Consider the following 144,179-nt stretch of genomic DNA (forward strand, 5'->3'; position numbering starts at 1 on the left):
CCAGTTTATTCGGGAAGTCAAAACATGCAAAGTGAAACACAATAATAATTGAATCCAATATGGTATCAACTCTTTGAACATAAACAAAAACAATTATGGACATAGACACTATATCCAACAGTCTCCCACTTGGATAAGTCTAATAACTATATTTGCATATATGACTTCAGAATCCGACTAGCAATCATAGCTCTTTCAAAGTCTCTCGGAACTGAGATGATAATGATACGCCATTTAAGATAAGTGATCATATAATCCTCTGCTCTCAAGATATCAGCCGGACAAATACATGGAACATGGTCTTACTTATTGTCCAACATTTGTTTCTTGATCTCTGATTTGTTTCGACATAGAACTAAATGATGGGTTTTGGTCCTAAGAACATCCTATGTGCTCATACAAACCCTAATGCTTGGATCTAGGTTTCTCTATTGTACATGCAAGTTATCCAAGACTACAAACCCTAATTCTAGCATACAAGTAATCATATTAACATGAGAATAGGTTTATAATTATTACCTTGATTGTTATGTAGCAATAACAATCCCAAATCTCCTTGTTATTGACTTTAGAAGGCTTAGAGTCACAAGTGTCACACCTCTAATGGTTCACAAACACCATAAGCAAGAGGATGAAGAGGAGAGAGGATGGAGGCTGCCCAAAACATGTTCTAACCCTAGAAGAGTGATTGTCCACGTTTTTGGGTCATAAGGGATCCATATATATAAGAGGCAATTAGGGTTATCTAACAAGGAAACCCTAATTGGATGCTTAAGCCCTAAGCAACCCATGGAGCCCTTTCCTTAAGGCCTTGGACGATTTCATATGGGCTTTCCCCATAGAATTCGTCCACCTTATAATAAAAGGCAACCCATGGCCCAAATTGCAATTATCTTATAATTACAATTCCAGTCGCTTAAGTTTAATTAATCTCTTTTAGTCACAAAACTAATTACCAATTAATTATTGACTAATATTAATTAAAAAATATGATTTCTCCTTTAATATATTATTCCCATAATATATTAATAAATCATATTTAATCCTTTCTCTCCATAATTCATCCTATCAAGTTGCTTTGGTGAAGGCAACCCAAAAGGACCATGCACCATCGGGTCAAGTACATACCAAAATAGTTATGGACTTAGACACTAATCCAACAGTCTCCCACTTGGATAAGTCTAATAACTATTATGCATATGACTTCAGATCCTGATCTGCAATTGTAGCTTTCCAAAGCCGCTGTCAACTCTGATCCTATGAGATACGCGTGTCCTTTAGATAAGGGATCATATATTCCTCCATTCTAGATATCATATGAGATATGATTTCAAATCATTCTCTTTGTACTATATCTCGATTTCTGATTTATGACGACTGACTAATTGAACAAATCAAATTAGCCCTAGCCCGGCCGAGCATTTACGTTTGTCATCACTAAATCATCGAGGGGCCCAAAGATATAGCTTTTATCCTACCTTGGATAAAAGGAACGGATAAACTTTGATACAATGCTTACTTGCACTTACTCACTGAATCACACACAACAATATGTTTAATAACACCAAGTTACTAGTGCGTTTACATATTATCAATGTGCAACCGATTTGCAAGATACAACTCACACATCTCGGTTTCAAGAATATAAGATGTTATCGTCTCACCAATCACTCGTGATACAATTCATGGAGCGATCCAAGTGAGCGTGGGTTTAATCCAATGCTCAAATTCATATTCATAAGCACTCATGAACGTTGTAGCAAACATTTGCTTATGTATAATGCTCTTTAGACAATCCACACACCAATTCACGACAGTCTTTGTTCATACCTACTTCCAACGTATGAACGACTGTGGCCCGTTCGAATAATTCGATTATTCTTAATAAATTCAATTATTATGGAAGCCAAAACATGCAAATGTGAAACACAAGAATAATACTAATCCCATATGGCCTCAATCCTTTGAGTATAAATAAAACTACTTTTATTTATCACCATATCGATTACTCATTATTTGTCGTTTCGGGTAATCAACTTCTTACTTGAATTATTACACTTGTCCCATGCTCTTAGCATGCACACAATGTTTACCTATGGTTCTTACTTTTGTGAAATAGATCAAATTGAACACATTTCCAATCATTCTCATTTCACAACTCCAAATCCTTTTTCATAAGTGTGAGAATATCAAATTCTTGTTACATATAAAATATGCTAGATTCTAACATTCTATGCAATAATCCTTTCGTAATGTCACTGCACCAAAGTCACAAAGACTATTGCCAATGATATTACAAAGTCCTCTATCGGAGATTGTTACAATACAATTCCTTAGATATGATGTCTCTCACTCAAAGTACATTCCTTTGAACATCCTTTTGCATAAAAGTTTCTAATCTAGTCATAGATTTTCAATATTCAATTCCCAATATGGACACGTTTCCATATTTTCCATATGGCAACTCATTCTTAATAGAATCTTATCTATTCATAATGATGTCGATATAATCCATCCAATATGGAAACATTTCCATAATTTCCATATGACAACTCATTCTTAATAGAATCTTTTCTATTCATAATAATGTCGATATGGTCCATCCAATACCATGCTTCCAACTACTCACAAGCGAACAATTCTCATCAAACTTTGGATTGTCCTTTGTAAGTTGTTTAATTATTTTAGTCAAAACCAATTCTAGTCCCTTTTCTCTCTAAATGCGCTCGACATTTGGAAAATTTTAGGATGGTCAAACATTAAAGCATTTGCAATCGATCCTATACCCGAAGCTTATGGGACACGACGCATAATGTTTTATTTGTTATGTTCTCAAAATTCGAATTGTGAAGAGGAATGTCGTAATCATAATCGAAATTTTAAGAACACACTATTTACCTTTGACTAAATTTATTAACATTTCTCAACCTAATCCTTTAGATTTGAAATGAAGCATAATATTCTCTCCCTTAATTATAGCAAAACAACTTTACAACCCTTACGACTTTTCAAGGTATAACTCTTGTTTTCTATAATTAATATTGCCAACTTGCAATACGTGCCTTAATAATCATACAATCATAACATTTATGCTCCCACTATCATGATGATTATTATAAACATAACACTTATGCTCCCACTAGCTTCGACATGTATTCAGAAATAGCTTAACTTTCAGAAAAACAATACTTATTGAATTTCTTAAGTTCATGTTTCTAATACTTAGTGCTTTGATAATCTTTTATCAATGCTTCTTGAACTTATAAACCTTTGCCTTAGATAGTTCATATGTGTGTATAAACAATTGCCAAACCTCACAATTCAAATTATGGAAAGGGATACCGTAACCATAATCGAATTCGAGAATGCAATTTTACAATCAATATCTTCTTAAAATCTTTCTTAGTGAAAGCATTTCCTCACAATCATTTTCATGAAGGAGGAAATCTTATGACACTTAGATTTAAACGGTGTATTTGTTCCTATCCATGTGAATTTTTCAAAACCAAAGTTTACGACAAATTCAAACTCATATGGATCGAACTTTCTTAATCTTGATTTCTTTCCTTATGGTAGCACGGCTGCCCACCATGTCTTCCATGTAGTTAAGCAGCTCACATTTTCTTATCAATGTACTTTCCATTGATCAAGGTCCTTGCCTTTTATGCATTCAAATGAGAACGCATAGGACTCACATGCATAATTAACTCAATTGGAACTGCACAGAAACAAAATAATGTCAACACGATAGGTTGTAAACCTCAACTCGTGTGCTAGTGATGATCGATAAGGTCTATTTGATTTGTTCTTGAAACCTTTCAAGACCAATAAGACTCCCACTGACTCCTTGACATATAAGATTCTCTTGTCAACAACCATTTCATGACAAACAAATATTCAAGAGTTAGTGTAGCTTTTATCAAAACACTTCATAAATTGGTCCTAGTTGGTCTTTGTCTTATCCAAGACATCACAACTTTCCACATTTGATGAACGTTATAAACCTTTTAATACTTATCACTCAATATCACAATCTTAACTCTAAGACTTGTTTTGGAACGAAGTATGATTAACTTTCTGATTCAACCATTTCTTCAATTCTTGATTTCTCTACTTAGACATACATTTGCACTAAGACTCACTTAGAGGATCAATTGAGATATGGTTCTTAATCATTAAGACCTATCATAAAGCATAAAATGTACTCTCCCTTCTTCTTAGAATAGAGAAACTTTTATCTTTCTGCCTACTTGATTCCTTTATTCGTTCTGCTATTGATCTAAACCCTTTAATCAATTCAAAATTACACTTAATCTTGTAAGTATAATCACATTTACTAAACCTTTAGTGAATCATGACGAACATCATTGTTACTCTTATGGTGGACTTGATCAACACGCAACTTTGTGTGCTCGATCTCCTAGTCCTTCACTTGACACTTTGTCAATGAATTTGTCTAATTTCCAAATATGAAATTTCTCATTCATCGTGCAACCAAGTTGCATGATTCCAAGTTTCTGTCCAATTGAAACTTGGGCGATGAGAAACTCTCCCTATTTGGTAAATTCTCGACTTTCCATAAATAACATAATAAGAACCAAATCAATTATAGAAACATTTTAACATCAATTTTTTTTCATACACGCCATTGCAAGGATAAATAAATAAAATTTAAAATCAAAATTTATTTTATTGCAGAAAAATTTGTCCTTACAATGCAATTCATTGAAAAACTATGCTAATACATCTTTCTTAGTAATCTAATTCTAACTCTAAGTAGTAGCTCAAGAATCTAATCTTATAGAAATGCGATCGAAATCCATTCTTTCACGGTTAGATTCTGCTCACTTCTTCCCTTAAGCTTCCTTTCTTTTCTTCGATCCTACAAAACATCAATTGTAATCTTATCACATTATGTATTAAGAATCTAGAATAGAAGCTTAAAAGAGTTAGTTAATGGATTTTACCTATATTAGAGCCATACGTTTCGACTCTCCGATCTCTTAGATCTCTTAGGTAAATGGGGCAGCTTCGTCTCCAATGCCCTTTCTCTTGGCAATAAAAGCAAATTGACTCTTTTGGAACATGACATGGAACTACTTCAGACATTGCCTTTCTCTTATGATCAAACTTTTCGATCATAGTATGTCTTTCATTGCCATTGTCTATATCCATAGAGGTCTTGAAGGCAGATTCACCAATCAACTTTGCTTTTCCATTGCGCCAAAACATTTCTGATTCAGCAACAATAAGCATATAGGTGAGATCTATAAGGGTCACGTCACGGTTCATCATATAGTACTCTCTTACGAACTCACTATATGAGTTAGGAAGTGATTGAAGAACCCAATCAATAGCTATTTCCTAACAGACAACGGGTCCCAACATTCTTAACCTATCAATGTGTGACTTCATCCCTAGGACGTGTGCACACACTGACTTTCCTTCTTTATGTTTACTTGCCAAAAGGGCTTGAGTGATCTTGAACTTTTCAAGCCTTTGAACTTGTGGGTTAGGGAGAATAATTGGAGGAGAAGGAGGAAGTGAAGCATGATTTCTTGTTCCTCGATCGAATCGTGGAATATCATCTTCATGTGGAATGCTTGTTCCACGGGATTTGGGAAGACCATAGTTGTCAAACTTTGACATCTACAAAATGGGAGAAAACAAATTCAAGTTAGTTGATTGAATGAGTCCTTAGCAAATCACCCAAATGAGATACTAAGGCTAGGACCCAACACAATATTCTACAACTCGGGAGAGGGATGCCGTAACCCTAATTGCAGAATATTTGAAGGTAAGTGAATGACGATTCACTAATTTCCACCATGAAAAACGAAAAAGAATTTAAGTTTTAAATCTATGAAAACTCCTAGATACTTTGAGATTCATTGAACTTTCAATGGCATGTTTAAATCTCGATATGCCCCTCTTGTTTGTGACTGGGATGTCGAGGATCACAAAGCGGGTGTGAATAACCATGCAAACTTACATGGTGCCCTCACATGTTACAGTCACCTATTCGATGTTCCGGTAATCCACACACGCTCCCCCGAACTATGAAAAACATTGAGTCACCCTTTGCTACCTTTGCTTAGAACCATTTAGTGTGCCGGTAAACCACACACACTCCACTAACATCTTCGCAAGGGCACAAAGTGTAATTTCATGGAATTGCATCAATTCACTTTTGCCTAAGTAACTAAGATTGGGAATTTTATGAAAACATTTAGTTACTTTAATAATTCATTATACTTATAATGGAAGGTTTCGTCCAATCCTACCCGTTCGGCTAACGACCCTCCACTAGTCAAGAGTGCGGTGGGTAAAAGTGGATACCCATTCAATCACCATTTCATAGGCAATTTCCTTAAACACCCCTTATAGACCAGCTTCGTGAATGAGGCCTACTAACGGTAAGACTGACTTTTACTCATACATGTTAGACTTTTAATGTTATATATATAGTATAGGGTGTATTTTACACTTTTAAAATACTAGGTGGTTTAATTTAACAATTATACTTTTAATTCAATTAAATTGTTAACCTAAACTTTTATGGATTTATTAAACCTCTTTTAATTATACACCTTAATTAATTAATAAAACCACAAGGGAGTGATTTGAACTTTTCAAAACATTACTAGGGTTTTAGAATTTAACATTCCTAATTAAACTTTTAATCAACTTTTAAATTCCAAAACTTGAGGGCAAGTTTTGAAATTTTCAAAACATTAGGGTTTAGAATTTAAATATACATCAAAATTAAACTATTAGTTCAAAATTTAACTTCCAAAACTTGAGGGCAAGTTTTGAAACCTTTTTCAAAACATTAGGGTTTCAACTATTTAAATTTCAAAACAACAAAACTTTTGGGTTTAAATTTAAACTATAAAACCTAAAGGGATTAATTTGAAACTATTCCAAACTTTGTCAAGAATATTCTAGATCACATAATTCAAATAAGGCAATTAACTATAATTGGTGGTTATCTAATTAGATCTAGTTCAAATTCTTGCAAGATAATGATCAAATAATTTCCATAACTTAACATATATCAAATAAGGTAACAATTATCTAATTAGATCACCAAAATCTTTTATTTTGACAAGGATAATCATAAGGGATTTACAAAATTCGAATTTTATTAAGTTTAAACAATTATGGCAATTATCCTAAGTCAAAATAGGTAAAAATCCCGAAAATCCGCCTGTCTGACAGCTAAACTCGTCGAGTCCCCTTATGGACTCGCCGAGTAGGGGCCTACTCGCCGAGTCCACAATGGGACTCGCCGAGTACATCAGGCAGGAGGCAAAAAACGATTTTTTCAAGCATGAACAAATTAACAAGGCATCAATACAATAGAAACCAATCAAGGCTCTGATACCACTGATGGGTTTTGGTCCTAAGAATATCCTATGTGCTCATACAAACCCTAATGCTTGGATCTAGGTTTCTCTATTGTACATGCAAGTTATCCAAGACTATAAGCCCTAATTCTAGCATACAAGTAATCATATTAACATGAGAATAGGTTTATAATATTACCTTGATTGTTATGTAGCAATAACAATCCCAAATCTCCTTGTTATTGACTTTGGAAGGCTTAGAGTCACAAGTGTCACTCCTCTAATGGTTCACAAACACCATAAGCAAGAGGATGAAGAGGAGAGAGGATGGAGGCTGCCCAAAACATGTTCTAACCCTAGAAGAGTGCTTGTCCACGTTTTTGGGTCATAAGGGATCCATATATATAAGAGGCAATTAGGGTTATCTAACAAGGAAACCCTAATTGGATGCTTAAGCCCTAAGCAACCCATGGAGCCCTTTCCTTAAGGCCTTGGACGATTTCATATGGGCTTTCCCCATAGAATTCGTCCACCTTATAATAAAAGGCAACCCATGGCCCAAATTGCAATTATCTTATAATTACAATTCCAGTCCCTTAAGTTTAATTAATCTCTTTTAGTCACAAAACTAATTACCAATTAATTATTGACTAATATTAATTAAACAATATGATTTCTCCTTTAATATATTATTCCCATAATATATTAATAAATCATATTTAATCCTTTCTCTCCATAATTCATCCTATCAAGTTGTTTTGGTGAAGGCAACCCAAAAGGACCATGCACCATCGGGTCAAGTACATACCAAAATAGTTATGGACTTAGACACTAATCCAACACTAAATTGAACACATCAATTAGGTTCCGGTCGGGCCCGGTACATAATTCAAAACCAAATCATCGAGGGGCCAGATATCGCTTCTATTTCTATAAGGAGCAGATAAACTTCGACTCATATGCTTGTACTGACCACTTGTTGAATTTTGCACAAAAGCACGTTTTATAACATCGAGTTACCAATGCGTTTCCGTACAATCAATGGATAACCAACTCATAGTCAACAACTCATATCTCTTGGTTTGAAGATTTATATGATATTACCATCTCACGATCACTCGAGATAAATTCCATGAAGTGATGCAAGTGAGCATGGGATGAATCCAATACTCAGGCCTTATGAGTACTCATGAATGTTGCAACAACCATTGCTATGTCTAATTCACATTAGACAAATCATACAAGCCAAATTCATGACAGTATTAAATCGATAGCTACTTCTAAAGTATGACTGACTTTGGAGAGTTCTAATAATAACATAATTATTTAGGAAGTAAAAACATGAAAAATTGAAACCATAGTAAACGATTAACATAAGATAGTAACACTTTACTCATAAATAAATAACAACTTTTATTTAATCATCAAATGTAAATTACATTTTACAAGTTTCAGAAAACTACCTAATTATTAAAACTAATATCATCCTTTAGCCCTATGCGCCTCGCATGCTGTAGATGCTTAACCCTACTCAGTCCCTTCGTGAGGGGATCTGATGGGTTCTCATCTGATGATACCCTCTTTGCCACGAGGAGTCCTTCTTATATTTGATGTCTGATGAAATGGTATTTTCTGTCAATGTGCCTAGATCTTCCGTGATCTCTTGGTTCCTTAGCTAAAGCAACCGCACTTTCGATGTCATAGAAAATTTCCATTGGCTCCTTTATAGCTGGTACAACTCCAAGGTCTCGAATGAAGTTCTTCAGCCATATCGCCTCCTTTGTTGCCTCGCTTGCTGCTATATACTCTGATTCGCAAGTTGAATCGGCTACTGTCTCCTACTTGGAACTTTTCCAAGTAATTGCCCCTCCATTTAGGATAAAGACCCAGCCTGAATGAGAGCGGAAATTATCCCTATCAGTCTGAAAACTAGCATCTCTATATCCTTCTACTCTCAAGTCATCACTGCCACCGACGGTAAGGGCCGATTCCTTAGTTCTCCGTAGATACTTGAGAATGTTCTTTACCGCAGTCCAGTGAGCCTTGCCAGGGTTCCCTTGATATCTACTGACCATGCTCAAATCAAAGGCCACATCAGGGAGAGTACAATTCATAGCATACATGATGGAGCCCACAGTGGAAGCATACGGTATATGACTCATCTCAGCTATCTCAGCCTCTGTACTCGGACTCTGAGTCTTACTCAGCTTGGCATGACTCTGGATAGGTAATTCCCCTTTCTTGGATTCTTGCATGCTGAACCTCTTCAGCACCTTATCCAAGTAGGTACTTTGAGTAAGTCCAATTATTCTCTTACTCTTGTCTCTCGATATCCTTATCCCTGGATATAGGCAGCTTCTCCAAGGTCCTTCATAGCGAAACACTTCCCAAGCCAGAACTTAACCTCCTACAAGGTTGGGATGTCATTTCATATGAGTAGTATGTCATCCACATACAGCACCAAAAAGCTAACTATGCTCCCACTAGCCCTAACATATACACAGGACTCATCCTCGCTCCTCGAAGAGCCAAACTCTTTAACTTTCTTATCAAAGAAAAGATTCCATCTGCGAGATGCTTTCTTTAAACCATAAATGGATTTCTCAAGCTTACACACTCTATTAGGATATTTTGCATCGACAAAACCCTCTAGCTGAGCCATGTAAACATCCTCAGCCGACTTTCCATTAAGGAAAGTGGTTTTGACATCCATCTGTCATATTTCATAATCATGAAATGCAGTTATGGCCAACAACACCCTAATAGACTTAATCTTCGCTACTGGTGAGAAGGTCTCATCATATTCAACTCCCGGAGTTTGAGTAAAGCCCTTCGCTACTAGTCGCACTTTGTAAGTGTGTACCTTCCCATCCATGTCGGTCTTCTTCTTGAAGATCCATTTGCACCCAACTGTCTTACGACCTGGTACATTGTCAACCAAGTTCCAAACTTGATTGCCATACATGGACTGAATCTCGTTGTCCATAGCCTCCTTCCATTTTGCAGACTCAAGGCCTGCCATGGCTTACTTATAATTATTAGGTTCATCCAAATCTATTAGTGTACTATCACTAATAAATGTATCACCTTCAGTAGTGATGTGATAACCATAATAAAAAACATGTGTGCTCCTAACTCTGTGGAACGCCTTGGAGATACAGACTCATCTATCGGCTCAACAGAAGTTTCCGCCTCAGGTTGTCCGATAGTATTTGAGGTTCTCTCTCATGAAAGACTCCTCTTCTTGCTACAAAGACCACATTATCACTGGGTCTGTAGAAGAGGTAACCAAAGGATCTCTGTGGGTAGCCAACGAAAATACACCTCTCACTTCGAGGTTCAAGCTTGTCGTGAGTCTCACGCCTCACGAAAGCTTCACAACCCCAAATCTTGATGTGGCCCAGATTGGGAACTTTCCCAGTCCACATCTCGTGAGGTGTTTTGGCAACCTTTTTAGTAGGGACTAGATTAAGAATATGGGCGGCAGTCTCTAAGGCATACCCCCAGAATGAGATTGGTAACGAAGCTCGACTCATCACAGAACGAACTATGTCTAACAAGGTTCGATTGTGCCTCTCAGCTACAACATTCAGCTGTGGTGTCCTAGGAGGTGTCAATTGTGAGACAATCCCACATTCCTTAAGATAGTCTGTAACATCCCAAAATTCAAGGCCAAAAATTTCATTTTTAAATAAGTTATTATAAAACCAACGGTATAAGATAACATCCATAATATCATGTCATGTCAAAACCCAAGTAAAAATAGTCAAATCATAATATCATAAATCAATATCAGAGTGTAATCCCAAAGATCTCATGTGCGGAAAACCATAGTGTGATGCGTTGCGATCAAGCCGGCTCCTTTCCTTTATCACGAAGTACCTAAAACCAAAACTAAAAACCGTAAGCACGAAGCTTAGTGAGTTCCCCCATCGTACCACATACCATACAATCACATAACATACATACTGCCAGGCAATTCTGGGGTGCCGACCTACCCATGCATTCATTCTAGCGTGTCATCCTACCCATGTCAAGCCATTCTGGGGTGCTGACTACCCATGTTAAGCCATTCTGGGGTGCTGACTACCCTTCGGTCCTAACGACCGAAACTCAAGGACTATTTCACCCCTACTACTACTACTACTATCACATATCATAACATAACAGATTATCAGACATATCTGGGGTGTCTGAACTACCCTTCGGTCCTAACAACCGAACTCGGGGACTGGTCCCCTCCTACTACCTCTATCGCATAAAACATAACAAGCCAGCATGCAAACATATCATCACATACTGTCAGACGTATCTCGGGTGTCTGACTACCCTTCGGTCCTAACAACCGAACTCGGGGATTGGTCCCCTCCTACTACCTCTATCGCATAAAACATAACAAGCCAGCATGTAAACATATCATCACATACTGTCAAACGTATCTGGGGTGTCTGACTACCCTTCAGTCCTAACAACCGAACTCTACTACTATCACATACAACATATCATGCTAGCATATAACATATCAGGTAGTAGTAATCCTAAATGATATCACAAAGACAATCATCTATCATACGAACCCTACTGGTGGGCTGGCATTGTGGCCATAGACCCACCGCTACTGGAAGGTAACTCACCTCATACTGCTGAAGTCCCGTAGACATAATCCCACACTGTTGAAGTCCTGCAGACTCAACCCCGGCTACTGGCTGACAGATTCCCGAACTGTCAACACCAAAATAACACCCAATTAATAATTGGGTCCCAATATATAACCATGAGTACATTCTTTGGGTAATTACTACATTACCCCTAGCTTGGCTTATTCAAGCCCAAGGCCCCATAGGCCCAAAGTCAATTAGGAATCAAATCCCAACATATGGCCTAATTTTCCAAATTGGGCCTAGGCCTATACATGGTCTCATTCTAAGGCCCAACATCATATACTCATTAAGGCCCAAACTATGGCCCATCTATGGCCCAATTTTCCAAATTGGGCCCAAGCCCTTTACATGGGCCTTACCCTAGGACCATTAAATTACTCTAGTCCATTTGCTTGATCTTGGAAAGCCCATTTGATATCTCAATCATTAAGGCCCAATAGAAAGGCCCAACAATAAACCCAAATGAAATTAGGGTTTCACATAAAATGATGATTAGGGTTAAGTTTCCTGCTTAACCCATTAAGCACTTAATCCATTAAGGACTTAATCCATTAAATCCCATATTGCTTAGATTAGTCTTTGCCAATGATTATTATTTAATATTTCAAACTATTAAATAATTCTCGTGTGTGTGTCCCAATTAGTTCTCAGAATTAGGGTTTTATGCCCTTAAGGTTTTCCAAACCTAACACTAGCCTATTAGCCCATTGGTTGGGCATTTAGGTAACTATGGGCCTTATTGGGCCCATTAGGGTCTCTTTGGGTTAACTAGGGTCCATTAGACCCATTAGGATTTCCTTAAGGCCATTAATCAAATGTTTGGGCTTTTATGCCCATCAAGCTTCTTTGAGCCCATTAAGGTCTATTAGGCCCATTAGGGTTTATGTCCCTTTTCCAAACACCACAAACAAGTCCAAACACCACCATCAAAGCACACCGCCACCCGACACGGCAGCCACCACCCTACGGTGGTGGTTTTGAGATTTCATTTCATTATTCCGACACTATTACAATTACAAAGTAAAATATCCAATACCACAAACTCACACTAATGCTAACACACACCCAAAAACACGGTGGTTCATGGTGGCAGCCACCACCTCACGGTGGTGGCGGTGGTTGTTCTTGGTATTCCAACTAGACAAAGCACACGCACATAAACTTCAGATTGCATCCAACACTCCAGCCACCCACCTGGTGGCTCAAGGCGGTGGCAACAACACCAAAACGGCAGTAACAGCAGCAGTTATGACGGTAGCCACCACCTCACGGTGGTGGCGGTGGTTTCTTCTTTGTCCCCAACCAAGCAATCATACACATGCACTCGTAATCAAGAACTGGACACCGAATTACTCCCAACCCAACCACTACGGTGGTAGGTACCGATCGGAAACACCAACAACGGTGATCTAAAACCACCGGCAGCCCTGCCGACATAAACTATTCCAAATCACAGAGAGAACGAAGAGAAAGGAGTAGATGAGTGGGTACAATCATTACCGACAACTTCGTATCCACACACATGCCTTGCACAGTGGCGAACATTGCTCGTTTCACCGGAGGAGGGCAGCGAAAGCCCGCTGCTTGCATCCTCGTGCTGCTCTTCGTCGCTGGCAGCAACTTCGTCGGCGATCTTGGGTGCGGTTGACTCCAGCTTCAACGTCAAGGAGGCGGCGGTCGGACTCAACAGGTCAGGTGGCGGCTGAGCTTGTCTTCATCAATGGTGGCGGCTAGTGAAGCATTAGGGTTAGGCGTGTTTAGAGAAAAATGGGAAGGAAGGGAATGACAGGTTTAAGTCCCGTGTTCCTTTCAAACTTTCATCCTTTTGACAAGTTTAGTCCCTCCCCCACATAGCCTTTCGAACTTGAGTCCAACATTTACCCTTTCTACCCTAGCTTTGGAATGCTTCTTCAAATTAAATGCGATAATTACCATCTAGACCCTCAACATTAAAATCCTTTACACCTTAGGTACAAAATTTACCAAACAGCCCCCAATATCATAATTATGACATAATCAACCCTTCCACCTCATTTCCTTTTAAGTTAAATCCAAATAATTACCACAAAACCCTTGTCTTCATAAATATTTACAATCTGAGTCCGGAACTCACACTTTTAACCCTTGACTTCTAAAACTGTGCCAATTAACTCCTCGAAACCAACACCCTGCATATATGATTATTTTTTAGGGCTACGAGCCATTCATTCATTAATTAATTTATTTAATAAATAAACGGGGTTTTACAACTCTCCCCCACTTAAATTAGATTTCATCCTCGAAATCATTCCTTACCAATCCTTACATACCAAGCCACTCTAGTAACATAGTCATCATCCTGGGCACGCCCTAGCCTTCCCAGGGTAGCCATGACCAATCCTCGTAAAGCCCTAAGTTCGCAGGTGTTGAATTCCTTGCAACAACACCACATGTACTCTGTCTGAAATCTGTTGTCTCCAGATGGTCTGAATCCCTGAAAGACCACTCATACTAAATCATTACTAATGAATCTAGTCTGTTCATCCCTCAACTAACTACTTAACTTCTGATAGCATGTGGTTCCCACCATAAACCTGGGTCACAACCCAATTACCTCTGCAGATCACTTATTCTCGGCTAAGGCTCAGCTAATCCCGCTGTGGGCGACTTGTCACTCCCCAATAAACCAGCTATTCCGTGCGCGTATGCAACTAAAACACACATACTATCACTGCCCAGATGTTGAAGCTGCCCAAACACTGAACTGCTTGAAGCAGTATATGTTGCTACATAGCTGCTTACCAAAAGCTACCGAGACCTCCTGGGTCTCAATTCGCTTGCCAATCCTTTGAAATATTGGGTTTCCTCCCGGCTGCGGAGCCAAAGGACTCCCTACTTAGTCGCCTCACATGACTTCTCAACGAAATCCTTCTCTGGAACTAGTTGCCACTAGTTATCATGCCACTGTGGTTCTAACAACCTCCTGATCTAACCGATCAGGTCCATGCATCGCATCCTGTCATCATCTAATCCATGAATAAAAGTGATCGCTACCTAACCAATGGTAGCCTTACATCACCAACGCCCTTACGCAGTCCATTACTTCCCAGATCTCATAACTATAGTGGCGTTCCTACAGTCTTATCACTTGCTCAACCCGATCTAATCCTTCTGAGTAATTCCGAAATCCAATCCATGGATTCCCATATCCTCACTGCTATACCTGAACTGGTGAGTACTACTGTTCCTTCTGCATCTAAACAACGCACTTATGTTGTCTACCAACCTAGTGAATGCTACGGCTACACCCACAGACTTACAACACTCTATCACTATCTAGCTGCTATTGAAAGCTACGGCTACACCCGCAGACTTACAACACTCTAATATTATCTGGCTGCTAGTGAATACTACGGCTACACCCGCAGACTTACAACACTCTAACACTATCTGCCAACCTGGTGAATGCTACGGCTACACCCGTAGACTTACAACACCCTAACACTATCTGCCAACCTGGTAAATGCTACGGCTACACCCGCAGACTTACAACACCTTAACACTATCTGCTGCTAGTGAATGCTACGGCTACACCCGCAGACTTACAACACTTTCCACACCAGGCCGAATACGCACTCGACCTATCACACAACTGAACTGGAATCCTAACTGGAACTCTAACCTGGTTCATGTGACCCCACTGTATCAGTATCGTACCCATTCCTATGATCAAAGCGTCACAGTAAACCACAAAATCATCTACACCCTCTGGCAGGGTGAGAATCGGTGCCTCGTACAACTGCTTTATGAGAGTATCGAAGGATGCCTGTTGCTCAGGCCCCCAACGAAAGGTCACCGACTTCTTGGTCATTCGGGTCAAAGGAACCTCAATCTCGGAGAACCCATATAAATCTCTGGTAATAAACCGCTATACCCAGGTAATTCCGAATCTCAGATGGAGACCTCGGAATCTCCCACTGCATCATGGCCTCTATCTTGGCCGAATCAACTAGAATATCCTTCTGGTTGACAAGGTGATCAAGAGATTGCACCTTGCGCAACCAGAACTCATAGTTGGAGAACTTTATAAAAAAGTCTCTCCCCCACTTAGATTCGACTAAGTCTTCACATCACATGAGAATTGAAGGATTCCCAATCCTTCTCGCTTTCTAATATCCCACTGATGACAACATGTGCCTGCCAATGCTGGCATTTAATCGCTGATTAAACCTTGAGATCTCTCATCCTCGGAAATCTCGATGAGTACTCTGGAAATCTGATCCAGTTTGACACCTCAATCCATCTAACATGTTGTCATTTGAAGACCTTAATCTTCACTCTAGCTGACGAATCCTTGTTCCCTCTCCCAATCTTGCAGTACCACTGAACTCTAACCGAACACGGCCCATGCGAAAACACAATTCTCTTGAACATCCAATGACCCACCACTTATGCATCTAACACCCGCGACTGACACTACCCTCTTCTTGTCACCAGTTCTGTCCTAACAACGGTAGTGCCTTGAACTCCAAAGTTCATCCATAAACAATTACTGACCATAACTGAACAATGATAGAACCTCTGAACGCTGACTTCATTGGAGAACAACCACTCCAACCCTGATCGAGTATCCTCTAAATAATACTCCTGCATAGATCCCGACAAAGATCCGAAATGATAACGATATGCGTGGAACCCACTCCGCAAGATGCGTCCCTCTTTGGGTTCATCAAGGACCTTTCGGCATGCAGGATGGCATATATGATCCTTGGTAACCCCAACACTAGTAGAAAAACCGACCCGAGGTCTGACTTATCCAAACTCGCTCACAATTCCAAAGCGGTACGTATTTCAAACATCCACCTATTATCATAGACGATGACATACACGCAACATCTGGAGGAATATTGACCCCCTTCTGCTGATATGACCAATCCTGCTACCCTGTAGCATCCAAAACCCTTGGAGTGACAAACTCCCTCGTGTACTTTCTCGTACGCGCTGCACTGACTCAGGCCCTGCTGGCCTTTCACCTGATGATCAAAAGTCATGGGTCTCTTCCTGGGACCCGCTACTATACTCACCTGGTACGCACCTCTCTTTCCAGGGTGCTCCCAAATCGATCCCGCATCTGCAACTCTTGGAAATCATATCCTTCAGGGTCTGACACCCTGTCACGCTCACTAGCTCGCTTGCCAATGGCTAAGCTGCAACAACTGAAACATCCTCTGTGCCCAAACTGGGTCACAAACTCTTCCCTGAAGCTCCTTAGATTCTCTAAGACTCTCAATGATTCGAGTATGGATCCTGTGCTTTCAGTAGTATGGGCCCAAGACTACCTTCCACACCTATCCATACTTTCCTCAGCAATCCTCCCGAATCCTCCAAGTTACTTCCTCAAACTGGTACACCCAAGTCTCACTGAACCTCACTACTAACTCACTTAAATATATCCTAGGCTTCCCTACGTTCCCGTACCCACCCAGTCCTCAGCTGCTGAAAGATTCCCAGTAATGTCAACTAGCTACCTCATGAATATAGCCACATGCAACAGAGATCAGATAATCCTTCGAGTAATAGACCCATCCCTAGAACGGTTGGACTCAAACAAGAGCTGTGCAATAGGGTCAAATATATCACTCTCAGATTATCCAGCCTGTGCCACATGTGACCTAGCATATTCACTTAATAGTTAGCTCACATTACTAAAAGTCCCACAAAGCACAAAGCAAGCAGCATTCAGACAATGGAAACTCTAACCATCATATTCTAATCAAATCATTTTATCCTCTAGTCAGGAATCTGTACATGCAATTCAAAGGTTCATACAATCAGGCATAACCTAAACAGGTTATCCTATCACTGACTGATCTGTACTAGCATGCAAGTCTACAAGCACATACAATAGGCATATAAGGCATCCTCCTACATCCTTAGCCCTAATCTAGCATGCAGTTCTCATAATCATATCATATCATATCATAACATGTATGGGTATCTTGGGGAAAACTTACTTGAGCTCGGCTGATTGCATGCATCACACACTTTGTTCTTCTCAAAGTTCTTTTCTCTTTTCAGATTCTTTTCAAACTCCTTTTATAAAATGGTTTTACTTTTGAAAACATTCATACCAAGCCCTTAGTTTGAGTTCAGACACACCTAAGAGTATGTCCGAATCCCTCAAATCAAGGCTCTGATACCAACTTGTAACATCCCAAAATTCAAGGCCAAAAATTTCATTTTTAAATAAGTTATTATAAAACCAACGGTATAAGATAACATCCATAATATCATGCCATGTCAAAACCCAAGTAGAAATAGTCAAAGCATAATATCATAAAACAATATCATAGTGTAATCCCAAAGATCTCATGTGTGGAAAACCATAGTGTGATGCGATGCGATCAAGCCGGCTCCTTTCCTTTATCACGAATTACCTGAAACCAAAACTGAAAACCGTAAGCACGAAGCTTAGTGAGTTCCCCCATCGTACCACATACCGTACAATCACATAACATACATACTGCCAGGAAATTCTGGGGTGCCGACCTACCCATGCGGCCATTCTGGGGTGCCGTCCTACCCGTGTCAAGCCATTCTGGGGTGCTGACTACCCATGTCAAGCCATTCTGGCGTGCTGACTACCCTTCGGTCCTAACGACCGAACCTCGAGGACTATTTCACCCCCTACTACTACTACTACTACTACTACTACTACTACTATCACATATCATAACATAACAGATTATCAGACATATCTGGGGTGCCTGAACTACCCTTCGGTCCTAACAACCGAACTTAGGGACTGGTCCTTTCCTACTACCTCTATCGCATAAAACATAACAAGCCAGCATGCAAACATATCATCACATACTGTCTGACATATCTGGGGTGTCTGACTACCCTTCGGTCCTAACAACCGAACTCGGGGACTGGTCCCCTCCTACTACCTCTATCGCATAAAACATAACAAGCTAGCATGCAAACATATCATCACATACTGTCAGACGTATCTGGGGTGTCTGATTACCATTCGGTCCTAACAACCGAACTCTACTACAATCACATACAACGTATCATGCTAGCATATAACATATCAGGTAGTAGCAATCCTAGATGATATCATAAAGACAATCATCTATCATACGAACCCTACTGGTGGGTCGGCATTGTGGTCGTAGACCCACTGCTACTGGAAGGTAACTCACCTCACACTGCTGAAGTCCCGTAGACATAATCCCACACTGTTGAAGTCCTGCAGACTCAACGTCGGCTACTGGCTGACATATTACCGAACTGTCAACACCAAAATAACACCCAATTAATAATTGGGTCCCAATATATAACCATAAGTACATTCTTTGGGTAACTACTACATTACCCCTAGCTTGGCTTATTCAAGCCCAAGGCCCCATAGGCCCAAAGTCAATTAGGAATCAAAGCCCAACATATGGCCCAATTTTCCAAATTGGGCCTAGGCCTATACATGGTCTCATTCTAAGGCCCAATATGATATACTCATTAAGGCCCAAACTATGGCCCATCTATGGCCCAATTTTCCAAATTGGGCCCAAGCCCTTTACATGGTCCTTACCCTAGGCCCATTAAATTACTCTAGTCCGTTTGCTTGATCTTGGATAGCCCATTTGATATCCCAATCATTAAGGCCCAATAGAAAGGCCCAACAATAAACCAAAATGAAATTAGGGTTTCACATAAAATGATGATTAGGGTTAAGTTTCCTACTTAACCCATTAAGCACTTAATCCATTAAGGACTTAATCCATTAAGTCCCATATTGCTTAGATTAGTCTTTGCCAATGATTATTATTTAATATTTCAAACTACTAAATAATTCTCGTGTGTGTGTCCCGATTAGTTCTTAGAATTAGGGTTTTATGCCCTTAAGGTTTTCCAAACCCAACACTAGCCCATTAGCCCATTGGTTGGGCATTTAGGTCACTATGAGCCTTATTGGGCCCATTAGGGTCTCTTCGGGTTAACTAGGGTCCATTTGCCCCATTAGGATTTCCTTAAGCCCGTTAATCAAATGTTTGGGCTTTTATGCCCATTAAGCTTCTTTGAGCCCATTAAGGTCTATTAGGCCCATTAGGGTTTATGTCCCTTGTCCAAACACCACAAACGAGTCCAAACACCGTCAAAGCACACCGCTACCCGACACGGCAGCCGGTGGCGGCAGGAGACGGCAGCCACCACCCTACGGTGGTGGTTTTGAGATTTCATTTCATTATTCCGACGCTATTGTAGTTACAAAGTAAAAAATCCAATACCACACACTCACACTAATGCTAACACACACCCAAAAACACGGTGGTTCATGGTGGCAGCCACCACCTCACGGTGGTGGTGGTGGTTGTTCTTGGTATTCCAACTAGACAAAGCACACGCACATAAATTTCAGATTGCATCCAACACTCCAGCCACCCACTTGGTGGCTCAAGGCGGTGGCAACAACACCAAAACGGTAGTAACAGCAGCGGTTATGATGGTAGCCACCACCTCACGGTGGTGGCGGTGGTTTCTTCTTTGTCCCCAGCCAAGCATTCAGACATACGCACTCGTAATCAAGAACTGGACACCGAATTACTCCCAACCCAGCCACTACGGTGGCAGGTACCGATCGGAAACACCAACAACGGTGATCTAAAACCACCGGCAGCCCCTGTCGACATAAACTATTCCAAATCACAGAGAGAACGAAGAGAAAGGAGTAGATGAGTGGGTACAATCATTACCGAGAACTTCATATCCACACACATGCCTTGCACAGTGGCGAACATTGCTCGTTTCACTGGAGGAGGGCAGCGACAGCCTGCTGCTGGCATCCTCGTGCTGCTCTTCGTCGCTGGCAGCAGCTTCCCCGGCGATCTTGGGTGCGGTGGACTCCAGCTTCAACGTCAAGGAGGCGGCGGTCGGACTCAATAGGGCAGGTGGCGGCCGAGCTTGTCTTCATCAACGGTGGCAGCTAGTGAAGCATTAGGGTTAGGCGTGTTTAGAGAAAAACCGGAAGGAAGGGAATGATGGTTTGAAGTCTCGTGTTCCTTTCAAACTTTCATCCTTTTGACAAGTTTAGTCCCTTCCCCACATAGCCTTTCCAACTTGACTCCAATATTTACCCTTTCTACCCTAGCTTTGGAATGCTTCTTCAAATTAAATCCAATAATTACCATCTAAACCCTCAACATTAAAATCCTTTACACCTTAGGTACAAAATTTACCAAACAGCCCCCAATATCATAATTATGACATAATCAACCCTTCCACCTCATTTCCTTTTAAATTAAATCCAAATAGTTACCACGGAACCCTTGTCTTCATAAATATTTACAAACTAAGTCCGAAACTCACACTTTTAACCCCTGACTTCTAAAATTCTGCCAATTAACTCCTCGAAACCAACACCCTGCATATATGATTATTTGTTTAGGGCTACGAGCCATTCATTAATTTATTTATTTATTTAATAAATAAACGGGGTTTTACATAGTCAAGGAACTCAATGCTAAGATACTCTCCTCCCCAATCGGACCGGAGCATCATGATGTTCCTGCCCAATTGATTCTCAACTTCCTGCTTAAACTCTTTGAACTTTTCAAAGGTTTTTGACTTATGCTTGATTAAGTAGATATATCCATATCTGCTGTAATCATCAGTGAAAGTCACATAATAGCGATTAGCATCCCTTGTAGCAACTTTAAAGGGCCCACACACATTTGTGTGTACTAGGTCCAACAAACTTTCACTCCTATCATAAGTACCTGTGAAGGGTGATTTTTTCATTATTCCAAGTACACAAGACTCGCAACTATCATCTGACTTTAGGTCAAATGATTCCAAGACTCTATCCTTTTGGAGTTGGCCTATGTGCTTCTTGTTGACATTTCCAAGACGATAATGCCACAAGGATGCTTTATCTAAGTTATTTGAAGAATCAATATACAACACATTATTTCCTAGATTGTCTACAACATTCACAGCTTCATATAAACCATCACAAGGTAATACTTTAAAGTAAAATACATCATTGTAATAAACATTAATAGCACCATTATTATTATCAAACGAAAATGTAAACCCTTGTTTGTACAAGCCATGAAAGGAAATAATATTTCTCGCCATTTCAGAAGAATAGCAACATTTATTCAAATCTAAAATTAACCCATTATTTAGCAATAAAGAATAAACTCCTATCTTGGTAACAGGTGATGCTTTCCTGTTGCCCATGACTAAGTTTATCTTTCCATGCTCCACTTGGTGACTTCTTCTTAGTCCCTGCAAATCAGAACAAATGTGAATACCATAACCTGTATCAAGCACCCAAGAATTAGCATTAGATGAGTTATTAGACAATATTGTATAAATACCGACATGGGTGGGTTTAACTTTCCCATCCTTTACATCTTGCAAGTATTTGGGGCAGCTTCCTTCCAGTGCCCCTTTTCCTGGCAATAGAAGCATTATGCTTCCTTTGGGTTTGAAGAAGGAGTGATGGGACCTTTCTTTGTCCCACTTGAAGTGGAGCCATCAAGGGCCTTTCCCTTGGTACTCTTCGAAGGGGTTTTCCTCTTCTTCCCTTTCCCTGTCCAATTGCAAAAACAGGAGTTGTTGAAGGAGTAGAAGTAACAACCGCTTTACCCTTAAGGCCATTTTCAGTTGTCCTTAAGAGTCCTTGAAGTTTGCTAAGTGTGACTTCCTCCTTGTTCATATGATAAGTCATACGAAACTGATCATAACTTGGAGGTAAGGAATAGAGAATGATATTAATCGCCATGTCCTCAGGGAAGTCAACATTGAGCTTTAGCATCCGGTCAACGAACCTTTGCATCTTCTGCAAGTGACCGGTGATGGGTTCACCATCCTTCATTTTGGCTGTTATCATGGAGGAGATAATTTCATACCTCTCTTGATGCGCACTCTAATGGTACTTATCCATCAGATCCTGGTGCATCTCATAGGGGGAGAAATCTTAATAGGATTTTTGAACTTAGGGAGTCATGGTGGCCAACATGATGCAGGACACTTTAGTAGCATCCTTCTCATGTGCAACAAACTCCGCAAACTCTTCAGGAGTAGCAGTGGCTTCATTCACAACCTTAAGCTCCCCATCGAGGACATACTCCTTGTCCTCATAAAGGGTAATCATCCTGATGTTTCTGATCCATTCATTGAAGTTGGATCCATCAAAAGTGACTTTCCCACACAAGTTCATAAGGGAAAAGGAGCTTGTAGGGTTTGAGCCAGCAGCATTTTTGGAAGACATCTGAAAGAAAGAAAGACAAGTTTTATTAGATAAAGTGTCCTTAATAAGTCACCCAAATGAAATATTAAGGCTAGGATCCATCAAACTATTTATAGTTGGAAGGGGGATGCCGTAATCCAAGCTATAAAATATTGGAAGGTAGGTAAATGATGATTTACCAATTTCCACTATAAAAACGAAATATTTTATTAATAGGTTTTATTGGATTTGAAACTCCTAAGTCTTTTGAGATAATTGAACTCTTCAATGGCATGTTTGAATCTCGATTGTGCCCTCTCAAGTTTGTGACTGGGATTTCGAGGATCACAAACAAGGTGTGAATAACCATGCAAATTGACTTGGTACCCTTAACTATATTACCTAATCGATGTGCCGATTAACCACACATGCTCCACCGATCTATAATAAAGTCAATTTACCCTTTGTCACTCTTACTAGTGCTTATTAGTGTGTCGGTTAACCACACACACTCCACTAACAACTTGGTAAGGTACAAAGTGTAATTTCATGGGTTAGCACCTATTTCACATTTTCCTAAAGTAACTAAGATTAGGAATTTATAATGTATAGTTACTTTATAATTTCATTATACTTTTAATGAGGATTAAGGTCCTATCCTACCTTTTTCAGCTAACGACCCTCCACCAATTAAGGAAGTGGTGGGTGACAGTGGACACCCATTAAACCACCATTTTATAGGCAGTAACATTATACCCCCATTATAGACCGGCTTCGTGAATGAGGCCTACAAATGATAAGACTGACATATTCTTATACATATCTATATAATTAAAATTATAATAATAGTATAAGGGTTGAATTTTAAACTTTTAAAATTCTAAGGTTTAATTTCGGAATTAAAGTATTAAAGTGTAAGACTTTACAAATTCCAAAACTTAAGGGCCAGTTTTGAAACTATTCCAAGACTCTTCAATTTGTAACTTATGAGTTTAATGGTTCATAAAAATGAAGACTCTTCATTTTATGAAACCTCTTATTCTTTAATGACAATTTTAAAGAAGTGACTTTTCATTTTATGTAACCTATGTGTTTAATAATGGACTTTAAAAGAAAAAACTTTTGTTAATCCATAACTTGAAGACAAATTATGCATTCCATTAAAACACATAATGATCAAGAATTAAACTAACAAGCAAGTTACAAATAATTCCTATGATCTTCTAAACTCATAAGTTCATGAACATGCATATCAACAATTTCAAGAATCATAAATAAACCATATAAAACTTGAACTTTTGATAATAATCATTTATTGAGAATAAACATTACCATAACATCAAAATCAAGTTTTAAGAACAAAAACACTTTGTGGTAATGATTCTAATCCAAAACAGGCCAAAAACTAAATTTTTTTCACTGAACAGTCACCACCTCGTGGTAAACTAGCAGATTCCAAAAAAACAATTTTTCTTGCAAATTGCATCAAGTATCAAGAAAACAAACCTAGGATCTAATACCACTGATGGGTTTTGAGCATTCTAACACTCCTATGGTGTACATGCAACCCTATAAACCTTGGATCTATGTTTTCTCTAATATACATGCAAATTTGATTTTTCCAAGGTTTACTTCCTAACTAGCATGGCATGGGGAACATGTAATATAAAAACTAGTAGAAGTACATACCTTTGTTGTTGCTTGAATTCCTTGATGACTTTTTGAGCCTAGCACCCCAAATGTTGTGCCTCAAATGCTTCACACAACACCACAAGACTTGGAATAACTTGAGAGAATGTCACTAACACTCAAAATCGGTTATGCTCTCTTAGAATCAACTAGTAGCCGATTTTGCTAGCCATAGGGTCCCTTTTATAGTGTTGTCACAATTAGGGTTTACACATGAATTCCCTTAATTGTCATGACTCTTCATTTCTAATGATCCATGGGTTTGTAACTCCCATGGACTATCCATGGAGCTCCTAATGGGTTATAGCCCAACTTCATAAACCATGGATCCACTACTAGAATATATGCCTGTAATGACACGTAATTTACGACACGCACCAATTTATGTTACGCGAATGAGAGTATCCTTAAAATAGTGTTATCACTCCAAAAAAATTAATGATTTACGTCACGCGTTATTGCGTGCCCTTAAATTAGTGTCTCTAGAAAAAAAAACACGGAGGGTACTTTATTTAAACGTGCGTCATCTGTACCCATCGCTTTATAATTTTAATGAAACGCGCGTTTAGTAGAAGGGGGAATCGAAATCCCCAAAATTATGAAAACCCGACTCGTTCTTTCTACCTTCTTTCTATCTTTCATCTTCGCAATGACTCTCCTTCTCCGACACTCTCTCCTCTAGATCTCCCTTCATTCTGTACCTCCTGTCTCTCTGTAAACCCTAAGCCATCACCACCTCCATTCTCTCTAGCACGTTCTAGGGTTTTATTTTCTTCCAAGATTCCGTTTCTCTCGTTTTCTCTCAGCACAGTACGTACGAGGTTTCTCTCGTTTTCTCTCAATTCTCTCCTCTAGATCTCCCTTCATTTTCTACCTTCTTTAAAGCCGATTGTTTTTATGGTTTTCTGGATCGTAATTGGGTTATGTCTAAGTCGAGGGTTTCACCAACCACCTACAATTGCCGCCCTAGTGACTAGTGAGGCGTTGAAGACGAGGAAAATCAAAAGTAAGCAAGGAATGAACAACTGGAAAGATCATGAGTTTTCTGATTATACAAGGAGGTTACTTGAGACTGTTTCTAGGCTAGTTTAGATTATAGAGGAAGTTAGGTCAGGCAATGGGGACTTGGAGAATGTGGAAGCGACATTAAAGGATGTGAAATTGAAGAAAAAAGAATTGCAAGATGAGATTATGAATCGACTTTATGCAGAGTTAAGTGTTTTGAGGGGAAACAAAATGGAATTGAATAGAAAGTCAGGGGACATTCTTGATTCCATGATGAAGTATAAGAGAGAGAAAGATAGGGTTCTAGAAAGAGGTGGGAAAAAGACGACTAAGGAGCAGGTGCTGGCGGAGTTGGATGAGACTATTAGCTACAAAGAGAAGGAGTTTATGGAGACTTTAGAGGAAACATATGAGATTGATGATCAAATGTTCAGGAGAGAGACCATGACCTTGAGCATTGGTGTTAGGGAACTTTGTTTTATAGAGAGGTAAAGCATCAACCTAGTTGAGAATTTTATTCGACATATGAAGCAAAAAGACACTGACAGGTAAATATTTTATAATGTTCTTATGCATGTATGTATATCAGTATATGTACTATGTATATATGTATGTTTTTGGTGCTCAAGATTACTGATTATGTGCTTAAGATTACTGATTATGTACTACGTACTATGATGATGATACTTTATTTTCTCTTATTTATTCACATGACATGACACTTTCTTTCATGTTATGTAGAGAGTGAAAAATCCTCCTATACGTTTAAAAGACTTTGCAAGTGTCGAGTTCATGAAGGAAGAAATAAATGAAGTTGTGGCATTTTTACAAAACCCTTGTGCCTTTCAAGAAATGGGTGCTCGTGCCCCTACGGTATGTAGTATGTAATATGTATGTTATTTTTCTATTTCTATAAATTATTATATATATACTGGTTTATTATAGAAAATGTTGTTATGTGGTTGAATTGCAGGGAGTTTTGATTGTAGGTGAGAGGGGAACAGGTAAGACTGCACTGGCTTTGGCTATAACTGCAGAGGCTAAGGTTCCAGTTGTTGAGGTGAAGGCCCAACAATTGGGGGCTAGTTTATGGGTCAGGCAGAGTGCATCCAATGTTAGAGAACTCTTCCAAATTGCACGAGATCTGGTAATACTTTTTGTGTTCATTGTTTCTTTTATGCCTTTTATGAATATTTGGACCAATATGAATCTATTTGTAGGCACATGTGATCATATTTGTGGAGGATTTTGACCGGTTTGCTGGGGTGCGTGGCAAGTTTATACATACTATGAAATAGGATCATGAGGCTTTTATTAATCAGCTACTTGTGGAACTTGATAGGTAACTCTCTAAATTCTTGTGGAACTTAATTAATTTCTGATTCCAATCAAGAATTCCCCTTCTGATCAATTCATGCAGGTTTGAAAACAAGATGGGGTTGTTTTAATGGCTACAACATGAAACAAATTGATGAAGCTTTACATCGTCCTGGTCGAATGGCAGAATATTCAATCTTCAAAAACCAACACAAACTGAAAGGGAAAAAATACTTCAAATAGCTGCAAAAGAAACCATGGACCCTGAAATCATTGGCTTTGTTGACTTCCAGAAGGTATAATAAACTCACGTTCAATGACATCATTCTTTTTTCTTCTAATACCTCACTACCTTTTGTGTTCAGCTGGCTGAAAAAATGGCTTTCTTAAGTCCTGTTGAAGTCAAACTTGTTCCCATGTCCTTGGAAGATAGGGATGCAAACGAGGACATATATTCACGGGGACTACAACATCCATACCCGTACCCTCCATACCCTCCATACCCATCCCCATCCCCGACCAGCCTAATCCCCGACGGGTTTGGGTAAAAAAAATCTACCGGGTACGGGTAACCGTTCTTATGGCTCTAAACTAAGCCATTGATCAACTCAATATTAGCTCAAAATATTAAGAGTCTATTTAATTTATAAAGCTCATTCGCATCTATTTTTGTCAACAAGCAATGTGGGATTAAAATACAAATACAACTATCAATCACTGTAAGTACTCTGTCTGATATACTTGTATCTCCCTTACTTCACTTATCTACTCAAACAATGTGGGACAAATATCCATTACCTTTTTAACTCAAAATCTACTCTAATAAATGAAAATGACTTTGCCACATGTCCTTCTCTCATAAGATTAACCACATGTCATTTTGTCATAATTTGAAATATATTTATTTTCCACTTGTCATTACTTTAATTTTCATTTTCAATATATCATTGATTTACTTTCTATAAATTAAACCTACCATAATTGAAGAGATTAAAAACCTTTAATCTATGAAGATCGATTAGATCATGAACAAGTATGTAAATATAAAACTGTAAGAACGCAATAATAAGAACAAGACAAGATAGAATCAAACGAGTCGAATGATTAAACAAAATCCTCAGAAGAGCTCGATTAAGAACATCAACTGTAGAGGATTAGAAGGTTACAAGAACGATTAAAGAAACCTGTAATGCTATCGTTAAGCTCTAGAATAATCGCTAAAAACCTTTTCAATCGTTAACGTAATATGCATGCAAGCATATACTTATATATTAAACATAAAAGGCTCTCGGTTGGACAGGCCCAAACCGGAATACAAAATAACTAAACTATCGAGCCCAAAAGACGCAATCATCAAAATAATCTTTAGCCCAACAATCTCCCCCTTTGCGTCAATTTGGAGCGAGACCTTCACTTGTTACTTGGGCCAGCAGCTGAAGCAGGTACCTTCTTCTTCACGATGTTAAACAGACATTTGGTGATAGAGAGAATGGTCTGTCTAAACCGGATGTACCACTGGATCATATCGTTGAAGTACTTGATGTCATCAGCCGAATTCTCTTTACACCGTTTGATAATTGATAACACATGCTCCAGACAAGCAGTGGTGTAAAGGTGTTTGTCAGCTAAAGCAAAGAGACATTTCTGTCATTCTGCTCTAGTGAACATAACCGAGTTGCGTCTCGGATCAATCTTGCCCATTTGCATTTGGTTGAGATCACTGGCCGATCCCACAGGAGCTATCTTCGGTTTCTTCTTGAAGACTGTGGCGACCTCCTGATCCATTAGGGCAACCTCCATGATGTAGCAGGCTAACATCCTTTTGATATGGTCTATAATGGGACCATATTCGGCTTCATCAGTCAAAAGAATGTTATACAGGACAATCCAATCATGAGGATTTAAATTCGGTAGATCTGCCAGGGAGATAAGATGAGCAGTTCTTGCAGATCCCCGAATGAGCTTGAACCGAACGTTTGTGAACCTCCCTTCGGCGTAAGGCTTCAGTACCCGAACGTTCACAATCTTCTGGGCGCTCCATGTAAGGTATTGAGGACGAGCAGCCGCCAGATAGAAGTCAATGAGCTCCATGTCAAGCTCAACGTTCAGATGAGGGACTTCAAAGATGTTAGAGAAGGCGTGGAAGATAAACGCCTTTCGATTCAGCAGCATGTCGAACTGCGAGTCGACAGTATTATTGCAGTCGAACGAGATAACCGGCTCGAGCCATAAGATGCTGGGAGTTTCTATGGCCTCTTTGATCATTCTCTCCCGAGTCCATGCAGGAAAGAGAGTCTTCCTACTCTCAAGGAGATCGTGGGCTTCCTTTTTCTTGCGTTCGGCTTCTTCAGCCTCTCGCGCCACACGACTGGCATCATCATCAGCATTGCGACTGTTCTTTCGCTTTAATATGTCAGCAATGGTCTCCTTGTCTTCATCTTCATCTTCTTCCTCAGCTATGTTTTTGCCTTTGTTCTTAACACCCGAACTCGAAGCTTGACCAGTCGGAGGTGGTTCGGTTGTGTGAGTAGCTTTGGAGGAAGGAGGTGGTTTCGATCCGTTCTTCTCATCTCCCCCTTGTTTCGGAATGGACACGAAACTCGGTAGGCCTTCGATTTTGCTGAGAAGGTCCATGGCTGGAGAGAGCTTTTCAGCGAGGGTTCGCCTCACCGAATGGTTTAGAATCGGATCATGTGCTTCCAGGATGTTGGATAGGGCAGCGTGTACATCCGAAACACATGTCTTGATGACCTCCCTTTCGGATCGAAGAGCTTCCAGTTGTTGTTGTGAGTTGGAAAGTTGCGTGCTCTTGACCTTTAGGGCGGTTGTTTTGGTCGCCAGAACGTCCATCAAAGAATTCTCGGCTGCGAGATCCTCCTGTAACTTAGCGAAGCGCGCATCGATGGAGGCACGAAGGGCCGAGTTGTCGTCGCTTAGGTTTTGGCAAAGTGTAGCGAACGAAGTCAACTCCGTGGAGACGAACTTGGCCAATTGCTGAACAATCGGTTCCAAAGTTGTCTTGGTGGCGTCGGCGCTTTCCTGCAAGGACTTCAACAGGACAGAAGCGTCGGAGAATAGTTTATCGACTTTTTCGGTCGCAGCCTCACAGGCTCTGGTTGAGGCGTCAATCGCAGCAGTTGCTGAGGCTACCGAATCATGTTGAGCCCTGGAGAAGGCATCAACAATTTTCTGAAGGGCAGCTTCAAAGAGAGAGGACTGCTGGTTGGAAGAGGAGGCGAGAAGTAGATCAACCTTCTCGTGGAGCTCTTTAAGATGCTTCTTTGTCACTGGAGCATCATCCTCCTCATCACTCTGAACTTGAAACGGACTATAGTAGACCGAATCAAAGTTCATGTGTTCACCACCAAGGTAAGAGTTGTCTCCATCAGAGGCATTTTCTGGAGATGGAGGAGGTGGTGAAGCTGGGGGTGTGGTTGTTTTGGTAGGTTCAGGTTGAGTGGGTGTGGGGTTAGTTTCGGGTGGTGGTTGAGTGTGGATAGGTTCGGTTGTATGGGTTTCGGTTTGTGGTGGTTCGGTTACGGGTGGGGTTTCGGTTACTGGTGGTGTTTCGGTTGCAGTTGTGAAAATGGGTGGTGGTATAGGGAAAGAGGTTGGTGGAATAGTGGTAGTGGGGATTATGGTCGGAATGGAAGTAGGAATGGTTGGAGGAGGTGAAGGAACAGGTGAATTGTGAAGTTCCATTTCTGGGGTGGGGGACCGAGGTGGTGTGTTGCCTCGTTGTGGGGTTTCGCCTCCTTGAGAGGCGTCCGAACCAGAACTTGCACCCTCAGAATCACTTGAAGAAGAAGGAATAACGAGCCTGCGTTTCGGTTGTGTCTTCCTCCTCTTCGGCTGTGGGGACTGTGCAGCCTTTGTCTGTTTCCTCTTCTTGGGAGAAGGACCCTTAGGAGCTTTGGTCGCTTGCTTCCCTTTTTCAGCCTTTTTGCCCCTGTTCGCCGGTTTGTTAGCATCGTGGATAGACCTGAGCATATCCGGTGTCAGTTCCCGAGGACCAGTTGGCCTGAATTCCTTGATCGTCCGTATCAGTCTGCTGTCAGAGGGCATGTCGCCATACATTGTCTCCGGAATGGAGCCAATGAAAGAAAATTTCGATGCATCTGAGACGATGATCTTCTTGGTATGAAACGTACCAACGGAAGACATCAATGCACCGGCATCAATGGGAATTTCGAACTTGTCCATCGCCCACTTTGTAACCAAAATCCAGAACCGGGCCAACGACACCTCAGAGTGTCGTGATGATGAAGAAAGGCTCTGGATGAGCTATTGCCATAGGAACAACCCATAGTGCAGGTTAATCCCGTTGTAGACCGCGTACATAATAGACAGAAAGAGGCGACTGGCACCGTCGGATCCTGAGCTCCTTTCCGACAAGCTCTTGAAAAGGACTGTAAACAAGCCGTTCCATTGAGGCGGCAGGCAGGACTTCTTGAATTTAGCGATGGAGGTGAGGACCTCCGTGTACCCCATGTTGTAAAACATGTTATACAGAAACCCAACCGGAATCGTCTCCGGGTTAATTCTCGATGGGTCAACAGCCAACCCAAGCATGGTGCAGAAATGTTGTCGAGAAACTGATGTCTTGTGTTCAGCAATCTCGAAGAATACCCTGTCGACCGCTTTATCGTAATAAGCAGTCGCATAAACCTGCGATAGGGCCACCATGGGAACAGACTCGATCCTGGAGAGAGCAGTGGCTATTTGAGAGTACTTCAAACATTCAATAATCGGCGACATGTAGGAGTCGTACGCCAAAGGGTTGAGGTCAATCACCAGACATTGTTGTGGACGGATGGGTAGGATTTGTGAAGTAGCATGAACGGAAGAGGATTCTGCCATTGTTGAAGGTATGGAGAAGAAGATGATGAACAGTGAAGCTTTTTGGGAGTATTTGCTCTTTAGAAAATTCGGAAGCAGTAAAAAGGTAAATGGGATTGGAGACGGGCTTTTATAGTGAGGGATTAGAGAGAGAAAAATCGTTTCATATCTTCTATGGAAATACGAAAAGGTTTCCTCAGTGACAGATGGATGACAGTTGAGGCGTGCGATGATCACGTAGGAGAGAGAGTGTCAGATTCCTAGGATCACGCCGCCCAACAAGCGCCGTTTCAGGGAAAAAACCGTTTCAATTTCTCACGCGCCATTAATTGCCAGAGAGATGACGCTTGGATTTCGCACACGCGTCCACGTTGTCAGTAAAAGTATGGCCGTTTGAAATTCACACGCGCCCACTATTTACCGTCGTTTTAATTTCAATCCATTTAACTCCCGCTGAGTCAGCAACCTTCCATCTAATCCTTTTAAACGGCATCTTTTTAATTGAATCCCCACGTGGATTGTTTTTGACCACAGCTTCATAATTAACCACCAAGTAATAATACAGCCTGTAATAATTAGTAACGGAATTTTGGAAAATCAAAGATTTTCGTGCAAAGAGTGTAAAAGAAAAGGAAATAAAGCAACTCTTTTAAGTATTTTCTGTGATGTCAATAATGACACGAAACTGATGATCCTGGGCACGAATCTCTTCCTTCAAGGTCAAGAGAGACCTTAAAGTGTTAATGTGGATTCCCGTTGAATAACGATCAAACACTTATTAATAAATGTTGAAAGGCTTCTTTTAATTAGGCTAAATAAGGGTGGTTTTCGCTTTGATTCAGCAATTCTAATCTTGAAATAAGAAAGAAAGTGAACAAAGTACTTGTGAGACCGGTGTAGTCTGTTGAACAAGTAGGTAGGAATTTTTATTTTAAAGTGGCTTGGATAAATATAAAATCTCAGAAAAAAATAAAAACTGGATCCCAAGGGAAGAAATGTTATGGTTTTTAACAATTTCATAGGAATCACGCAAAAGAGAATTTGAGATTTCATGAGGGTACATTCGTCAATTCTTTGGTGAAAGCTTGAGCAAATTAATTGTTCACCGTCAATTCTTTGGTGTCGAATTTTGGGTTTCACTCAGCTCGTAGTGACACGAAACTAAGATCATAAACACAGATGTTGTGTAACCATAAACCTCAGTGCTAATTTCTGAGAGTCTCAAGGGTTACGATGATGAAACGAATGTAATGGAGAAATGTAATGGAGATGGTGTAAGAAAACATAGTACCTCTGCTGCGAAAATAAGGACCAAGCAGGAAAACTCTTAACTCATGTGAGAAGAGAGTGAGGTAGCTCACGATTAGAATAAATGTGTTAGCCTTATTGGGAAGACAAGGTTTGTGTATACCAGGTCATGAAGGCTATTATTCAAAATCTTATGAGGCTTGGGACACATACAGCAGCATGCTTCTAGGGACACTTAAGTAATTCATCAATTATATCCCCATAAACGAACGAACACACAAGAAAAAATAAAAGAAAAATATTTTTGGTGTTTTTGAGATTTATGAAAAAAAAATAAATTAATAAAAATAAATAAAAGAAAAAAAATAAGGAAGAAAGAAAAAAAATACGACTTAAAAAAAACTTGGAAAAAATTTGATAAACCGAACCCGAACGTTCGGTTGGTTTTGGTTGAGAGAAAGTTGAAAAACCGAACCCGAGCGTTCGGTTGGTTTCGGTTCCATAAAATTTTGAAAAACCGAACCCGAGCGTTTGGTTGGTTTCGGTTCCATAAAATTTTGAAAAACCGAACCCGAACCTTCGGTTGGTTTCGGTTCAACAAAATTTTGAAAAACCGAACCCGAACCATCGGTAGGTTTCGGTTTTGGAAAATTTTAAGAAACCAAGGAATTTAGACATGCAATTGGAAAATATACAACAGAGAAAGACTACCTTTGAAGTGATGAGCGAGTCTGATGGTTTAACCGAACCCGAACGTTCGGTTGGTTTCGCTTCTTAAGTTTGTTGTTGAGAGGTAGTGTGAGGTACTGACTCTGATTCCATCATACCTAGCCCTTGCAATATTCTGTTGAATGATGCTTCAGAAAGAGCTTTGGTAAAGATTTCAGCCAGTTGATCAGTGGTTCTTACGAAGTGAACTTCGACATTTCCATCTTCCACGTGATCTTTGATGAAGTGATACCTCAGTGCTATGTGTTTGGTTTTAGAGTGTTGCACTGGGTTATGACAGATCCTAATTGCACTTTCAGAGTCACAATATAGTGGGATCTTCTTCATATTGAGTCCATAGTCTCGAAGTTGACTCTGGATCCAAATCACTTGTGATGTGCAGGATGCAGCAGCAATGTATTCCGCTTCAGCAGTAGACAACGACACACACGTTTGTTTATTGGATTGCCAGTTGACTAACTTCCCGTCAAGGAATTGACAGCCACCAGTTGTGCTTTTTCTGTCGAGTCCACATCCTCCAAGGTCAGCATCAGAATAGGCTTGAACGAAGAAGCCTGAATTAGAAGGATACCATAGACCTAAGGAGGTGGTTCGCTTTAGATAGCGTAGGATGTTCTTTACTGCAAGCATGTGAGGTTCGCGTGGGTTTGCCTGAAATCGAGCACAATAACACACAGAAAACATGATGTCAGGCCTGCTAGCAGTTAAATACATTAGTGAACCTATCATTTGACGATAGAGCGTGATATCAACAGCCGGTTTGTCAAGAGATGGAGTTAGCTTGGTGCCGAATGCCATTGGGACTTTGACTTTGGAGTCTCCCATCATGCCAAACTTTGCTAGGAGAGTCTTCGTGTAAGCTTCCTGATTGATAAAGATGCCTTCGGGTCCCTGTCTTATATTTAAACCAAGGAAAAAGTTAATAGGACCCATTGAGCTCATTTCAAACTTAGTCTCCATCAGCTTTCTGAATTCAGCTGTTAGGCTGGGATTCGTTGAGCCAAAGATGATGTCATCGACATAAATCTGAACTATCATAAGGTGGTTACCTTCCTTTTTGCGAAAGAAGGTTGGGTCAACCGAACCTTGTTTGAATTTAGAAATCTTTAAAAATTTAGTTAGCGTTTCATATCAGGCTCTCGGAGCTTGTTTGAGGCCGTACACAGCTTTATCCAGAATATAGCAATGGTTTGGATACTTTTCGTTCACGAACCCAGGAGGTTGCTCCACATACACAGTTTCTTCGAGTTCTCCATTGAGAAATGCACACTTGACGTCCATTTGGAAAACTTCAAAGTTTTTGTGAGCAGCATAAGCCAGAAATATTCTAACAGATTCTAGCCTAGCTACTGGAGCGAAAGTCTCTTCATAATCTATCCCTTCCTCCTGACAGTATCCCTTTACAACCAGACGAGCCTTGTTCCTTATTACATTCCCTTCCTTGTCCATTTTGTTCCTGAAGACCCATTTGAGACCCACAACCGAAGCATCTGGTGGAGTTGGAATGAGGCGCCAAACTTTGTTCCTTTCAAATTCGTTCAGTTCGTCTTGCATTGCTTGAACCCAATCAAAGTGATCGAGGGCAGTGTTAACTGTCTTCGGTTCAACTTTTGATACGAATGAGTTAAACATACAAAACTCAACCTTTGAAAATAAGGATGTCTGTTTTGCCTTCAGTTGTGATCGGGTCAGAACTTTTTCGGATACATCACCAACTACTTGAGAGATAGGATGATCACGGGTCCATTTGGTAAGAGGAGGGTAATTCGGATCAAAGGTTGGGCCTAGTTCAGAATTGATCATTTCTTCTGGCTCAGATTGGCTATCGTAATCAAGCACCATATCATCATGCTCCCCCTCAATTGATGAGCTTTGAGTAACTTGAGGTTCAGGAGTTTCTTGTGGTGCTGGATTATCAGGCGTTGAAGCGTCTTCGGTTGGAGAGGCACCTTCGGTTGGAGAAGCACCATCAGTTGGAGATGTAGAACTTGGCTCCCCCTCGACATGTGAGCTTGGCTCCCCCTCGACTTGTGAGCTTGGCTCCCCCTCGACTGAAGCATTGTTAGATGGAGGGTCATCAGCAGTCGATTCTCCTTCATGCATTTTCCTTGCAGCATCTTCGACAATCCTCTTCATGTGATCAACCTTGTTGTCTGTTGCACCTGCTTCTAAGAGAGAAGCTTTTTCTGGTTCGTCAAAGAGTTCCAGAAATTTATCGTATAAGTTAGCGATCGAGACTGTGACTTGCCCAGTTTGAGGAAAGATTTCCCCAGCGATGTCTTCTTTGGCTTGTAGCTTTTTGACATAGCCATCGTCAAAGGTCACGTAGTATGTCTCTTCAATTTTTATCGAACGCTTGTTTAGGACTCTGTAAGCCTTGGATGTGAGCGAGTATCCCAGAAAAATTCCCTCGTCGGCTTTGACGTCGAATTTGTTGCGGTGTTCTTTAGAATTAAAGATGAAACACCTTGAGCCGAACACGTGGAAAAATTTCACATTAGGCTTTCTGTTATTGAGAATCTCGTATGGTGTGAGCGTGAATCGCTTGTTGATATAAGACCTGTTCTGTGTAAAACAAGCAGCAGAAATAGCATCAGCCCAAAAATAAAGAGGTAAGGAAGCGAAACTTAGCATAGTTCGGGCAGCTTCACACAGAGATCGGTTTCGTCTTTCGACAATTCCGTTCTGCTGTGGTGTGTAGGGAGCTGAGAAGTTGTGACTAATTCCCTTTTCTGCAAGAAACTCTTCAAACTCTCTGTTCTTGAATTCAAGACCATTGTCGCTCCTGATGTTGCGAACAATCTTCTTGAGCTGTACTTCAATCTGCTTGATGAACAATTTCAGCTTTTGAGTCGCTTCAGATTTGAACTTTAGAAAGAATACCCATGTAAATCGTGAAAATTCATCAACAATAACAAGAATGTACTTGCTACCGCCGATGCTTTCGATAGATGAAGGACCACACAAATCGATATGAAGTAATTCGAGTGGTTCAACAACTTTTGTGTTAATTATAGATGGGTGACTTTGACGACTCTGCTTTCCCATTTCGCATGCAGCACACAAATGATCTCTGTCGAAATTGACCAATGGAAGACCCCTAACATGACCTCCAGTGACGAGTCGGTTGATGTTTTTAAAGTTGAGATGAGAGAGTCTTCGGTGCCACAACCAGCTTTCGTCAGATTGAGCTTTTGACAACAGGCATATAGCTGGGTTTCCTTTAATGGGTTTCAGATTTAGAGGAAACATTTCACCCTTTCGCTCCGACTTGAGAATTACCTTCTTTGTCCTTTTCTCAATAATTTATGAACCTTCATCATCGAATGAGACTTTAAGACCTGTACCTCCAACAAGTTGAGATACACTGATGAGGTTGTGCTGGAGTCCTTCCACATAAGCCACCTTCCTTATAGTAAAGTCACCATTTGTTATCATCCCGTATCCCTTTATGGTGCCGAAGGAATTATTTCCAAACTTGACATTGCCACCATTTGCAAGAGATCTATATTCCCTGAGCTCCTCTTTCCTTCCTGTCATGTGACGCGAGCAGCCACTATCGATGTACCATTCTTCGTCGAACTGCTCGTCACTTATAACCTGCAAAAATTAAGCAGATTTTGGAACCCAAAGTTTCTTGGGTCCACGTGAGCTTTTCATGGGAACAGGAACAGTAAGAGAGATGTCAACTAGATATGTTCGTTTTATGAGTGTTGTTTCATCTTTCTTTTTAATGGTAAATACTTTTATCTTATTAGGATTGGGTGCGTTCGGTTTGGACTCTGGTTTAGATTCATTGACCTTCTGTTTGCCCTTTTGTTCAGCAGATGGATGAGATTTTTTAGAACGAACAGAATTAGCTTTAGAGCAAGATGGAGATGAATTGGTGGAAGTAGAAGAATTAGAAGAAGTAGAAGAAGTGGGTTTAGATGGAGAGGACTTCTTGGCTGCAGACTCTAGGTGATCCTTTTGCTTTTGATCATTGGAAGGACTGACCTTAGAGTTTTGATCTCGTTTGACTTCAGAACCGAACCTTTGCTTTCGGTTGGAATCGTCTTGTGAACCGAACCTTGGCTTTCGGTTGAAGTCTTTCTCGGAACCGAACGTTTGCTTTCGGTTGGTGTTTTCTTGTGAACCGAACCTTGGCTTTCGGTTATTGTGACTCTCAGGCTTTCCAACAGGATTGTTTTCATACTTCAGATTCTTATCTTGATGTGAGAAGTATGCATTCTTGGTTTTCCAGAATTGTCTTCTTTCAGAGAGATTCTTCCTGTATCTTTGGTTCCTCTCTCTTTTCTTATTCCGCATCTGCTTTGGTTGATGATGAACATTAGCCTTCGTTTTCGGTTTCTCCTTGGCTAGTTCCTTTTGAACTGAAGGAGTTTTACTTTGAGCCGAGGGAGTAGAGGGAATGTCTGAAGGAGTTTCACTTTGAACTGAGGGAGTAGAGGGAACGTCTTCTTTTGCCGAACTTTCATCCTCCAGAGGAATGTCTTTCGTACCTCTGGTGCTAGGATCATCGAAATTATCAGGTTTATTCAAGAGTTCAGGTATGTGTCTACCTTTACTCATCCAGGAGGTTCTTTCAGATAAGCCAACCGTTTCGCTTGCATTATCTATTGGAGCAGACCAGAAGTACTCATCACAGCCATCAGCATTGTCTTCGTTAACAATAGCTGTGAGTTCAGCTGTCTGATGTTCGGTTACTCCAGTCACCTTGTATACTTGATTTGGAGTGGTCCGGACCTTCTGATACACAACTGCTTTTTCTGCTAAGATCGGGGACTTTGCTGGGACAATCGAGCGAACTCCATTGAATTTTCAGAAATAAGATTCTTGTGGTTTTCAGGTTCGCTTTTAACAAATTCTGAGCAGTCAACCGTGTCCTCTACAGAAATTTCACTCATGTTATCTTCCTCGTTAAGCTCAGATGCATTTTCAACATCAATTTTGTTTTCTGAGCTTATGTTGGCGTTCAAAGAGTCAAATTTTTGTATGGTTTCGGTTCTCAGTTTAAGTCTATCATTTTCATCCAAAAGATTTTTGAGCATGTCCTTGTGGTCCTTGGATTTAATGAAGGACTCAATTTTGTCCAGTCCATACATGTAGGTCGGATTGACATCATCAGACGATATCACACTCTCACAATTGTAGGCTTCAGCATCGATTTCATCCTCCTTAAACTCAAGGAAGGGCAAAATCATGCGATGGATCTTTTGGCCTATTTCACAGTCCAAGTGAAGCTGAGTAATATTAGAATATAGACGTTTTGCAATTAAACAAAAAACATTCCGTTGTTTTAACAATTTTAAATTATCTCTTTGCAAATAAATGTTTTCGTCTTTAACTTTAACTAATTCAGACTCCTTCAACTCGATCCACATTCGCCGCTCCTCACTCTTCGACGCCGCCCTGCTTAATTGATCAGTTAGGTTAGAATTGGTGACTCGAGTTTGAGTTAAGCTACTATCTAGATGAGAAATTCTTGTATTAACGTTTTTTAGTTCTTTCTCATATGAGGATGGTGGTACTTTAGATGAAATAAAAACCGATTGTACCTTCTTTATCAGTTCATCGAGCTCATTGAACTGCTGGCTGAGTGGTTTGGCCGTAAAGCACATGTCCTCCTGCACCTTCGGTCCATCGCTTCCACCATCGGTGTTGTATCCCCTCATTTGAGATACTTCAGACACCATGAAGCATCTTCCTCCACTACTCTCCTCCTTTGCTACATAAGCCTTTCCATGGGTAGGCTTCCTCACTTCATCGTCTTCTGATTCGGTAGACCAAACTTCCGTGCTACCGAACTCATCATCAGCAACCGAACCCTGCACAATAAGAGCCTTAATAGAAGGGTTAGCGGTAGACTTCTTCTTTCTCAACTCATCCAGCCGTTTCTGCAACACAGCTTCCTCATCCTTTCCATCATCCTTTTCAGCCATCTTCTTAAGCACACAGTCTTTAGCATAGTGGTTTTTCCCACCACAGTAGTAACAGCTTACTCCGGAATCGCCATCCACCTTCGGTTCCTTCTTGGGCTCCTCAACCTTCGGTTCATTGTTCATCTTTTCTGAGCTGTAACTCCCCTGCCAGTTTCGGTTTTTATTGCTGGGGAATCTCTTCTTTATGAACCTCTTGGGATTGGATACCATCATGGCATAATCCTCAGACGTGAGGTCATACTCCTCCAAGTTGAGGTCTTCATCTTCCATCACAGCTTTACTTTTTGATAGGAGGGCCAACGAACCAAGGCTTGAAACGACATTCTTCTCTTGCAGCACAATTTTCTCTTGGGACTTGAGAATACCCACCAGTTTCGCCAAAGAGTATGATTTAAACTGCTCATGGGCTTTGACTGTAGAAACCACTGCTCTCCATTCAGACCTCAGACCATTTAAGAAAGTAACCTTTTGCTCGATAAGCTTCCTTTCAATATCGTGTTTGATCATCTTGCTGAGAAGATGATTGAAGCGATCGAACGTCTGGGTCACTGATTCTTCGGCTCCTTGCCTGAATTCTCCAAACTCAGATAAGAGCAAGGTTTGGATAGAATGTTCAAGATCTTCGTCTGTAGAATACAGTTCGCGAAGTCTATCCCAAACTTCCTTTGCTGTCGTGCATGAGCTGACCAACCTAAATGTGTCGGACTGAAGGGCGAATCTGATCAACCTTAACGCCTTGATATTACACTGGAATTTGTCCTTTTCATCTTGTGTAATATCCTTCACATCCTTTAGCAGATCATTGTACTCCTTTTGTGTCTTAATAGTCCTGGACATTGCAGAATGAGAAAACGGTCCATTAATGATGGCTTCCCATATGAGGTACCCATTATCCTCAGATCCAATCATGTAGTCTTCGAAGTGATGCGCCCATACTTCATAGTCATGGGTGTATAAGATTGGAATCTTTGTCGTCGAACCGATGCTGTTGGAGATATTAATAGGATTTGATTGCGTCTCGTCCATTATGATCGAAAAAACCTGTTCAAAGATCAGACTTGTAATAAAGCAGATTAGGGCAAAACAATAAATATCAAGATACGTCAATAATGAGATGACGGCTCAATAAATATCAATAATTGCAGAAAAACCCTAATGGAAATCTTTTTCACAGAAAAGATGTGTATCGATTACACAGCCTCCTGCTCTGATACCAATTGAAGAGATTAAAAACCTTTAATCTATGAAGATCGATTAGATCATGAAAAAGTATGTAAATATAAAACTGTAAGAACGCAATAATAAGAACAAGACAAGATAGAATCAAACGAGTCGAATGATTAAACAAAATCCTCAGAAGAGCTCGATTAAGAACATCAACTGTAGAGGATTAGAAGGTTACAAGAACGATTAAAGAAACCTGTAATGTTATCGTTAAGCTCTAGAATAATCGCTAAAAACCTTTTCAATCGTTAACCTAATATGCATGCAAGCATATACTTATATATTAAACATAAAAGGCTCTCGGTTGGACAGGCCCAAACCGGAATACAAAATAACTAAACTATCGAGCCCAAAAGACGCAATCATCAAAATAATCTTCAGCCCAACAATAATGATTATCAAATTTTAAATTTAAAATTCAATTCCAAATAAATTTATAGTTTAAACCTTTATGTTTAATATTTTGTTATAATTAACCCGTTTAGTACACACTAAACTCATAATTTTAATTAATTTATTCTTTGCAATTTTTTTCTCATAATTTTCACTTATTTCAATTTCAAATTCAAATAAAATTTCTATTTAATCGTTCGTACTTAACATTTTGTTTTAATCAACCCGTATAACAAACGACTTCTATGCATTAAGACTACTAATCAAATTACTAAATTAGTTCATTTAAGTTTGTTCCATATAATTAATAGACGAACTAGACACACATTAAAGAATACAACTAATTTTTGGAACAACATTATAAATTCAAACATGGGATGGTGGAAATTTGCGGATTAATTTTAGTCTTTATTTGTTTATAATATTAAATACTATGAAAACACACATTTTAGTTTTTATTTGTTTCATTGAAACTACAATATACTACAAATATAAAATAAATATTAACTCAAGTTGTTGCTAACTATTAAATAAGAAATAAGTATGTTTGGTGGAAAAAAATACTAAATAAATGGAAAGTCAAATCGTTGCTATTGAACAAGATATACAGTGCCAAAATCATATTAAAAGTCAAAAACGAGATAAAGATTGGGAAAATGACTCTTGAGGGTAATTAACTTTTGTGTTTGTACTCATTTGGTCTCTTTTTTTTGTATTCAATATACCATCGAACTTGTTGTTGGTGTTTACTATAGCCCTTTTGACCGGCTTTTGACCTGTGATAGCCGGTCAAAAGGTTATGGTGAACACAAACAACAAGTTCGATGGTATAAAAAAAGGAAAGGGACCAAATGAGAACAAACGCAACAGTTGGTTACCCTCCTGATTCATTTTCCCTGTACTCATTTACAACAAATCCCACATCATCTCCTACTGATATTAATGGCTTTATGAGATTCATTCTTGCTTCTCTTCAAAACATAACTCACGAAAGGACATTATTTATGCATGTACAACTTTGTAATGCACTTGAATATTTATTAGGGGAATCTTGACTAAGTAGGCGCATTTCATGACTACATTTACATTTGCAATCAAATGATTTATCGTATCATGGATTCTAGACAAGTCTACAAACGAGTGGAATCACAAGTGCTGTGATTTTTGAGTTTACTTAGCTTTAAGATCGAACTCATGGGATAAGATACAACATCCATATGTACAATATCATGCTGCTTTTGTAGACACATCACCATAATATTGTACATATTGGTGTTCTATCTTATCTCATGAGTTCGATTTTAAAGCTAAGTAAACTCAAAAATCATAGCACTTGTGATTCCACTCGTTTGTAGACTTGTCTAGAATCCATGATACGATAAATCATTTGATTGGAAATGTAAATGTAGTAATGAAATGTGCCTGCTTAGTCAAGATTCCCCTAATAAATATTTAAGTGCATTACAAAGTTGTACATGCATGAATAATGTCCTTTCGTAGGTTATGTTTTGAAGAGAAGCAAGAATGAATCTCATAAAGTCATGAATATCAGTAGGAGATGATGTGGGATTTGTTGTAAATGAGTAAAGGGAAAATGAATCAGGAGGGTAACCAACCGTTGCGTTTGTTCTTATTTGGTCAATTTCCTTTTTTTGTACTCAATATACCATTGAACTTGTTGTTTGTGTTCGCCATAACCCTTTGACCGGCTATCACAGGTGAAAAGCCGGTCAAAAGGGCTATGGTAGACACCAACAACAAGTTCGATGGTATATTGAATACAAAAAAAAAGGGACCAAATGAGTATAAACGCAAAAGTTAATTACCCTCAAGAGTCATTTTCCCATAAAGATTTAACGAAGGGAGTGAGACTCAATAACTTCATCCCACATCAGCCGTATAATAAAAAAACAAACAGGGTCACCCTCAATGCTTTATATATATATATATATATATATATATATATATATATATATATATATATATATATATATATATATATGGGAAAAGTAAATATGTGGTTGTCATGTATGTAATATTAGGTATAGAACCATCAAAATTGACTTCATTTTGATTAAATATACAAAATTTTTGACATTTTTAGTTTCTACCTATTGCTTTTGAGATCATATTATTTCTGATTTCATAATTTATCCCTAACATCTATGTATTTCGAATGTGTTTTTTATATTAGATATCTAGTAGGTTTCATAAATTTTCTTTGACACCAACCATATGTATACTTGCATGGTTCTTTTTGATGTGTTATTGGAAGAAGTTTATTGTGTTTTTAATGAATAATTTCAATCATTCACTATAATTTTTATTTTAAATTTAAATATGAAGATTTATAGGTAGTTGATAATGTATTCTTATACATGGTTTGTGTTGAGAAATTAAAAATTTAAAACATCATAAAAATATGTACAAAGCCTATCATCTAGGCTAATAGAGAATACAAGAAAGATGGTAGAGAGATTTGATCGTATGTTGTTAAAACTATGTAGTTTTTAATGGTTCTATACCTAATACTAGGTACATAACAGCCACAAATTCCCTATATATATATATATATATATATATATATATATATATATATATATATATATATATTCGGGTATTATACGGGTGGATATTGCCATACCCGTACCCACCCCGTACCCGCTTCGGGTATGTAATATAATATCTATCCTCGCTCCGCTACCCGTCAAGACGGGGAATCCCTGACCCGTTAGGTTCGGGTCCAATTTGCATCCCTAGACACAGATAAACTAATGAGCTATACTAGCTTGATTGCAGTATGAAAATATTCCAGCTTTAATCATTTATTTGCATACTTTTTCTCTTTGTGCTGACTTTTTCACAGACTTTCAGTGGTAGTATTCCCACATGGTTAAGGAAGACAAAACTCGCAAAGACAATGGGCAAAATGGTGGTTAATCATCTCAGGTTAACATTGACCAAGGAGGATTTGCAAAATGTGGTTGACTTAATGCAGCCATATGGTCAGATAAGCAATTGGATTGAGTATCTAACCCCTTCCAATGATGTAAGTATATTGCTATTTTCTAGTTCTATTAGTCAGTTTGAATTTTAGTTATATGGATTTTTCTATTTTAGTGGGCAAGAGAGACAAAGTTTCCTCATGCTGTTTCGTTTGCGAGCCGTGGACTTGTAGTTGCTCTTTTACCAAACTATGATGTGGTTGATAACTTATGGTTAGAGCCTTTTTCTTGGGAGGTATGCATTTTATTTATTTTTAATTCTTTTACGCATTTACTTTTTTGTATTTGTTTGTTAGTAAAGAGTAAAGAGTTGTGGTTTTGATTCAGGGAATTACAAAGGCTAAAACGGAAGGTTCTAGGTTTGGAAATGTTGAGTCCAGATCATATCTTGAAAAGAAGCTTGTGTTTTGATTTGGGTCCTATGTTGCATCCCAGATGTTGCTTCCATTTGGAGAAGAAAATATTCTTTCTTTATCTGAATTGAAACAGACACAGGAGGTAAAGTTTTATGCCCTTTTTTTGGTCTTTTACTACATTATATCTATTAACTAAATAGTTTGATAATATATGGCATTCTACTCTACTTAAAAACAGATAGCTATAAGAATGGTGATTCAGTATGGATGGGGGTGATTCAGTATGGATGGGGCCAGGCCCTCATGAAAGTCCAACAGTTTATCACCATGGGAATGTAGTGACTGGTTTAATCATGAGGAACAATCATTTAACAGGTTTAAGTATGGGAATGCATAACAATGGAAGACAGCTGGAGGGTAGAGGAGGAAACAGCCCTGCTGGCGATTCTAGGGGTGTCCAAAATGGGGATGCAGAAGTTGTCTCTTCACATGTAGATGTTGGTATCTGTTATTTATCTATATGTATATAGAAATTCATTTGCTTAAAATAATCAATTGCATTTCAGAATAAAAATCTACATGTTGTTCAAGTTTCTCCTCAGTGAATGCATGGAATGCCAGCTTTCTTTTCACCTTGATAACTGGCACCTCTGCATCCATATACTCTACACCATCAAGGGTTACCTCAAAATGTGAATTCACATCTTGTTTAGTCTCATGTTGGCCTATTTCATTCTTTTCCCACTTGGCAGAATCAATAGGTGTAGGTACATCTAGTGTGTTATAAGTCTATTTTTTAATTTCTTTTATTTATGTTTGAAACGTGGAATTAGGGTTGGGTTTGCGATCCATAATCGGTCCATAAACATCTTAGAAGCAATTTGGTTTGATTCAAGTTAACTTATACAAATATGTTGATGAGGTAAGTTTTAACTTTTAAACCCCTCTATTGTCACACCCCCGAACCAGACGGCAGAAACGTCTGAGGGCTCGCGTGACTTTAATTGAATATCATCACAATGAATATACATGAATCATAACATAAACATCACCATGCATCAATATATTACAACTGGAATTGTTCACATCAAGTACATTGTTTTAACATTTCAAATCCATACATACATTGTTTGATAGATTTCAAAAGCAAAAACACCCTAACACACATGGTACTTATTCCTCGGCTTACCTGCTACCTGAGAATACAAGTTATTTTGGAAAAACGTCAACATATGAAATGTTGGTGAGTTCATAAGCAAAGTTGTGAATAAAATGATTTGTATAGTTTGTAAAACCCAGAAAATCCGATATTTTCTGAAAAGACATTAGTTAATCAAAGTGTGAAGATCCATAAGTTGATGCATGAATGATTTCAAAACATATATGTAAAAGGGTGTTTTGTATTATAGTTATAGAATTTCTGAACGAATAGTATTGATTTTTCCCCTGAAAACCCGATGTTTTCCGATGTCGAAAGATGTATGTGATTACAAATTTTGTACCGTCACATCGAATGAATATTGATTACACCACCTTGATTACTGTTGAATAACGCCCTAATTCTGTCTACTTTGATTACTCATAAGCCTTAGCGAACGAAGAGAAGAGGAGCACTATGTCCTACTACTATCGTAAGTACCTTAGGTTGTCGGGGATGCGAAAGACACGATAGTCCAACTCGCATTTGATTACTTTGACATTACTAGCAATACCAATGGACCATTAGGGCCCAATGACACATAAAAGCTATTGAAAGTCCTTTTATATGGAATTGGGTCATAGGAGGCCCAATAACATATAAGCGTTATCCCTTTGGGCCCAAAGATCATGTTAATGGACTTGCAAGGTCCAACAAGCATAATTTGAAACTTCTAAGCCCAAAGTTTGAATAATTACTCATCTTAGGTTTCACATATCTATTGGAGGGTTTGATTTTTATGGTTGTTATAATGGCATCGATTCGAGATTGATCGATTCGTTTGTAACGATATTTGGAGTTAAACGTGTATTCGTCTTTTGATTTTTCGGCAGTCGTGGTTTTTGTATTTTCACTCAATGAAATAATTTGTTAAAAAGTAGAAGTTTGACCCTTTTCAACACCTTCCCTTTTTATAAAAATACAAGTTTAATCCTTTATATAAAAGAAAGGACATTTTTAGCCCTTAAAACATTTTCTTGACACCTTTGTATCTTAAATTTGTTGAAATGATGGTTTTAACTCAAAATTTATTTTGTTAACTATTTTAGTGCTTTTAGAATAGTAAAATTTCGGTTAAAACCCAACTTTTCACAATTTTTATAGTTTTGGCCCGAAATCCAAAAACTTTACATTTTTTATCCTTTTTGGAAATAAAAAGCATTTTTGACCCTTGAAATAGTTTTATTATCCTTTTATCCCCTGTTTTGAAGAAAGTTTCATTTCAGCCCCTTTAATTGTCATTTTTCGCACTTTTGGGCTTATTGGGCCAAAAGGCCCAAAATTAGCCCATTAAGCTAAAAATTTACATTTCAAGTCCTTTGAAAATTTTCTTATTCAGAAAAACAATTATGGAAACTGTTTTGACTCTTTTGGCCCTTAAGAAACCGTGACTTGGCAATTTTTAACCCAAGTTTTGTGTTTTTGACAATTTAAGCCCAAAAATGGGTTTTATGTTGTAATTATGTTCATCATAATCTTATAAGTTATTATTCTTGACTTGTTTAGTGTAAAATCACTTAGATCATGTTTGCTTCCTTTCTCATGTCATAGATCTCGAGTATCACCCCTTTTTGGTTACATGTTCATCATAAAAACACACATACATGCATAAAATCACACATAGCATACACATACACATAGATCTACACATTTTCTTGTATTCTCCCCCATAAAACACATTAAAAGCGAAAAGAGAGGGGTATGAAGCTCACCTTGAGTTGTTGTTTTGGCTTTTGAAGGAAGAGATGAAGAAATTTCGATCCTAGCAAGTCCTCTTGGTAAATCTTGAACTTAGTTGATTTCTAAGAGAGTGATCATGATTTTGTATAGATTAGGAAGGGGTTTTTGATAAAAACAAAGAATCTAGATCATAGATCCAAGCATGAACTTACCTTAGATGATGAATTTGTGGAAATATCTTCTTGAAAAACCTCCTAAGTTTCGAGAACTTGATGAAGAGTGGAGGGAGTTTCCTTGAGAGAGTTTTGAGTGAAATATTTGTGTGTTTGTATTGTGTTCGGTCGAGAGAACAAGAGAGAGGGGAAGAGAGAGTAGATGAATTGATGGTTGTATGGAAGCATGAGACTTTTGCATGGAAACCCAACAAGTAATAGTGAGGTGGCAAATGAAAAGTCAACTCTTTCTTCTTGGGTTGTTGGGCCGAGAATGGAGAGGAGAAAGGAAGAGAATTGGGCCTTGCATGCTTAAGCCCATATCATGATTTAATTAGGTGACTTTTGGCTCAACATAAATCAAAGAATGATTTTTATGACCTATTAGGGCTAAATTTAAATTGGTTGTGACCCAATAAGGCCCATTAAAGCTAACCTAGTTTATTTTAGGCTTATAAGGCCCAAAATATTAAGTTTCATGTATATGGGTCCAATTAGGGCCCATTTGAGAGTTCTATGTTCAAGATAGTTAAATTGGAAGCTTATTGGTCCATTAGGTCCAATAAGGAAATCCTAGTCCAAAATGGACTTAAACCGGGATTTCAAGGGTTTCCAATTCTTTGTGGACTATTTGTAGTGCTTGAATGAAGTATTTGATGAAGTTTTTTGTTATTGGATAAGAATCATACATGCTTTCACATTGTTGATTCATAATTTAAATAAGCTTTGTAGATACATGGCATCAAATTTCCTAGTTGTGACATCATCCCCCAATTAGAGGGAATTTCGTCCCGAAATTCTTTTGAAAGTTGGATTTGAGAATGTGAGAATAGATGAGGGTACTTCTATTTCATTTGATCTTCGCATTCCCATGTGAATCTGGTCCGCGTCTCGCGTTCCATCGAACTTTCACAATCGGAATGCGACTCTGCTTGGTACGCTTCACCTCTCTGTCCATGATTTCAACTGGTTCCTCGATGAACAGAAGATTCTCATTGATTTCGATTTCCTCTAATGGAATGACGAGAGTCTCGTCGGATAAGCACTTTTTCAAATTGGAAACGTGGAACACAGGGTGTACACTGCTTAGGTCAGCGGGTAGCTGCAGTCTATAAGCCACTGGACCGATTCAGGCAAGAATCTCGAAGGGTCCAATGTATCGAGGGTTCAGTTTGTCCCGCTTCCCAAAACGAATCTGTAACAACAGCAAAATTCAGGTCAAAATTTGAACTTTTATAAAATCGTAATTGATTATACTAAGTGGTAAATATCGTAACAAGGTTTTCATACATATAAAGAACACAAAAATCCGAGTTATAACGAGGAAGTTATAATCATTCTAAAATTTCCGACCAAAACCGACAGCACCGATTAAACGAAAAACGCGAAGTTTCAATATGATAGTATTTAGCCTTAGGTATCTAAATGGAAGTTATAGATAACATCAAAACGTGAGTGTACACAAAAAGAACGTACAAATCTGACTTCGTATGAGGAAGTTATGATTTTTCCAAGATCCGAATATAGCAGTAGACAGCTAAAAACTCGAATCGAAGATCGAGCGACTTTTGGCCGAAATGACCTAAACGAGAATCGAAGGTCTCGACAATGGTATTTCAGCGGTAAAAAGTCTGGCAAAAACCGACATCAGATAAAGAAGTTATGAATTTTCAAAGAAATTCCTTAAACACGATGAGTTATAAAATAAATAATAAAAATAATTTTGGAATTTGCCAACGGAGTCTAAACGAAAGTTGTAGAGCGTAGTCTCACCTACGCGTGGATATAAAGACCATCGAAAACGGAGTTCGTATGAAGACGATATGAATTTTTGAAGTTTATTAAATAAATTAATTATTTATTTAAATCAAAATTCGGACATTATCCGAAGGGGAGTCAGCGTCCTCATCCGAGGTACGCGCTGCGTACCCCTGTACGCCCTGCGTAACCAAGAGGATTGGCCTCTGATCGTCCACGTTGCACTATCCGAAGAATCCGACCCGTCCGAAGCTCCGACCCGTCCGACCCGCGTACCCAGCAACCCGTCCCATCCGAAGCCGAGGCAGTCGAGGCTTCGGTCACGCATGACGTACGCGTACGCGCTGCGTACGAGCGTACGCCCCACGTACGGAGGCGGTTCAGCCTTCCTATAAATAGGATGCGAGGCTTTCCGAAAAAGTTGCTCAATTCTCTCATTTCTCTCACGATCTTGCTTCGTTTTCTGTGCCCGTTCAAACCCGAAGCTCTGGCCTTTTTGCTCAAGTCCCGAGGGTCGATTTTACTCCCGAGATTCCCGAGAATCCCGAGAAAAATCCGTTTCCCGAGACGAAACTTTGTCCGGTTTTCCATCTCGCTATCTTCAAACTATCAAGTGAGTTCATACCCCTACAACCACACTTTAAATGCTTTTTAAATGCTTTTGAGACACTTTTAAGGGGGGGAATACAAGTAAACACACAACTAAAGTCGTGTGAAACATCGATCTTTTTATATACTTTTCATACTGTTGTTTTAAACTATCTTATGAAGTTATTATCATGCAAAACACCTCATAACACAACTTTACCCTCTTGGGATACAATATGTTTTACAAATAGAAATAGGTTTCATTTATACGTTTGCATACTACATCATATCAAGAGTAACCAGTTCAAATATAACAAGATGCTTTTACAAGAAAACTCAACTCATCATCACGTTTTTGTAACACGGTAGAAAACGAAATCTTTTCATACGAATGATTTTCATCATATTACTCGTGAACTTGTTGTTAGCAATCATGTGATGGCATATGGCTTTGTTTGTACCAAACGAAAGTCCTCACCTATAACCAGAGTCTCCTGGAGGGAGAGCGTGACAAGTGTGTATAGATCTATACGGGGCTGACCACTCTGCATCCTGACTGTTAGCTACAGTCCGTCTTTTGGGGTGACAACGTCAACATTAGGTACTGCGTCTAGTATGGTTATGAGGAACTCACAACTCGCAGAAACAATGACTCATGCACGTAGTAATACTTAACTCAATCATGCTCGAGGGATAATAACTACATTCTAGGGTATTATCGGCATGATCAAAACTCAGGTTACGGTCTTGGTCATTTGAGACTGCATATTACTTTTAGGAAAATAAGGGTTTTTCCTGGTTCAAAAACATATAGTACATACAACAATCTTTCAAACTCATTTCATACATCTAATAGAAAATAAGGGATTTTCTGGAAAACATACAAGCACTTTTGAATGGCATACATTTTCTCAAAACACCGCTTATGAACTCACCAACTTAAATGTTGACACTTTTTCTTTGAAATAACTTGTATTCTCAGGAAACCGCTAGACCAGGTAGCAACTACTTTTGAAGACTAACGCGCTGGCATTAGTAACATATTTTGGATCACCATATTGTATTTGATTTCTTTTGCAAACATGTAACATATACAATCATGTAAACCTTTCAAATATATTTATATTATGGTGGTGTGTACTTTCTTTACTATTCAATTGTTATGATATTTGACATGACGTCCTCCGCCCCCGAACGTTTCCGCCGTTCTGGTTTGGGGGTGTGACAGAATCACTCCTTTCCAAGGAGAGACTTTTAGTAACACCCTATCTCCGACTCTGAATTCCAAGGGCTTTCATCGTTTATTGGCGTAGCTCTTTTGTCTGTCTTGTGATGATCGCAGTCGGGCCCTGATCTAAATTATCTTCTCGGTCATCTCGCATACGATTTCCGGTCCCGTTAAGGCATTGTTTGGCATTTGCCCTCTTGCTAGCCGAGTGTCTCCTACCTCTGCCCAGCACAACGGTGATCTACATTTACGCCCGTATAATGCTTCGAAAGGAGCAACTTTGATACTCGAGTGATAACTGTTGTTATATGAGAACTCGATCAAAGGCAAGTGGGTATCCCACGACTTTCCAAAGTCTATTACACACGCGCGAAGCATATCTTCTAGCTTTTGGATGGTTCGCTCGCTTTGACCATCCGTTTGTGGGTGGTAGGCAGTGCTCATGTCAAGTTACGTTCCCATAGCTTTCTGAAGCGATTGCCAAAAGCGTGAAGTAAATATACTATCTCTATTTGAGATGATAGATACGGGTACTCCATGGAGTCTCACGATTTCTTTGATGTGGATTCTTGTCAGGCGCTCCATCTTGTATGATTCTTTTATTGGTAGGAAATGGGCGTATTTCGTTAATCTATCAACTATTACCCAGATCGTGTCCAAACCATCTGATGACTTGGGTAGCTTGGTCACAAAGTCCATAGTGATCCTCTCCCATTTCCACTCAGGAATTACTCGTTGTTGTAATAGTGTGACATCCCCAAAATCTCGGCCAGAAAAGACCGATTTTCATTTATGCTTTTAAATATTTTCAGAGTAAATCCTTTTGATTTGAAAGAGTTGCGGAATTTGTTCCCAAAAACAAAACATGATAAAACATTGTTTACCGAAGCATTTCATAAAAGAAATGTATTTTCATTATAATCAAAACTCGGGGTGTCATGTTCCGATTCAGACCAATAAGCATAAACGAATACATTACAAGTCATATAACAAATATAAACATATGCAGACTTGTAAACAAAACAACTTGATGGTTCATCCATCTCATGCCCTTCCGCCACTACCTGTAATACAATTTAAAACTGAGTGGGTCAGGCTTGGGAGCCTGGTGAGCATATAGGGTTTTCAACCCACAATAAATAATCATATTTAATTTTCACCAACCAACAATAACCCAATTACCCATTCCCGTTATTCTCACTTTAATGTCCCTAAAACAACTAACATAAGGGACCTAGTCTAAGAATATTTCATCGGGGCAACAACACATGCTTCGGGGGTACCTCAGCAATATAAGTCAAATAAGGCAACCATGAGGGGGATGGAGTACAGCGAATGAACACCCAAGTTCATTAACACCTACAGGTGGCGAACCTGCTAATGTTTCCACAAGACTGTCTAGAATAGCCAGTGGTCGTCATCTAAACTCCGCTAGATGACTCAATCAAACAACAACGAGGCCTCTCATCTGTTTATTACACACCAACTGTCTACCCATGTTCTACCCAACATATTAGTAGATAAAAATATACATTTGTATACATAGTTTAAAGAAAACCTGTATAGCATGCTTTAATCAACACATATATCACATAACAGATGAGGCACACACACACATAAAACATATCTCATAAAGAAATAAGCAGATCTATAAGATAGAAGAGAGTGAATACTCATTCACACGTAACACAACCAAATATATACACATAGCACGTATTTTTATATAAAATACTTCGTATTATTGTATTAGAAGAAATAACTACACACTCACACTTATAAACAACAATATAATTAATACACTCGAACCAAACTCGTATTATTATTGTGTTTAAGAAAGTTAGTATACACTCACTTGATCAGAAGATGATCGGACAGCACTACGGCTTATAGGAGTAGTATTCCTCAGCAGATCTGGAAGATCTTCACAAAAATCGACTTTTCGCGGGCAGAGCTTCGACTCGGGAACCGCACTTTTCGGGATCTTCGGGATCTCGGGACTTGCCTCGGGGCTAGAGTATAATACCGGGGCTTCGGGATAGCTTCGGCACGAAAAACGATGCAAAAGACTAGAGAGAAGAGAAGAAAATGAACAACAAAGAAGGCTGTCTTCGGATCCTTTATATAGAGGCTGGAGCCTCGGAGTACGCGGGGCGTACAGGCGTACACAGCGCGTACGCGTCCGAAATCGTCATTGCATGCGTCATCCGAAGTGTCGACACTATGCTGAGTACGCGGTAGCGTAACCTCGTACGCGAGGCGTACTCCGGATCACACCGGTGACTCGGCTTCGGATAATGCTTCCGATTTTGAATTAAAAATAAATATAAAATGATTAATAAACTTCGGAAATTCATAACTTCTTCATACGAACTCCGTTTTCGACGTTCTTTATATCCACGGAAAGGTGAGACCATGCTCTACGACTTTCGTTTAGACTCCGTCGGCTAATTTTGACTTTATTTTTATTAATTATTTTTAATAGGCCGGGACAGAAACTTTCGTTATAAATTCATAACTTCTTCGTTTGACGTCCGTTCTCGCCTAACTTTTTATCGTTTCAATACCAACAATGATATCTTCGATTCTCATTTAGATTGCTTCGGCTAACAACCGCTCGATCTCAAATCGAGTAAAACAGGTTGTATATCGCTAAGCCGGAACTTCGATAAATCATAACTTCCTCATACGAAGTCAGATTTGGGCGTTCTTTATATATTCGGAAACCTCGTTTCAACTACTACAACATTAACCAAATATATTAAGTTTATTTTAAACTTAAATTTCGACGCTTATTTTTATTCTTAATTAATCAAACCACATAATTAAGCAATTAAGCACAAAACACATAATACTCAAATAATACATTATTATTATTTCAAAACGGGTTACAAAGGTTAACCTAGACTATTACATTGCTACAAATGGCAAGCCCGAAACACAGGCGTTACAAATAGTCCCGAGGGCTTCTGATATTCCACCTTTACTTTAGCGCAAGTAAGGCATTTGCAAACATAGGTGGCAATCTCTGGCTTCATGTTAGGCCACCAATAGTGTTGCTTAATATCCACATACATTTGTCTGAACATGGATGGATGGAGTATCGCGTCTTGTGGGGTTCATTCATGACTACCTCTCTGAATCCCCCAAGTTTGGGAACCTAAATACGGTTCATGAAATAATATGCCCCGTCCTTTTTCACTTCGAGATTCTTTTCCATTCCACGTAACGCTTCGCTTGTTCTATTTTCCACCTTCATGGCATCTGACTGGGTTGTTCTGATTTGCGAGGTCAGGTGGGATTGGATGGTTATCGAGAGAGTTTTCACATGATGATTTGAGTAATCCTTCCAACTCACGGCATCAGCTACCACGTTAGCCTTCCCTGGGTGGTACTTGATTTCGCACTCGTAGTTGTTTAGCAGTTCGACCCATCTTCGTTGCCTCATGTTTAGCTCTTTTTGATTCAAGATGTCCTGGAGACTCTTGTGGTCGGTGAAGATGGTGCACTTAGTGCCATAAAGGTAGTGCCTCCAAATCTTCAGGGCGAAGACCACTGCTCCCAGTTCCAGATCATGAGTGGTGTAATTCACCTCGTGTGTCTTTAGTTGCCGGGACGCATAAGCTATCACCTTTCCACGTTGCATGAGTACACAACCTAAGCCCTGATTCGACGCATCGCAGTATACTACAAAATCTTCTGTTCCTTCTGGTAATGATAGCACCAGCGCACTGCAGAGTGCTTGTTTCAGAGTTCTAAATGCAGCTTCTTGCTTGTTCGTCCATTCAAAGGGTACACCCTTTTGTGTAAGCATGGTAAGCGGTTTGGCCGTCTTAGAGAAGTTCTGGATGAATCTCCTATAATAGCCTGCGAGACCTAGAAATTGGCGAATTTTTGTGGGTGTTTTCGGAATTGCCCATCCTTCGATGGCTTGGATTTTAGAAGGATCCACATGAATTCCTTCCTGACTAACAACATGTCCCAAAAAGTTCACGCTTCGGAGCCAGAACTCACACTTAGATAGCTTCGCGTATAGCTTTTCGGTTTGCAGGGTTTCCAGGATTTGTCGAAGATGTTGGCCATGCTCTTCTTTGCTTCGAGAGTAAACTAGAATGTCGTCAATGAAAATAATGACAACGTTTTCGAGGAATGGTCGGCAGATTCGAGTCATTAGGTCCATGAATGCGGCATGGCATTCGTTAAACCGAAGGGCATTACAACAAATTCATAATGTCTATATCGAGTTCGGAAAGCGGTTTTGGGGATATCTATCACACCCCAAAACCATGAACGGTGGAAACATTATGCGGCGGAGGACGTCATGTACAGTATGACAACAATGAATAGTAGTAAACAAGCAACAACATCATCCATTGCATTAATAATATAATTTCATACAATTGTTTTCTGTCAAGTTATATAGACACTAAAATATACATATCAAAATAAAAGACGAGTCTTGAACGAACTCCATCTTCTCAAAACCTGGCACCTATACCTGGCTACTAACGACCTGAGAATACAAGTTATTTTGGAAGCGAGTATCAGCTTTAAGCTGGTGAGATCATAAGTATATTAGTGTCTGTGTTTGTATGAAAGCATTTGTAAAATGTTTGTAAGATGTTTTGTACTCTCCTAGAAACCCTATGTTTCCTACTAATTGTAGCCTTCTACCAAGGCATCTAGTATCTGTGTGTGTGTCTCTTGTAAGAGTGTGTATTTTCCCAATTCTGACTACCATTAACCAAAAATATAGTTTTTACATTACCGTGCATCGTGTGAATATTCACAAAGTGAATGTAATGGGAAAATTTCATAGTACTGTAGTATTTGTAATAAGTGACTACTACTGTACTAACTACCTTAAACAAATGATATTTAAAGTAACATGTGATCGACCTGTATCCTGCTACCGACTATAGTAAAACGACAATGTAAGACACCGTAAGAAATGACATTTGGCACCCGTAGACTTGCAAGTCCCACTGTAGCGAGCAGCAAGGTGTAGGATAGTCAATCCAGTATAGATCTATACGCAAACTCATACGCTCCCCAATTAAGGAGATTCTGGATACAAAAACAGTCATGGTAGGAAGTGCCATGACCCGTTTAATGGTTGACATAACTGCATGAATGTATATGTAATGAATGCTAGTTGTATTGTATGTTCTCCTTCTATCTAGCCTGTATGTTCTCTCTTATAGTATTGTAACGTACTGTGTGTACTATCTATAATGTGTGTTCTCTCTCTATCTAGCATGTATAGTAATTTACTATGTGTACTAGTTGTACTGACTCATGAATGAACTGACTCATTGTATGTTTCATTGTTCTAGTAACAGTTTTAGTATCTTCCTAAACTACCTATATGGTAGCTTACTAGTAATGTATGGTCACGCTTGTAAACCCATGCTACTCAAAGGTATGGAACTGGTTGAAAGAACTTTTATGTCTATATACATACACATAATATATAACTAATAGATAGACGAGCTTCGGACGGATAACCGATGCCTTAAAGCCACATCCCAACGATGAAAAGGAGATAAAGCGAGCTAGCCTTCCTAAGCCCTTTAAGCATTACGTATATAACTATACATACATAGGCATGCATTTGACAATAAGTATAAAAGAGCTTAAGTAAAAGTATTTGACAAGTATAAGAGTTTGTAAAACAGTTTGAAGTAAAACAGTTTGAACAGTAAGAAAACTATTGGTTTGGTAGTTATTAATCACATGTGATTGATATAACAACTATAAGAATTCAACTTGTATTCCCCCCCCCCCATAAAAGCATTTAAAAACATTTAAACCATTGATTAATGGGTATGAACTCACCTGTAGTGAGTGGTATAGATGAACTGATGAAACATGATTGCTAGGTGTCAAGTGAAGTCTTGAACACACACAAGGATCCTAGTTGTCATATAATATCACATATATCTATGCATTTAGTCTCTAAACAACTAATAAACAAAGTTAAGACACCCTAGGACATGCTAAACACCTAATATAAGTGTTATAAGTCCCAAGGATTGCATCTAAGTGTTGTAGGACATGGCTAGTGTGCTTGGGGTTCAAGGAAAACTCCATCATAGAGTTTATAGTTTTATGGTCATCAACAAATGAGTTTACGGTCTTAAACCCTTGAGTTTACGGCCGTAAGCTCCTCCTCTTTTGACCATTTGATGATTTGAAGCTTTAAAAGTCCCTAGAAGCTTTTCTACTTGAAGTATGCGTCTATGGAAGGGGTTAGGACACCATTTCACTCCTAAATCGATTTTACGGTTCCTAAACCATTTTCCTTTGTGTTTACTACCGTAAACGCATATGGTTTATGGTATTTTGGGGTTTTCAATTCCTTTGCTCAACAATGAAAGGATTTAGACATGTTTCTAAGGCTTGTGAAGGACTAGGGCACACTTTGGCACCTTATTTGGGGTTTACGGTCCAAGAACTTCTTGGACCGTAAACACCTTGTTCTTGGTGTTCTTGGGACGATTTCTTGATGTAAGGAAATGTAATAAGCTTTATAAGAATCTAGGATAAAAGTACTTACTATATAGAAGCTTGAAATGAGCTAAAAGTCCAAGAACACTAGTGTGTGTTCTTGGTGAAAATTGAAGAATCAACCTTTTGGAATGATTTTACAGTTAGAAGTGTATTAAAACACTAGATTAAGTCATATAATCACTTAAGAAGGCTAGAACACTTACTAGATTGAAGATCTTGAAAAATTTTTGGATGATACTTGAGAGAGAAATGGATTTGGATCTTGAGATTTGGGAAAAAGTGTAAATAATGACAAATTGTCATATATATACTCCCAAATTTAGGGTTTTTGGCTGAAAATATTTTATTCAGGCAGTAAACTCTGATTTCTTGGAGTTATGGATTAACAGTGTTGCACAATAAACCCTAGTGCATCCTCTCTCCTGATATCTCTTAAAGTGTAAATCCTAAAATACTCAAACTTATTCTAAAAAGTCTGAAAATTAACAACAACTGTTCTGACTTCTATTAACTTGATATGTTGTACAGAATAGAAATTTCGGGTTTTCATAATATCCTCTTCCCGGACCTTGAGTTGATGGTAACCGAATCGCAGATCTATTTTAGAGATATAGTTTGCTCCTTGGAGCTAGTCGAATAGATCATCGATTCGCGGGAGTGGGTAGCGATTTTTTACGGTGAGCTTATTTAGTTCTCTGTAATCAATGCACATCTTAAAAGATCCGTCCTTTTTCTTGACAAAGAGAACTGGAGCTCCCCATGGTGAGAAATTGGGTCGGATGAATCCTTTATCCAAAAGCTCGCTGAGTTGATTGGACAACTCTTGCATCTCTACAGGTGCTAATCGGTAAGGCGATTTAGCGATGGGAGTGGCTCCTGGCACTAGATCTATTCGGAACTCGACTTTTCTTTCTGGTGGTATCCCCGTAAGATCCTCTGCAAAGACATCCGGGAACTCACAAGCCACAGGGATGTCTCGAATATTGGTCTCTTCTTTGGATTTATCCACTATATGAGCTAGGAACGTCAAGTCCTTCTTTCGTAGGTACTTTTGCGCCTTAATGCACGGGATAAGATGAAGGTTTGCGCTAGGTTTGTCTCCGTAAATAACTAGGGTTTTGGGATTTGGGAGATGAAGGCGAACCGCCTTCTCGTGACACATAATTTCAGCATGGTGGGGGCTTAACCAATCCATGCCGATAATCACATCAAAACTCCTAATGGGAAACAGGCATTAAGTTTATTTGAAAGACGTGATGATTTAAGGTCAGGGTACATCCAATATAGATTTCCTCAGTGGATTCTGTCTTCCTATTAGCCATTTCCACCATGAAGGTTTCATTAAGCTTTTGGGGTTGGTTTCTTAACAAGTGTTTGAATTTATTGCTCACAAAACTTCGTTCTACTTCGGTATCAAATAGGATGCATGCATAAGTGTGGTTTAGGAGAAACGTACCGGTAACAACAGCGGGATCCTGAACCGCTTCTCCCTGACCCATAGCTAGCACCCTTCCTGTTCCTCCATTCCCAGGGTTGTTGGTGTTGGGGCAGTTTCGACGGATATGCCCAGTCTTTCCACATCCATAGCAGGTGGGGCATGATCCTGTGTTATTGCCGCTATTGATGGTGTTGTTGTTGTTGTTGTTGTTGTTTCCTTGTGGTTGGTTCTGGGGAGGATAGGTCCTACAATACCTTGTCGTGTGACCCTTCCGATTGCAACTAGTATATTGCATTTCCTTGCATTCGCCATTATGATGGTAACTGCACTTGTTGCACTTTGGGAGATTCCCATAATACTGCTTGGGAGTGCTTGGATTAGCTGAGGCTGGAGCATGTGGTGTGAAGGGTACTTGGGTGGTTGCAGCGTTGACTGTCACTGTTTGTTGCTTCTTTGTCAACTCCGAGCCTTGTCGCCCTTTTCTCTTGTTATTCTTTCCTTTCTTGTTGTCATTCTCCTTCTTGCCTTCAATTTCCGCTGGCTTCTCACCCTTTTTGTTGTTGTGGTCGTACTGTTTCTTGGCCAATCTCTTGGCACTGTCGAAGGTTTCAGGTTTTGCAGCGATTACATTTCCTTGAATTGGGGAGGTCAATCCCCAGATGAATCGTTCGATTTTCTTCCCTTCAGACATAATCATGCCAGGGCACAGTAATGACAGCTCGCTAAACCTTGATATGTATACATCTATATCAGAGTTTCGGATGGTGAGATCCCACAGCTCTTGCTCCATTTTCTGGATTTCGCCACGGGGGCAGTACTCAGCTATCAACATTTTTTTCAACTCCGTCCATGGCATAGCGTTGGCTACAGGGAGTGTCAGGGCTTCTATGTGTCCATTCCACTAGGTGAGAGCCTGGTCGACGAACGTGCACGCGGAAAACTTCACTTTCACCTCCTCGGGGCATTCACATATTTCGAACACCGATTCCACCTTCTCAATCCATCTTTCAGGGTTATCACTCCACTCGTGCCATTAAAGGTTCACGGCTTGGCATTGGTGAAATCTTTGTAGGAGTATGTTTTGGTAGGTCCTTGATTGATCCCGTTGTTCGAACTTCCAGCCCCTTGTCCGTTGACTCCTCCATTGTTCCCTTGGTGAATTTGTGTCATTTCTGCGGTGACCGCAGCAGATACAACCACTTGGAATGCAGCTGAGTCAACTTCGGGTGGGGTTGGCCCAGGGTTACCGCGAGTTGGTCGTTAAGGCATCTTTCTGTCATGGAACGGAAAGATGTTGAGTGCCTATGGTTTTTGTGAGATTGTGATCCTATAAACTAGGTGTGTGGCACTAACTTAAGCAATTTCACAAATTCGCATACAATCATGGATATATAGCAGATTACAACTTCATAGTAGAACACATAAAATTTTCCGTTAATATTGTCCGCACTTTGATACATGAAAAATTTGCTCGAAAGAGCATACATAAGTGGTGTAAGTTTGGCAACATAATGGCTCTATGAGTAGTGTAATCACTTAAACATAGAGTCGGTGTTACATAGTATAGATCATAGTACTAGTAGGTTAAGTCTACTCCTAACACTCTATGGAGCGTCCTACGACTGCAGCGAGGTCATACACCGAAGTGTTGTGCCAACAACTGGCCCATATCAGTCATTTCTCCAATGACTTCATCCCTCTCATGCTTAGCTCTCACTGCTCGTGCTTCCATGGCGAATAACTGTTGTTGTAGGGCGGCAATCTCAGCTTCTGGGGATCGATTCTCCCTTGAGGGATTTACTGGTGGGGCGGGATGGCCTGCTGTGCCTCGCTGACAGTTGTTGTGGCAGAGTCCTCGCCGGAGTCTTGTTCTTCCTCCATGTCGTACTCAGCCTCATCGAACTCATAGTAAGTGTCCGTGTACTCGTCAGGACCCACATCGTCTGCTCCCCCTTGATCTCCTTCAAGCTCATCTTCGATCATCCCGTGGGCTACTAGGACCTGATGAAACTGGATGCCCTGGTGTTCTCCTTCCATGTCGACTGAGAGGAAGTATGCGAATAACTATCATTACTCCTATGACGCTTCAATTATTGTATAGATTGAGTTGATGTTCTCTTCTTGGCGATAAAGGGGTATGTTTTTAGGTTTTCCTACCATCGCGATTTCCTCAGGACACGTGATAGTTGTACCTTGGAGGAAATTTAGTTGATCAGGCTACATCCACTCCTTGACACAACTATGAACAGTCTTGGCTTAACCAAGATGCTAGAATTATCTTGTTTGGTTTGGTATTATGTTCTATTTCCTAACTCACACAGGCAAAGATGTTTTATCGTTGTGTTTTATTTGTTTTGTTCAGAGTTGTGTTAGTCCCTCTTTGGTTTATAGTTGCATATCAATGTGTGGTTAGATATGCTAGTTCACTATAAACAGAGCTCTGATACCAACCTGTCACACCCCCGAACCAGACGGTGGAAACGTCCGAGGGCTCGCGTGATTTTAATTGAATATCATCACAATGAATATACATGAATCATAACATAAACATCACCATGCATCAATATATTACAACTGGAATTGTTCACATCAAGTACATTGTTTTAATATTTTAAATCCATACATACATTGTTTGATAGATTTCAAAAGCAAAAACACCCTAACACACATGGTACTTATTCCTCGGCTTACCTGCTACCTGACAATACAAGTTACTTTGGAAAAACGTCAACATATGAAATGTTGGTGAGTTCATAAGCAAAGTTGTGAATAAAATGATTTGTATAGTTTGTAAAACCTAGAAAATCCGATATTTTCTGAAAAGACATTAGTTTATCAAAGTGTGAAGATCCATAAGTTGATGCATGAATGATTTCAAAACATATATGTAAAAAGGGTGTTTTGTATTATAGTTATAGAATTTCCGAATGAATAGTATTGATCTTTCCCCGGAAAACCCGATGTTTTCCGATTCGAAAGATATACGTGATTACAGATTTTGTACCGTCACATCGAATGAATATTGATTACACCACCTTGATTATTGTTGAATAACGCCCTAATTCCGTCTACTTTGATTACTCATAAGCCTTAGCGAACGAAGAGAAGAGGAGCCCTATGTCCTACTACTATCGTAAGTACCTTAGGCTGTCAGGGATGCGAAAGACACGATGGTCCAACTCGCATTTGCTTACTTTGACTTTACTAGCAATACCAATGGACCACTAGGGCCCAATGACACATAAAAGCTATTGAAAGTCCTTTTATATGGAATTGGGTCATAGGAGGCCCAATAACATATAAGCGTTATCCCTTTGGGCCCAAAGATCATGTTAATGGACTTGCAAGGTCCAACAAGCATAATTTGAAACTTCTAAACCCAAAGTTTGAATAATTACTCATCTTAGGTTTCGCATATCTATTGGAGGGTTCGATTTTTACGGTTGTTATAATGGTATCGATTCGAGACCGATCGATTCGTTTGTAACGATATTTGGAGTTAAACGTGTATTCGTCTTTTGATTTTTCGGCAGTCGTGGTTTTTGTATTTTCACTCAATGAAATAATTTGTTAAAAAGTAGAAGTTTGACCCTTTTCAACACCTTCCCTTTTTATAAAAATACAAGTTTAATCCTTTATATAAAAGAAAGGACATTTTTAGCCCTTAAAACATTTTCTTGACACCTTTGTATCTTAAATTTGTTGAAATGATGGTTTTAACTCAAAATTTATTTTGTTAACTGTTTTAGTGCTTTTAGAATAGTAAAATTTCGGTTAAAACCCAACTTTTCACAATTTTTATAGTTTTGGCCTGAAATCCAAAAACTTTACATTTTTTATCCTTTTTGGAAATAAAAAGCATTTTTGACCCTTGAAATAGTTTTATTATCCTTTTATCCCCTGTTTTGAAGAAATTTTCATTTCAGCCCCTTTAATTGTCATTTTTCGCACTTTTGGGCTTATTGGGCCAAAAGGCCCAAAATTAGCCCATTAAGCTAAAAATTTACATTTCAAGTCCTTTGAAAATTTTATTATTCAGAAAAACAATTATGGAAACTATTTTGACTCTTTTGGCCCTTAAGAAACCGTGACTTGGCAATTTTTAACCCAAGTTTTGTATTTTTGACAATTTAAGCCCAAAAATGGGTTTTATGTTGTAATTATGTTCATCGTAATCTTATAAGTTATTATTCTTGACTTGTTTAGTGTAAAGTCACTTAGATCATGTTTGTTTCCTTTCTTATGTCATAGATCTCGAGTATCACCCCTTTTTGGTTACATGTTCATCATAAAAACACATAAAAACACACATACATGCATAAAATCACACATAGCATACACATACACATAGATCTACACATTTTAATGTATTCTCCCCCATAAAACTCATAAAAACCGAAAAGAGAGGGGTATGAAGCTCACCTTGAGTTGTGGTTTTGGTTTTTGAAGGAAGAGATGAAGAAATTTCGATCCTAGCAAGTCCTCTTGGTAAATCTCGAACTTATATGATTTCTAAGAGAGTGATCATGATTTTGTATAGATTAGGAAGGGGTTTTTGATAAAACAAAGAATCTAGATCATAGATCCAAGCATGAACTTACCTTAGATGATGAATTTGTGGAAATATCTTCTTGAAAAACCTCCTAAATTTCGAGAACTTGATGAAGAGTGGAGGGAGTTTCCTTGAGAGAGTTTTGAGTGAAATATGTGTGTGTTTGTGTTGTGTTCGGTCGAGAGAAGAAGAGAGAGGGGAAGAGAGAGTAGATGAATTGATGGTTGTATGGAAGCATGAGACCTTTGCATGGAAACCCAACAAGTAATAGTGAGGTGGCAAATGAAAAGTCAACTCTTTCTTCTTGGGTTGTTGGGCCTGAGAATGGAGAGGAGAAAGGAAGAGAATTGGGCCTTGCATGCTTAAGCCCATATCATGATTTAATTAGATGACTTTTGGCCCAACATAAATCAAAGAATGATTTTTATGACCTATTAGGGCTAAATTTAAATTGGTTGTGACCCAATAAGGCCCATTAAAGTTAACCTAGTTTATTTTAGGCTTATAAGGCCCAAAATATTAAGTTTCATGTATATGGCTCCAATTAGAGCCCATTTGAGAGTTATATGTTCAAGATAGTTAAATTGGAAGCTTATTGGTCCATTAGGTCCAATAAGAAAATCCTAGTCCAAAATGGACTTAAACCGGGATTTCAAGGGTTTCCAATTCTTTGTGGACTATTTGTAGTGCTTGAATGAAGTAGTTTATGAAGTTTTGTTGTTATTGGATAAGCATCATACATGCTTTCACATTATTGATTCATAATTGAAATAAGTGTTGTAGTTACATGGCATCAAAATTCCTAGTTGTGACATCTATTAACCATCACCATAATTGTTGTAATGTGCTTATCATGTGATTTTGGATTTTGGTTTATCTTGTAGGCGGCATCAGAGCGTATAAAGGCTAGTGTGGAGCCAAATCTTGAACAATGTAAACTAATGGTGTTGTCTTATTTTTCATTTTCCATGTTTACCCTTGGCACAATGGCCCCGCAATTTACAAGTTAGGCTAATTGATTGTTTTACCATTTGCATTTATCCTTTCATTTGTTTTCATGTTTCTTAATTCTTTGGTTATGTTCTCTGCTTGCTTAAGATGATTCCACATTTTCTTGAATATTGATTATTATTTGTTTATTTGTTTAGGAGTTTCTATCATTGAATATGGACGTGAAGGAATAACAATGAAGATAGAAATGAATTGGGATGGAATCGCTAGTATATTACTTGATATGAAGACTAGACTAGGAGGTGAAGGAATAACATGTAATTCAATTTGCTTTGATGTCGAGTGCTATTATTGGAACAATTGGCTTTAACTTTATTTACTATTAACAAAACATATCATTAAATCTTAATCTCTTTTGTTGTTCAGGTGAAAAATATTACTTTTACTGGGATTATCATTGTCAAAGAAAATCAAGTGTGCGATTTTTAAACAAACATCATCTATTACAACATTAGGGTCGGTCCTATTTTGAACTTCATGAGTGTCGATTTGATAAAATAGTTTAAATTTACCTTTTTAGTCTAATGTTTCTTTATTCAGTCTAGGACAATGATGGAGACAAATTATATGCTATCATTTGGGGCTGCTGAATTTTCATTCTCCTTGCTTCATAAATACCATCTTCTTGAGAATTTACTACCATTTCAGGTGAGTGTTGAATCAGTGCTTCTGCATTATTATTTATTATTATTTATAATAAAAACTAAAAGGAAACTACTGGTTTTTGCTATTGAAATTTACAGGCAGCAACAAACTTATATATGACTAAATTTGATTATTTGTACTCTCTCTCTCTCAGATGTGAAGGAAAGAGGGAAAGAACATGAAAAGGAAAATGCTAGAGAAAGAGAAAGGGAACGAGGGCATGCTAGAGAAAAACATAAGGGTAATTTTGCATTCTTTGTGTTAGAGAAATATGATTTACCATGGTTATAACTTATAAAGATATGAGGAAAAAAAGGTAAAACAAACTCGTATGTATGAATATGATTTGTATGGTAATAATTTATAGTGTATGTATGTTTTGGTTTGCATGCAGTCTTTGTTTGGCAGCTTGGACAAACTTTGTAGCACCTGATCGTCCATGCCACTCTTGGTAAAACAAATTTATAGTGTACTTCTTCCATTCATGTTAGTAATTTCTCATTATGATGTGTTGTTTCTTGTGCAATTTTATTTTTAGGAGGTATTTTACTTTATTAAATGTTTAAAGTTACAGGACATGAGTATGGGCACATCATGGAACATTTTAGGGCAGTTGTTGGTTTTCCTCTTAGTGATCCATCAATGAAGTGGCCAACATCATGTAATAACATTTTAGGTGAAGATGTAGGTATATGTTTTTTAATGAATAATGTAATCATATGTATGAATATGAAATAAAGTTTGTTATTTGTATGACAATAAATTTTATGCAATGGATTGTATTTTTTGTATATGGTATTTTATTTTTAGTTATGAGACATTAAATGCAAATTTAATTTGAAAATTAGTAAATCTGTAAATAATATTTTTTTTAACTTTTAAAATTATGATACACAAAAATGTGTGACATCTTCATTTATGAGATGGCCTTTCTTGACAGAGGCTTCCTTGATATGCATTGTGTGTCATAAACACGCGTGTCGTAAGGTTACGACACGCAAATGCATGTCGTCGTCCTTTATGACAGGGCCTTCCTTGATATGCATTGCGTGTCATAACCGCGCGTCGTATATGCGCGTCGTAAATGCGTGTCGTCTCTCTTTATGACAGGGCATTTCTTGACGCACATTTGCGCGTCGTCTGAGCGTTTTACGACGTGCAATGAGCATCGTAAAAGGCTGTTTTTCTAGTAGTGATCATTAGCCCACTATAAAAGAATAGATGATTGACATAATCAACCCTATATATTTAATTAGTCTCATATTGATCACCAAATTAACTCTAAATTAATTCTTGATCAACACTAATTAAATAATACTATTATTAATATATTAAAACTTATAATATATTAATAACCATAAGTGTCCTTTCTCTCCTTTTGTCTATCCAAGTATTGCAATGTCATGCAACCCAAATGGACCATGCCGGGTCGGGGCAAGTACATACCAAATACAGTTATGGACTTAGACACTATATCCAACAGTATTCTCTCATTTGGATATCTCTTCTATAGACCGAGTGACAACTGTTTATTCGTTGCGAGGAGAGGGGTTTTCCGAGAGAGAGAGAGAGAGAGAGGGAGAGAGAGCTCATATGCCAAGAGGACAGTGGGAGGAAAATTGATCTTGAAGAGCTTCAAGAATCAAGAGATGAAGGAACCTCTTACACTGGTGTTCAACCCAAGGAGGAAACTCATGTTAAACCAATTGACGAGTCCTTACCTCTAAGACATTCCAGTAGAGTTAGTGTTCCACCTGTGTTGTATGGTTTCCATATAACAAGTGAAGCTGATACGTTTATTAGTGCTAGCACACTAATAAATTTGGATGAACCTAACACCTACAAGGAAGCCATGGTAGACCCGGAGTCTGCAAAATGGAAAGAGGCTGTAGACAACGAGATTTAGTCCATGTATGACAATCAAATTTGGAACTTGGTTAACAATGTACCAGGTCGTAAGACAGTCGGGTGCAAGTGGATCTTCAAGAAGAATACCAACATGGATGGGAAAGTACACACATATAAGGTGTGATTGGTTGCGAAGGGCTTTACTCAAACTCCCGGAGTTGACTATGATGAGACCTTCTCACCAGTAGCGAAGATTATATCTATAAGGGTTATGCTAGCCATAGCTGCATTTCATGACTATGAAATATGGCAAATGGATGTCAAAACCTCTTTCCTTAATGGAAAGTTGGCTGAAGATGTTTACATGAATCATCCAGAGGGTTTTGTCAATGCAGAGCACCCTAATAAAGTGTGTTAGCTTGAGAAATCCATTTACGGATAAAAACAAGCATCTATCAGATGGAATCTTTGTTTCGATGAGAAAGTCAAAGAGTTTGGTTATTCATGAAGTGATGATGAGTCATGTGTATATATTAAAGCCCGTGGGAGCATAGTTAGCTTTCTCGTATTGTCTGTGGATGACATATTGCTCATAGGAAACGACTTCCCAACCCTGCAGTAGGTTAAGTCCTGGCTTGGGAAGTGCTTCGCTATGAAGGACCTCGGAGAAGCCGCTTATATTCTAGGGATAAGGATATTGAGAAATAAGAGTAAGAGACAAATAGGACTTAGTCAAAGTACTTACTTCGATAAAGTGTTAAAACGATTTAGCATGGAGAATTCCAAGAAAGGGGAGTTACCAATCCAAAGCAATACCAAGTTGAGTAAGACTCAAAGCCCAAGTACCGAAGCCGAGACAGCAGAGATGAGACGAGTACCTTATGCTTCCACAGTTGGCTCAATCATGTATGTTATGACGTGTAATCGCCCTGATGTGGCCTTCGCTTTGAGCATGGTCAGCAGATATCAAGGGAACCCTAGTAGGGCACATTGGACCGCAGTAAAGAACATTCTGAAGTACCCACGCAGTACTAAAGAATGGTTCCTTATCCTCGGTGGGAGTGACAACTTGAGAGTAAGAGGATATAGTGACGCCAGTTTGCAGACCGACCGGGATAATTTCCGCTCGCAGTCGGGCTGGGTGTTTACCCTGAACGGAGGAACAATGACCTAGAAAAGTTCCAAGCAAGAGTTCATAGATGATTCAGCGTGCGAATCAGAGTACAAAGCAGTGAGAGAAGCGTCAAAGGGGGCGATATGGCTAAAGAACTTCATCGGAGACCTTAAAGTTGTACCTGCCATAAAGGAGCCGATGGAGATTTTCTGCGATAACGAAGGAGCGGTTGCCTTGACCAAGGAACCAAGGGATCATGGCAGATCCATGCATATCGACAGAAAATATCATTTCATTAGACATCGGGAAGAAGAGGGACTCCTCGTAGTAAAGAGGGTATCGTCAGAGGAGAACCCATCAGATCCCCTTACGAAGGGACTGAGTGGTGTTAAGCACTTGCAGCACGCTACGGGCATTGGGCTGAAGGACGATATTAGTTTTAGTGATTAGATAGCCTTTAGAAACTTGTAATAGAAAAATTCTAATTAACATTTGATGATTAAATAAAGGAGTTTTATTTATAAGTAAAGTTAATGTATTATGTTAATTATTTACTATTGTTTCACTTTGCATGTTTTGACTTCCTAAATAATAAGATTATTTAAACTATCCACACTCGATCATATGTTGGAAGTAAGTATGAAAGAAGACTTTCATGAATTGGCTTGTAGTTTGTCTAAGCGTTTAGACATAGCAAAGGTTTGTTGCAACATTCATGAGTACTCCTGAAATAAGATTTGAGTATTGGATTAAACCCGCGCTCACATGAATCACTTCATGGAATTTAATCACGAGTGATTGTGAGATGATAATATCATATAGTCTTTAAACCTAGATATATGAGTTGTTGTTTACGAGTCGTTTGTGCATTGATAATGTGTAAACGCATCAGTAACTTGATGTTATAAAACGCATTGTTGTGTACAATTTGATGAGTAAATAGTACAAGCATATAAGTCGAAGTTTATCTGTTCCTTTTATACTACGAGCTTAAAAGAAATATCTTGGGCCCCTCGATGATTTTTTTACTTATGTGTCGGGCCCGGTCAAGACTGAATTGATGTGTTCAATTAAGTTCTATGTCAGGAAAATCATAGATCGAGAAACAAACTGTTGGACAATAAGTATGACTATGTTCCATGTAATTGTCCACACGATATCTTGAGAATGGAGGATTGTACGATCCCTTATCTAAAGGATGTGTCAGAGTTGGATAGCGGATTTTGAGACCTACGATTGCTAATCAGATTTCGAAGTCGTACTTTCATTTATAGTTATTAGACTTATCTCGTCTGAGTCTAATCGTTGTAGGATTGAATCTTTTAGTTTAATATTATTTAAGTCGTGTGACATGTGATTGTATTCATATGATAATTATCTTTCACCAATGGAGGGTCGTGGGGCAATGGTGGTAGGATAAGTTAAGTAGGGTTAGTCGGCCAGTTGCATTATGTTGAGTCCTCCTCTAGGAACTGAGGATGGAGTGCATGCATTATGGTATGTGAGAAGAGATGTTCTTGATTATTCTATGGATTGGAATGTTACTGCATGAATGATACTTGCTTTGCGCTTTGTGGTACTCTTAAGTGATGTGAGTTAGCTACTTAGGGAATATGTTATGTCACATGTAACATGGGTTAAATAATCTCAGAGTGACGGATTTGACCCTATTTCATAGCTCTCGTCTGAGTCTAACCGTTGTAGGGACGAGTCTATCACTCGAAGGATTATCTAAGCTTTGTTGCATGTGATTGTATTCATGATATAGTTAATTGAAATTATTGGGATTTCTTCAGCAGCTGATGGCAGGGTGAGGTCAGGAACCTAGGAAACCCTAGGAACTACTTCAGTGGGTTTTGTTGTGCTATTTAGCGAGTGCTTGGAGTATTAGTTTGAGGAGGTGACTTGGAGGATTCAGGATGATTATTGAGGAAGGTATGGATAGGTGTGGAAGGTAGTAGTGGGCCCGTACTACTGAAAGCACATGATGTTGGATTAGGTGTATAAACTCATAACTATATTTGGTATGTACTTAACCTGATAGTAGTATGGTCCTTTTGGGTTGCCTTCACCAAAGAAACTTGACTGGATGAATAATGGAGAAAGAGGATAAATATGATTTATTAATATATTATGAGAATAATATATTAAAAGAGAAATCATATTATTTAATTAATATTGGTCAAGAGTTAATTTAGAATTAATTTTATGGTCAAAAGAGATTAACTGAATTAAGTGGACTGATATTGTAATTATAAGATAATTGCAAAATGGGTTGAGAACCTCTTGGATAAGAGGTGGACGAAATCTTATGGGAGCCCATAAGGATTTCTTCCAAGGCTAGGGATTCTGTAAGATTCCTATGAGCTGCTTAGAGCCTAAGCAACCGGATTAGGTCTTTGACTGAAGCCCTAATTCCTCACCTATATAAGGACCCCATTGGCATCTAATTTTTGACTACAAGAAATCCTAGAAGGATCCTAGAGCCGAATTTGAGCCTCCTCCTCTCTCTCTAACATTCTCCAATTGCTAGTGGTGTTTGTGATCGATTAGAGGTATTACATTTGTGATACTAAGCTCTCAAAGGCAAGGATCTTCAAGCTGCAACTGAGAGGTAACATTCTTACTTGTTTAATTATGTTGATTTCGATTTCTATAGGATATATTTAGGGTTTACAAGTTTTGGATGATTATCGCATGTACAATTAAAAAAACCTAGATCCAAAGATTTAGGGTTTGCATGTGTACCATAAGATTGTTGTTTTTCTCATAACCCAATACATGACCCATACCCTAATCGAGGAGAGTCTTGGAGAATCTAGGAAGCCTTTAAGATGAGGATTATTGGGTATGTTCTGATCTTTTGCTGGTTGTTTTTCAGTATGGTGTTGAGCACTCAGGAAGGGATTCAGGTTTCAGTTCTGGGTCAGGTGAGAGTGCAGGTATTGAGCAAATCAATGAGTGGATGCGGGAGTTCATCTCATCGAAGATTACCCACGGTATTTTGGAATTGACTCCGATGATCTTTGGTTCAGTCAACGAAGGGATTTTGGAGCTCTTGGATAGTCATATAGGGGCCTTTCGGGTCAAGATTTTAACGGGGAAGTTGGGGGCGCATATGGAGCCCAAAGCTTGTAGACCCCTCGAATCCCTTAGGGAGGAGGATCCTATTGCTATATCTCGTCTTTTGGGATCGGATGTGGGTTATGCACCATGTTATCAGGATGGTTAATCCCATGATTGGATCGCTACGGAGGTTTCGCTAGCATTACGTGAGGAGTTACCCGACATCATTGGGCATGCCATTGATAGATTGGTCGCCAAGTTTGAGGGTCATACCTCGGCTTTTCAGGCGGTTGACAGGATGGTCGGGGTAACCCAGGAGTAGGAGGTTGGTTTAGATAGGCAACTGGAGAAGAATAGACGAACTCATGGTCTAGCTCATCGATCGGAGCCGTTGGACGTTGCCATAGCAAGTGTTAGAGACCCGAGGGTCCGTGGTGGTTACACGAAGGATGTAGGGACACATGAGGATGTGCGCAACAGGTCTATGTATGGAAGGTGCGGGAGGAAGGGCCATTTCTTCCAAGAATGCATCCTTGAAGTAGAATTGTGCTATCGATATCATCAGTCGGGTCATATCAAGGAAAATTTCTCATGCTTAGTGGGCGGGGCAACTCAGGTTCCATCGCGAGTATCCTGGCAGGACGAAGGGGTCAGGATGACCGCGGATGCTTTTGTTGAGTATGGAATAGATATGCATGCTAGTTTTGATATGCTAGTCTGGTAGATCTGTAAGACTACCTGTGATATTGTTTGATTATATGTGTATGTTATTATCTGTTATATGTCGACATATTGAGTGGGTTGGGTTGAGGTTGTACTACTCTGTGAAGTTGCCAACCAACCCATAGCAATCCATATATGAGCTGAGGGTCGGGGAGGGCATGTCAGACTCATACTGAGGTCTCATGATAATTCTAGATACGAGTTGAGGCTCGGGAAGGGTATGCCAGACTCGTAATAAGAGCTTGGTGGTATTCAACCTGATGACTAATTGGGTCAAGGAGCAATCCAGAAATAAGTTGTGGGTCCCGAGGGCAAGCCAGACTTATATTGTGGGGCTCAGGAGCAAGCCAGATATGAGTTGTGGGCCTGATAGGAAAGCCAGACTCATACTGTAGGCTCAGGCGTAATCCATTCTTTAGTTGTGGACCCAATACATGTTTTTATTTGAATTAAGTTATATCTTTTGTGTTAGTATTTAGGGGGAACTCACTAAGCATTGGGCTAACAGTTTTAGGTTATGTTTAAGGTACCTCGGATGATCGTGGGAAGGCGAAGACATGATCGTGTACCTCCTCTCGTTTTGATTTATGATTGTAGGAAACTCTGATATTAAACATGTTTTGAAAATTAAATTGTAAAGAATGATCATTTGTAGGAAGGTTTTAAAAGTTTAAATTTTTCATTAATTATATGGATGTTAGACCTATAATGTGACGCATGTTACGAAAATGTGGTGCCACATCAACTTGTCTTGAGGGAGAGTCTGGCCACCTACCATGCCACATGTCGCCTCCAGAACACGCCACGTCATTGTGCGAGTCGCGCACTTTGCATACGTGAATATCCATATTTTCAAAATGGTGTAACTTCTTCATAAAAGCTCCATCTTAGACATTGTTTATATTTTCAAAAAGTTCTCGACGAGATCTACAACTTTCTTGTAGGTCCCAACAGCTAGTTCTCATTCTATCAAAAATTTATATTTTTGATACACTTAGGCCGTTGGAAATCGCTATAGAAAGTGTTACTCCTACATACGGACTCCGTTCTCGAATGTCTTTATATCGATGGGTTCCTATTACCTAGATCTTTAATTCTTGTTTAGATTGTTTTGGCTAACAGTCAACCGATTAGAATTTAAATTTTTGTGCCTGCACTGCTACACTGAAACTTTGAAAAATCATAACATCCTGTTATGGAGTTAGATTTGAACGTTCTGTATATGCGCGCCCTCGGTTTAATGACTACTACAAGTTTTGTTTATACCTCAAAGGCTAAAATGTAATTTATCAAAAAATCACTTTTTATGATATGTTGAGTTGTGCTAGTTTAATCACGTAACTTAAAAGAAGTATAACTTCTTTATATGAAGTCGGATTTGGCCGTTGTTTATATGTACGGAATCTCTGTCGCACATACTATAACTTGGTTTAGATTATTTATCCTAAATAACTTCTTTCAAAAAGTCAATTTTAACACATTATCTCTAAATTGACTAATCTGAATTTGTAGGGGTTACCATTATCTCCCCTTTAGGATGATTACATCCCAGAATCATCCACAAAACAGGGCTTGTATAATGACTTTGCATGTTACCTTTCCATCCTAGGTGGTAATCGTAACTTTTATGACCACTCTATTGAGTTTCTAACTCTTACACTTCTTGACCACTCACGGTGATCAATCTTACACCTGCTCTTCCTTCTAAATTTGATCTCTATTGGAGAGTCTTGCTCCTTCTTAAGAAGACTTTATATTTATATTTTAACTCCCGGACCGATGGGTCATGTTTTACTGACCTGTCATCGTATGATGAAATGGCTAGACTCAGGTCTCTTTGATTCAGATTTTAACACAAAAGGTACCTTCCTTCATGTTCTAGTGCATTACAATCGCATTCTAGCATGTAGAACTTCTAGCTACAAGCTTCCTAGTCTTCAAGGATAACTTTGATACTTTCATTATTTGTTTCGATTATCTTTTCCTTCAACTAGATTCGGGTGCTATGCCGAAATTACTTCATAAATTAGTCGGACTCGATTTGATATGACTACCTGCATCAGAAATAACTTTAGCTATTACCAAAATGATGGTAACAGAGAACATGGACGAAGAATTTAACTACTAGTACCTCAGTAACCTTCTGAGTCCTCCTGATCCAAGTATGAGTCATGTGTTTCCGGTAGTACGGGCCCATACTACCTTCCACACCTACTCATACTCATCCCAAAATTTGTCTCGTAGTTTTCCCAGGTCACTGTTTCCTAAAGATCACAAAAGCAATTTAATACATATACATGTGTCCAAGTAATCATATACAACAAATTTCCTAGACTACGATTTGTTCCATGTGTATCTTCAACTACAATTCTATTTTCCAACCTTTGGTATAAATTCTTTCTCGTGTAGTGTCGTGCTTACATGCATACTACACCAAAATTTATTCTTAACCAAACTATTATATTGAAATCATAATTCTTAATGTCACACAACAATGTAACATAACTAGAAATTTTATAACTTTCGAAAATGATTAAAACATTTATTCATACCTTATACATGTTTATATTAGGCTTCACATCCTACTACTATCTATATAAGACGAATACTCCGTATCTTGAATTTGGGTAGGTATCTTCCCACCCTAACTTCCTGAAGAGCCATATGCTTCTTCCTTTACTATATTCAGAGTCTTTTGCATTGTTCGTGCCACTCCTTTCTTATTTGGGCAATCCTCCTTGAAATGCCCGAATTCCCCACACTTGAAACATGCCATATAAGTGGTTGCACACTGGTTAGCATAGTGGCCAGTTTTGCCACACCTATAGCAGGTTACAACCTTTGTGCATTGTCCAAAATGCTTCTTTCTATATTTTCCGCACCATATTGCTTCATTTCTATATCTGGGCTTCTCGTCGTTAGGTTTATGTTTCGGAAATCCACCCTTCTTATTGGGTTCTGAAATTTCTTTACCCTTCCTCTTCTCGCCAACTTCTTCCTTGGTGGCGATTTTCCTTTCAACTATATATTCCAAGGACCTAGCAACTTGGACGGATACTCCCAATGTAGTTGCTTGCTTTACCAAAGGACAAAAATCTGTTGGTAATCCATTGGCAAATCTATCTATCTTGGAGATTTCAATAGGAACTAGGTAAGGGATTAATTCCATCTTTTCAGAAAAGACTGTAGCTTAATCTCTGACACTCTTCTCTCCTTTCTTCAGGTTTTGGAATTTTTTTGCTATCTCCCGAAGGTCTCTCTCTGAGCAGTACTCTTCCTTCAATTGCACAAGGAAGTTCTCCCATGATATCTTCCATGCCTCTTCTTTCAGCATAGCATTAGCCATCCGCTTCCACCAAATTAATACTCTAGTCTTTAGATGTATGGTTGTAGAGATTGTTTTCCATTGGTCGCCATAGTCATAGATCTCTAACACTGTCTCCATTTCGTAGATGCAATCCACGACTGCTACTGGTGTTGGTTCTCTACAAATTCTTTATGGTTGGGATGCCATGAATTCTTCATACTTGCATTCATCTCTATCAACCTCTTTCTTGGAGTCATCATTCCTAACCTTCGACGATTCTAAATTCCCACAATAATCTACTTATATGGACTAACCTTCATTTAACATTCTTTCTATAACCGGTGCAGTGGGTTCTTTCCTATTTCCTTGGAATAGTTGTCTAATCTCCTTTATATGTTAGTCAAAAAATTGTTAAAATCATAACTTGAACTCAATCCCTCGTAACCGGTTCAGCTGTTGGTACGATTGTTAGTGCATGTCCATCCATATGAGGATTTTAGGGTTCAAGGCTTCGGTCTCCGATATAATTTCCCACTCTACTACGCGTCCTGACCATGGCGTTTTATATACGAAAGTTGGATTTCAATGTACCCATACGAGAATATATATTATGATAAGGAATGTTTTTGTTTATGTTTAGACGCATAAGTCCTCCTTATCACTTCGAAACATTACATGTCAGTTCTAATACATTAATGATACGTTTAGAATCCTGAACACATAGGTTTCTTAGTTCAAGGTTGGCAACATAACTTAAACCTAATTAATAGCAATTTAGATAGGCAACCTAAGGCATGCTATTATATAAATCAATTAGCAATTAATAGCATCTAAGGAATTTCCCCAAAGTCATGCTTATATGATAATTTGTTGTTTTGGATATTATATTAAGGCATATTCCTTAAAATATCAAGTGTCAGTGTCTATTTATGTGTTCATCCTAAGGTATACTAGATACTCACTTTACGATCATCACTTAGTGTCTAAGTTTAAGTCTAGAAATCCTACAATTTCCTAGTTTGCTTAAAGTAATTCGCGACCTAAACGAGAATTGAAGATCTCATCAATGGTAATACAACGGTAAATAGACCGACGAAAACGGGCATCGGATGAAGAAGTTATGGATTTTTAACGGACTTTTCCAGCCCCGGCCTGTTAAAAATATACTATTAAAAATAAATTCAGAATTAGCCGATGGAGTCTAAACAAGAGTTGTAGAGCATTTTCTCACCTACGCGTAGATATAAAGAACGTCGAAATCGGAGCTCGTACGCAAAAGTTACGCATTTTACAAGTTTGGGGCACAAAATCCGAGGCTGGTCCAAGAAGGAATGCCTTGTGTTCTTCGACCAGAACCATCCCATCGTCCATCAGAGGACAATACGTAAGCGCTGACCTCACAGGGGGAATGCGCTGCGTTCCCTAAAGGAACACCCTACGTTCGTTAGTGCCCCCAACACTATAAAAAGGAGGCTAGGGCTCCGGGTTTTGTTGCTTCTCTCTCAACTCCTTCACTCTTAAACGCCTCTTTAGCCCCTCTAAGCTACCTTAAAGTGTAACACCCCCCTCTGGCACGTATCACAATATTGTCCGCTTTGGGCCACTCGGCACGAGGACTTCCCAGGGGGTCACCCATCCTGATACTACTCCCGCCCGAGCACGCTTAACTGCAGAGTTCTTATGGGATCTGCTGCCCTCACGGCTTTAAAACGCGTTGTGTTAGGGAAGGTATCCACACCCCTTATAAGGAATGTTTAGTTCTCCTTCCCACCCAATGTGGGATCGCATCTAACCCACTTTCACCCCCCATTATAGGGTTCGACGTCCCCGTCGAACACATCGACCCGTGCCCTGGCTCTGATACCATTTGTAACACCCCCCTCTGGCACGTATCACAATATTGTCCGCTTTGGGCCACTCGGCACGAGGACTTCCCAGGGGGTCACCCATCCTGGTACTACTCCCGCCCGAGCACGCTTAACTGCAGAGTTCTTATGGGATCTGCTGCCCTCACGGCTTTAAAACGCGTTGTGTTAGGGAAGGTATCCACACCCTTTATAAGGAATGCTTAGTTCTCCTTCCAAGCCGATGTGGGATCAGATCTAACCCTATAATGGGGGGGTGAAAGTGGGTTAGATCTGATCCCACATCGGCTGGGAAGGAGAACTAAGCATTCCTTATAATGGTATCAGAGCTAGGGCACGGGTCGATGTGTTCGACAGGGACGTCGAACCCTATAATGGGGGGTGAAAGTGGGTTAGATCTGATCCCACATCGGCTGGGAAGGAGAACTAAGCATTCCTTATAAGGGGTGTGGATACCTTCCCTATCACAACGCGTTTTAAAGCCGTGAGGGCAGCAGATCCCATAAGAACTCTGCAGTTAAGCGTGCTCGGGCGGGAGTAGTACCAGGATGGGTGACCCCCTGGGAAGTCCTCGTGCCGAGTGGCCCAAAGCGGACAATATTGTGATACGTGCCAGAGGGGGGTGTTACATAAAGCCCCGATATTACCACTAGCTCACTACACAAGTCCCGACGCCCCCGAGATTCACGAGAAATCGACTTTCTCCAGTCGAAGTGTTGCTTGAGTTTATTCTTGCCTTCTTCAGGCTACCACTTCTACCAAGTGAGTTCATACCCCTATCATTGCATTTTTAAATACCTTTTTAAATGCTTTTAGGGGGGGGGGGGAATACAAGTAAACACATGACTAAAATCGTGTGAAACACAATTCTCTTGCTTTACTTTTCATGTTATTGTTATAACTATCATAGGAAGTTATTAACATACAAAACATCTCACAATGCAACTTTACTCAATTAAGATAAATTATGTTTTATAAATAGAAATATGTTTTATTTGTAAACATGCATATTACATCAGATCGAGGGTAACCATTTCAACTATAACACTACGTAGTTTACAAGTAAATACAACTCATTATTATGCCTTTGTTCATACTATAGAAAGGGTAATCATTTCAGACAAAAGCACATTTTCATGAATACGTGACTTAATTGAGAATCTGTGAGTCATTCATCTTCATTATACCTATCAAGGTATCGCTAGAAAGCCCAGTTTTATAACCAGAGTCTCCCGTCTGGAGAACGTGATAAATGTGTATAGATCTATACGAGACTGATGATCCCGCACCCTGACTGTTAGCTACAGTCATCGGGGTGACGAGTATCATATCATTCTGGCGCCTGAAGAACATCATTCAGGTAAACCCATCATCGTACGGTTATGAAAACTCACTGGATAGACAATTATTATGGTATTATGTTTTCACGGGAAAAGTAATATTACTCTTATTATCACATACAAATACAAGCTTCTTATAGTTTTGTTCTATAATAAGACTATACATCATTATTTTAAGCATGGCGTATTTGCTTACAAGTTACGGTCTTGGACATTTAAGACTGCTTCTCACTTTTAGGAAAATATAGGATTTTCCTGGTTCAAATACATACAATTTATACAACAATCATTCATACTCATTTCATACACTCATAAGAAAATATCGGATTTTCTAGAAAACAAACGTGAACTTTCGAATGACATACATTTTCTCAAAACACTACTTATGAACTCACCAACTTTATTGTTGACACTTTCTCTTTGAAATAACTTGTATTCTCAGAAAAACGCTAAACCAGGTAGCAACTACTTTTAAAGAATAGCGCGCGGGCGTTAGTAACATATTTTGGATCACCATATTGTATTTGATATTCAAACATGTAACACATACAATCATGTAAACTTTTCAAATATATTTATATTATGGTGGTGTGTACTCTCTTTACTATTCAATTGTTATGATACTGAATATGACGTCCTCCGCCCCCGAACGTTTCTGTTGTTCAGGTTTGGGGTGTGACATGAAGTCTTCAAAAACCGCGAACTCTTCGGTCTAGACTTACAAAATTTTTATTTTATGGAGAGTGATCATTTTCATACTTGAAATGTCGATTTGTTGTTTTGACTAGGAACACTGTCGACTTAATATATAGTGATTAGTTATGGAATTTTATCTACGGTATCCTAACGTAATCTACTTATTTGGAACATGCCTCTAAAATGCTTACATTACATCATTAAAACTCACATGATCATAAACTAGAAGTGGTTTCTCTACCTAGTTCAGGTGTTCCATCATTTTGAATTTAAAGCCAAAAACTACTATGAAGGATATACTGGCTTGAAAACACAGGAACCGATACTCTAATATTGGTGACAGACTCATTATAAGGTTTTCTTATTTTTCAACCTATTATATTATAATGAACACTAGGTCACTAATAGCCTTCTCTCTAGGCTCGAACTATATTGACTGTATCAAGGTATGATTATTGCTCAAGTTACCTACTTATGAAATGTCGTAATACTAGCCAACTATTGAGGTTTTGATGCTTGATTGTTACTGTCATCATCTTTCCTTGATCACCACATATTTCTACATCCTTTAAACTGATGAGGTATCTTCACAACTGAATCTTGATGCTATCTCTTGGTGACTATGCACATACTAAATTCCTTGTCTAATAGCTCCTATTTTGTCAAGATAAGTATTATATCCTTGAAGGTACAAACTTATCGGGTTCTCTTGGCTATCTGAGCCACACCCTGGAAATCGGTTAATTCCTAAATCCCATCTGGCGCTTGGGAGGAAAGACCAACCTTTCCTTGAGAAGCAAGAAGCTCATAGCCTATGGGTAATCTTAGTAGAAGACTTCTTTTTCCCTTTACCCTAAATAACTAAACCTAAACGAACAACTTCAATTTACTTGTGTTGCATCCTCCTAGCCCTCAACGTAGAGATCGAAAGTCAAACTTATCTTCACACTTTTGTCTTATGGGTCGGTTCTCCCCCACTTGGGTTTGACCCATTATCTGTTACTACTTATCACCGATCAAAGCCCAATATGGCTTTGTGTATGCAATCTGTAGCTTCTTTTGACTTTAAAGAAACTCATAAATCTAAGTTAGACTTGAATTAAGATAAGTGCAGCTTAACTTACAGAGATTTTAGCGAAAACCGTGAAATGGCGCGGGCTGAATTCATACCCGAGAGCTTCTACTAGTCGAGCTTATATACCCAGAGCTTCACTAAACTAAAATACTCCAAAATCCAGAAGACAACTTATTTTTGTGCCTAAGAATTAGAGAGTGTTTGGAATTGGTGTGGAAATGAATGGGCTTTAAACTGGTATATAGGCAATTTTTCGAGGATGTACGCCGTGCACACCTACCATGCATGCCCCTGCACTTGGGTGACGTCGGAGGGTGCCATGTGTTGTCAGCTCGCTGATCTACGTTTCGCCTTCTACAAGCTGCGTGCACATCGCAAAATGTTGATTTTGATAATCTTGTAACTTCTTCATACGAGCTCTGATTTTGACGTTCTTTATATCCACGCTTAGCATCAACGATATTTACAAATTTAATTTAGAATCCGTTGGCTAATTCTCAATTTATTTTTAATTTATTATTTTAGAAGGCTTAGACTGCTGAACTTCGTTTAAAATTCGTATCTGTTTTATACGACATCAATTCTCGACTGTCTTTATATTGATGGATTTCTATTTAAGAGATATTCAACTCTCTTTTAGATTTTTTCGGCTAACAATCGACCAATCGCAATTTCGGTTTCGGTGTCGCGTACTGCTATATCGAAACTTATAAAAATCATAACTTACTCATACGAAGTCAGATTTGGACATTTACTATATCTACGCTCTCGGTTGTACGAATACTACAACTTTGTTCATATTTCTTAGGCTAGTAAGAAACTAAAATTCACTTTTACGATACACAAAGTTGTATCGATTTACTCGCGAAAATTCGAAGAAGCATAACTTCTTCATACGAAGTCGGATTTACATGTTCTATATATCTACAGAAATCGTATCGATATTTCTTGCATGCTTATGATGATTACTTGGGCTAAGAACGTTATATCTCTACTTTGATTTTTATAAACAACGATTTTTATTGAATCCTACTAAAAGATGAAAATGGAGCGTTACAAAATGGTTGGCTGGAACTCGGAAAAACACTCAAAGTGCCTGAGAAGTGGATTCGAGGTGAAAATACGAAGATTGATAAGCTTTGTTCAGAACGAGACCATCTTACAAATGTTGTTAAAATTAAAGGAGATTTTATCGATCGGAAACAATATATGTATCCTTTATAATTTTCAAATTTGTGGAAAAGAAATTTTAAGTATGTAATAGATTTTGTATGGTTTGTTTTCCTAGTGTGAATGAAAAGTACTTCCATTTAAGAAAAATATCTATTTTTACATATTTCAATTTCAAATTACATTATATTTTTTATAATTAGATTTGATTTTCAACATAAATTTGGACTTGAGTATGATGAAAAGTTGGAGTGTCAACATGAACTTCAAACAATTCCACGTAGTTTTTAATTAGTCAGAACATTATCGGTCTTTTCCGCTCATTTCCATTGATTTGACCAATTGTTGTATATTTTCCAACATTGTAATGAGAAAATTTTGCATATTATACAACACTAGATTTCTACGCTTCTCAATGGCAGAAGACGGTAATAGGGTTTCCAATATTACCATTTGATTTTTAAGATGTTGAAAATCAAGAATCATATTCAATGCAATGGTATCAACAATACCTCATTGGCTCTTCTCTCTCATAGCTGGATGTTGTAGACTTTGATCTCTTAAAAAGCCAAATAGGTATTTTAAAAAGTTAAATAAGTGCCAAAAATAAAAATAAACATTATAAAACGTTATCTAGTACGTAAAATTAATGGTATCCATAATCCATAACCAAAATTATAAAAAGAAGAGTACTCTAAAATAACAAATTTGTCTAAGCTTGATTCCCCTGTGTCTTTTGTAGTTGAAAACGGGTCAAGCCAATACCAGGCTTAGTTCTATATAATATGATGCTGACAAATGCATGATTATTTTGCTAAAAACTATCAGTTAGTTATTCTTCAAAATGCCATCCAAACTTGTTTAGTTAACTCAATTTCCATTTTTATCATTATCATTTACCATTGCATCTTAGATTGAAAATATGTCAAATTTAGATAATAAAAAAATGGTTTGTTATTTTTAGGTTTAAATTTAAGGGTTTAGGTCATTTTTGGTTACTTAACTTTTGGTTTTGTGCTCATTTGATTACTTAACTCTTTTTAAGTTTGAAAAGGTCATCAAACTTTTGGTTTTGTGCTCATTTAGTCATTAACTTTTGGCTTGGTCATATTTAATCACCTAACTTTTAAAATTGTGTTCATTTGGTCACTAAACTTTTAAATTTTTTCAAAAGTTTAGTGATTAAATGAGCAAAATTTTAAAAGTTAGGTGACTAAATGAGCAAAAAACTAAAAGTTAAGTGGCCAAAACAAAAATTAAGTGACTAAATTAACACAAAATCATAAGTTTGATGACCTTTCAAAACTTAAAAAGAGTTAAATGACCAAATGAACACAAAACCAAAAGTTAAATGACAAAAAATGATCTAAACCCTAAATTTAAACAAAAATGCATACATCAGTAACATTTAGGACTTCCTAAGCCATTTTATTTAAAAGCAATAAATTAGTTACTGTTTTATTAGCTTTTATAACATTGAATTAACCATTTACAGTCTCGAGTTATTTTACAACTTAATTTCTCATTTAAAAAAAAAAAAAAAAAAAAAAAAAAAAAAAAAAAAGTCTCATAACCACAGCCTAATTCTATCACCGGTCTATTTGACAACACGACCCGGTCCAAGCTATTCCAGGCATGGGCCGGACCAAATAATGTTTCCTCCTCAACCTCATTCCTAAAATCCTAAATCAACCCTAACCCTAACCCTAACAACTCGCTGTACGCTAAACAATCTAAATTCTAAACCCATGTTAACGATCTACACATTTACACCGATCTCCTCAAGAATTCATTCACCAGCTTCGAAAATGCCGAAGAAGCGTCTTCTTGCAACCGCGCCGGAGAATCGTACTCCGCCACTTCCCCTGTATTTCCGATGAAACCGGTTAATTTTAGTCTTTTCGTGCATTATTTTGCTAATCTATGGAGAATTAATCGAAAGTTTTGTTACCTTGATCAAGAACGAGAACTAAATCGCTGTCGACAATGGTGGGAATCCGATGAGCGATGGTTATGACTGTACATCTGCTTGTTTCTTCTCTTATTGTCTTCTGCATGATGTTATCTGTCTCTGTATCGATGGAAGCTGTCGCTTCGTCAAGAACTAGTATGCTGCGTTTCTGGAGCAATGCCCTCGCTAAGCATACGAGTTGTCGTTGCCCAACACTCCAATTTTCGCCATCTTCAGCCACTGAAAATGTTTAAATCATTAAAACATGGTTATTGGTTACGAATTAATAATATAATTTTCTAATCATATCTAATGCTTTTAATTATCCGTAAGATTAAAAAAAAAATAAAAAGAGACTACATGAAAGAACTATAAATAAACTTTTGTAAACTTGTATTATTAAGGGCAAATTACATAAAAGAAAGACGGTTGCATTTTGTATTTTTTTTTTGTTTCATATAATTATTTTTTGGGTTTAACCATTGATTTTTTTTTATCAAAAAACATTTCATAAAACTTTGAACTCTGTAAAACCAAAATTAGTTTCCCGTATCATATAACCATTAAATGTTTGAACTTAAATTTTTTTTTCTAAATTGTTTAATAAAATTTATTACTGGAAAAATTCTCATGCTTTTTTGAAGGGAAAACAAACTCAGTTAGGAAAAAAAAAATAAAAAAAATAAACTAGTAGTTTCTTAAGGAATTTGGCCTAACAGTCTTTTCAACACTTTCCATGACTAAATTTTCAATTTTGTTTCTTACTAAAACATTGGGTTCCAATAATATATCAAACTATTCGATTATCTTTAAATTTTTAGGTTATTAATATATCTTAAAATTCTATCCGATTTATCTGATTACAACAGTTAAATTTACTTTGTATTTAATTGACATTTCCATAACCAACTAAATTTATCAAAGTAAAATGTTATAATAATACTATACAATAATAAGAAAAGAAAAAAAAAAGTCACCTGGTGTATCGAGAAGCCTCTTATTCTGCCTTACAATATCCGCAAGTCGACACTTATTCAACACCTCCCAAATCTCACAATCCGAATGCTCTTCCAACGGATCAAGATTAGTCCTCATAGTCCCTTGAAACAAAGTCGGATCTTGTGGAATTATCCCCAATTTAGACCTCAAATCATGCAACCCAATCTTGGAAACATCAATCCCATCGATCAAAATGCAACCTTTTGTGGGTTCAACAACCCTAAAAAGAGCCTGAATCAGCGTTGACTTTCCACACCCAGTTCTTCCCACAACCCCGATCTTCTTTTGACCAGGAAAAATACATGTGATTCCTTTTAAAACTGTTGGAAGAGCCGGGTGGTATTGAACATGTAGATCTTTGAGCTCGATTTGGCCTAGAGTGGGCCAGTTGGGTTCTGGTTTGTAATCTTTGATTGTTTCAGGGGCTTCACTTGGAATATTCGCAAATTGGAGGATTCGTTCCACTGAAATCATTTTGTTTTCAACGTTGCACAGGTTCCATATCACCCAAGCTTGTAGCACGTTTAGGCTCAAACCGTATGTAACAGCTAACCCGGCTAAACCTGTCGTCGTTGCAAAATTTGGTTGATTTAGATATTTGTTAATAATATAAAGCAATTATAATTATTGATGTGTAAATAAGTATCGTTTTGAAGTAAAATATAAAGACCTTATATTTTATATTTTGTGTTTTTTCTAGATTAAAACCTCATTTCTTATATTTTGTGTTTTTTTTCTGGATTAAACCTTATTCTTTTTTTTTGCTTGAAAAAACTTTGTATTTTTTATTTTTTACGATCCGGCTCTTTTAGTCAATTTTTTCAAAAAAAAAATGTAAAATGTGATTGAGTTTTTTTTGAGAAAAACTAAAAAGGTTGAGGATTTTATTTGGAAGCATTTAGAAGTTTAAGGTTCAGGGTTTTTTTATGGAAAAAAATATACAATATTGAAGGCTTTTTTGGAAAAGAAAATGAAATAGTACATGAGGCAAAAAATAAATTTGAGCTTTAATCCGAAAAAACACAAAATATAAGTTTTTTTTGTTTAGATTAACCCTACACTTTAAAGGTTAATTGAAAAATTTTACATTACACAATTGAAAAAAAAAATAGTTGTATTGGAACGGTGTGGATGTATATATTTTTGGATAAAAGTTCTTTAGGAATAAATTAGATATTAGATTATTATATTTAAAAGAATATGCAACAATTTTCAAGTTATTCTATATAAATGGAAATTAATATTAACATATTAATATTAACATATTTTCATATACAATCTCAAAAGTCTTAATTCAAAATTTTAATTATAATTAGGTTGTTTTTATATTTTAAAGAACGGTTTAGGTTGTTTTGAAATTGCAAATTATTGGTCCTCAAAAAGTGTGAGAGTGACTTATTCTTTTAACTCTTGTGTATACAAAAAGACACCTTCATAATCCTTACTATTTGTATTATTTGAGGTGAGGTGTAAAGAAACTTACTATGATCGATTGATGCCCGAGGGAGGTGCACTAACACAACTAGGAGTATAAAAAACACGAGGTTGAAAAGGAAGTTGATCCGAACACATAACCACTCCATTGTAGCAGTGTTATGAAAAGTAACACGAGAATAATCATCAATAACCTTTAAACACTTGTTCAAGAAACGAACTTCTTGATTAAAGCAACGAACTGTCAAAGCCCCGGAAATCGATTCCGAAAAATGATGTTGAATTGGAGACTTTTGAATCCCGATCATCCTCGCTAGCTCCCTAGCAGTAGTAATGTAGTATGCCTGAAATGTACAAAAAAAAATCATTTAATTTTTTTCTTTATGAAAAATGGTCTATAAATTCAAGATTTTGTGTTTTTGAACTTACTTGATACCATATCGATATAGCAATTACGATAATGCAAAGCAAAAAGATTGGCCATGCGACATGTGACATTAGCAAAATAATGCTCAGAAGTTGAATTATTGCAAAAACTAATCCCGCCAATCGATAAGGGACATCTACATCTACTGTGCTTTGATCCGTTGAAGACTGTAAAAAATACATTGACCAAATTAAAAAAGTTAAAAAGTTATTGAATTTCACTATGAATTTAACATTTTAACCTACAAATATACTTGTTTTTTTGTTGTGTGAAAAAACAAAAAATAAATAAATAAATGGGGATTCATTACTTACACGATTGAGGATGCGGCTTGAAGGTGTGGAGTCAAAGAATGAAACGGGTGCCCGAAAAACCGAATTTATCATTTGTAAAAAGAGGTTTTGACCCGTTTTGATGGCAATCACAGACAACAAAAAAGCCCTAACCAAAATAAAAAGCGAGCTTCCACCCGATAAAACCACAAAGATTTCAATTAGGGTTTTGCTGCTAACCCGACCCTCATCTTCCGTGGCCCATGCCATCCAGTAATTACTGCCCATTTGGAGGGCTAAAAAGAGAGTGTGACATATTAAGATAACTGGAACTAAGGCTCCTTTACATGCTGAAGTGATGAAAGTTGAGTAAACACTGAATTTGACCCGCCCGGATTGTGATTCCTCTTGTGGTATTGTTTCTATGGACCCGACTCGGGTCCTACAGGGCTCGTGTTTTAGTTCCAAGGGTGCACCATGGTTGGTTTGTGGGAACGTGGTGAGGGTTTTGGTCTCGTGGAGTGGGTTTAAAGACATGGAGTGAGCCGCTATTTGGCGTGCAAATTCACTTGTGGGGTCCGCGATTAGGTCGTTGTAGTTTCTGGATTGTACGATAACACCATCTTTGATCACCTATGCCAAAAACATACACAAAGGCTAAGTTGATTACATTGACCAGATTCCTAGGTTTATTTTCGATAACGAGAATGAGAGGGTATTTAAGTCTTTTGCACATACACGAAATATCATGTCCAATCTTTTTTAATTTTGTCCATTGATATCAGTCTTGCTCCGTTTTTGTCCAATGGATATCAAACACAGTATAACCATATATCATGGTGTGGGACGTAATGTCATGTTTTATTTTTTGTGTAGGACAAAAAATTGCGAACTTGTTCCATTTACAACTTTTTTAGTGTAACAAACGGAACCTAAAAATCAATATAGCCAACAAAAAAAACATAAAACCTACCAGAACCAAGTCCGCTGCGCTTAAAAACTCCAATTGATGCGTTACGTAAACAACCGTCTTTTTGTCTAGCAAATTCATCAAGCATTTCTAGAAAAAAAAGATTCAAATTAACCCCAAAAGCATCCACAAACAAAAGCATAAAAACCAAAGAAAATTTGAAAAAATCTTGTACCTTGAACATATGAGCACCCGTATGAGCATCAACCGCACTAAACGGATCATCAAGGATATAAACATCCGAAGCATTATACAAAGCTCTTGCTAATTGAATCCGTTGTTTTTGACCTCCACTTAAATTCAACCCTCTCTCCCCCACAACACTTAAATCCCCATCAACCAATGTCTCAAAATCCCGATCCAAACCACATCCATCCACAACTTCATCATAAAATCCCTTATTCATTCCCCTACCAAATAGAATATTGTCTCTTATTGTTCCCGTTTGAATCCAAGCACTTTGTGGCACAAAAGCTTTTGATCCAAATACTTTTATACGTCCACCCGATATCCTTGGGATTTCACCAAGTATGCTACATAACAAGCTCGATTTTCCCGCTCCAACTGAACCACATATCGCCACTTTATACCCTTTTGGGATTTTAATCTTTTGAGAAATCTTGATTGTGGGTTTTCTTTGATCCAAATCATTTGTGTCCCATGCATACTCCCCGGGTTCAATTTCTATTGCCACATCTTGTTCCATTACAAAATCTTGATCCGTTGTAGAATCTTTGATTATAAAATCTTTGATTCGATCAAGTGAAACCTTCGTTTGTGCTACCATGGAAACAAGATCCGGGAGATTATAAATCGGATCTTGCAAGATTCTAAAAGTAGCCAAAGTTGAATAAACAACACTTGGGGTTAATGGGATTTTCAAGAAAATGCAAACACCAAAAGTGGAAACGGAAACTAACGTAGGAGATGTCCAAAAAAGGAAAGCAATAGCCGAACACGTATAAAGATATTTCTTGAGCCAATTTTGTTCTTTTTCTCTTAAAGCAATCAACTTTTTCTTGAAGTTGGATTGCCATGAATGCAACTTCAACACTCGCATGCTCTTCAAGATTTCTGAAGTAGCTTTAATCCTCGAGTCTTTTGACTCCATGACTTTTGTTTGGAAATCTTTTTGCATATTTGCTAATGGGACATTGATGATCATAACAAGAATAGTGGAAATGAGGGCAGCCATTGAAGGAGCAAAACCAAGGTTCATGTATAAGATGATCAAGGCAAGAAGAACTTGAATTGGGAGCAACCAGATCCCATGAATATGCCAGAAAAACTCTCCTATCTTTTCGACATCCATGTTGATCAAATTTACGATATTGCCATTGCTTGTGGTGCCATATTTGACTGATAAAGATTTCTTGTATATTAGTACAATAAGAGCAGCACGTATACGAATGCCAATACGTTGAGCACCAAAGTACCATTGTCTTTGAGATAATGATTCAATCGTTTTTGCCAAAAAGAAAATACATGAGAGAATAATTCCTTTTTGGTAGCTTGAATCATTATCATCTTCTGATAAGTAATTCACAAAACTTGTGATCAAAATCGGTCCCATGTATGAAGCAAGCGTATTCACCCCTAAAATTATCAAAAAGAAAAAATTAAAGTTACCACATATTTTAAGTGTAAAATAAATAAATATTTGACAAGACTTGTATGTAAGCAGATTCGCAGAATGTGCATATGTTGAACTAATGAAACTTTGGCCAATTTGTATACCCCACTTTTCCCCCTTTTATTTTAAACTTTATGTGCATCACATGTGAATTTTATGTGGAAAGTCTCCACTACCCAAAAAGCTAAAATGAAAGAAAGTTAACTAAAAAAAACACTGAAATCTGTCAGAACAAATGATATTAATTTTGACATTTTCCCTCACTTTGATGTAATAAAATAAACAAGTATGATGATTAGAATCACTAATTCTAGCACATTTTAATGTTTGTTTTTTACTATTTCACCCAATAAAATGGTCAGTTTATAAGAAAACTACACATGCACTCATTATGAAGAAAACTCAAGTGGTGGTCCACTTATGTGAAATAAACGAGTCTTCTTTATTATGTCAAAAAAAAAAAAACACTCTCTTAACCAGTTTAATAAGCCTAGTCAGTTGTCGACATTGAAGTCGATTAACTAAAAACCATTTTTGTGTAGCTCCATTTAACAAACACGTCTAACTTGAAAAGAAAAGTCACAAGAATAGTAAAAAAGAAATACTTTTTTAATAACTTCAACCATGTGCATTCATATTAGCTTCAACTTTTGTAACTTTGTCCTATATGTTTGTGTGTTGGTGGTCCGTTGGAGGATCTCTTGGATTATATTCGTGGTTGTAAAGAACAAACTTCGTAACAACTTTATAGATTTAAATATAATTGATGAAAAACTACAAAATTAACAACTTTATGCAATTAATCACATGAAACCCAAATACTAAATATAAGTTATATTGTCGACAAAGATGACAACTTTATGCAAAAATCACCATTGGGTGGTAGCAAACTCATTAAAAATTTATTAGAAACCAAAAGCTCTTCAACAAAGTACAACTAATAAACATATTCGTAAACTTTGTTCCCAAAAAACTGAATTCAAGAAAAAGAAAGGCAAGAACTTACCTGCAAATATCGCGTTTATTGCTAAAGATTGTCGTATAGCATGAATTATCGCCATGGTTAATACTGAGCCTCGAGTTTTTTGTTTTTGAAGCGACTCTTCCAACAAACATGCAGCTTCTTGAGCAGTTTCAGATTCAGGAATCGAAGGAACATGATTAAACTCGAGTTTTTGAGCATGACCCAATTCAAAAAGAGGGTTTAACCAATTAAATGTAACCCTTTTCCAAATTCCTGATTTTGTAAAAGCGCTAGTGTCTTTGCTAGTTTCTTGGAGCAATGGTTCATCTAGTTCTTCGTGTTTCTTGGTGACACGATATGTTAGACCATCGAAACACAAAAGAATTGAAAATGGGAAGGTGGCCATGTCGACAAGATTCGATTTTGAAAGAAATATATGCATGTTTTTGGATTTAAGATAGTTGAAGATGATGAAAGTGACTGAAACTGAATCAAGAATCATGGAAAAACACCAGAATAGAACAAGCACCCATGGCCATTTTCGTGTATGTTCATCTCTTCTACTGAAGAATGAATACACAGTAACAATAGTGGCTAAAGACCATGTTAATGCAGAGGTGACAGACTCGGAAGGTACAACCTCGTGCTTCAAGAACTTGTACACACAAAAACCAATATGAGAAATCAGGATTATAAAGTTGGAGGCGAGAGTAATCTTTGAAAAACGTGAGAAATTAATCGAAAATCTTGTTCTTTCACCCCTTGTTTGCTTTAGAATATCAGCGAATCCCCAGATGAATAACCACAGGAAGAAAGACACATTGCCAGTATTCAAAATGGCCGCCATTGACGGAAACTCGAGAACCTCGAAAGCCCCTTTATACAACTCGAAAACGAAACTAAAATCGATTAAAGAACAAAACCCCCACATCAAAACAATGATTACTATAATGAAAAATCGAAAAGGGGGAAACAAAAGGATACAAAAACTATGGAAGATAAAATTATTTATTAGGTAATGTATATCCAAGATTGGATGAGTCTAAGAAATGTGGATCTGTAAAGGGTTTTAGCGACTCACGTGTCGATTCTTCAAACGGTGGGTTGGTGAGAGGAATATGAGCCTGAAGGTTATGGTCGATACTTCAATTGTCTTGATCCTTCTTTCACTATTCACTATATATAATACAAAGAAAAGTATATATGTACGCATTAATTGAATTTCAGAGTGTTACAAACATCCCTATCAAAGATTCCAACATCCCATGATTCATATACCCTGGGTGATTCATTGGAATGTAATAAATTGTTTAATAAGCTACCAACTATGTAAATCATGTTAATGTTTTCATAGGTAACAATATAAAGCTGCTTAGCTAATATAGTTGATATTTTTTTGCATAAATATAATTATATAAGCTTTACTAACTCTTTTTGGATCGCTTATTGTAACTTATTTAAAAAAATATTATTAACTTATATGGTATTGAAAGCATTTTAAGAAAAAAAAATGCATGAGTTAAGGTATATGGTACCACAATAAGTTGACAAGTACAAATAAAATAGCAAATTCAAATAAATAGCATATTCAAACATTTAATTTAGCTTATTTAGTGGTGTCAAAAACGTTATGATCAAAATAAAACAATTGATCTGAAAGTGTTTATTTAAATCCATAAGCAAAAGACTCTTAAGTAGTTTATTTGGTGTGGTCCATTTACTTTGTTTGTTTAGCACTAAAAATAAGAAATTAGAAGAAAAAAATATGACAATTTCATATGTCATTTTTAAATATCAAAATATTATATTTGTCCAACCTAATTTCTAAATATGATATTTATGTTTCATAAACTTTAAAAGTGTCATATCTACCATAATCTACCATATATATATATACATATATATATATATATATATATATATATATATATATATATATATATATATATATATATATATATATATATATATATATATATATATATATATATCAAGGTTGTAAAAATCGGTCTAGGCGGCCGATTAATCGGCGCCTAGGCATTTGGCGGACTCCAACTGCTTACGAATAATTGTTATCGGGTAAGCTAGTCGGCCTTTGTCAATATCGGTCAAAGACAGTCCAAATCGGACTAATTCGCACCAAAATGGACCTAAAATCGGACCAAAATGACTTCAACCCACCAGCTCAAAGGAGCAAACTTGCCCAAAATATAGTTGGGTCGGGTTTTTTTAGCCTACCTAGTTGGGTTTGAATTTTTAAAGGAACTAACTCTCCTTTTATAAGATATGTGTGCCTTCGTCTATTGTCCCACCAGCGATGTGGGATATAAACACGAAATTTCCTTCTTCACTGGAAACATGAGCGATGTGGGATGCAAACAAAAAACTTCATTCTTCACAACTCCATCGAACACTCTCTACACCACCATCCTTCTTCACTGGAAACGCGAAACTTCCCCATTATTAGGTCGAGATGAAATTCGTCAATTTAGAATCTGGGATCAGGTCGAGATGAAACTTCCGTAGGATCCGTTGAACAATCACCTTGATGACGATGATCGTCGGCCATGGAAGCGTGGTGGTTGTTGGGATTTTGTTTAATCGTATATAGTCTAAATTCGATTTCGTTTACATAATTACATCTAATGCGTCGACAGGCCTGATTCCAACACTGTCGACCTGATTCCTGATATCCTTGACAACCTGATTCCCACTTCACTATGGTCGTTCGATGACTCTCGGCACCTTCCACCCTATTGGAGATGTATTGCTTCATAAGCAAATCTACATAGAGCCTATTAGCAAATCTGCTTCGTGGGTAAGCCATTTCTTACAAATTGGTTTCATGTTTCTTACTTCTACACAGAGCCTGTTAGCAAATTTGATTCACACTTCACTATGGCCGTTCAATCTTAGTTTCATGTTTCTTACTTCTTCAATCCTGAAACATATTGGTTTTATATGTGTATGGTGGTTTATATGATTAGGAAATCGCTTAATTAGTGTATGAAACCATCTGCCCACCAAGTGTTCGATCAATTGCCTGAGTGAATTTTGTAGTCTTGATTATCAAAATGAGGTATTGGTATTCATAGGTTCTTGATTAAAACTTTAGCAATATGTATTGGGTTTAACTGTTGTTGCTGGAATATATGCTAAATATAATAATGGATTGGTTATGCATACAAACTATGATAGACAAAAAGGTAATATGAATTGATTGTTGAAATCATGCCTCACAAGAAAAGATTATGCATTGCAGGACATAAGAATGGATTGGATATGAACTCACAATGAAAGTGTTGATGTTGATAAGGTGCAACAACATGCTGATAGAAGGTGAAATCATGCCTCACAAGAATAGATACTTCCTGTTTTCATTTGATAACTTAGATCCAAATGCAGTATTTGGTTATTTAAATGTGATGTATTAAGGATCAAAGGGGTTTTTGTAATCATAGTTTGTTGTTATAATGTGATCTTTATTAGTTTTTTAATAAATTTTTTATATGATATAATGTTATATTTAATGTTATATTCTTAGGTTTAATGTTATATTTATTAATTTTTAATAATTAATGGTCCCCGATTAATTTCCGCCTAACCGATTAACCGCTTGACCCCAGTCCACCGTCGAGTTACCGTCGAGCGATTTCTACCGAGTGTATATATATATATATATATATATATATATATATATATATATATATATATATATATATATATATATATATATATATACACTCCTTCCGTCCCAAAATTATTGTCCATAGACAAAAAGTACACAGATTAAGGAAACATTAATTACCACTAACTATATACAATAAAATGACAGTTTTGTCCTTACTTTATATTTAATGTTCCATTAAATGTTTAGTTAGTTAAGTAATAATTAGGGTCTATTGAAATAATAAAAAATTCAAAGTATAAATCTGAAGAACATGTGGAACTTAAAATAACTTTTTGATTCAAAAAATAGCTCACAAATCACTCGCTCTGATACCACTTCATAGAATTATTAAGAATGTAATGGATTCTAATTTCTTAATGAAAACATCATGATATGAATTAATGATTAAGAACACAAATAGGTAAATAAGATAACTGATTCCTTAGAGAGAACTTGAGAACAATTTGGTACAAGTAGGGAACTAGTATCTTCAAAATGTTACTCTCTCTTGTAACAAACTTTCTTATATATAGGAGTTGAGGGAAGTCGGAAAGGAATATCTAAATCCAACAGTTTAGAACTACGAACCTACACTAAATAAGTGAGACACTAAAAAGACTTGCCTACGAAATGAAGACTTAACAAAATTACAGACCAGACTGCAAAACCAGTGCGCCTACAAATCTTGACACAACAATACATTGCAAAACCCAACAGTCGATCTGCGTAACTCTTTTGTCTACTCTGTACGATTTGTAATCTTTCTCGTCCTTGTTGGATAAGTTTGGTAGTCTTGATCATGATGCTAGTACTTCCCATGAATCGTTGACCCACTTATCCCTAAAATATTGTTGTCTGAAACTTTCTCCCGTAAAGCATCTCAAAGGGAGGTCTGCCAATACTGGAGTGATAGTTCTTATAAAAGAATTCTACCAACACTAGTAAAGTATCCCAGCTCCCATCGAAATCTAGCACGCATGCTCGTAGCATGTCTTTAATGATTTGTATTGCCCTTTCACTCTATGCATCGGTCTGAGGGTGATAAGTTATGTCGATATGTAATTACGTACCCAACTCATCATGGAACTTCCTCCAAAACCAAGATGTAAAACGAACATCTCTGCAGAGATTATTGGGACTGGTACTCCGTATCGAGAGACTACTTCCTTAATGTATACTTCTGCAAGCTTTTTTCTCGAGGAGCTTTATGGGATAAGCACAAAGTGGGCACTCTTGGTTAGTATATCCACTATCACCCAAATAGTGTGTGACAACCGTCAATTTTCGGTCAAGTCAAAGTCAACTAAAGTCAACAAGTCAAACCGGTCAACTCAATTTGCCGTGAGTATTAGAGTTTACGTTATGTAATTTCTAAACAACTCTCTATTCTAATGAGAGATCATAAATCGAAAAGTGCATACATCTAGATCTCCTTAACCTAAAACGGTGGTACGTGGAGAGCCAAACCGATAAAACAATGTTACATACTCATCGGGAGTATGCAAGATCCTTAAACAAGGCTTAACGGGGTTTACGGACCTTGCAGTGCGAAGCCGGACACTCAAAAAGGTCACCAATGAAACCTCTCTCAATCGTTTTCACTCCATCTCTTCTTATCAGAAATCTCTCCCAAATCTCTCCAAGAATGTGAAATCTCTCCCAAATATCTCTTTGTATGAGAAATCTTTCCAAGAATGTCAAATCTCTCCCAAATCTCTCTAAGAATACGAAATCTCTCCCAAATATCTCTCTGTATGTGAAATCTCTCCAAGTATGTCAAATATCTCCCAAATCTCTCTAAGAAAGTGAAATCTCTCCCAAATATCTCTCTGTATGTGAAATCCCTCCAAGTATGTCAAATCTCTCCCAAATCTCTCTAAGAATGTGAAATCTCTCCCACATATCTCTTTGTATGAGAAATCTCTCCAAGAATGTCAAATCTCTCCCAAATCTCTCTAAGTATGTGAAACCTCTCCCAAATCTCTCTTTGTATGAGAAACCTCTCTAAGAATGTCGAATCTCTCCCACATATCTCTTTGTATGAGAAATCTCTCCAAGAATGTCAAATCTCTTCCAAATCTCTCTATGAATGTGAAATCTCTCCCACATATCTCTTTGTATGAGAAATCTCTCCAAGAATGTCAAATCTCTCCCAAATCTCTCTAAGAATATAAAATCTCTCCCAAATATCTCTCTGTATGTGAAATCTCTCCAAGTATGTCAAATCTCTCCCAAATCTCTCTGAGTATGTGGAATCTCTCTCAAGTCTCTCTCGAAATCTCTCCCAACTTTCTATAATCACTCGGGGCATTCCGACCCTCGGATTTGGCGAAAACAGCCCAAAAACGGAAGTCTACGCGAAAAACGGACTTAAGGAGCCGAAACCCCTCTTAGGAACCGAAACCCCTCTTAGGAACCGAAACCCTTCTGAGCCGAAGGCTGCTGAACCGAACCCGAAAGGTCCTCTCGGGCCCGAACCTCGCATGCCTCAACCGAACCCGAACGTTCGGCACCTTTCGGATCTGACCTCTTCTCTTCTAATGGCTACCGAACCTTCTCTTCTGATGGCCTGCCGAACCCTCGCTTCTGACCTTCGGACTGAGCCCTCGGACTAAGCCTCGCCTTCGCCTTCTTCTTCTGGCTCGCATTCGCTTCCGGCTCGGCACCAGCCTGACCGAACCTCGGCCTAGGACCGAGAGGTCTCGCTGGGAAGCCTTTTTCTCCCGGTTTTCGACTAAATTTGCATTTTAGGTCCGTTTTTAATTGTTTTAACATGGGATTTTCACCCAAAACTTTATTTTAACATATAAGGACCCTTAACTATTAATTAATCACATTTTTAAGGATAAAACCTTATCCAAAAGAGAGTGGGTGAAGTACAAAGGTAGAGTGTTGACTTTACTTATTTCTATGACACAAGCAACCACTCCCATACCCACTCCATGTCACTATTCACCACCAGCCCATCCCTAGTCACTTCATAGGTCCTTTCTCACTATTTTCAACTATTCTCACGTTCTTAGGGCTGGAACATCCATCCTCTCTCCTCACACTTTAATCATTCTCTCATTTTTACCAAGAATCACACTCCAAACTCTCTCATCTTTTTCTCTCTAATTCGAGAATTTCAAGGCATACTCCAAGACTCTTCTCCTACAATTAGTAAGTATCATCATCTTTCTTACGATTATTACACATCCTCCTACTCAAAATCAAAGATTGCTTACACAAACATCATCACATTCTTGTTAGATCTTCGAATCTTCAAGTGATTCTTCAAGTGTTCTTGGGTTGAACACTTCTCTTCTTCAACACTTACCTACTGAAATCACTCAAGGTGAGTTCATACCCCTATATTTTCATGTTTTCTCAAGTTTTTAGGGGGGGAATACAAGTTAAAACACCAAGAACATAACTACAGTTTTCTAATAGCCTTCATCAGAAAAGTTCAACTCTATTCACGGACTGTTTTGGACAACTTAAACATTTTAGTTTTCAAAACTGTTTTAGTTGTAAGTAGTTCCAGTTCTTAGCTTTAAAATGACTACTTGCAAATCTCCATACGATTTTTCTACAATTTATGGTGATTTTTACAAAACTGCCTATCGTTTCAAACACCAATCCGGACCAGTCTGTGATAATGGACTTTTTCACCCAAGCTGGAGATCATTAAAAATCATGATAAAAATTATGAGTAAACTAGACTCATTTTAGGAACTCTCAGAATTTACGGATCTAGTTTTCGACTTCGTATGATTTTTCTATGACTTTTCAAAAACAGTGTAGAATGGTTGAAAATTTGTTAACAGCTTATAACTTTCATAACACTTTGTATTATGTTGAGCAAAGTGTATAACGATAAGTTCTAAATATTGAATGTGTTTCCTTGTTAGTTTATCATCATAAAATGAAACATAGTCATTCATGATAAGATTATTCATTCATTTAGAACACGTATATTAAGCTATAATGAGCATAGTTTATGGAGTCATAGCATTAAGGCATTTTCATAAAAGAATTCTTATACATTACAAACGTTTTAGATAAACTATAATAGGTATAGTTTATGTATCATTTACTTCTCAAACTTATTTACCAAAGGTTTTCAGTTTAGTTCACGTAAATCTGTTAATGAATAAATTTGTGAGTCATTCCCTTCGGGTTACTTCCAAAGTAACAAAGTCAAAAAGTCCTGTAAATTGTAACCAGAGTCTCTTGTAGGGAGAACGTGATAGTTGTGTATAGATCTATATTGGGTTTGACAAACCCACACCAGAGCTGCTTGCAACAGCTAGACCGGCAGGTCTGTGGTGACAAGTGTCATTTAACGGCGACGCCTGAAGAACGTCGTATTACGAGGCCGTCTATGTCAAGTATGGTTATGATAGCTCACATGTGGTATTAACAATCATAAGATTTACGGGTTCTAACTTTAAATTAGCGAGTTATGTCTATTTAGCTCACCGAAATTACTTTAAGTATGGAAAAATACTTATACGCCTTCATATCAAAAAGGGTTTTATGTCGATTTAAAATCACTTTTTACATCAACAATTACATACTTTATTGTATACTTTCGGTCTTGGTATTTAAGACTACCCATCATTCATTACGGGATTTTTCTCACATCAGAAAGGGTTTTATGCCGATTTAAAACCACTTTTATATCTTTAAGTATGACAAATAGTTGTTCATTTTCGGTCCTGGTATTTAGGACTACATAACTTTTGTAAGGAAAATATTGGATTTTTCTTGGTATCATACATCTCTTTACAAAGATCGATTTTCAAACTCTTACTGTCAAAAGCTTATGAACTCACCAACCTTTGTGTTGACACTTTTCAAAACTACTTGTATTCTCAGGAATTCAGTGAAACAGGAAATCAACCACGTTTTGAGGATGGGACGATAAATCGTCGAACAGTTCATTTTGTATCATAATGTAATTGATTTGAATCATGTAAACATATACTTTGGTGTAACTTTTTCAATTATATTTATGATGGTTGTATTTACTTTGAGCACTATTATACTTGTTGTTGTGATACTCTACATGAAGTCCTCCACCCTCGGACGTTTCCGCCATCCTTGGTTTGGGGGTGTGACAGATTGGTATCAGAGCATTGTTTATAGTGAACTCAGTATATCGAACCACATAAGATATACAAACTATAAATGCATCGGGACAAAAGTCTCTGATTTAAAGTTTTCAAAACAATCATACTTTTAGAAATAAATAGTTTCCTATTAAAAGTATACAGGCATGCATACATACTAAGGTCAGCATCATTCTAGAACAAAACTAAAGTAATGATTGTTGGATATCATAGGTAAGCTCGGGGGTGTATGATCAGTCTTGGGAATGGCATAGCCTGATCAACTATGCTAGTCCGAGGAGTGATTAGCACATGCCCAAGAATGGTTGTGATATTGCAACAAGTCTAAATACTTACCAACACTACCACAATGAGATCATTAGAACAGAACATGAGTTTAAAATACTATAGGAGTATTTTGTGATATCATAACTTATATGAAAACTAAATAGATCCTTAATAATAGATCTATAGCCCCTAAGTGGATACCCTAAGATATTATATAACTTAGAAATCATAGACTTAGAATTTGTAGTCATTGCCTTACTTCCTTTTCCTTGTTTGGATGTGGATCTAGGGTAGGATCACTTATTCGAAGGTCTATCATATCTTGTTATATGTAATTAGTATGAACTATGTCATTATAGAAGTAACTAATAAGGATCACCCCTATAAGTAATTAATTATAGAGTTAGACGCCTAGTAATTATCTCTTCCACTCTTATTCTCGCAAGTACAACATAGCAAGATCCTACTTACCAGAAGACCCCTACTTTCCCAATCCGAACCCGAGAAATGGTGAATGGTTATGAGGAGAATCAGAAGCGGAACCGGAGGTAATCAATCCTCCATGCATAGCAAGGGTTTCCGCGAACCGTTTCGACTACATCGAACCTGTGCCCCGTTGGGCAATCGTGATCGAGGGTTGAATGTCGACAACAATGACAACAACCACCATGTGGAGATCAACGAGGGTGCTATGACCTCAACCACGGGGGACCGACTGATAGAGCCCTCCCGGCGAAGACCCGGCAGATCGCGAACATCGGGGATTAAAGCAGGTAGACTATAACCCGAGTTCGGAAACTGCACGCTACTACAGGCCCTACTGTCTCACGTACCCGAGACTCGGAAAGAGACTACTATTTCGGAGACCAACTCTCTATTTAGGACCTTATCACCACTCAGGCAGAGGTAAGAGAGTAAAGGGGTAGACACATAACATTCAAAGAGAGGAGGATTGCAGCCAAGCATCGATTTGCAAGGTGCATCGACTTTGCCTCATGCATCGCAAGGGACAGATCGTCGTAAGTAGAGTTCATACCTCTCACAAGACCTTGTAAATTAGATTCGTGAGTATGCGTTGGTGCTACTCTATTCTAGGCGTAAGCACGACACTAGGATTTAAGCGGTCATACTAAACGAGGGATCTAGTTGATATCAAAACTTTTCCATGCACAGATGTGAGGTAAACCTACATCTAGGTCAAAAATTTTCACCAAAACACAAATTACTGCAGTCATATTAACAAGATGGGCTTAGGACATACCTAACAGACTCGAAGGACTACTTAGCCTTAATTATATAACTAAGCATACATCAATTGGTCATAATAAGGACCTAGCTTGGGTCAAGTATAAGGGTTCACTTGGATACATAACTACTAAAAATTCATGGGTTTACCATATAAAGACTCCCGTTATGAATTTTTTCAGAACGCCCTTAACGACCGAATGACATTACAAATCGATATAAGATAAAACTTAGTTAGAAACTTGCGACGTATAGCCATTCTAAAAACTCATTATCATACCAACACTAATACACCGGGTCCCATCAAAACTCCTCAGCCAAGCGTGTTTGGACACACATGATTCTAAGATGAGTAAAGCTTAACGCCCGTATGAAACCTACCCCTACCCATTGCTGTAACTCCATTTCAAGAATGTTAGCGGAAACACTAGGAATAGTACAGTAATGTGCAAAAATTTATATGCGTAAATATAAATCGTTAGGATGCACTTAAGATAATCATTTCCACTAACGAAGATGTTTTTCATCGTGAAACAGAGCTATGTCTTCACCAAGAGGCAACCAACCAACTAGTAAGGCGCCAACTCTGCAGATAGACGCTGCTACTTTTCAGGCTGCAGTCACGGCAGCCGTGACAGCCTTCATGGCGCAATTTGACGCTAACAACGCCAGCAGGAGTGGAAGCGGTACTAACAATACAGATTATGGTAACAATCAGGAGCACCAACAGGTGCCTGCCAGTGAAAATACCTTGGGCCATAAACCTATGAGCAAGAAGAGAAAGTTTTGGAACATGAAAGAGCGCCACCAATCTCAAAGATCCACTAAAAGACAACAACCTATGGCCACCCCCACCATTACAACAGCAGTCACGACACATGCCTCGACACTAGCCACAGGGTCTGCCACCCATACGCTGGCCAGACCATATGAGGGATCACTCCCAAAGTGTGTCAAGTGTGGTTTCCATCACCATGGGGCTTGTCGAGAAATGCACTGTAAAAACTGCAACAGGAAAGGGCACACCGCCCGTTTCTGTAGGACCCCGACTCAGTACATCACTTCAACACCCATTACCAAAGTAATTCCAGTGTGCTTCCTATGTGGCGAAGTGGGACACTTCAAGAGAAACTGTCCAACTGAGAGGAATGACAGGGAAAACGGAGGAGTATAGCAAACGAACCAGCAAGGGTAATAGAGAACCATATTAGGACTTTTGTAATGTTCCAACGACAAAAACGTTTAAGTACCATATATTTGTAATGAATTTGGTATGCTTGCTAAAGTCACCGTCTTTCTAAAAGTAGTTAAAATACTCTCTCGTTCAAATCAAACAAAAGACATTCATATATGATCTTAGGATCATTACCTGTAAGATGTGATGACTTTGTACATACATCGAGGTTAATTATAATCAAAATACCGAAGTCATGAAACAAATAATTCCATCCTGACTCCTATTCCGTATCTAGCAGTAAGAACTAAGTGGGGCCACCCACTCGACAATCTCGCCAACATCAACTTACATACGGCGTTCATATACCGTTCGCTCATAGGGAGACCTGTCAGGGATCATGATGTCAAATATCATTACTGATTCTCGAAACACACCCACTGCCAGTGCTAGACACTATGGTGTGAATCATCTACAATAATGATAACATCAAACAAAATGAATCACCCTGAAAAGAAACACAAGATACTCTATCACTCTAGTTATCTCTTCTTGCGAATACAGCTTAACTCGTTTTATCTAAAAAGATATTGCTTTCATCATCCAATTTTCATTGATATAGCCCTCATCTTCCCGATTTAATGTCTACAAAAGGACCTTTCACCTAACCCCCCCAAACATCGAAACCTTCGTCTCTCATAAACATCCAGCACGGACCTCCGGGTCATCTCTCACTGTGGAACTCCAAAACACGCACTAGAGGAGTGTTATACTTCCCGAAACCTTATCACAAGTATTTACAGGAGACCTTTGGGAATGTCACGCATGTAGCAGACAAGGTTCAAGCACAGAAGCTTGGGACAGATATGGTACAAGTTCTGCCATGAACTTCGGGCCAAGGTTGCCCAGGAGGGCGAGTGAATGTTCTACTATCTAAAAAGGTCTAGTCGCGAAAACCAAACCCACATGCTTCCTACCGAGCTACAAGAACTCTATGTCAAACCTGTCGAACTACTCAACAATGAAATTGAAGAACCAAGCTTCTCACCCTGGAAAGCTCTGGTCTTATTCTTCAAATAGAAAAGCAAATTGCTCATAGTTTCATCGACTTCAGAGGCCCCGACAATATCTCCAGTAGAAACCTTTACTATCTGCCTCACATAAACGAATAGGCCGACCAACCACAAGGAACGAGGTACCCTTTAGAAATCGGACCTGAGATCCGAATATCACCGGTCGTGAGTATTGGAAAAAGGGTGTTCGAGGACAACCCTTCAAATTCGATGCGGACGCTGCAAGTCCGTAGTGATACCCCCTCGGATAGGACCAACCCGTTCGCAGTATTCATAGGATGTGCCATTCTTACTAGGATCAGTTCGTCGTTGTCATTGTAAGTGACTTGCTTATCTACCCTCGTAGTAAGAAGGAAACCAAGGAGAGCAGCTACAACAAACCGCGAAAGCAATGCGATCAGAGAAGCTTTACCCGAAGTTCTCTAGATACGAGTTTTGGAATTGAGGACTCAAATTCCTAAGACACATCCTTATCAATGTGGAAATCCTTAAGGACTCTTTCAATTGATCGAAACCGTTGAGAAAATAGTCCGCGCAAAAAACGTCAGCAGGAATACCCCAAAACTTTCGGGTCTCGCTGACTTATCGTCTTAGTCCCTTTGGGACTTCTCGTAAATTTCAGAATCCCCTTACGACTTTGACCATAAAGGAGCAACCCTTGACTGGAAAGAAAAGCAAAAGGAAGAAACCTTTGGAACTCCAGAATAAGAGACCAAATTCCTCTGGAAACCTCACTCTGGGCAGGTTTAGTACGCTTTGGAGAGCGTGGAAAGCCAAAACCCCAGATAATTATGCCTTTCGAGATTCTTGTAAGAATAAGCCTTGTAATCGCAACTTCATTCTACTACCGCGAGTTTGGTAAAGTACATTCTACCCGATGTGTCCCGAACTTGCAGAAGTATCTATTCGACGAGAGTCTTGTAATCCTCCTCGACGAAATCGAGTTCCACAAGAGCCTCACCTTCGTGAAAGAACCATAGTGACCATGGACCGAAAGGTTAAGCGAACGTAGCAACGCTGCTCCCCATTAGTGAAAGTTCACAGGAATACTAACCAAGGACCTGGAGTCACTTGGAGGCGCGAGAATCAGTCGATTAGGAAGTATCCCCACATCATGGCTCGATTGTTCATGCCCACTCCTTGCCTAAGTTCAAAATTTCGGGACGAAATTCCCTCTAACGGGGGGATGATGTGACAACCGTCAATTTTCGGTCAAGTCAAAGTCAACTAAAGTCAACAAGTCAAACCGGTCACCTCAATTTGCCGTGAGTATTAGAGTTTACGTTATGTAATTTCTAAACAACTCTCTATTCTAATGAGAGATCATAAATCGAAAAGTGCATACATCTAGATCTCCTTAACCTAAAACGGTGGTACGTGGAGAGCCAAACCGATAAAACAATGTTACATACTCATCGGGAGTATGCAAGATCCTTAAACAAGGCATAACGGGGTTTACGGACCTTGTAGTGCGAAGCCGGACACTGAAAAATGTCACCAATGAAACCTCTCTCAATCGTTTTCACTCCATCTCTTCTTATCAGAAATCTCTCCCTAATCTCTCAAAGAATGTGAAATCTCTCCCACATATCTCTTTGTATGAGAAATCTCTCTAAGAATGTCAAATCTCTCCCAAATCTCTTTAAGAATATGAAATCTCTCCCAAATATCTCTCTGTATGTGAAATCTCTCCAAGTATGTCAAATCTCTCCAAGTATGTCAAATCTCTCCCAAATCTCTCTAAGAAAGTGAAATCTCTCCCAAATATCTCTCTGTATGTGAAATCCCTCCAAGTATGTCAAATCTCTCCCAAATCTCTCTAAGAATGTGAAATCTCTCCCACATATCTCTTTGTATGAGAAATCTCTCCAAGAATGTCAAATCTCTCCCAAATCTCTCTAAGTATGTGAAACCTCTCCCAAATCTCTCTTTGTATGAGAAACCTCTCTAAGAATGTCGAATCTCTCCCACATATCTCTTTGTATGAGAAATCTCTCCAAGAATGTCAAATCTCTTCCAAATCTCTCTATGAATGTGAAATCTCTCCCACATATCTCTTTGTATGAGAAATCTCTCCAAGAATGTCAAATCTCTCCCAAATCTCTCTAAGAATATGAAATCTCTCCCAATTATCTCTCTGTATGTGAAATCTCTCCAAGTATGTCAAATCTCTCCCAAATCTCTCTGAGTATGTGGAATCTCTCTCAAGTCTCTCTCGAAATCTCTCCCAACTTTCTATAATCACTCGGGGCATTCCGACCCTCGGATTTGGCGAAAACAGCCCAAAAACGGAAGTCTACGCGAAAAACGGACTTAAGGAGCCGAAACCCCTCTTAGGAACCGAAACCCCTCTTAGGAACCGAAACCCTTCTGAGCCGAAGGCTGCTGAACCGAACCCGAAAGGTCCTCTCGGGCCCGAACCTCGCATGCCTCAACCGAACCCGAACGTTCGGCACCTTTCGGATCTGACCTCTTCTCTTCTAATGGCTACCGAACCTTCTCTTCTGATGGCCTGCCGAACCCTCGCTTCTGACCTTCGGACTGAGCCCTCGGACTAAGCCTCGCCTTCGCCTTCTTCTTCTGGCTCGCATTCGCTTCCGGCTCGGCACCAGCCTGACCGAACCTCGGCCTAGGACCGAGAGGTCTCGCTGGGAAGCCTTTTTCTCCCGGTTTTCGACTAAATTTGCATTTTAGGTCCGTTTTTAATTGTTTTAACATGGGATTTTCACCCAAAACTTTATTTTAACATATAAGGACCCTTAACTATTAATTAATCTCATTTTTAAGGATAAAACCTTATCCAAAAGAGAGTGGGTGAAGTACAAAGGTAGAGTGTTGACTTTACTTATTTCTATGACACAAGCAACCACTCCCATACCCACTCCATGTCACTATTCACCACCAGCCCATCCCTAGTCACTTCATAGGTCCTTTCTCACTATTTTCAACTATTCCCACGTTCTTAGGGCTGGAACATCCATCCTCTCTCCTCACACTTTAATCATTCTCTCATTTTTACCAAGAATCACACTCCAAACTCTCTCATCTTTTTCTCTCTAATTCGAGAATTTCAAGGCATACTCCAAGACTCTTCTCCTACAATTAGTAAGTATCATCATCTTTCTTACGATTATTACACATCCTCCTACTCAAAATCAAAGATTGCTTACACAAACATCATCACATTCTTGTTAGATCTTCGAATCTTCAAGTGATTCTTCAAGTGTTCTTGGGTTGAACACTTCTCTTCTTCAACACTTACCTACTGAAATCACTCAAGGTGAGTTCATACCCCTATATTTTCATGTTTTCTCAAGTTTTTAGGGGGGGAATACAAGTTAAAACACCAAGAACATAACTACAGTTTTCTAATAGCCTTCATCAGAAAAGTTCAACTCTATTCACGGACTGTTTTGGACAACTTAAACATTTTAGTTTTCAAAACTGTTTTAGTTGTAAGTAGTTCCAGTTCTTAGCTTTAAAATGACTACTTGCAAATCTCCATACGATTTTTCTACAATTTATGGTGATTTTTACAAAACTGCCTATCGTTTCAAACACCAATCCGGACCAGTCTATGATAATGGACTTTTTCACCCAAGCTGGAGATCATTAAAAATCATGATAAAAATTATGAGTAAACTAGACTCATTTTAGGAACTCTCAGAATTTACGGATCTAGTTTTCGACTTCGTATGATTTTTCTATGACTTTTCAAAAACAGTGTAGAAAGGTTGAAAATTTGTTAACAGCTTATAACTTTCATAACACTTTGTATTATGTTGAGCAAAGTGTATAACGATAAGTTCTAAATATTGAATGTGTTTCCTTGTTAGTTTATCATCATAAAATGAAACATAGTCATTCATGATAAGATTATTCATTCATTTAGAACACGTATATTAAGCTATAATGAGCATAGTTTATGGATTCATAGCATTAAGGCATTTTCATAAAAGAATTCTTATACATTACAAACGTTTTAGATAAACTATAATAGGTATAGTTTATGTATCATTTACTTCTCAAACTTATTTACCAAAGGTTTTCAGTTTAGTTCACGTAAATCTGTTAATGAATAAATTTGTGAGTCATTCCCTTCGGGTTACTTCCAAAGTAACAAAGTCAAAAAGTCCTGTAAATTGTAACCAGAGTCTCTTGTAGGGAGAACGTGATAGTTGTGTATAGATCTATATTGGGTTTGACAAACCCACACCAGAGCTGCTTGCAACAGCTAGACCGGCAGGTCTGTGGTGACAAGTGTCATTTAACGGCGACGCCTGAAGAACGTCGTATTACGAGGCCGTCTATGTCAAGTATGGTTATGATAGCTCACATGTGGTATTAACAATCATAAGATTTACGGGTTCTAACTTTAAATTAGCGAGTTATGTCTATTTAGCTCACCGAAATTACTTTAAGTATGGAAAAATACTTATACGCCTTCATATCAAAAAGGGTTTTATGTCGATTTAAAATCACTTTTTACATCAACAATTACATACTTTATTGTATACTTTCGGTCTTGGTATTTAAGACTACCCATCATTCATTACGGGATTTTTCTCACATCAGAAAGGGTTTTATGCCGATTTAAAACCACTTTTATATCTTTAAGTATGACAAATAGTTGTTCATTTTCGGTCCTGGTATTTAGGACTACATAACTTTTGTAAGGAAAATATTGGATTTTTCTTGGTATCATACATCTCTTTACAAAGATCGATTTTCAAACTCTTACTGTCAAAAGCTTATGAACTCACCAACCTTTGTGTTGACACTTTTCAAAACTACTTGTATTCTCAGGAATTCAGTGAAACAGGAAATCAACCACGTTTTGAGGATGGGACGATAAATCGTCGAACAGTTCATTTTGTATCATAATGTAATTGATTTGAATCATGTAAACATATACTTTGGTGTAACTTTTTCAATTATATTTATGATGGTTGTATTTACTTTGAGCACTATTATACTCGTTGTTGTGATACTCTACATGAAGTCCTCCACCCTCGGACGTTTCCGCCATCCTTGGTTTGGGGGTGTGAGAGATTGGTATCAGAGCATTGTTTATAGTGAACTCAGTATATCGAACCACATAAGATATACAAACTATAAATGCATCGGGACAAAAGTCTCTGATTTAAAGTTTTCAAAACAATCATACTTTTAGAAATAAATAGTTTCCTATTAAAAGTATACAGGCATGCATACATACTAAGGTCAGCATCATTCTAGAACAAAACTAAAGTAATGATTGTTGGATATCACAGGTAAGCTCGGGGGTGTATGATCAGTCTTGGGAATGGCATAGCCTGACCAACTATGCTAGTCCGAGGAGTGATTAGCACATGCTCAAGAATGGTTGTGATATTGCAACAAGTCTAAATACTTACCAACACTACCACAATGAGATCATTAGAACAGAACATGAGTTTAAAATACTATAGGAGTATTTTGTGATATCATAACTTATATGAAAACTAAATAGATCCTTAATAATAGATCTATAGCCCCTAAGTGGATACCCTAAGATATTATATAACTTAGAAATCATAGACTTAGAATTGGTAGTCATTGCCTTACTTCCTTTTCCTTGTTTGGATGTGGATCTAGGGTAGGATCACTTATTCGAAGGTCTATCATATCTTGTTATATGTAATTAGTATGAACTATGTCATTATAGAAGTAACTAATAAGGATCACCCCTATAAGTAATTAATTATAGAGTTAGACGCCTAGTAATTATCTCTTCCACTCTTATTCTCGCAAGTACAACATAGCAAGATCCTACTTACCAGAAGACCCCTACTTTCCCAATCCGAACCTGAGAAATGGTGAATGGTTATGAGGAGAATCAGAAGCGGAACCGGAGGTAATCAATCCTCCATGCATAGCAAGGGTTTCCGCGAACCGTTTCGACTACATCGAACCTGTGCCCCGTTGGGCAATCGTGATCGAGGGTTGAATGTCGACAACAATGACAACAACCACCATGTGGAGATCAACGAGGGTGCTATGACCTCAACCATGGGGGACCGACTTCTGGGTTTGTTAATATATTATAAGTTCTAATATATTAACACGAAATCATATTATTTAATTAGTATTGATCAAGAATTATTTTGGAATTAATTTTGTGATCAAAAGAGACTAATTAAAATGAGGGGTTGATTTGGTAAAATCATTCATTCTTATGGTGTGGGCCAATGATCCATGATTCCTTAGGTTGGGCTAAACCCATGTGACAACCCATGGATGATCCATGGAGGTTTAAACCCATGGAGCCTAAGGAATATGGAAGGTCATGCACATTAGGTTTTACATGGTGTAACCCTAATCTTGCCACACTATATAAGAAGCCCCTTAGCATCCAAAATTGGCTACTAGAGACACTAGTGTTCTTAGAGATCGTTGAGCCGATTTTGGTGCAACAAATACTCTCTCAAAAGTCTCCTTTGTTCTAGGTGTGTTGTGATTCCATTAAAGGTGTAACACTTAGGGCACTAAGTTCTTAAAGGCCAAAGTCGATAAGTTCTACAAGCTACAACATAGAGGTAATTCTATAACTCTCTTTTATATTGATTATGTCATTTCCATGCTAGTTGTCGGCTTAATGCTTTGGAAACAATATTGCATGTATAATTAGAGAAAACATAGATCCAAAGCAATTAGGGTTGTATGTGCACCATAGGATGTTGTAGTATACTAAAACCCATCAGTGGTATCAAACCCTAGGATTGTTTTCTGTTATATTTGATGCAAATGTAATTTTCAAAGTTAAAAAATCAATTTTCTGCATTCTGGACAGTGAACTCGCCGAGTCCACTGGGGGACTCGCCGAGTCCACTCAGAAAAAGTCCAAATCGACAAGTCTAGTTCATGTACTCGCCGAGTTGGTGCTCTAGTGAGCAGTTTTTCGAGTTTTTTTTGGCCTGGTTTGGGTTAGAATCATTACCACCAAATATTTTAGTTCATAAAATCTAATTCTGTTGATATGGTAATGATGATTCTCATCCAAATAAAAGATAATTGTCAAAGTTTCATGATTTGTATTAGTTTATATGATTAGGCTAATTTCTTGAAACTTGTTTGATATGAATTATCTTAACTTATGAGTTTAATTAGATCATAGGCAAATTGTTTGTTTTTGTTAGTTGGAATTTTTGATCTAATTGTTTTTGATGAAATCCATAACTTGTCCTCAAGTCATGGAAAGTGAAAAGTCTCATTTTTAAATGTCACCATAAAATGGTTTTAAGTCTTCCATAACTTGTCATCGAGTTATGGAACTTGAAGAGTCTTTTACATAAATGTGTTTATGAACTCCATAACTTGTCCCCAAGTTATGGAATGTCAAGAGTCTTTTCATAAAACCTATATTAAACTCATAAGTTATGGATACCAAAAGTTTTTGAATAGTTCAAAACCTACCCTCAAGTTTTGGAATTTGTAAATGCAAAGTCGCACTTTGAAACATTTAGTTCCAAACCCTAGAATTTTAAAAGTTTAAAAGTCAACCCTTATACTATTAAATATTATAGGTTTAATATATATATATATATATATATATATATTGTTGAATCCATTTGTGTTGCGTCTTGGGCCATAAGTTTTGTATTCGGATTGGGCCTGTCCATCCGTGATTCTCTAGATTAGTTTGATAGTTATCTAGAATAGCTAATAGGGTGTTGATATAAATATGCATGCATGTATGCATGATAGAGTAATTGTTCTTCACGTTTATCTTTGTAACCCTAAACACCTTTACAGTTGAAGTTCTTTGTCGAGCTCATCTGAGGTGTTGAAGTAATAATCATTCGACATATTCAGTGCAATTCTCGTGTTCTTTATTACGTTATTATTCATTAACTTGCATAGAATCATTCGATCCTAAAAGAACTTAGTTCTAACAATTGGTATCAGAGCAGGAGATTTTGTGATCAATACACATTCCTTCTATATTCAGAATACTTTAGGGTTTCCGCTTTTATCGTATAAATAGAAGTCGTCTTCTTCATATCGACAGTAACTCAGTCTCTGATAAAACCCTAATCTCAAGATTACAGGTTTGATTCTAGTAGCTCATCATGTCTCACGATGATTTGCATACAAAACCCATCAACATCTCAAACAACATTGGATCTACAACCAGGGTACCATACTCTATACTCAAGACTACGAAGTATGGGCTCATTACTTTGAAGTCTACGTGGTTGGATCTGAAGATAATGGCTATCTCATATGGGAAGCTATCACTCTTGGACCGTTTGTACATTCAGGAACGAACACGACTGTTAAGTCCCAAACGGATTACAACAAGCTGGTGACGGATGTAGAGAAGATGCCACAGGATGAGAAAAATAAGCTCTTGTGTAATGTGAAGGCCATGCGAATGATAAGATTCGCCTTGCAATCTAACACCTTTCGGTTAGTTGGTTCATGCACAACAGCTAAAAAAATATGGTATAGGTTGAAGGAACTTTACTCAACTGATGAAGATCTGGAACACCCCATTCAAACCCTGCTACTGTCAAAATTTGGAGTCTTCGAACAGAAACATGAAGAGAAGCTTATACAAACTTTTGATCGGTTCAATCATCTCCTAAGTAAGATGATCAAGCATGGAATAGAGAGAAAGTTGATCGAACAGAAAGTGACGTTCATGGACGGACTGAGACTGGAATGGATGGCCGTAGTTTCCACTGTGAAGGCGCATGAACAGTTTAAGTCCTATTCTCTGGCTAAACTTGTAGGGATACTTAAGTCCCATGAAAGTGTAGTAACCAAAGAAGCGAAAGTGGTTTCTGGTGTGGGATCGTTGGCTCTTGTCTCTAAAGGAAAAAGTGTTGCAGAAGAAGAAGAAGAGTCAGATATGTCTGAATGTGACCTTACAAGTGAGGAGTATGCGATGATGGTCACAAATTCAAAGAAAATTGCAAGGAGAAAATTTCCTGTCAGCAAGAACCGAAACTAGCAGGGAAGTTATAGTTCTGAGAAGATAAAGGATGAACTGAAAGTCTCCTCTCAAAAAGATGAAGAGAAAAAGGAGAGTAAGCTTGCAGGAGACTCTGGATACAACTATAACTACTGTCATGGCAAGAACCATTTTGCCAAAGATTGCATGTTGAGAAAAATGGTTGAGAAGAGAGAGGATGGAAATGATGTGACGTATTATATACGCAAGTTAGAGGAAATCAAGAAGAAAAAGGTGACTAACAGCTCTATGAATGCCCTGATTATACAGGAGAATGCTGGGGAAGATGAGTTCGGTGCCATAGAAGTTTGGTCAACCGACTCTGAAGATGAAGAGGTTAGAAGGCCCACTCATGGAAAGGCTTTTGTGGCAAAGGAAGAAAGTTCGGCTGGAAGGTGTTTTATTGTCACTGCTGATCCATCAACCGAAAGTGCAGATAAGGAACCGAACCTGACCGAGAATAAGTGTTTTGCGGCCAAACCAGTGAGTGAGAAGATCAACGACTGCGATCGATTGATCAAAAAGGTACAATCTCTTCTTGAAACTCTTAAAATTCCAAAAACAGAATATCAAGAAGAATTAAATGAATTAAAATTTCAATTTTCTAAACTAAGTAGTAGCCTCATGCAAACTCGCTTAGCGAATTCTAACCTAACCGACCAACTCAGCAGGTTGTCTTCAAAAAGTGAGGAAAGAAGAATGTGGATTGAGCTGAAGGAAGCAAAGTTAGTTAGAGCTAGGGACGAAAGTATTTATTTACAAAGAGACAATTTAAAGTTTTTAAACAAAGAAATGTTTTCTGTTTAATTGCTAAGCGTCTTTATACTAATATTGCTCAATTACATTTAAGCTGTGAAATTGGAAAGAAAATTCATAAAATGATATTGCCCTTTCTTGAATTTAAGGAAGATGAGATCATAGCAGAATGTGAATCAGAAGTGTCCTCCGAAGAGACATCTATGTCTTATAGGCTAGGTCTGGACAAGATAGAAACCTTCATCGACTCTAAGGAACACAAAAGCATGCTAAAAGATATCTTAGATGAAAATGATAGGCTAAAAATTAAATTTGAAACTATTCGATCATTCGAATGGTCAACTGCCAAACTTGAAAATGAACATAAAATAAACTTAGAAAATACGTCTGAATTTTATGTAGAAAGCGAGATGAGTGAAATCTCAGTGGAGGACGAAGTTGACTGCTCTAAGTTTATGAAAAATGAAACCGAGAATGAAAAACCACTAATAACAGAAAACTTGGTTGAATTTGCTCGTCTGTCAAAAGAACAGAAACCAAAACTCAAGGAAAAGGCAATGGTCTATCAAAAGGTTTAGACTGTCCCAAATTAGGTTTATGCTGTTACTGGGGTCACTCAAAGGCAAACGACAAAATTAAGGATCTTGGTCGACAAAGATAATGCCGACGGATGCGATGACTACTTCTGGTCTGCTCCAATTGACAACGCAGACAAAACCGTTGGCATATCTGAGAAGACTACATGGAGGGTTAAAGGAAGATACATTACAAAACCAATCAACTCACCCTCCGGTTTCGACAAACCAAGCACAAGTGGAACTAAAGAAATTCCTGAGGAACCAAGTGAAGAACCGAAAGTTCTAACCAAGAATAGTGCAGAAACAAAAGTGTCCAACAAGACAACCGAAACTCAAAAGGAGAAACCAAAGGCCAGCTTCAATATCCACAAATCTCAGAAGGAGCTAGCCGAACAGAAACGTTTGAGAAATCAGAGACATGCCAAGAATCTCAATGAACGAAAAAGGCACTGGAATTCTCAAAACTCCAACTATGAGCCTCCTAGGAAAGGATCAATGGATAATGGAAAGGAAAAATTGAAGGAAAATTTCAGTCCTAATTCCTAATATTCCAAGTCCCAGAACCGAAAGTCGAGTTTCGGTTCCCAATCCAGCTTCGGCCCTGAACGCAGTTTTGGTCCTAAACGCAGTTTCGGTCCTAAACCTAGTTTCGGTTCCTCAAAGTCCCAAGGTGAAACAAATTCTATGAAGGACATTAAAGGAAAAGGAAAGTTAATACCAGACTCTGAGATGGAAAATAAGAAATCACCAGCTAACCCTAGGAATCAAAAGAAAAATCCTAAACCATCTAACACCACACCAACAAATGCACTAAAATTTAAAGAAGATAAAAGAAAAATCAAGGTGTATACCATTAAAAGAAAAGATCAAACCACTTTAGTAAAAAAAACATATTTGGTTGATATTTCTTTTGTTATTCCTTTCTCTGTGAGAAACTCACCAGGACCCAAGAAACTTTGGGTTCCTAAATCTGCTTGAATATACAGGTAATCAGTGACGAGCAGTTTGACGACGAATGGTATATAGACAGTGGCTGCTCGCGTCACATGACAGGAAGGAAGGAAGAACTAAGGGAGTTTCGGTCCTTAAAAGATTGTGGGAGTGTGAAGTATGGAAACAATTCCTATGGAACAATCAAAGGATATGGCATGATAACTAACAGAGACTTCTCTATCAGAAAGGTGGCGTATGTAGAGGGATTGCAACACAACCTCATCAACGTGCCCCAATTAGTTGTGGGCACAGGTTTGAAGGTATCATTTGATGATGAGGGGTCTGAAATAATTGAAAAACAATCCAAGAAGGTTCTACTGAAATCTGCACGTAAGGGAGAGATTTACCCTCTGAATCTCAACCCAATTCAAGGGAAACCAGCTATTTGTCTGCTGTCAAAGGCAAACACTGATGAAAGCTGGTTATGGCATCGATGTCTATCACATCTAAACTTCAAAGACATCAACAAATTGGTGCTTGGTGATCACGTTCGAGGCCTTCCTCTTCTCAAGTTCGATAAAGAGCATCTATGTGCTGCATGTGAGATGGGCAAACAGAGTAGAAAAACCCACCCCACACGCATAAATACGAAGATAGTTGAAGCACTTGAACTATTACACATTGACTTGTGTGGACCTTTGGCTATAGAGAGTATCGGTGGAAGTAGGTACATACTTGTCATTGTAGACGATTTTTCCCGCTTCATTTGGGTTTTCTTTCTTAAGCAGAAATCAGATGTAACTCCCAAGCTGAAGGTATTCATCTAGCAAGTGGAAGTACAACTAAGGAAGAAGATGAGAAACATCAGAAGTGACAATGGTATGGAATTCAAGAACAAAGATTTTGAGGACTTTCTAGCTGATAAGGGGATAACTCACAACTTTTCGGCCCCTATACACCACAGAAGAATGGAATTGTTGAAAAACGAAACCGTTCGTTATGCGAAGCAGCCAGAACCATGCTCAGTTTCGCTTCCCTACTATACTTCTGGGCAGATGCAATTGCCACTGCTTGCTATACTCAGAATCGGTCCTTGCTCAATAAGAGATTCTCTATAACTCCATATGAGATCTTAAACAATAGGAAACCAAATGTCAAATTCTTCCACATCTTCGGTTCAAGGTGCTTTGTTTTCAACTCTAAAGAGAACCGAAATAAGTTTGACGTCAAAGCTGGTAAGGGAATATTTCTGGGTTATTCTCTGTCATCAAAAGCATACAGAGTGTTGAATAAACGCTCCAAAAAGATTGAAGAGACCTATTATGTCACATTTGATGACAATTATATGAAGAAGGTTCATAGGACTGAAGGTGACCTAGGTGACATATTCCTAGAATCCGGACTTGTCTCGGTTCCAATATCCAACCTGTTCGAGGAATACATTCGACTGTTTGATGAACCAGAAAAGGCGATTCATTCAGAAGCGAAAGAAGCAGATAACAAAATCGATAATCTCAAAAAGGTAATAGACGAAGCTGCTAAAGAGATGGAAAGTGAACCTACAGGTACTACACCATCAACTGGCTCTCCAGACAAAGATTTAACGTTCAAGGCGGAGAGCTCGACAGCACCAAAGACAACTGAAGTCTCTGTCGAGGGGGAGAAGTCAATTACCTCATCAACGGATAAAGGTCCGGATGAAAAGGAATATACGAACTCAAAACCATCGAGTAGTCGTATAATCGAGGGGGAGAATCCAACTCCCACAGGGGATGCAGACTCTGATATGGCCTTAGGACACACTTCGCCAGTCGAGGGGGAGAAAGAGAGTGAGAGTTCTACTGACGAAGGCGAGGGTGATTTATCAGAAGTTGATATAGAAGTAGAAGCTGAATTGAATCTAGAATATGATCCAAACTATCCTCCATTAGTGAAATGGACGAAGGACCATCCCAAAGAACAAATTATTGGTAAATCTTCAGAAAGTGTTCTTACTCGATCTCAACTGAAGGCGAAACAAACAACATTATTCTCTAAAGTTGAATTCTGTATGTTTAATTCATTTATTTCCAAAATTGAGCCGAAAACTGTAAATGCTGCACTTGATCATTCTGATTGGGTTCAAGCAATGCAGGATGAGCTCCATGAGTTCGAACGCAACCGAGTTTGGAGGTTGATTCCTACACCGAAAGATGCCTCTGTTGTCGGCCTGAAATGGGTGTTTAGAAATAAGCTAGATAAAGAGGGGAATGTCATTCGTAACAAGGCTCGGCTGGTGGTAAAATGATATTGTCAAGAGGAAGGAATAGATTATGAGGAAACCTTCGCTCTAGTAGCAAGGTTAGAATCTATCAGAATTTTTCTGGCATATGTTGCTCATAAAAACTTCGAAGTTTTCCAAATGGATGTCAAATGCGCTTTCTTGAATGGAGAATTAGAAGAAATAGTCTATGTTGAGCAACCGTCTGGTTTTGTGAATGAAAAATACCCTGATCATTGCTATATACTAGATAAAGTTGTCTATGGTCTAAAACAAGCACCGAGGGCCTGGTATGAAACACTAACTCGCTTCTTGAAAATGTCAAAATTTAAACAATGTTCGGTTGACCCAACCTTCTTTCGTAAGAAGGAAGGCGAACATTTGATGATTGTTCAGATTTATGTTGATGATATCATCTTCGGCTCTATGAATCCTAGCTTAACAGTTGAATTCAAAAAGTTGATGGAGACTAAATTTGAAATGAGCGCAATGGGTCCAATTAATTTTTTCCTTGGTTTGAATATTAGACAGCGACCGGAAGGTATATTTATCAAGATAGAGGCCTATACAAAGAAATTGCTGACGAAATTCGGTATGAAGGGTGATTCAAAAGTGAAGGTTCCTATGGCATTTGGCACTAAGCTAACACCATCTTTGGATAAACCTACTGTAGACATAACACTATATCGTCAAATGATAGGGTCCCTTATGTATTTAACAGCTAGTAGACCAGATATTATGTTTTCTGTCTGTTATTGTGCCAGGTTTCAAGCCAATCCAAGAGAACCTCACATGGTTGCTGTAAAGAACATTTTGTGTTATCTGAGTAGAACCTCATCTCTCGGTCTTTAGTATCCTGCAAGATCTGGATTCTTCATTCAAGCCTTTTCTGATGTTGATCTAAGAGGATGTGGACTGGAAAGAAAAGTACTATAGGTGGATGCCAATTTCTTGACGGGAAGCTTGTTAGCTGGCAGTCCAAGAAACAAACCCGTGTTTCGTAATCCACAGCCGAAGCTGAATATATTGCTGCAGCATCTTGCACTTCTCAAGTGGTATGGATTCAAAGTCAACCGAGAGACTATGGGCTAAGCATGAAGAAGATTCCTCTCTATTGCGACTCTGAAAGTGAAATAAGGATCTGTCACAATCCAGTGCAACACTCAAAAACCAAGCACATTGCACTTCGATATCATTTTATCAAGGATCATGTAGAAGATGGGAACGTGGAAGTACACTTTGTTCGATCTGCTGATCAACTGGTTGACATCTTTACTAAAGCCTTACCTGAAGCTACATTTAACAAAATTTTACAAGGCTTGGTCATGATAGAAGGAGAGTCAGTACCGAATCCTCAAATCTCTCACTAAATATTAGACAGGCGAAATGGAGCGAACGCTCGGTCTATTTCGGCTCCATAATTTTCGGGAACTGAAATGAACCGACCGCTCGGTCTATTTCTGCTCTGGAATTTTAGGGAACCGAAATGAACCGAACGCTCGGTCTATCTCAGCTCCGTAATTTTCTGGAACCGAAATGAACCGAACGCTCGATCTATTTCGGCTCTAGAATTTGAAGGAACTGAAATGAACCGAATGCTCGGTCTATTTCACTTCACTCATTTAAGATGAGGTTTCGGTTGTCTATCATGTACATTCTTTTCTCATGTCTTTTATTGGATTTAAACTTAAATATTTTATCCTTCTGTTTTTAATCTTTTTCAGAAAATTTCAAAAATCCAAAAATATTTTATCTTTATGTTTTTAATCTTTTTCAGAAAATTTCAAAAATCCAAAAATATTTTATCTTTTTGTTTTTATTATTTTTCAGAAAAATTCAAAAATTCATAAATATTTTTTTTGTCTCGTTATTTGTCTGTTTGGTATGTATGGTGTGTTTCTTGTTCTTCTTAGGTGATATGAGTACCAGTACAACAGAATGTGGATCTAAGGCAGGTATATTTAATTTCCATAAGAACTAGCTAAGGGTCCCTAGAAGCATGATGATGCATGTTGACCTCAGCCTCTACGACTTTGAGCAAGCCTTAATGATTCGATCTATACCTATCGTTTCTTCCCAATCAGGCTGATCACAACTGCTCCGTCTAGAGCTACCTTACTCTTCTCATATGAGTTAAGAGTTTTTATGCTTTGTCATATCTATCTAGTAGAAGGTACTTTCCATTCTTTACCCACCTCCCTTATATTCTCCATTTACTCTCGGTTCACCAATGCAACCCTTGAGACTCTCGGTTCTTACCACTAAGGTTTATGGTTACACAACATCTGTGTTTATGATCTTAGATACGTATACCACGTGCTGAGTGAAACCCAAAATCCAACACCAATAATGAATTGACGGTGAATTAATTATTCAAGCACTTACTGAGTACCTAATGAAATCTCTTTTTATTTTTGAGTGGTCTTTTATTGTGACAACCCGATATTTCGAGACAATGTAATGTAAAACCAATCAAATTTAGATCAAAATGTAACTTTCCTAAAATCTTATTTGGGTTAAATAAAGTAGTAGGAATCGTATCAAGGTTTCCAAGCATATAAAGAACCCTAAAATCCGAGTTATAACGAAGAAGTTATGACCAACTGAAGATTCTCGGCAAAACCGGCATCAGCGACTAAACGAAAAACGCGAAATTTCGATGCAATAGTTTTTAGCCTTAAGTATCTAAATGAAAGTTATAGACAACCTCAATCTATGATCGTACATAAAAAGAACGTCCAAATCTGACTTCGGATGTGAAAGTTATGAATTTTTGAAGTTTATTAAATAAATTATATATTTATTTAATTCAAAATTCGGACCTTATCCGAAGAGGAGTCAGCGTCCTCATCCGAGGTACGCCCTGCGTACCCGAGAGACTTGGCCTCTGATCGTCCATGTCGCGCTATCCGAGGTGTCCGACCCGTCCGAAGCGTCCGACCCGCTGTCCCATCCGACCCGCCGTCCCATCCGACCCGCCTCCCCAGCAACCCGTCCCATCCGAAGCCGAGGCAGTCGAGGCTTCGGTCATGCATGACGTATGCGTACGCGCTGCGTACGAGCGTACGCCCCGCGTACCGAGGCGGTTCAGCCTTCCTATAAATAGGATGCGAGGCTTTCCGAATTATTTGCTCAATTCTCCTCTTTTCTCTTGCGTCTTGCCTCGTTTTCCGTGCCCGTTCAAACCCGAAGCTCTGGCCTTTTTGCTCAAGTCCCGAGGGTCGATTTTACTCCCGAGATTCCCGAGAATCCCGAGAAAAATCCGTTTCCCGAGACGAAACTCTGCCCGGTTTTCCATCTCGCTATCTTCAAGCTTTCATGTGAGTTCATACCCCTTAAATAATGTTTTAAACTACTTTTAAATGCTTTATGGGGGGGGGGGGGATACAAGTAGAATCATGCTAGTATTATATCAATCGCATGCGATTAATAAGTAGAATTACGCTAGTTATTACGTCAATCACATGTGATTAATATATAGCATTCAAGAGATTTGGCTACTCATTAGCCATTTTACTAAATAGTTTCCTTCAAATGATTTGTATAAACATTTTATATGTTTTAAACTACTTATTACACTTTACATTTTACCTGGTACATTACCTTTCAAACTTATTTACAACTGTGTTTCAATCAAATGTTTCCTTATACTCAAAACTGTTTTATCATACTTATGCCTTCAATTTGTTTTATAGATCGACATCAAGTCGATCTTTTCTTAAAATAATATTTATGTTTCAAATGTCTTACAAAAGTTATTTATGCTTTTATATTATAAATTGCATGCTTCTATATGTATAGTTATATAAGAAATGTTTAAAAGACTTAGGAAGGCTATCCACCCTATTTCCTTTTCGCGCCTTGAGATGTGGTCTGGTGGGATATTGGATACTCGTCCGAAGGTCGTTTAAATATTTGTTATATATCATGTGTACATATAAAGTCATAAAAGGTCCTTCCAGTTCACCCTATGCCCTTGGGTAACAAGGGTATACATCCACGTCCATACATACCACTTAGATTACTAGTAAGCTACCATATGGGTAGTTCAGGAAGATACCAGAACCATTACTAGAATGCGATATCATACAATGAGTCAGTTCATTCATGAGTCAATACTTTCTAAAACATTACTATACATTACATGTACAAACTATACTAGGACGAGAACATATACATCTATACTAGAACGTTTATATTGCTATACTTGCTAGATAGAGAGAACACACATTACAGCTAGCAGCACGTAGAACCTTACCGTACTACTATAATATTTACATTACTATACTTATAGGAGTACTTGTGCATAGATACATCAGTAGGAGTCCTATTACATTTTATATGTATCGACTCCGTTATTAAATCCGTGTTCTTACCTTTTCCTTGTGATAAGATCACATAATCGACGAGATAGAATAGATTATTATCCTAATACCAGAGGATGCGAGTTGGGGGATTGACCATTCCTAGAATCTCTGTTAGCTACAGAGGTAAAAGTACATCTACGGATGTCAAACGGTTGGTACCTTTTCAGGTGCACGATTAAGGGATTAACTATTCTTATACCCAACTGTTACCAACAGAGGTAAAGAGTACGTCTACAGATGGCTTAAAGTAACGTTTACAGTACCAAAGGGTATGATTCAGGTTAGTTATATTATTACCCATAATTGTGACTCATTCACATAACCAATGAGGTAAAATTATATTTAGGTATCCTAGTACCAAAGGATAAAATTTCTTATAATGATAATAATAGTAACACAATTAGGTCTTGGTAGAAGACTACAAAGAGCACAATTAAGTCTTAGTAGAAGACTCCTTTTGTTACTAATAGGAATCATAGGGATTCTAGGGTTTTTCAAACATTTACAGCTGATCTACAAAAATTTTCATACTTTTATGAGCTTTCTTTCAAAACAATGTCAAGTCTTAAAAATTATAAGTTTTACAAATTAAGACACATTAATACTGATGATCTCACCAGCTTTATAGATGATACTCGCTTTCAAAATTTCTTGTATCCTCAGGTCATCATAGACAGGTACCGATGCAAGGAGAAAGGAAGATGGAGCTTATTCAAGACTTATCTTTCATTTTGATTTATGCTTTAGTGTTTATCAAAATTTGACAGAATACAATTGTATAATAATTATTTTATTAATGCAATGGATGATGTTGTTGCTTGTTTACTACTTTACATTGTTGTTGATATTATACATGACGTCCTCCGCCACAGAACGTTTCCGCCGTTCTTGGTTTTGGGGTGTGACAGATTGGTATCAGAGCATTGTTTATAGTGAATTAAGTATATCAACCCATAAAAGATATACTAACTATAAATACATAAGGGATTAAAAATACTCTGACCAAGAATTTATACTTTAAATAGTAAAATATTTAAGTAAGTATACGTGCTGCATTCATACTAAAATCAGTGTCACTAGGACAGTACAAAAGAATTACGATTGTTAGTCAACACAAGTGGGCTTAGAGACATATGGTCAAAACTGGGAAGATATAGCCTGATCGCCTATATTATCCGAGGGTTGACTAGCATGTGCCTAAGTTTAAGTGTGTGGTTGCAACAATGCTAAAATCTTACCAACCCTACCACAATGAGAACAATAGAACATAACAGTAAAATTAAAATACTATAGAAGTATTTGGTGTTACTATAAGTACTTTATACTTGAGAATTAAAACGGGATCCTCATTACTAAGTTGATAGTTGCTAAGAGGATACACTAAGGCTACATGTAATTAGGATGTTATAGACTTAGAATCAGTGGTAATTTTTCCTTACCCCTATTCTGTGTGAATTTGGAAATAAGGTCACTTATTCGAAGGTCTATCCTGTTTAGATTACACATAGCTGGTATGCACTTCACAAATAATGATGTAACTAATGAGGGTTTTCTAAATAATTATCTAGATAGTTCGTCTAATAATTATCCACTTACCCTAAATTCTCGCATAGAAATCATAGTTGGACTCCATCCCCTTGACAACCAGTATCTTCTGAATGAAGTCATAGCTGGTTGGTTTGGAGAAGAACTAGAGAATGATCATCCTATCCCTTTGGATGATCACCATGATGAAAACCTTTCAGCCGATGCTAATTCCGAACTAGAGGTTGAGAACCTACCCCGAGCAACTCCCTTTCCAATTCCTAACCCTCGTCTTGCTTTTCAAGGCCCGACGCCTGATTCGGTGGAATGCTTGGAAACATGGAGCCAAGAACAAGATCAGCCCATGCCATTTATTGGCGACCGAAACTTTTACGACTTGAGCAATGGGGGCTCAGCAGATAGAGTCTTGCCAATCTTGGTCCGCAGAGAGGCCCGAAATGAGATTCAGGGCAAGACAACCCAACATCAGATTGCCGAAGTTGTCACCGATGCGAGAATGCATACCCTCCACACCACCCATCTAGAAGATGCTCACAAGAGATCAGAAAGAAACCATGAGAACCTGCTGCAAACACTAGCTGAAAACCCGAGCCATAGTCATAGAGCTTCAAGTACGCCAGAGGGTGTACTAGAGGCACCTACTTGACATGGAACGTCAATTGGTTGAACTAAGAATTCACCAGAGGAATTACCGTCGCCAATAGTAGACGCTTTACTTTATTTCCCTTATAAAAAGAGGAATCGTATTTTTCTGTCTATGCCTGATGTGGCATTTTCTATGAAATTATCTAGTACCGTAAGTACTTTAGTTAGGTCTTTATGCTGTCAGGAACTATCTCCTGTGGATATGATGTAAGACCTTTACAAGGTCATTTTCCTGAACCTTTACGCCGTAAATATCCAAGATATTGACAGCCGGCTAACTTTTGTGTCATTTCCTTCATTCAAGTACTCTTATCATACTCTCATTTGAGTCTATCCGAAACCTGCTTTAGTTAAGTCATTGGACCATAGCAAGTTAAATACGGAGACATTTCCAAGTCTCTTTCGGTGGTTGGATCTTGTTATTCACCAACCCACGATACCTCAGCTCGAACGACAAACGTCTTAAGACCATTCTACGAACATACTCCCATTCCGTACTAGGACTGCATCATAGGGATGTAGGTCAAACCTTAGCGAACATACTTTCATTCTTTACCAGGACTGCATCATAGGGATGTAGGTCAAACTTTCGAGATCATACTCTTACTCTTTTCATGAACAATCTAAGTACATCAGGGTCAACCAGAATCGCTCACAAATCTTTACTCTTTCGTGTTTCAGAATCTTGTCGCCAAAGAAAGACGAGCAACCCATCAACCAAGCACCAACCCTCCAGATTGATGCAGCTACCATTCAAGCTGTAGTCTCGGCTGCCGTGTCAGCTTTTCTGACGCACCTTAACGCTAACAATGCGAATGTTAGCGGGATTATTAACAACAATTCCAATCCGAGTAACAATCAAATACCGCAACGAGCAGCAAACTACCACGACACCCCGAGTTCCAAGACGAAGAGTAACAAACGGAAGTTTTGGGATAGAAAGAAGGACAAATCGCGTAAAGGGACGAACAAGAAACAACCACGGGTAACGACCTTCACAACTACGACATCTATACCTCCTACTACCATCCCTTCGGAAACACCAGTTGTCCCAAACCCAGCCCGACAATATGCTGGAAATCTCCCTAATTGCATCAAATGTAATTATCACCACCTTGGACCGTGTCGGGGGAAGCAGTGCTCAAACTGCAACAAAAAGAGGCACACCAAACGATACCACAAGAGCTTATCAGGACCGACCAATAACTCACCCAACGCCGAGGGAAACCAGACTTGTCATCACTGTGGTGAGTTTGGTCACTGTAAGAGAGACTGCCCGAAAAAGGAAAGAACCCGTGTCCCCATAACTCCTACTCGACGTTTCACTACCACCACCAATGTGGGTGCTGTCCATATATGTCACCAATGCGGTGAAATTGGACACCTCCAGAAGGATTGCTCGATAACGCAGAATTCTGGCGCAGATGGGAAGATTCTCAGGATCACAGCTGCAGGAGAGCCTACTCCGGAACCACGTTAAATGTAACTAAGGCGTTTCGTTGTAACAGACTTATAAACTATCTAGAATTAGTGCAACTAGAGTCTTACCTTTTGCGAGATCCTGTATGTATAGGAATGCTCGTGCTGCGTATACTTGCCTTTTGTAGTATATCCTATTCGCAGCAATAGTCTTGTGGTAAATCTAAAGTACTGTAACTCTGTTCATGGTTGCACAGTTGTGTTTTGTCTGTAATCGTCTATGTTTAATTCTAATGTCTTTAAAGTTTCTGTATGATTCCAACATTATCATACATTCATATTCAATTTGATCGACGCTAAAACAGTTTCATACGTACATCTCTTTCTTCTGGATCGTTTTTTTTTCCAGCGAAGCCTTCATATCAGAACACCGAAGTACTCATTCCAGGAGTACCTCTTAGTTATTTTTCTTTCCAAAGAAATCCCCAAAGTACCACTCGTGCAGTATGTCAAGTTCAATCCAGGGATTCATGCAGATGATCTATCACTGAGGAAGGTATACATAAGAGTGTTATATAATCAAGGTTCTACAGGTTTAGAACTGATGATTCCGCCTTAACTCTTTTCCTCCTTGGGATGTGAGGGTAAGGAAGAATCAGTTATTCGACTACCTTTTCAATCTTAATTATATACGACTCGTATACACAAAATTGTGATCGTGAAGCCCTGTATGAATTCTAAAATGGACTTCAGGATGGAGAAACTGCCTAAGTATACGAGTAATCCCATCGTCATGTGAATAAACTTAGAACCCAGTACGACTCCCGAAAACAGATCACCCTATAGTTTAAACACCCACGGAGATGCCAGATCAGTGCAAACAACTAAGCGAACCATGCAGAAATAGAATTAGAAGACTAGGTTTCTCACCCTAGAGAACCCCGTTCATATTCTTCCAGAGATCGACGGATTGCATCGTATGTACCTCGGATATCGAGGACTCCGTCAAGATTTTCATTGGAAATCATTATCTCTGCCTCGCATAGATGAAATGGTTGAGCAAACGCAAGGAAAGAACTACTTCCAGGAATGGATCTGAGATCCGAATATCACCAGTTCGAGTGTTAGGGAAAGATGTCCGGAAGACTATCTTCTGAACTCGATGCGGACACTTCAAGTCCATAGTGATACCTTTCGGATAGGACCAATACGCCCATAGTTTTCATGAACTAAATAAATAGAGTTACGTCTTTCTTACTGGGATCAGTCATCATCTCTCCATGTAATGACTTACTTATCTACCCTCGTAGTAAGAAGAAAGCCCATGGTAACATTCCTACAGAGGAACTTTTAGCAAAGTTCTCTAGGCACGAGTTTTGAAATTGAAGAGTCAAATTTCTAAGACACACTGATAGTAATGTGAGAAATTTTGAGTACTCTTTCAATTTGTCAAAACCGTGGAGCATTTATCGACACCAGAGACGCCGACAGTTTTTCGCCAGATTCTAGGTCTTACCGACCTACCGCCTTAGTTCATTCAGAACTCCTCGCAAGCTACAGAAACTCGTACGACTTTGACCCAGCAAGGGGTGGCCTTTGACTGGGAAGTTACGTAAGAAAAGGAACCTTTGAAATTCCAAGTGAGTGACCAAGTTCTTTAGGATAACTCACTCTGGGAATGGCTTAATACGCTTCGTAAAGCGTGGAAAGCTAAATCCAAGTTAGACAGGACCTGCGAGATTCTTATCAGAATCGGTCCTGTGCCTCACACAAACTAGACCTACTCCGCGAACTCAATAACGTACTTTCTACTCTTTGCATCTCGATCGTGAAACCATACCTTTCCGTTAGGACTTTTGCAAGTCCACTCGTCGAGATCCTCGCCTTCATATTAGAACCGTAGTAACCCACCGAGAGGTCAAGAGGACGAAGAAACGCCATCGCCAGTTAGTGAAGGTTTGTTGGAATGCCAACCGAGAACCCGTTATCAATTAGATGCACTAGAACCAATCGATTAGGAAGTTTCCTCCTCACGACTCGATCATTCGTGCATACTTCCTTTCTTAAATTCTAATTTCGGGAAGAAATTCCTTCTAACGAGGGGATGATGTGACAACTCGATATTTCGAGACAATGTAATGTAAAACCAATCAAATTTAGGTCAAAATGTAACTTTCCTAAAATCTTATTTGCGTTAAATAAAGTAGTAGGAATCGTATCAAGGTTTCCAAGCATATAAAGAACCCTAAAATCCGAGTTATAACGAAGAAGTTATGACCAACTGAAGATTCTCGGCAAAACCGGCATTAGCGATTAAACGAAAAACGCGAAATTTCGATGCAATAGTTTTTAGCCTTAAGTATCTAAATGAAAGTTATAGACAACCTCAATCTATGATCGTACATAAAAAGAACGTCCAAATCTGACTTCGGATGTGAAAGTTATGAATTTTGGAAGTTTATTAAATAAATTATATATTTTTTTAATTCAAAATTCGGACCTTATCCGAAGAGGAGTCAGCGTCCTCATCCGAGGTACGCGCTGCGTACCCCTGTACGCCCTGCGTACCCGAGAGACTTGGCCTCTGATCGTCCACGTCGCGCTATCCGAGGTGTCCGACCCGTCCGAAGCGTCCGACCCGTCCGAAGCGTCCGACCCGTCCGACCCGCTGTCCCATCCGACCCGCCGTCCCATCCGACCCGCCTCCCCAGCAACCCGTCCCATCCGAAGCCGAGGCAGTCGAGGCTTCGGTCATGCATGACGTACGCGTACGCGTTGCGTACGAGCGTACGCCCCGCGTACTGAGGCGGTTTAGCCTTCCTATAAATAGGATGCGAGGCTTTCCGAATTATTTGCTCAATTCTCCTCTTTTCTCTTGCGTCTTGCCTCGTTTTCCGTGCCCGTTCAAACCCGAAGCTCTGGCCTTTTTGCTCAAGTCCCGAGGGTCGATTTTACTCCCGAGATTCCCGAGAATCCCGAGAAAAATCCGTTTCCCGAGACGAAACTCTGCCCGGTTTTCCATCTCGCTATCTTCAAGCTTTCATGTGAGTTCATACCCCTTAAATAATGTTTTAAACTACTTTTAAATGCTTTATGGGGGGGATACAAGTAGAATCATGCTAGTATTATATCAATCGCATGCGATTAATAAGTAGAATTACGCTAGTTATTACGTCAATCACATGTGATTAATATATAGCATTCAAGAGATTTGGCTACTCATTAGCCATTTTACTAAATAGTTTCCTTCAAATGATTTGTATAAACATTTTATATGTTTTAAACTACTTATTACACTTTACATTTTACCCGGTACATTACCTTTCAAACTTATTTACAACTGTGTTTCAATCAAATGTTTCCTTATACTCAAAACTGTTTTATCATACTTATGCCTTCAATTTGTTTTATAGATCGACATCAAGTTGATCTTTTCTTAAAATAATATTTATGTTTCAAATGTCTTACAAAAGTTATTTATGCTTTTATATTATAAATTGCATGCTTCTATATGTATAGTTATATAAGAAATGTTTAAAAGACTTAGGAAGGCTATCCACCCTATTTCCTTTTCGCGCCTTGAGATGTGGTCTGGTGGGATATTGGATACTCGTCCGAAGGTCGTTTAAATATTTGTTATATATCATGTGTACATATAAAGTCATAAAAGGTCCTTCCAGTTCACCCTATGCCCTTGGGTAACAAGGGTATACATCCACGTCCATACATACCACTTAGATTACTAGTAAGCTACCATATGGGTAGTTCAGGAAGATACCAGAACCATTACTAGAATGCGATATCATACAATGAGTCAGTTCATTCATGAGTCAATACTTTCTAAAACATTACTATACATTACATGTACAAACTATACTAGGACGAGAACATATACATCTATACTAGAACGTTTATATTGCTATACTTGCTAGATAGAGAGAACACACATTACAGCTAGCAGCACGTAGAACCTTACCGTACTACTATAATATTTACATTACTATACTTATAGGAGTACTTGTGCATAGATACATCAGTAGGAGTCCTATTACATTTTATATGTATCGACTCCGTTATTAAATCCGTGTTCTTACCTTTTCCTTGTGATAAGATCACATAATCGACGAGATAGAATAGATTATTATCCTAATACCAGAGGATGCGAGTTGGGGGATTGACCATTCCTAGAATCTCTGTTAGCTACAGAGGTAAAAGTACATCTACGGATGTCAAACGGTTGGTACCTTTTCAGGTGCACGATTAAGGGATTAACTATTCCTATACCCAGCTGTTACCAACAGAGGTAAAGAGTACGTCTACGGATGGCTTAAAGTAACGTTTACAGTACCAAAGGGTATAATTCAGGTTAGTTATATTATTACCCATAATTGTGACTCATTCACATAACCAATGAGGTAAAATTATATTTAGGTATCCTAGTACCAAAGGATAAAATTTCTTATAATGATAATAATAGTAACACAATTAGGTCTTGGTAGAAGACTACAAAGAGCACAATTAAGTCTTAGTAGAAGACTCCTTTTGTTACTAATAGGAATCATAGGGATTCTAGGGTTTTTCAAACATTTACAGCTGATCTACAAAAATTTTCATACTTTTATGAGCTTTCTTTCAAAACAATGTCAAGTCTTAAAAATTATAAGTTTTACAAATTAAGACACATTAATACTGATGATCTCACCAGCTTTATAGCTGATACTCGCTTTCAAAATTTCTTGTATCCTCAGGTCATCATAGACAGGTACCGATGCAAGGAGAAAGGAAGATGGAGCTTATTCAAGACTTATCTTTCATTTTGATTTATGCTTTAGTGTTTATCAAAATTTGACAGAATACAATTGTATAATAATTATTTTATTAATGCAATTGATGATGTTGTTGCTTGTTTACTACTTTACATTGTTGTTGATATTATACATGACGTCCTCCGCCCCAGAACGTTTCCGCCGTTCTTGGTTTTGGGGTGTGACAGATTGGTATCAAAGCATTGTTTATAGTGAATTAAGTATATCAACCCATAAAAGATATACTAACTATACATACATAAGGGATTAAAAATACTCTGACCAAGAGTTTATACTTTAAATAGTAAAATATTTAAGTAAGTATACGTGCTGCATTCATCCTAAAATCAGTGTCACTAGGACAGTACAAAAGAATTACGATTGTTGGGCAACACAAGTGGGCTTAGAGACATATGGTCAAAACTGGGAAGATATAGCCTGATCGCCTATATTATCCGAGGGTTGACTAGCACGTGCCTAAGTTTAAGTGTGTGGTTGCAACAATGCTAAAATCTTACCAACCCTACCACAATGAGAACAATAGAACATAACAGTAAAATTAAAATACTATAGAAGTATTTGGTGTTACTATAAGTACTTTATACTTGAGAATTAAAATGGGATCCTCATTACTAAGTTGATAGTTGCTAAGAGGATACACTAAGGCTACATGTAATTAGGATGTTATAGACTTAGAATCAGTGGTAATTTTTCCTTACCCCTATTCTGTGTGAATTTGGAAATAAGGTCACTTATTCGAAGGTCTATCCTGTTTAGATTACACATAGCTGGTATGCACTTCACAAATAATGATGTAACTAATGAGGGTTTTCTAAATAATTATCTAGATAGTTCGTCTAATAATTATCCACTTACCCTAAATTCTCGCATAGAAATCATAGTTGGACTCCATCCCCTTGACAACCAGTATCTTCCGAATGAAGTCATAGCTGGTTGGTTTGGAGAAGAACCAGAGAATGATCATCCTATCCCTTTGGATGATCACCATGATGAAAACCTTTCAGCTGATGCTAATTCCGAACTAGAGGTTGAGAACCTACCCCGAGCAACTGCCTTTCCAATTCCTAACCCTCGTCTTGCTTTTCAAGGCCCGACGCCTGATTCGGTGGAATGCTTGGAAACATGGAGCCAAGAACAAGATCAACCCATGCCATTTATTGGCGACCGAAACTTTTACGACTTGAGCAATGGGGGCTCAGCAGATAGAGTCTTGCCAATCTTGGTCCGCAGAGAGGCCCGAAATGAGATTCAGGGCAAGACAGCCCAACATCAGATTGCCGAAGTTGTCACCGATGCGAGAATGCATACCCTCCACACCACTCATCTAGAAGATGCTCACAAGAGATCAGAAAGAAACCATGAGAACCTGCTGCAAACACTAGCTGAAAACCCGAGCCAAAGTCATAGAGCTCCAAGTACGCCAGAGGGTGTACTAGAGTTACCTACTTGACATGGAACGTCAATTGGTTGAACTAAGAATTCACCAGAGGAATTACCGTCGCCAATAGTAGACGCTTTACTTTATTTCCCTTATAAAAAGAGGAATCGTATTTTTCTGTCTATGCCTGATGTGGCATTTTCTATGAAATTATCTAGTACCGTAAGTACTTTAGTTAGGTCTTTATGCTGTCAGGAACTATCTCCTGTGGATATGATGTAAGACCTTTACAAGGTCATTTTCCTGAACCTTTACGCCGTAAATATCCAAGATATTGACAGCCGGCTAACTTTTGTGTCATTTCCTTCATTCAAGTACTCTTATCATACTCTCATTTGAGTCTATCCGAAACCTACTTTAGTTAAGTCATTGGACCATAGCAAGTTAAATACGGAGACATTTCCAAGTCTCTTTCGGTGGTTGGATCTTGTTATTCACCAACCCACGATACCTCAGCTCGAACGACAAACGTCTTAAGACCATTCTACGAACATACTCCCATTCCGTACTAGGACTGCATCATAGGGATGTAGGTCAAACCTTAGCGAACATACTTTCATTCTTTACCAGGACTGCATCATAGGGATGTAGGTCAAACTTTCGAGATCATACTCTTACTCTTTTCATGAACAATCTAAGTACATCAGGGTCAACCAGAATTGCTCACAAATCTTTACTCTTTCGTGTTACAGAATCATGTCGCCAAAGAAAGACGAGCAACCCATCAACCAAGCACCAACCCTCCAGACTGATGCAGCTACCATTCAAGCTGCAGTCTCGGCTGCCGTGTCAGCTTTTCTGACGCACCTTAACGCTAACAATGCGAATGTTAGCGGGATTATTAACAACAATTCCAATCCGAGTAACAATCAAATACTGCAACGAGCAGCAAACTACCACGACACCCCGAGTTCCAAGACGAAGAGTAACAAACGGAAGTTTTGGGATAGAAAGAAGGACAAATCGCGTAAAGGGACGAACAAGAAACAACCACGGGTAACAACCTTCACAACTACGACATCTATACCTCCTACTACCATCCCTTCGGAAACACCAGTTGTCCCAAACCCAGCCCGACAATATGCTGGAAATCTCCCTAATTGCATCAAATGTAATTATCACCACCTTGGACCGTGTCGGGGGAAGCAGTGCTCAAACTGCAACAAAAAGAGGCACACCAAACGATACCACAAGAGCTTATCAGGACCGACCAATAACTCACCCAACGCCGAGGGAAACCAGACTTGTCATCACTGTGGTGAGTTTGGTCACTGTAAGAGAGACTGCCCGAAAAAGGAAAGAACCCGTGTCCCCATAACTCCTACTCGACGTTTCACTACCACCACCAATGTGGGTGCTGTCCATATATGTCACCAATGCGGTGAAATTGGACACCTCCAGAAGGATTGCTCGATAACGCAGAATTCTGGCGCAGATGGGAAGATTCTCAGGATCACAGCTGCAGGAGAGCCTACTCCGGAACCACGTTAAATGTAACTAAGGCGTTTCGTTGTAACAGACTTATAAACTATCTAGAATTAGTGCAACTAGAGTCTTACCTTTTGCGAGATCCTGTATGTATAGGAATGCTCGTGCTGCGTATACTTGCCTTTTGTAGTATATCCTATTCGCAGCAATAGTCTTGTGGTAAATCTAAAGTACTGTAACTCTGTTCATGGTTGCACAGTTGTGTTTTGTCTGTAATCGTCTATGTTTAATTCTAATGTCTTTAAAGTTTCTGTATGATTCCAACATTATCATACATTCATATTCAATTTGATCGACGCTAAAACAGTTTCATACGTACATCTCTTTCTTCTGGATCGTTTTTTTTTTCCAGCGAAGCCTTCATATCAGAACACCGAAGTACTCATTCCAGGAGTACCTCTTAGTTATTTTTCTTTCCAAAGAAATCCCCAAAGTACCACTCGTGCAGTACGTCAAGTTCAATCCAGGGATTCATGCAGATGATCTATCACTGAGGAAGGTATACATAAGAGTGTTATATAATCAAGGTTCTACAGGTTTAGAACTGATGATTCCGCCTTAACTCTTTTCCTCCTTGGGATGTGAGGGTAAGGAAGAATCAGTTATTCGACTACCTTTTCAATCTTAATTATATACGACTCGTATACACAAAATTGTGATCGTGAAGCCCTGTATGAATTCTAAAATGGACTTCAGGGTGCAGAAACTGCCTAAGTATACGAGTAATCCCATCGTCATGTGAATAAACTTAGAACCCAGTACGACTCCCGAAAACAGATCACCCTATAGTTTAAACACCCACGGAGATGCCAAATCAGTGCAAACAACTAAGCGAACCACGCAGAAAAAGAATTAGAAGACTAGGTTTCTCACCCTAGAGAACCCCGTTCATATTCTTCCAGAGATCGACGGATTGCATCGTATGTACCTCGGATATCGAGGACTCCGTCAAGATTTTCATTGGAAATCATTATCTCTGCCTCGCATAGATGAAATGGTTGAGCAAACGCAAGGAAAGAACTACTTCCAGGAATGGATCTGAGATCCGAATATCACCAGTTCGAGTGTTAGGGAAAGATGTCCGGAAGACTATCTTCTGAACTCGATGCTGACACTTCAAGTCCGTAGTGATACCTTTCGGATAGGACCAATACGCCCATAGTTTTCATGAACTAAATAAATAGAGTTACGTCTTTCTTACTGGGATCAGTCATCATCTCTCCATGTAATGACTTACTTATCTACCCTCGTAGTAAGAAGAAAGCCCATGGTAACATTCCTACAGAGGAACTTTTAGCAAAGTTCTCTAGGCACGGGTTTTGAAATTGAAGAGTCCAATTTCTAGGACACACTGATAGTAATGTGAGAAATTTTGAGTACTCTTTCAATTTGTCAAAACCGTGGAGCATTTATCGACACCAGAGACGCCGACAGTTTTTCGCCAGATTCTAGGTCTTACCGACCTACCGCCTTAGTTCATTCAGAACTCCTCGCAAGCTACAGAAACTTGTACGACTCTGACCCAGCAAGGGGTGGCCTTTGACTGGGAAGTTACGTAAGAAAAGGAACCTTTGAAATTCCAAGTGAGTGACCAAGTTCTTTAGGATAACTCACTCTGGGAATGGCTTAATACGCTTCGTAAAGCGTGGAAAGCTAAATCCAAGTTAGACAGGACCTCCGAGATTCTTATCAGAATCGGTCCTGTGCCTCACACAAACTAGACCTACTCCGCGAACTCAGTAACGTACTTTCTACTCTTTGCATCTCGATCGTGAAACCATACCTTTCCGTTAGGACTTTTGCAAGTCCACTCGTCGAGATCCTCGCCTTCATATTAGAACCGTAGTAACCCACCGAGAGGTCAAGTGGACGAAGAAACGCCATCGCCAGTTAGTGAAGGTTTGTTGGAATGCCAACCGAGAACCCGTTATCAATTAGATGCACTAGAACCAATCGATTAGGAAGTTTCCTCCTCACGACTCGATCATTCGTGCATACTTCCCTTCTTAAATTCTAATTTCGGGACGAAATTCCTTCTAACGAGGGGATGATGTGACAACCCGATATTTCGAGACAATGTAATGTAAAACCAATCAAATTTAGGTCAAAATGTAACTTTCCTAAAATCTTATTTGGGTTAAATAAATTAGTAGGAATCGTATCAAGGTTTCCAAGCATATAAAGAACCCTAAAATCCGAGTTATAACGAAGAAGTTATGACCAACTGAAGATTCTCGGCAAAACCGACATTAGCGATTAAACGAAAAACGCGAAATTTCGATGCAATAGTTTTTAGCCTTAAGTATCTAAATGAAAGTTATAGACAACCTCAATCTATGATCGTACATAAAAAGAACGTCCAAATCTGACTTCGGATGTGAAACTTATGAACTTTTGAAGTTTATTAAATAAATTATATATTTATTTAATTCAAAATTCGGACCTTATCCGAAGAGGAGTCAGCGTCCTCATCCGAGGTACGCGCTGCGTACCCGAGAGACTTGGCCTCTGATCGTCCACGTCGCGTTATCCGAGGTGTCCGACCCGTCCGACCCGTCCGAAGCGTCCGACCCGTCCGACCCGCTGTCCCAACCGACCCGCCGTCCCATCCGACCCGCCTCCCCAGCAACCCGTCCCATCCGAAGCCGAGGCAGTCGAGGCTTCGGTCATGCATGACGTACGCGCACGCGTTGCGTACGAGCGTACGCCCCGCGTACCGAGGCGGTTTAGCCTTCCTATAAATAGGATGCGAGGCTTTCCGAATTATTTGCTCAATTCTCCTCTTTTCTCTTGTGTCTTGCCTCGTTTTCCGTGCCCGTTCAAACCCGAAGCTCTGGCCTTTTTGCTCAAGTCCCGAGGGTCGATTTTACTCCTGAGATTCCCGAGAATCCCGAGAAAAATCCGTTTCCCGAGACGAAACTCTGCCCGGTTTTCCATCTCGCTATCTTCAAGCTTTCATGTGAGTTCATACCCCTTAAATAATGTTTTAAACTACTTTTAAATGCTTTATGGGGGGGGGGGATACAAGTAGAATCATGCTAGTATTATATCAATCGCATGCGATTAATAAGTAGAATTACGCTAGTTATTACGTCAATCACATGTGATTAATATATAGCATTCAAGAGATTTGGCTACTCATTAGCCATTTTACTAAATAGTTTCCTTCAAATGATTTGTATAAACATTTTATATGTTTTAAACTACTTATTACACTTTACATTTTACCCGATACATTACCTTTCAAACTTATTTACAACTGTGTTTCAATCAAATGTTTCCTTATACTCAAAACTGTTTTATCATACTTATGCCTTCAATTTGTTTTATAGATCGACATCATGTCGATCTTTTCTTAAAATAATATTTATGTTTCAAATTTCTTACAAAAGTTATTTATGCTTTTATATTATAAATTGCATGCTTCTATATGTATAGTTATATAAGAAATGTTTAAAAGACTTAGGAAGGCTATCCACCCTATTTCCTTTTCGCGCCTTGAGATGTGGTCTGGTGGGATATTGGATACTCGTCCGAAGGTCGTTTAAATATTTGTTATATATCATGTGTACATATAAAGTCATAAAAGGTCCTTCCAGTTCACCCTATGCCCTTGGGTAACAAGGGTATACATCCACGTCCATACATACCACTTAGATTACTAGTAAGCTACCATATGGGTAGTTCAGGAAGATACCAGAACCATTACTAGAATGCGATATCATACAATGAGTCAGTTCATTCATGAGTCAATACTTTCTAAAACATTACTATGCATTACATGTACAAACTATACTAGGACGAGAACATATACATCTATACTAGAACGTTTATATTGCTATACTTGCTAGATAGAGAGAACACACATTACAACTAGCAGGATGTAGAACCTTACCGTACTACTATAATATTTACATTACTATACTTATAGGAGTACTTGTGCATAGATACATCAGTAGGAGTCCTATTACATTTTATATGTATCGACTCCGTTATTAAATCCGTGTTCTTACCTTTTCCTTGTGATAAGATCACATAATCGACGAGATAGAATAGATTATTATCCTAATACCAGAGGATGCGAGTTGGGGGATTGACCATTCCTAGAATCTCTATTAGCTACAGAGGTAAAAGTACATCTACGGATGTCAAACGGTTGGTACCTTTTCAGGTGCACGATTAAGGGATTAACTATTCCTATACCCAGCTGTTACCAACAGAGGTAAAGAGTACGTCTACGGATGGCTTAATGTAACGTTTACAGTACCAAAGGGTATGATTCAGGTTAGTTATATTATTACCCATAATTGTGACTCATTCACATAACCAATGAGGTAAAATTATATTTAGGTATCCTAGTACCAAAGGATAAAATTTCTTATAATGATAATAATAGTAACACAATTAGGTCTTGGTAGAAGACTACAAAGAGCACAATTAAGTCTTAGTAGAAGACTCCTTTTGTTACTAATAGGAATCATAGGGATTCTAGGGTTTTTCAAACATTTACAGCTGATCTACAAACATTTTCATACTTTTATGAGCTTTCTTTCAAAACAATGTCAAGTCTTAAAAATTATAAGTTTTACAAATTAAGACACATTAATACTGATGATCTCACCAGCTTTATAGCTGATACTCGCTTTCAAAATTTCTTGTATCCTCAGGTCATCATAGACAGGTACCGATGCAAGGAGAAAGGAAGATGGAGCTTATTCAAGACTTATCTTTCATTTTGATTTATGCTTTAGTGTTTATCAAAATTTGACAGAATACAATTGTATAATAATTATTTTATTAATGCAATGGATGATGTTGTTGCTTGTTTACTACTTTACATTGTTGTTGATATTATACATGACGTCCTCCGCCCCAGAACGTTTCCGCCGTTCTTGGTATTGGCGTGTGACATTTATGAAATTGTCTACTACCAAGGCATTTCTTCCCAAAGAGATCCAGTTTATTTTTTTGAGATTTCTGTTTTCTATTTTGTCACTAAATAATATATCCAACCTACCTGTTCAACAGATCACATCGTTCTCACAGGTACTTCTTCCAACATTCGGTTTTATGTTAAGACTCGATGTTCGGTTGAAGATAAGATACCCTAACCCTATGATTAAAAGAAGCCTTTCAATGTTTATTAACAAACAGTTGATCGTATTTTTCGGGAAAACACACAAGCACTTCAAGTCTCTCTTGACTTTGAAGGAAGTGATTCTTGCCTGGAATCCTCTACTTTCTGTCTACAATGAGACATCACTCACATCCCATACACATTTGCTTTATTTCTTTATCTTTGTCACACTAATGCACGGAAATTTCTATTTTCCCACATTCTGGTTATTGATTGGTTTATCTAGTGGAGCCAAACAAAGGGTTATCATGGACTTTCAAACAATGATTGAAGATAAGATTAAGGCGCGTGAATTTGAACAATCTCTAAACCCATGCGTGCTGACGTATCCCTGGGAGTAACCACACTGTCACATCACTCTTTTTCAGGCGACGTTTTAGTGATCACGTCATTATCATCATGGTTTTCTCTCTCCTGGCAATGGTATATAAAGGGTTTCTCGTTTTATTTGTCTTTTACCAGCACTAAATTCTCTCAAACTTTCACGACAAGTTTACACTGTTCATCTTTCTTCTTCATTCATCAATGGAAACTGTCACACCCCAAGACCGGAACGGCGGAAACGTTCGGGGGTGGAGGACGTCATGTCAAGTATCACGAGATATGTATATGGTAAGCAAGTAATGAACAACCATTTCATTTAGAAAGAAAGTGTTTACAATGTATGTGTTCACAAAACATAGAAGTCATAAACGAATAACAAAACAAGACTTGAAGCTATAATGCTCCATCTTCTGAAGTCCCAGCACAAGCACCTGTCTAATAGTCTCCTGAGAATACAAGTTATTTGAAAGAGTTGATCAGCAATTAAGCTGGTGAGTTCATAAGATTTTAGCGATGTGAGTAAGCTGTAAAATGTGGAAAAAAGTATATGTAAAAGTGATGTAAGCTGTAAGTTCTGTTTTGAAATGATCGCCCATTCCTCTAGAAAATCCTATATTTCCTACTTTAATGGAAGTTGAGTAAAATGAAACCGCAAGCCTTTCTATGCGTAATAAGTAGGTACAAGTTATATATACTTGGAGTAAACAAATAATCGATTGTGCGTATCTGCCCTCAACTCACAACCCAATGGGGTACAGTAAGTAAGGCGGATAGCACACATTCCATTGGTTGTTAGATCGTTGTCATATGTAGCCTTGGTGTATTCACTTGTTACTCATGGAGTTATTTGTAATGGTTCCTTTATATCTAATGGAGAGTTCCTTTTAAGAAAACCTATATTTCTTATAATAAAATATTGACTATGGTGATTACTTTTATAATAATTTTGTTTATACTGCTATATATAATTTGATATCGGGTAGAGAGTAGATTGGGTGACCTCGGTATAAGCCCACATCCAACGGGAACAGGACGTACAACGAAGAGCACATATCCTACTAGCTGTCGGATATTAGTTTTATATATAAACATGGTGTATAAACTAAGGTGTTATAGAGTTAACTCACTTAAAGTGTTTAAAACTGTACTGGCTTAATAAAATGGATTAAGCCCTTAACTGGGAAATCGCTAGTTTTGTATACCAAAAGTAGTGACTTTGAAACGAAAGTTTTGTACTAGAAAAACTGTGCATTGACCCTGTGTCCTATAACCTAATCCATACCTGGTACCCTTACGATGACTTAATGTATACTAAGCATAAATATATATAGATTCGGGTAGATAATAGATTGGGTGACCTCGGTGTAAACCCACATCCAACGTGAACATGACATACAGCGAAGAACACACATCCTATTAGCTGTCTGAATCTACTTAGCACATATGTATCCTATAGTGTATACATTAAGGAATCATAAAGTTAGCATCATGGTCCTAACTTTTAAAAGTAGCCTTCTACCAAGACTCGACTGTTTTGAAAGTAGTTTTCTACCAAGACTCTACTGTTTTGAAAGTAGTCTTCTACCAAGACTCGATTGTTCCTTTGTAATATGTAAAGTATATTCTCCCTAGTTTATAACCATCTCGAATAGAAAATAGATTAACCTTCAAGTGTTACCGACACTTTATGAAAGTAATGGGAGAAGTGAGTACCCTGATGTCGTTTATAATGACATGCGGAGATACTATTAACCTAAAAACATATTTGTTTTATTACGGTCATAATGTGAAAGCTAGAACCCCTACTAAATGCTCTCATGAAAGGAGATTGAGGGAACCCACTGCGACCCAAGCAAATCCATGCAAGCCGTGTAATTCACATTAAAGTTATATGATCATGTATACCCAATATAACTATCACTAATGCATTAGTGATTCATTGGTATAATTAGATCCTGTCTGCGTGTTGTCAGGCTATAGCAAATTAACTTGTTTGTTATGTTCTGTTCTGGTGTTGCTTGAATCTCTTCTCTGTTTGTTCTGTTCTGGTATTGTTTCTTTGTGTGCTTCATTGTACTAGAAGTAATGAATAGTATTCTCCTAAACTATACCTATAATAGTTTACTAATGTTCTAACTGTACAGATGATGAAAAGACTCATTTGTCTACCAAGTTATGCTTATACTTTAAAAACGGAGTTCTGTACAACTATAAAGTAACACAACCTTTAAAAGAGTTTTGAAATGTAAAGACGACTTATAAATGAAATAAGTAACATTTTGAAGAATGTTTAACAACAAATAATTACACAATTATCATTGTGTTCAACCTGTATTCCCCCCTTAAAACATTTTAAAATAGTTAAATGATTCATTACGGGGTATGAACTCACCTGATGTGGGTGATTCAAACGGGTATGCGTGTACGGATGAGAAGTTCCACGAATGAAGTTCCGAGACACAATAAGTCCTAAATGATATTTAAGGACACATAATGACATGAATATAGTGTTTATAAACAACTATATGAAAGATAACACCTTCCGGGACTAGGAAACACCTTGACCAAGTGTTGGAATCACATGTGGTTCAACATAGGATGGTGTAAGGTACACATATGAGTTTACTACCATGAGTTCACGGCCCAAGGGAGTTTACGGCCATAAACTCATGGCTACACATGTGGGAATGCAAGTTTGAAGGCTAGGGAATGATTCAGGGACATTAGCTCTAGCCTAGGATGAGAAAGACCACCTTCTTTGGAGTTTTTGAGGAGTTCACGGCCCAAATGAGTTTACTACCATCAACTCATGGCCATTTATACTTATGAGGGTCCTAAAGGTTATAAGGAAGCATTCTAAATTCAAGCCTAAGCCTTAGGAAGTGTTTGTGGCATCAAAACACTCTTATCTTGAGTTTACGGCCCATGGACCATTTGGTCATATGCTTGCGGCCATAAACACCTATAGGTGTTGGTATTTTGGTTGTTTTGGGTCCTAGACACATCATGGTAAAGTGCTATGCTTGTCTCTTGGCTTGTGGAAGGCATTTAGGGCATTTTGGCACCCTAAAATGGAGTTCACGGCCCAAGAACTTCCTTGGCCGTGAACTCACTTCTAGCCTTGTTTCTTAATGTTTTGGGGGTCTAAAACAAGTAATGGTAGTCTCTAGGTTTAGTCCCAAGGCTTGGAGGGACATTGGGCACACTTTGACCCTCAAATTTAGTGTTCACGGTCCAAGAAGATCTTGGGCCGTGAACACCATTTCCTTGGTGTTTTGGCTTTATTTTCATGTTATTAAGGCATATAACACACTTATATACACTCTAGGTTGAAGTACTTATAGTTGGGGGTGATCGGGTGAAGATCCTTGAGAGAGAAAATCGACTTTTCTCTAGCTAGAAATGTAACAAATGAATCTAAAATGGCTAAGTTTTCTTTATATAACCTTGAGGGTTTTTGGTCCGAATACCATTTTTGGAATGTAATATTCCAAACTCTTGAAGGTTTGGGCACTTATTGCAACATATTAAACCCTAGTGTATCATCTCTCCTGATATCCTCTGGAGCACTAACCTTAGAACACTCAAACTTATCCCAAAAGTTTGAAAGTTAAAAGATACAGATTTGACTTCAATTGTAGTGGATGGTTTTACTGAATGGAAATTTTTGGGTTGTCACAACAGCTTCTTCTTCAGTACATGATCAGACGGCATCATAATCCTTGCTCACCATTAAAACTAACCAAAATATGATCATCGAACTTAATCCGTTCTTGTATGATTCATATATGCTGCATGTAGTGGAATGTTTGAAGTATTCCCCCTTGGTTTAAGCCCTAACCCAGGTTAAAGCAGTACCAATGTCGCTATTATCACAGGTTTATTCTACGACGACTTATGACAAAAACAAAGAACGCATCTACTTTGTCATCCACGATAAGAAGGCATCGATTTCGAAGGTGAAGTTTTGTTCGGTTTTTAATCTTGCCATCGATTCCTCTGTAATCTCATCGGACTTTATCACAATGAATCAGCTATTCTCGATGATGTACGAGATGGGAAATACTGATGTGCTCACTACAATTACCAAAGTAAAGAAATCTTGTTTACCGTGTCATTCACATGGCCTGCTCACTCTACTAATTAAGGGTTTAACAGAACGAAGTGGTGGTTCAGACGGTACCAACAAGGGTTTCCTCACAATTCTTTACGGACTTTACAATAGAATCAATCTTGATTATGGTTCAATAATCTGGTCTCAGGTGGTGCAGAGCCTCCATACGTCAACGAGGCATTCTGAAGTCTCTTGTGGACGATTTTGGACTCTGATTACAAAGAAAGCTATTAATTCTTTAGAGATTCCAGTTATGAAGGATGCCCTACTTGCTTTTATCGCCACATTCCACATGAAGAAGATCATTCTTTCGGATCCACTAAAGTTTCCTCATAATGGATCTATTCCGGAAACTATGTATCGATGTGTTGCACAACAGAGCAATGTTATGGCAGATTATAGGAAACTTCCTCCTATCGGACCGAGAGTACTTTCTCTAGAGCAGAAGGCCACACTGGATGCATTGGATAAACCTAACAACAGAGGGAAGCGGATTTCCAAGAAAGAACCAAAAGAGGAGCGAACGTCTAAATCCTCCAAGTCAACTAAACGCAAATCTGATGAAGGGGATTCTTCTCAGCAAAAGAAAAAGAAGATAAAGAAGATGGGTTGCAGGTCTAAGAGTCCCACTCCTCCAAGCTCAGACCATGACGATGAGGAGAATAAGGAAGAAGAGGTTCATCATGACTCACCTAGAGAGAATACTGTTGGATTAATGTCTAAGTCCATAACTATAATTGGTGAGACTTGACCCGACCCGGCATGGTCCATTTGGGTTGCATGGCATCATGCACTTGGATAGACTAAATGAGAGAAATAAGACACTTATGGTTATTAATATATTATAAGCTCTAGTATATTAATAATAAGAATAATAAGATTATTTAATTAGTATTGATCAAGAATTAATCTAGGATTAATTAAGTGATCAAAAGAAGACTAATTAAATATATGGGTTGATTGTGTAAATCATCCATACTTGTATAGTGGGCTAATGCTCCATGGATAATCAGGTTGGGCTAAAACCCATAGGATGGTCCATGGATGCTCCATGGTGTATTTGTACCCATGGATCATGGAAATGAAAGGCCATGTCAATTAGGGTTTACATGGTGTAACCCTAACTATATAAGCATCTTATTCTTGACCAAAATCGGCCACTAGTGTGTGTAATGAAGGGCTAGCCGATTTCATGAGTTGTAGATTTCTCTCAAGTTATTCCAAGTGTATTTGGTGTGGTGTGAACCATTTGAGGTGTCACACTTGGGGCACTAGGCACTCAAGCTTCATGAAGACTTTCTACATGAAAAAGGTATGTATTCTATCTTGTTATATCCATTGTTTTGTATGCTAGATTAGGATAATACCTTGGATGTTCATATTTGCATGTATAATAGAGAAAACATAGATCAAAGGTATTTAGGGTTGCATGTACACTTAGGAGTGTTAGAATGCTGAAAACCCAACAGTGGTATCGGAGCCTAGGCTTGTTTTCTTGTTATACTTGCAAAAGGAGCTGAAAAACGAGTTTTGATGTTGTCTGCCCAACAGACTCGCCGAGTCCATGAATGGACTCGCCGATTCCAAGGCAAAAAGCATCCAACTCGCCGAGTTGGTTCATGCACTCGACGAGTTGGACCCCCAGACAGCATAAATTCGACTTTTTTAGCTGGAATTGAACTAGGAACATTACCCTAAGATGTTTTTGAACTTATAAACTTATTTTTGATGTGGTAATGTTCATGCTAATCCAATTTCAAAGATAATTGTCAATAGATTCATGTTTTGTATTAGTTTAAGGTTTAGACTAATTACATAAAAAAAGTTTGATTTGAATTATCTTGTTCTTATGAGTTGCTTAGATTAATAGAAAGTTGAGTGAAATAGTTGTTTTCAATCCAAATTAATCTAAGAGTTGATTCTAAAATGTGTTTTTGTAAATTGTCCTCAAGTTATATGAAAAGTCACATTTAAGTTTCATAAAACTCATAAAAGTTGGCAATGGTTACAAAAGATGAAAAGTCTTGTCCTTAAGTTATGGAGGTTCAAGAGTCACTTCATTAATAAATAAATAAATAAAGTGTAACCTTAATTAATTCCATAAGTTATAAAATAAAGAAAAGTAATTCTTTTATTAGTTTAAAGTCATCCATAACTTGTCCTCAAGTTATGGAACT

The 144,179-nt window shown here is 38.4% G+C and overlaps 1 protein-coding gene and 1 pseudogene across 1 annotated transcript; one reads left to right on the forward strand and one right to left on the reverse strand.

Moving 5' to 3' along the window:
* Positions 1-25,469: 25,469 nt before the first annotated feature.
* LOC111909538 (probable inactive ATP-dependent zinc metalloprotease FTSHI 5, chloroplastic) lies at positions 25,470-71,989 on the forward strand (annotated as a pseudogene).
* An 11,541-nt stretch (positions 71,990-83,530) lies between these two features.
* Positions 83,531-91,809, reverse strand: LOC111909540 (putative ABC transporter C family member 15). The gene is made up of 9 exons (XM_023905341.3): positions 90,692-91,809; positions 88,228-89,648; positions 88,056-88,142; positions 87,125-87,715; positions 86,813-86,977; positions 86,433-86,727; positions 84,928-85,512; positions 83,951-84,190; positions 83,531-83,864 (listed from the first exon to the last, which is right to left on the reverse strand). The coding sequence occupies exons 1-9, from the start codon at positions 91,578-91,580 to the stop codon at positions 83,767-83,769; spliced, it is 4,371 nt and encodes a 1,456-aa protein (XP_023761109.1). The 5' UTR covers positions 91,581-91,809; the 3' UTR covers positions 83,531-83,766.
* Positions 91,810-144,179: the final 52,370 nt, after the last annotated feature.

Source organism: Lactuca sativa, chromosome 8, assembly GCF_002870075.4.
Source record: "Lactuca sativa cultivar Salinas chromosome 8, Lsat_Salinas_v11, whole genome shotgun sequence".
In the NCBI taxonomy this organism is placed as follows: Eukaryota; Viridiplantae; Streptophyta; class Magnoliopsida; order Asterales; family Asteraceae; genus Lactuca; species Lactuca sativa.

Excerpts from the sequence above, each read along its gene's own strand:
- LOC111909540 (XM_023905341.3), bottom strand. The coding sequence starts at position 91,580 with ATGTGGGGGTTTTGTTCTTTAATCGATTTTAGTTTCGTTTTCGAGTTG. Across the intron at positions 86,728-86,812 it reads CTATATCGATATGGTATCAA|GCATACTACATTACTACTGC; the intron begins GTAAGTTCAAAA and ends TGTACATTTCAG. Across the intron at positions 83,865-83,950 it reads AGTTCTCGTTCTTGATCAAG|GGGAAGTGGCGGAGTACGAT; the intron begins GTAACAAAACTT and ends TCGGAAATACAG.